The sequence below is a fragment of the Acartia tonsa genome, chromosome 13 (assembly GCF_053477335.1).
Source record: "Acartia tonsa isolate MP-2025a chromosome 13, ASM5347733v1, whole genome shotgun sequence".
NCBI lineage: Eukaryota > Metazoa > Arthropoda > Copepoda > Calanoida > Acartiidae > Acartia > Acartia tonsa.
Genome location: NC_137272.1, coordinates 22,775,840 through 22,920,018, shown reverse-complemented (window position 1 = coordinate 22,920,018; position 144,179 = coordinate 22,775,840). Strand labels below are relative to the sequence as shown.

Genomic DNA, 144,179 nt, shown 5'->3' with positions numbered 1-144,179 from the left:
TACCTGACAGAATTGAAAAAGTAAGGTGTCAAATTAAAGATCTTACTATTTTTGTTCATAATGGCCATTTTCTTTCATTTTTTTGTTGCATTTTAGTACCTTAAAATCGACTTAATTTTTTTTTTTTAAAAACTTATATTACTTAAAAAATAAGAGGTCTACAAAAAAACCGATTGCATATCTGAATTCTATGAAAAATGTTACATCTACTACTTACTAAAAGAACCGGCTAGCTATAAAAAAAAAGTTGATACACCTTCTTTAAATAGTTACTATTTAGATCTAAAGATTTGTTCATGATTGATAAGCCTTAAAGTAAGAATTCTAGTTCTTGTATTAGCAGGGATAAAATGATAGGTCATTTCACATTAAATAGACCTAACATTAGTGGTGGAAAAGTTTAGATACTTTGCACAAACTAAAAATTACTAAACTATAACAATTAACCCAAAAACATGTTGAGCTAGCGGATTAAGGAACGAGTTTATAAGTTTTGTGGGGGTAATTATCACCTAAATAAGTTCATTATTATTTTGTTATAATTTGGGTATATGGGCTTGTACATTAATTGTCGTTCATTTTCTTATTCCTACCTATTTTTCTGTAAAAATAAGTTTATGTGCCATAGCATACGCCAAAGTGCATAGCTCTATAGTTTTTATCCTATAATATAAAGAAGTAAGTTTTTTTCGAATATCTCGTACATTGCTATCACGTATTTGTTATTCTTTTCAGGTAAGCTTTATAAAGTTTAACTTATTGCTGACATACTAACCTTAAAGTCCTATTCAGTAGCTTTGCCTCCAAAAAAAGAAATATTACTTTTTATGTCAATTTTAAAAAGTTTTTGACTACCATGAAAAATGAAATTAAGATTTTTTCGTAATGCTCATCATAAAGCTTTTTAACAAGGATGACAAAATTGAAGAAACTTTTCGACCAATAATTTCAATCCACAGAAGGAGTACTTTTGTTTATGATCATTGTTGGCGTTTATCAATTTATCGTTCATTGTCTTATCCTTTAAGATCCCTTAACAAGATTTGCAATTAGAGCTATCCGTCGATCTTGTCATACTGACGGACTGACATGCGTAGATACAATAACATCCCAAATATAGAATTTCTTCGGTTACGGAAAACGTAATTTTCCATATCCTACTTTAGTAATAAGGGTTTTTTTGCCTGTAACTTAATATTTCGATATTTACTGAACATAATGAGTTATCCATTTTATGGATGCTTCACATAGTTTCATTTATAAATTTAAGTTTTATGGTGGTTTTAGTCTATTTTCCTGTTTCCCTCCTAGATGCTAGGGACGCAGTCGCTACTATTTTATAACTCGCAAAGATTAAGAGAGCATAGTTAAATAATTTTTTAAGAACTATCATTTTAATTTCCTCTTTATATCATACTTAGTATGTTCTATTTAAAACAATTTTATATTATTTTGAATATATTTTCATATGAGTTATGTTAAATGAAACTAACTTATAACATAACCCTTTTCTGAAGTGTTATTTCATTACAACAAATATTACACAGATGCCAATGTGATTTCTATGCAATTGTATGAGATTTTCTAACCTGCCATGTTTCAACATGGATCTAAAATTGACTGTCAAACAAAACAGCTTCTTGGCTGCTTTTTAACCGCTTTTTGGATATATTGACTGTTAGACAAATTCTCAAGAACACAGTAATAGTGATTATGACGTAACAAAAAAATTAGCCAATGAGAGGCCACTATAAATTTTACTTTTGGTCAATAACGGCCTCTCATTGGCTAATTTTTTTTTGTTACGTCATAATCAGTCAGACACTATTACTGTGTTCATTCTCAACTGCATTTTCAAAAAAAAACTAATAGGAGTTTTTGTTAGATTTGTGTTTGTTTTTTTAGTGTTTGTTGCGTTACTTATAGACATAATTAGAAGCTTTAAAGTGTCGTAAAAATCAGCTATGTGATGTCATAAAAATGATGGATTATCCATCTCTTTTTAATGGGTTTTTCTTCCTACTTCATTATTATGAAGTCACGTGGCTCATTTTTTGAGACACCTAGTAAAGCTTCACATAATCATATTTGTATACAATATACATTTTAACTGAAATGTACGAAACCCTTTTTTTTGAAAGATAACGTTTTGAGTCAAAATATTTTACTTTTCCGTTCAAACATTTTTGTTGCTAGAATCTTGGCAGGTTTTCCTTGATGTACCTAGTCGAGCACAAGAGCCCCCTCACTTTTATTTAAATAAATAAAAAATAAGGAGGAGGGGAATGTGTTTTTTACTTTAGGGTAGCTTTGCAGGGTTAGATCCCAATATGGGTTGAGCATAGGGGAAAAACTACCCCCTCTTCCCCCATACCCCTTTTTTCCATTTATTAAATAGATATGGGGGGTTCTATGCTCAATAAGAATTTCAAGGAAAAGCACAAAATCTTGCTCCAAGTGTTTAATTATAGCATCCAGTATACAATTTACTTTGCCGGTCGGTCCGTCTGTCTTTCAACAAAAGACATGTATGCTTTATTTTGCTTTAATTATTGACAAAAACTGCTTAAAACTAAATTTACTAGTGTTTCTTTAAAAAAATAGCCCCATATTGATAAGCTTTTGTAAATGACCATTTTGTAAGGTAGTGTGAAGTTTCCACACATTTGATTCTAGTTTCAGAATTTTAAAGAATTTGTTTTGAAAGTTTTTTTTATGCAATACAAAGCTCGAAAAAATAAATACTATTTTTTCATTTTCTACTTTTAATTTAAATTAATCTACAATTCTAGTTTTCTTATCCCCAATAATTTCATACTGAAAAAACTCTAAGAAGATTATATTATCAACCTTTGTCCCATCTCTGTAAAGCAAAATATTTTGACATAGACTTTCACACACAAAAAAAAAATTTCAATGAAATTTTCATTTTTTTGCTTTGTTTGAAAAAATATTTGATTAGCCTAACAAGAAATCATTTTTAGGTTCAATATTTTTATAAGAAAGCAAAAATTTGCCTTATAAAGTAACTCTCCATTTTTTTTGAAGAGATTTAATTTAAAGAGATTACAGAACCCTTAGGAAGAGGGCGCTCTCTGTCTGTCTGTGTGTTCCAAGGATCTGCTAAACCAATATGTTTCTCTTTTAAAGTTTAGCTTCTCCTGGGTCCTGGAAAGGTGTATAACTATTTCATTGGAGGTTACCACCACCCTCCCAACCAAACAAGGATGACAACATCCATAAAAGCGAAGCTCTGAAATGGTATGACAGACGAACATTAACTTTTGTAGAGTGTCAGAACTGAAAATATAAATATGTAAGTTTTGGCAAAATTATACCTAAAATTGTTGCAAAACTTCTTAAATACAGATATCTGTTTGAGGACATATTGACATTTTTAGGACTTGATTATAGGAATGATTCGATTATAATATTGTACCTTATTGTAATGGGAATCAGTACTCCAAAAATCAGATCAATCGGATGATTATATCACGTAAACAATTGCTGTTAAAAAGATAAAAAATCAACATGTTTAAAATGGACGTACCGACATTCTAGTAGTGATTATAGCGTTGCTACGCTTTCTAAATCGTATCTAACTACTACAGAAATCATCATGCAAAGTTTTAAATCGATAGGACAATTCTAACATGCATAGATTAACGAAAAAAGCTATCCGTTACGGACGTACGGACGGACCGACCCTTATTATAGACAAGATGGACATACAGCCAAACCTACTAGAGGAGCTACTACTTGATTTACGAGGCAGGGCACAAAGCGTGTCTGCCAAGTGGCGGTGGTGACCTATTTGGAAGCTGAGTAGTAGTTGTGGTGACCTATTTGGGTGACCTTTTTTATGCCAACCTACCAACTACTTGCAATCTTACTCAGGGATACAGGGATGGCAATGGTTCAGAAAATAAAATGATTGCTTAAGTTTAAAAGAAAACAGATTATAGGTATATACTTGCGGATTTGCCCCTAACATAAAGGGGCTCTTTATTCTGAGGGGTGTGGAGAGACATAAAATTGCTTAAAACATCCTAAGCCTTTATCTAAAACCATTCTAGGATACAATCAAATTGAAACTGTATTATTAGATTTTCATCACCTTATATATGGGGAAAATGTTATCCAATTTATGCGAGGCTAATTGGGGAAGGATTTATTTACCTTCTGTTTATTTATTTCCATATGCCTGAATTTTACTTATAATTTGTCGTAGTATTTTTTTGTTTGTACATTTATACGAAAAAAATATTGAAGTTGCAATATAGTACTATTTTTCATTTTTTAAAAGTATTATTTTTTTTTTTAAAGGTATCATACTGGTTCGGGGATAACCCCTCCCCGATTTTTGCCTAATTACAATCAAATCTATGATGACACAGACCAGGGGCGACCAAGCTTTTTTTTTGGGGGGGGGGTAAAAATTTTTTAATGGGGGGTAAAATGGCGCGCGAAGCGCGCCCCAAATTTTTATTATTCCCCCAAAAATTTTAACCCCGGGGGTAAAATTTGCTTGGGGGGGGGGGGTAATTACCCCCCCTTAAATCTGTTGGCAGGGGTAAATTTAGTTTACCCCCCCCCCAAAAAAAAAATTTACCCCCGGGGTAAAATTTTTGGGGGGGGGGTAATTTATTTTTTTTGAAATATATAGTATTAAAAATGCGCGCGAAGCGCGCAAAAATTTTTTTCATTAGAGATTTTTTATTTTGGGGCACCCCCAGGGTAGGGGTAAATAGGGGTAAAATGAAAAAATTACCCATTACCCCCCTTCCTTGGACGTCTATGACACAGACTATGACTGGATGTTCTAAATGTAAATGTGCCAAGGCATTTTCTCCTAACCTAATCAATCTAAAGAATAAAGGGAATAATAGACAGTCAAACAGACAGGTTGTAGAGTATTTACCAAAATATTGGCTGTTTCGAAAAAATATGTTTTATATGATCTCGTAATCAACATTGCTTTGTTACTTTAACAGGGGCGAAGCAACTATCCAAGTCTTTGTCGGTATGTCAGTCGGTAGAAATGAATTTGCTTAAATGTTATCTTTGCTTGAGTCACTTCACTAAGAGACTATTAAAAATGAATTTATCAAATTCGAAATATATCTAGATAAATGGAAAAGGACCTTTTTTGTTGTAGTCCCTTTCGTGGCAACGCCCCTTAAGGGGCGATTCTTCGTATTTTTCAGAGCAGCTTTTCTCTTATTCCTAACCCCTGCGGGGCAATCACCTAACCTGGTATAACCTAACTTAACCTAAAATAATATATTAAAAGCCATTTCAAAAATACGACGAATCGCCCCTTAAGGGGCGTTTCCACGAAAAGGACTATTCCCGACCTTTTTAATTTACATGGTTGAAGAATTTCTATAACTTTTAGATGAGATTATTATACCCTTGCTGATATTGTCATCAATAAGGAAATAATGAAAAGTTTAAAAAATGCTTTTCTGAATTTGTAAGAAGGTTGTACCTATGATCTACAGGGATCTAAAAGGATAAGACAATGGCAAATAAATTGGTGTACATCTTAGTGATGATACACAAAATTATCCCTTCTTTAGCGTAAAATAAGTGGTTAGAACGTTTGAACACTCAACTTAATTAACCTACCAATCAAAAGTTCCCAAAGTTGTAAAGACAACAAATAAGACAGCGTTATTAAAAAACTTTGGAGAAAGTGTAATAAACTGCCCATTGCCCCTTTTCTCTCTGTATGATCTATAACTATTGGATGTTTTTGTTCCTGTTAATTTTGTAATTCTGCATCTATTCAACGTAAAACAATAATACCCACTTCATAATTAGCGCAGCTTCTAAAACAATTAATAACGTAATATTATCTGTTAATGTTTATAAAAATGTATGGAATAAGTAAAATTAGGAAAATTAATTTCAAAGTTAGAAGTTTAATGTTAAATGCCTCTGACAGACATTTGTATTTACGGGCAGCTACAAATTATTGAGTAGCTGCGTTACAAAAACAAGGGGTTAGCTATGTGTGACATAAAATGTCTACAAAATGAACCGTTTTATTTCATATTTGAGTCACCTAAAAAAGTGTCAAGAAAAAAATCAAAATTTCTAACTTTTTCTAAAGCAAAGCTTATCTAGAGCTCATATTTTTGTCTGTCAATAATCGAAGATGGTAGGACTTTGGATTGTTAATAATAATAAATACCAAGTTTATAAAGTTTATAAACAATTTTCTGCAATTCACCGACTTTTAAACGTTGTATTTTGAGCATACTTTTTACCCATCATATTAATCTATAAAAGGGATAATTTTGTTTATTAGATTTGTAATATGACTTATTATGTATTAGATAGGTTTCTGAAATTTTACAGAAGAAAAGAAATAGAGAAATTAGATACATATAGTATTGGAAACAATATTTTTTAAATCGTACTTTTGACACTTTTTTATAATTGGTTAGCAAAATAAAAGATTTTTATCTCTTACTACAACCCTAAAATAAGGGGTCTCTTTAAAAGTTTGTTTATGATACACTTTCAGTTCAAGGGAAATTGCCAACTTTCCTAACAAAATATTGTACAATAAAATTTGCCTGATTTCTTATGGGAAAAAATGAAAATTTAGACAAAGTGACTAATAAAATATACAGAAACAAAATATACCTAATAATTGAAACAAAAAAGTCTTGTATCTTAAGGGATAATACATCAAATACGACAAATCGTTTTAACCTAAAGAATTAGACAACTTCGGGTTATATTTATTTTACAGTCCAAAATCCCCCTCCTCCATGAATAAAGACAAGAAATTTTGGCATACATTTTGTATTCGAAGAAAATTTATTTTTCAAAGAATATTTCACCTGTCAAGTAAAATGTGGGAATCAAGTTGATCTTCGTAATCCATAATCAATGGTATCAAATAAGAAAGATTGCTATTTATATATGTAGATCCTTTTCAAGTTTTAGGCTATTTTTCCATGAGTTCCCCCCTTAAAATTGATTTTATCGATATGGAGTCTTTATTCCTTCGACATGCCTCTTTTCGGAGAGTGAAGGTTTTACACCACCTGGTAAAACCCTGGGCACGCCATTATTAAAAGGTTAATTTATTGTCCCTCAGTAAAAGTTGTAAAATTTGCATTTTGTTTATATATTTAGGCCCGAAGAAGCGAGACAGCAAGAGTAGCTTTGCTCACCAAAATTGACAAGATTCTAATTCAAGTTAAAGAAGAAATGTTTCAGGTTTGATCTTGGTAGCGTAGCTACTCTATATTTTGCTGTTTGTCCCTATTTATGTCCATCTGTCCATATCGTATTGATTGTATCGCCTCATCCTAACTAATTATCAGATTTTGAAATTTGTTGTGAAGATTTTCATGCAAATGAGCATCTAATTTTTATAAGTGAGATAGGATTTTGAAATTTTCTGTGATGATTCCTCTGAGCAGTCAGTATCTACTCTATAACTCACCTGGTCTGCCTATACGTGTATATTGTTAAAGTGTTTTGCAGTATGCGGCTTCTTGGTGGCATATGCGCGGCTGAATAACTTTTATTAATTCGCTTTCTATTGTTATTTCTTAAAAATTGATAATTTTAATGAAAGGAGCTTTTTTGTTGTTAGGGTTAGTCCGTCTGATTTGGGCATGTTTGCATTGACTTATCAATTTCAAACTTTGTATGCTGATTCCTGTAACAGTTGGGTACAATCAATACTTTTAACTCCGTATGTCAATTTCAAACATGGTGATTTTTTTGCTTCCATAAAATCAATATTTTGTGATATAATTCCCTTGTTCACGTGATTTTTGGAATATTGATTCTTAGGACCATTAGGCATAATGTTTCAGCGAAGCATATCTTTTCAATTCTTTAAAGTAAATATTCGTTTGAATGGCTTTCTGATTTGTTAATTTCGCTTTTAAATATGGTGTCATCCTCGTTTTTAGGCAATTGAAGAAGAGGTTAGCAAGAGAGGAGTTTCGCTGGCAGCCACCAAAAACATTATCGATTCAATTAAGGTTAGTTTTTTTAAACACTTAAAAAACAGAAAACAATAAATTTCGTCACAATCATTTATGAGTAATGAAGATATTTTAGAGGCAAAATAGATTTTCTTCAGATATCTTCCTAATTAATGTACACTTATTAATTTGTTATATTGACGAAAACGTCCACTATTATATTTCTAGATAAGCATACAAAAAATTATTCTGGGCCAAATACTATAAATTTTCTTGGCCTTACTTACTTATAAAGAATATGAAATAATCCTTATAATAAAGTAACAGGATGTCTGTTTTTTTGTTTGTTTGTCTGTCTGTCTGTACCGAAGAATCTCGCTAACCGCTGAACCGATCGGGTTCTCCTTAACAGATAAGCTTCTCATATGTTCCGGGAAAGTTTATAACTATTTTGGGGGAGGGTACCACCACCCTCCCCTGAGAAATCCACAAAAATGAAATAAAAAACGCCGCCCTGCGGACATTTTTGCAGTTAGCTAAAAACATAACTAACACCATCTATTGGCGAAAAAATATTTTTGGTAAAAAGCTGATTTTAAAATAGATTGAAAATAAAACAATTTTACGTACCCTAGGGGCCTCTAGTAGTATCATAACCTTAATACTTTCAAGCATAAAGCTAGAGAATTTTTATCGCCTTTTATTATAGACAGTATTCCGCGGATAGTTAAATGGTGAATTATGAAATACTCACAGCACCAAATTTTGCCCTAAAAAGTAATTTATTTTGGATAATTATAGAAAGAAAGGTCATTTGGCCAATTAACTGATAATTTTACAATCAGTATCAAGGGAATTACATGATAGAATTGAGAATTAATTATGAAACTTAAGTAAAAAATTTTATTTGCTGATTAACAATCGACAACATGGTATAATATTCTAATTAGGCTAATGGCAATATTTAAATCAACTATATTGCAAAAAAAAAGGCGGTCTATTTGTCAAATATATAATTGCTAACAAATAGTAATTTTTATATAATCCTATATATACAAATTAAAAATATAAAAAAATATTATTAGAATAGGGTTTTATTGGAATTTACTTTGTTTTTGTTTTTTACAAAATATTTTGGGGATGACTGGTCCGATGACTGGTCTGTTCTTTTCAAGGAAACTTCTATATTACTCAATATTTTTAAGATTAGATTTAAGGTTTCAAGTGCTTGGTCCCTGATTTTAAAATACTTAAATTGGCACAAAGAATTGCTATTGTTCAGGATTTATGGCTAATTTTAACAGCAAAGATTTTCCAGAATTGGGATTTAATTTTTCCGTCCGTCAATTTAATTTTTCAATGATATTAGGAGATAAGACAATGGAAAATAAATTGATGTAAATCCCCAATAATAATAAGCAAAATTACACCATCTCAAGAATAAAATTATTAGTTAAAAAGTTTGGACTCTTTTAGTTTGGGACCAAACAATTCAATAAATTACCCAATGTTTTTTGAGCCAGCGAGCGGCCTACAACTGGATAGCTGGATAGATAGAGATAGAGATTTAGATAGTGAGAGGAGATATAGATAATTAGAAGGCAAAAGTAAGAAACATAAATAAGGTGTTTAGATAAGTAAAGAAGACATATGTACAGTATAATATAAAAAAAGTAATGGATATATCAAAAAGGGAACAAGAGTTAAAGAGACAGATAAATAAAAGACACACTAAATTCTAAACACACAAACAACAAACATTCACAATAAACGGAACAGTGGCTTTGCCCAAAGGAAGTTAAAGGGTGTGTATTCACTTCCGCAAGTTATCACATCCGCCCTGTGATTCAAATTTGCAAAAATATTCAATGATTAATAACTTAGATATGCTGTTTGGGTAGAAAAGTTATTTTATTTTACAAAGGGAAGGGGGTAGTTTGTGCTATTGTAATAATTTTTGGCTCTGATAATTTAGTGATGTGATATTTATGCGGAAATGAAAGCACTCCAACTATAATGCATGAGATGCCAAATAGCAGTTTTTAACAAAAAAAAAGTTTTTTTTAATTTAATTGTTTATAACTTATATTTAATCTTATTCCTATAAACTTTAACTAATATATTTATTTTCAATAAATTATTGAAAATTCCAACAACAAAAAATTGCTAATGGATACTTTTAATTTTTAAAACCTCTAACTCTTGACTTGAAAAGATGGTTTAATTGCACTTTTTATACTTGTTGGTTTATGCATTGATCAGCGGATATATGCAATTTTTTTTATATTTTAGTTAATAGGAACTATATGAAGCTTCTCTAAAAGTTATAGAATTAAATTTGAGAGATATTAACATTAACATAGAGAGCCATCGTATTTTTAATTTTTATGTATTGCCAGAATAAAACAGAAAAAATACATTACTTTGAAAATATTATTTACCAGTGGTTTTAGCATGAATGAATAGTAGTTATAAGAGAAAGACTAAACTACATAACTTTTGTGTCACTTTTAAGGAAGACAATTCCCTTTTCTCCCATTACTTTGGAAGAGATTTACTTTCCCCTTCCCTTTTTCTTTTCCCTTTATATGACGTCATATAGGAATCGTCTTCCTCAAAAGTGACACAAAAGTTATATAGTTTAGTCTTTCTTTAGTTAGAGCCGACACAATTATATCAACTTTAGTATGAGAAAGGAGAAATGCCTTTGTATATAAACAGGAGATAAATAGGTATATATAGAGAGAGAGGCAGAGACAGACACACACACACACACACACACACACAACACAATTTTTCTATCACCAATATGTGCCAAAGCATTATTCTTACATCCCATACGATAAATAAATTATTGTTGTTTTAGCACGCATGGGAGGACATACGAGATGATCTTCAGTATGCAATTTCAAGCCTCCATGAAATATTTTCATCAACTATCCTTTTGGAAAATCAAGATATGTATACAGGTAATAAAAGGCCGTATACGGTATTAACCAATGAGGGGGTGGGGGGAGCAAAAAAGATTTTGTACCATTTTTTAAAATATCTCAGAAATTATTGGGAATTTATACCCCCCAACCCACCTAAAAACAAGGTTTGAACACGCAAGGAAAAGGGAATGTGATTCTTATAAACAATTCTAAGTGAAAATTTCCCCCACAGCTCCCTTACACCCCCCCTTCCCCGACTTCCCTTCAGTTACATCAAAAACAAGTTTTAAGCCAAAGTATTTAATCTTCGGCAATTTCGAATATTTTATTGGCTGTATAGTAGCCCATGGGACACGAAAAAAATTCTTTATAAATTCACGAAACCTTAGTTCTTTTTTGTTTGTTTTTCCGTCAGGTTGCTTGATAATTTCATTTCTAATCCGGTTTTAAAAAAGAAAAAAATCTGTGAAGAATATTAAACTATTGTTAACAATAAAATAATCTATATAATATTTTTTTAAAGAACGTAAAAAGCGAGAAGAAACTAAATATTAATCCTGTAATTTTCCATAGAAAGACTGTCTAAAAAATGAAATATGTGGAATGATTCACCCGATCTTTTTGTTTCAGGAATAGCTCAGATAGCAGAAACTCTGAACAGAATCCCAGAACACGCCAAGAAAGTTTATTCAGACGCAGCTCAGAACGGCTATACAAGGTATTTTTAAAAGCAAAGATTTTCTATAATTATGGTCCTTCCGTCAGTCCGTCAGAGTTAGCTCGTTTCGTTAATTTAGGCATGTTAGAATTATCCTATCGATTCCAAATTTTGCATGGTGATTCCTGTTGTAGTTAGTTACTATTTAGAAAGCGTAGCAACTCTATAGTCATTACCAAAATGTCCGTATGTTCATTTTAAACATGTTAATTTTTTTTACTTTTTTGACATCAAATTTTTAGAACAATGGCTTCATGGTGCTACCAGGAAAGGCCTTGAGGAGTAGAATCAGGAACTTTTGTCCGTTTCAAAATATCTTGTTCCTAGCCTGAGAAAATCTCAAAACACCTCAACAAATTGGACAATTCTCAATGAACTCTAAAAAATGTTGGTTTTTTAGTCATTTCTAAGGCTAGGAACGAGATATGTTGAAACGGACAAAGTTTCCTGATTCTACTCCTCAAGGCCTTTCCTTGGAGCACTATGAAGCCATAGTTCTGATACAATGAATTTTTGTACTCCATAAGAGGGCCTTAAAATTTTGAAGTGCTTGTACCGTCGCAATTTTTGCATTACAGAAAAAATATTTTGCCATTTTTTTTCATAAATCAACCATATTATGGCTGGGGGCCAAAATTTTTCTATGATGGGACACTTGTCTTTGCTTATTTCATAAATGTTTTAACGATATTTTTTTTGTTCCAGATATCAGCAGTTTTCAGCCTGGAACTCTTGGAAGAGGCAGCCTAAACAAGTTAATCAAGACCAATAAATCATTACATTAAAGTAACATGATGTCTGTCTGAGTGATGTGTAGTGAAGGATCTCACTAACCGCTGAACCAATGTGGTTCTCCTTTACAGTGAAACTTCTCATTGGTGCAGGGGAAGTTAATATTTATTTTGAGCGAGGGTATTACATCATAAATCATCCCTAGAAGAATACTAACCTTCCCTTCCCAAAACAATTACGTTTTTATTTTTAAAATTGAATTTTAATGTGGAGGGACGATCTCCCCCCCCCCCCCTCTTTACTAACTGTCTGGAAAGGCCTTTCGGGGCATAGCCGCTAGTATTAGTTATAAAGTAGCTGCGCTGCTTAAAATTCAACAATCAAAAATAATTTTGTTAGAGATCTCTTGTGTGTTTCCTTCCCTATCAATATTACACTTTTAATAGAAAAGCTTCTAAAAGTTATTTTTGCGCCTGTCCGTCTATTTTGTTCAATTCATTTACCTTTTCCTCAAAATTCTTCAATATAATCTTAATTTAAGAGGCAAAAAGATTTTACATAAAAAGAATTAACTATTTAAGTAATATTATTAGTAACAAAAGTCATTTACAAGTGAAGACAATTAAAAAATAAGATAAATATATATTTAACTAAATCAATTTTCTTAATGTAATTACTCAGCAACATAAACAATAAAAGGTAAAATAGAAAATTAATCATAGATTTATTTCTTGTAAACATTTCTAAAAGCAGCTCTAAATATATAGTATTTTTTTCAATCAAAAGCTATAAAAAGACGCAAGAATACCTGAAATTAATTTTTGTAATCTAAAATTAAAATGTTTTTTAAATTAATGTATTTAGACCTCTTGTATATGTATTTATTTAGAAATAAAATTATATAATTTATTAAATAATTTTTTAATGAAGCATAAAAAAAATAAAAGATATTACGAAAGGAACATAATGATTAGATACTAATTAATTTGCAAATATATTTTGAAGTTTTTACAATAGAAATAGAAGAATAGAAGCATATTCTGAACCCTTTTTTCGTCAAATCTAAGAAGGAACATTTCTAGCAGACAAAAGTATTGTTTACTTTCGACTCAAGCTGATGTGGATTCTTAAGAAATTATAGACTCGCTACTCAATAGTGAGGCAAAATTATTTTTGTGAAAAATCATCCAAAAGCACATTAAAAATCTACAAAAATTAAACAAAATCATATGTTAATAACCCTTTTAAGATTTTATTTAATTTTTGTAAATTTTTTTATTCGATTTTGGAGGATTTTTCACAAAAATAATTTTGCCTCACCAGCGAGTAGCCAGCCTAACTTTTTTTTTTAAGAATCCACCTCGTTACTAAGCTTTCAAATTTAAACGAAATTTTTGGGCAATTAATTCTTATTCCGCAAAGCTTTCTACTAAGAAAATATACTGTTTACAGCTGACTTTTAACTATGTGTGAAATGAAAAAAAAACATGCATTCGTAACGAAATGTGTACAAAATTTCAACCAATGAAATTAATTGTATGTACCGATGCGATTCTCCTATTGGCTCAATCAGACATTCCCTCTCTTTCTTAGTACCTTTATTGTTTTTACCCACACAATAAATAATCACCAATGATTTGTTAAAACAAAGAAGACAAAATCCATAGGTAGCGAAGCTCAAAAATTATGGATAGACAATCGGAAAAAATAATGCCTATAGAGCAGTGTTGTGAAAAAAAACATTTAACTAAAATAAATCTCTAAACCTTAAAAATATTATAACGTTAAAATCTAGGAATCAATCTAGCACCCCAACCAGTAAGCAAAAATCCCTGAAAATTTTAGCCGTCTATCAGAAATAGGAAAAAGAAAATCATAAAAACTTAAAAATCTAGGAATCGTTCCAGCAACATAATTAAACTTTAAAGAAGTATGCAGAATTTAAATTCATTCAATCCCTGAAAATTTAAGCAGTCTATCTTGAATAAGAGTAGAGAAAACTGTGAAAACTTAAAATGTAGGAATCTATCTAGCAACCTAATTAATTGACGAATCTTAATAAAACGGGGTAAAATATGAAGAAGGTTAACTTATTTATTCACTGAAAATTTAAAGATTCAATCTCATTTTCCCCAAAACGTTTTAGACGAAAAAATAGTCTCCTCAGAAGTCTGACCTCCATGGATATTTTAGTCGAATATGCTCCAGAAGAATATAAACATTAAATACCAGCAGTCAATCGTTTACAGAAGTAAAATTTCTAAAAGTTTCAGACGGAAATTCGGAATTATATTGTAGCGTCGCTATTGTAAGTGTACAACAAAACCCACGAAGATCTTAATTTATATTAATTTGAGAACATAAATAACCCATAACATATAAAAGTCTTTAAACGTATTATATTTTAGAAATTTAAAAACGAAATACTTGCCAATTAGTTTTATGAAATTAAACAAAAACAATTATTATAATTAATGCTAAAGTTTATTGTATAAAATACATAAAAAGTAAAATGAGAAGTCTCTAATTATAAAATCAGAATTAGTTTGAGGCAGGTCCATAGTAGTCTTCACATCCAGGTACATTTTCTGGCTGGTCACAGGCCTGGCTGGAGGGGTTGAATACACTGTTCACTGGGCAACCACCTAAATCAAAACATTAATTTAATACCTGTTAAACAGTTTGAAAGAAAGGAAATTTAAAATATGAACCAAACTTTAAATTTAATTTTTTATATTGTATTTTATCTTCATCTAGTGGCTACAGTCCTAGAACCCTCTAGGGGCACACAAGGAAAAAATTGAATTAGATAAACAATAGACATACTATATCTAAATTACCAGTATGACCAGATTTTTTTCCGTCAAATCTAAGAAGGAGCATTTCTAGCAGACGAAAGAAATGTTTGCTTTAGACTAAAGCAGAGGTAGATTCTCTTTAAAAAATTAGTCCTACAATCAAGGAATTCAAATAATATTTACCAAGTCTAGGGTGGTAGTTGGTGTACACTCCACAGGTGAAGAAGGCTCTGCAGTCAGATTCTGCAGCATATCTAATAAATTGTTTAAGATTAAAAAAAACTTTAATGATGGCTTGCACTGTCAAAATGTCAGCCATGAGTAGGTGAAATAACACTAAATTTCAGAAACAGTCTACTTTTAAAAAATTATAATTTTCATTTCCACTTATTAGAAATGCTGTAAATAAAGTTTCTAAGAATAGCTATTTTGCTGGAATTTCTAAGGACTTAAGATTACTTTTATTATGGGATTAATAGAAGTTTTAATTTAAAACTTAAAAAATCTGTAAAAAATGAAAAATTTGTAGAATAATTTATATTTATCCTTCCAATGATGTTCACTTACCTAAACTGGCTGAAAATAAAGCTAAATGTTAGACATTTATTATAAAATTTTGATGTAAAGTAAATTGAAGGAAAGCTTCATAAAATAACTGCACATTTCTTAACTACTAGCTCTCTCTAGTTATGGGGAAGAAGACCAGTTACTTCAAATTTTTATAAAGAAAATGTGAGGAAAAAAAAGTTTGTGGGTTAATCTTGTTCTAGGGAGAATTTTCTTAGAGAGGATGGATAGTTATAAAACTTAGCACTATACAAAGCTTTACTGTAAAAGAGAACCACATCGGTTTGGCAGTTAGCAAGATCCTTCGCTAGAGACAAAACAAAGCTTGTTTATATAAAGGATTAATAATTTACGAAACCTAGAGACATAAGTAAAAACATACCAGTTCATACAAGAGAGAAATAAAAATCTTTTACCTGGCTTGTCCAACAGAGTTGGGGCAGGTGAAGCCATACAGTTCCTCGGCAGTACATCCAGCTCTGTTAGCAGCGTCAGGGTGCTCACAATTTCCTAAATGTAAAAGAAATTTGGGTACTTGAAACTATGAAGTTGCTAAATATATCATTTATAAAGAGTTGGTCAGATGAAATCATATATAGAGTCAGAAATACACCCAGCTCTGCTGGCTTCAAAATGATCACAATTTTCAGATCATAATATTAATTATACAAAGTAGGCACATAAAACTATAGTTTGGAACTTACCTTTATTTATGCAAAATTGCAATTAGCAGTTGGGCTAATGAAACTGAACGGGTTAGATTAGAATCTTAATCGAACAATTTGGACTTGAGACACCTGGTTTCTAGTTTAATATGGATTATGATGAGTTAGAAAAAATAGAACTGAATGGGGTACAACAGAATCATACCTGAAGCATCATCGAAGACCAAATGGTTCTGGCAGGTCACCAATCTTTCAACACCACTGGTGCAGTCTAGAACGAATTTTAGTATTAGTATTATTTGGTTGAGATATATAAAAAATATTGATCTTAGAAAGATTTTTCCCAAGAAGGTTTGTCACACAAAAAAAAGTTTTTAAAAATAGTGTAGGACCTCCAATCTGTGAAAATAGCTTTAAAACAGATACGACAACGTACCTTACCATGTCAAATCACTATTTGCGTCCGAAAATTGACAGAACAAAAACAATTTTATTTACTTAATCAAATTATAGAATTTAAGATTTACTAAAAAATAATATAATTAGATGGCATACCAATATATTGATCACATGTGCCAGCAACGGCCCACTTTCCATTCAGACGCTTGCAGTTTCCTGTTGGCTGTGGTTCCTAAATAATTAAGATTTAGATAATAAAACTTTCCTTTGCTAGAGAAATTTGTAGAGGATAAAGTAGTGACAATGATAAATAAATTTTATAATATGAAAAATTATATAAAAATAACCCCCCCCCCCCACCCTCAATCCTTGGTCCTCACTATCTAAATTATGATAAAAAATTTATTCTGTAAAAATATATTTATTATTTATAGAAATTTTAACCATATTAACATTTACAATCTTATCCTGATAAAACCTAACTTCCATTTATATTAAATTTTACAATAATTAAATTTGGGAGAAATATAATTATAATAATTTGTCTACTCCTTTGAAAAGTTAAAAATTTGCCATTAAATAATAGTGTACTTATTCTTTATTCATTACCATAGAGTCCTGTAAACACAAAAATAAAGATAATTTTATACCTGTAGAAGAGTACGTCCAGAGCCAATGCAGTCAATCTGGAAGGGTAGACCACACTGCTTGCTGATGGGCTCATACACCAGACCGTCCTGTATAATTTATCAATAGAGAGGAGTAAAATCATAAGGATTCAGACAATCAAACAGAAAAGGCCAAAAAAAGTACTTTTTCAGACCTTTATAGAACGGGGTGAGGGGGGGGGGGGAGACATAATTCAACCCAATGGGATAGTTTTAGGCTAGTTTTCTAGTGAAAATTTCTATCCAAAAATATAAATCTTCAGTAGGCTGACTTAGCTTAGAAATATGGCTAGTCAATCTTTTATCGAATCTCCGCCACAGACAAACATCCTGTTACTTAAATAAAAAAGATGTACAATAAATTCAAAAATATTGCCCATACCTGGCACAAAAATTCAGCTGCCAGGTTTCCATCCTCGTCACACATATGGAATCTAAACATTTCAATTTATATTAATCTAACTACGAAGAAGACATTCAGAATCAGAGATATAAATTAATCCTAATAATATGAAAGTGTAGAAAGAAGATGAGAGGGGGGATTGAAGGTAAATACACACCTCCCTTCAGCTTGAAAGTTTACGGTTATACTTATTTTTGTTTAACAAAACAGTAACAAGCCCTTTTCACTCCACAGGGAGAGCATAGGCCGCTAACAATTAGTCAGCGTTTCTGTAACAATGTGGCTTTTTATAGATATGGAATAGGGTTGTCAGCTCTAGGCTCTATGATTGCGGTGTAAAGCTTCCATTTGCCATACAATTTTAAATAAAAATGGGTTATCGAACTTAACTTCCCGCTCCTCAAATGTCCCTAGAGGCCTCTAGGGGCGTAACCACTAGTTTAAAATAGAAATAAAAATTTGCAGATTCGCAAATAAGTTAATGAAAGCAACTAGGTACTCAAAACTAAAAGTTATTTTTGCAAAACAAATAATACCTGTCGCACTGTTCGCTGTCGGCAATGAAATATCTTTCATTGGTTGGTCTACACAAAGACACTGGTTCACTTCTCACATACCCAAGGGCCACTAAAAATATCAGAAAAGTTATTAACCGCATCGTATCATATACGGGATTACTAATATTTGATTTATCTATTCGTAAAAAATATCAGTTTCTAATGCAGTGGATATAAATTATTGTTGAATAAATGCTGGAATAAGCAACGATTATTCTATCTTAAGATATTTAGAAAAGGAGGCTGTAAATTCATAAAAAGTTTAATTACTTTATAAAGCTTAAATAATTATTGTCAAACTAATTAAAAAACGAATTTAAGTATAAATTAAACAATCAGCAGATAAAGATCATAGTACAAAATATACCCCTAGGGGAGAGGAAATATCTAAATGCAATAAATTTTAGGAAAAAAATTTATTATTTCATAACTTTAAACCTTAAATTCATTAAACATTTTCTCAATCTACTCGAACAATTTTATGAAAACAATGACATACAATAAATTAGTATAAAAGAAAAATTCTACAATTCAAAATTACAAAAGAAATAAAATGAAAATATGAAAATAAACAAAACTAAGAAAAATACTCACCAGATAAGACGACAAATCTCAACATTTTTATACACCTGAATTATTACTAAACACTAATACAATAAGAGAAATAAGAGACAACTGACTATAAAACGATTTATTTATTATTAAGTACATTTGTACGGTTATGTTTACAATATAGCTAAACCAGTTTTAATAAAAACAATGTTTAATAGACGTACTTTAAAAAATTGTTTTTTATGTATTACTTTTATTTATTATTAATTATATTTATAAATAAAATCAATACATAAAAAGTTATTTTTTTTTGTTAGATTTTTATTTTAATTATCTTTTTGTATTTTAACCCATTGTTACCGAATTTTAGTTTCTATATAAACAAGGATGACAACATACATAACAAGCGAAGCATAAAAAATCGTGGATGAAAATACGTACAAGAAGATTTTAAGATTATCTATAATACAAAGTAGAACGATGTCTGTCTGTTTGTTTGTCTGTTTGTTTGTCTGTATGTCTGTTTGTCTATTTGTTTGTAGCGAAGGATCTCGCTAACCGCTATACCGATTGGGTTCTCCTTTACAGGGTATCTTTTCATAGGTCCCGGGAAATATATAAAAAGTTATTTTTTTGTTAGATTTTTATTTTAATTATATCTTTTTGTATTTTAACCCATTGTTACCGAATTTTAATTTCTATATAAACAAGGATGACAACATCCATAACAAGCGAAGCATAAAAAATCGTGGATGAAAAGTATATTTGTTAAAATCTAGAATAGATTTATTAGAGAAAATAAAAGGTATTAAATATATTCATATGAAACGTCAACGTTCTCAAACAAACAATCAGTTTACATATTTTTTTATAAATTGTTTGGAGCATGTTTGCATCTACAGAAATCAATGTAAAATATTATATAATAGCGACTTCGTTCCTAGAGGCCTCCAGGGACACATTAAGTAATGGAGAGTGGAAAAAGTAGACCCTACAAACTCATTTTTAGGTTTAAAAAGAAAAAATGTTGGTGTTTTTTTTGGGGGGGGGACATTTTTTCTAGGGGCTATTTCTCTTCGGATTGTCGAGATACACTCCCAAAAAATAGTTGAAATCCTTCCCTAGACCTAGGAGAACCATATCGGTTCAGTGGTTAGCGATATCCTTCGCTACTTACAAAAATATCTTACTAATTTATATCACAGGAAAAAAATTCTGTGATTTTCTATTACTTCACATCAATTACTTTTTTTATTTGTTTAATACCTTTTTTATGCACGTTTTCATCCTGGTTTATGTTTGTGTTATGAGAACAAATAAATTAAACAAAAACAATCATGGATGGAAATACTTACAAACTGATTAAATAAGCAGATGTTTAGTGCTCATAAATCAGTTTTCTATCTTGAATAGCAGCGGGTTACGTTACAAACATATAAACTGTCAGTCGAACGGACAGAGAGACAAAACTAATTGTAGAGTACCTTCGCTATTAAAAAATTAATATTTCAAATCTGTAAAAATATATTTATCAATTTATAAAAATCCTTTATTTTTTATGACAAAATAATCCAATATTACAGAGCCATTAATTTAGGGGATGAAATAAACATTGACAATATTATCAAGGAACCACTGTCTAGTGAACTCCAAGTGGTCACCCTCCACCTCCAGGAAGTGCAGAGCTCCACGCTCGTCCAGGGCCTTCAGTCCAATCCAGTCCTCCAGGTAGATTTGGGATTCACGCAGGGGTATAATGGTCTCAGCCTAACAATTATAAGAAAAATATAGAAAATCAATTATATAGCTTTATGTAAAAGTAACAAGATGTCTATCTGTAGTGAAGGGTCTCGCTAATCAATGAACCGATATGGCTCTCCATAATTGAAGCTTCTTATATAGAAGGTTTGTAACTGTCTAATCTCTACCCTGCCAATAGAAAAAGGTTTTTACTTGTGTTCTTTTTAAAACTAAAATTAAATTTCCCTAGAAGCCTCTAGGAACGTAGCTGCTAGTGTAAAGAATCTCTGCTTGTGTGAATCTAAAATAAAATCTCGGAAATCACAATCCAAATCTTCTAAGAAGTCTAGTATACTTCCTGTTCAGGTTTTAAGCTATTTTAAGTGAGTTAAGTCAACCCTATAGTTTAACAGACACTTAAAATGTAAAAAGTAACAAAATACCTGATTAGGGGCATAGAACTCAAAGTGTTCCGACTCTCTGGGCTCAACCATGGTGTCCTTAGTGTGCTTCACCATCACAAAGTTCTCCAGCTTGGCCAGGTTCTCGGCATACTCGGGCTTCTTCACGGGCTTCTCGTTGTTGATCTCAGCAATAAACTAAAATATACCAATTTCATAAACCAAAGTATTGCTAATTGTTTTTATGATTAGAGGGGCCAAAACTCAAAACATTCGTCTTGTGTTTCTTGAAATTTAATCTAATTTGTGCAAATGAGGCCCCTTATATAGTTTTTTTTACATTTTTAAAACATAAAAACAAATAAACGCTAAAAAGCATTGAAGACAAGAGAAGTGGGGGTGGGTAACGTGGTGAAATTAAAAGCTTGGACCTCTTTACTTGAAGCTTTCACTTCTAAAATTGTAATCTTACCTTAGATTTAGAAACATGGAGCTCCAAGTCCAGGGGATCATGCCAGTATTGGGCTTGAACCAAGAAATCTGGGAAAATTAAGTGTCACATGATGTAAAGTGTCCATAATTTTATTGTGTAGTTTTTTTTCTTATTTAGTCACTCGTCTGACAAAGCAGTAGATTTGAATTTAAGATATGATGGTTTTATTTTCAAACTGCTTGACATTTCTTTATATGGTATTGAATATAATTGGTGATTTATGACTTAATCCTTATATAAAAATAACAGGATAGCTATCTGTTTTATGGTCTATGTGTCTGTCTTTCTGTTTCTTAAGATATCGCTATCCGCTGAACTAATCAGCAAAGCTTTTAGTAGGTTCATGAAAGGTTTATAAGTATTTTGGGGGAGGGTACCTCCACCCAACTAATTTGTTTTTACTTTTTCCTGTGAAATTAAGTTGAAAAGTGGAGGGTCGACTTATCCCCTGCCTATTAAATTAAGAGTTCCTAGAGGCCTCTAGGGGTTTAGCCGCTAGTGACAAAAATCTAACATAGAATTTACTTACTTTGTACAAAGTCAACATAAGCTCCATAGTTGAGCAGGTCCCTCACAATATCACAGAAATAAATCTGCTCCCCTGGGCAGTTAGGGAACCCAAACACTCCCTAAATAAAACAATAAAATTAGAAATCAATATCTACCTAGGTCCAAGAATATTTAAAAAGTTTGGGATCATGGAAAGAAAACGAAGTAAAGGGTTTCGTCGTATTTTCGCAATAGCTTTTCTCCTATTTCTAGCCCCTGCTGGGCATTCATTAATATTTACATAACCTAACCTAATCTAACCTAAAACAACAAAAAGTACTGTGAAAATAGCATGATCCAAAGTTTGTTATGACGGCCTGTCTGAATGCCAGGACATTTCCTTTTTGTAACTGTTAATGGAATATTGGACTGTTAAGCTGGCTTGAACGCCCAAAACACACACAAAATACATCTGCCACTTCAGGATGTATTTTACCTGATGTTATTGTTGAGCCCCAATGGTGACCAGATTCTTCATGCCAAGTTCTGGACACCTATGCTTTAACCCCCCCCCCCCCACTCTCCCTTCAACACACACACATATATACATCCTACTACTTTATACTACTCCTAAGACACACATCCCGCTACTTTAGGATGTGTTTTACCTAATGTTAAGCCCCAATAGTAACCAGGTTCTTCATGCAAAGTTCTGGATATCTACGCTTTATCCCCCCCCCCCCCGTCCCACCAACACACACACATATATACATCCTACTACTTTATACTGCTTTAACCACAGACATCCTGCTACTTTAGGATGTTTTATACCTGATGTTAAGCCCCAATAGTAACCTGGTTCTTCATGCAAAGTTCTGGATATATATGCTTTAATCCCCCCCCCCCATCCCCCCAACACACACACATACATACATCCTACTACTTTACTTTATACTGCTTTAAACACAGACATCCTGCTACTTTGATGTATTTTACCTGATGTTAAGCCCCAATAGTAACCAGGTTCTTCATGCAAAGTTCTGGACATCTATGCTTTAATCCCCCCCCCCATCCCCCCAACACTCACACATACATACATCCTACTACTTTACTTTATACTGCTTTAAAGACACACATCCTGCTACTTTAGTATGTATTTTACCTAATGTTAAGCCCCAATAGTAACCAGGTTCTTCATGCAAAGTTCTGGACATCTATGCTTTAATCCCCCCCCCCATTCCCCCAACACACACACATACATACATACATACATCCAACTACTTTACTTTTTACTGCTTTAAACACAGACATCCTTTTACTTTAGGATGTATTTTACCTGATGTTAAGCCCCAATAGTAACCAGGTTCTTCATGCAAAGTTCTGGACATCTATGCTTTAATCCCCCCCCCATCCCCCCAACACACACACAAACATACATCCTACTACTTTACTTTATACTGCTCCAAAGACACAAATCCTGCTAATTTTTAATGTACTATCGGCATCGCCCCTAGCCTCTAGGGACTTTGCCCCAAGAGGTAATTAAAAATAAATTATGTACTACTGGTGATGCCAGTAGTTTTATGTGAACTAACTTCCCAATAAACAAAAATATGTTTTTTTGTTTTTTGGGGGGTTTGGGGTGTCCCAACCTCTAAGAAAAAAACTTAAAACCACCACAGAACCAATAGGTATATACCCTGAAGAGTAGAATCCGATCGGTTCAGTAGTTACCTAGATCTTAAGGGACGGACCGACAGACAGACGGACAGACATAAAGCTACTTTGTATTATAGATTTTACCTGATGCTGTGCACCAATGGTGACTAAGTTCTTCATGCCAAGTTCTGGACACCTTTGCTGTACAGCACGCAGGAACTGACCGCCCTAAAAACAAAAACAGGTATATAGTTATTAGGTTTTTTGCTAGAATAACTTATGATTGCTAAGTATACTACATTTTTATTTCTCTATATAATAATTGGTGGCTATGCCTTTAAATCCTCTAAGAGCATTTCAGGAAAAGGGTGGGGAAGTCGTCCCATCAACTTTTATTTTTATTTAGAAAAAAAAGTTATAACTTTGGAAAAAAAAACGTATATGTTAAGTAATAGTAGAACAGACCGTTGGGGATAGTAACCCCGATAGGGTGAGAGCACCACAGGCTTAAGATTAGGAAGGATGAATAGCCTAGTAAAGAATAAGGTTTAAGTGAAAGCACCAAAACATATCTGATAGTGTAAATTACTTTTATGGATCGACCTACTGACAATGACATACCCTGATTATAGAAAAGTTGTGGTGCTAACAATTATTTTACCTGTGAAAATCCAAGAGCATTAAATCCATTTTGAAGCTTAGGATCGTCTCTAATTAATCCACAAGCCATTTCTATTTGGGCATTGGTGTCCTTGTTTTCATAGATAATGAAACTTTTCACTACTTTAATTACCTTGTACGGGCCGCGAGGCTGATTTCCATGACACTTTAACGTCAGGTGTAACAACCAAGAATAGTAAAGGGAAGCCAATATATCTTTTTCTATCCAAACTTCCGGGGGATAGGGGTCAAAAACCAACTCATTTAGTGCACGACCTTTGTATTGAAGTCCTAACTGTGCATGGTAAAAGAAATGTGCCTGTTTTGGGCAAATGCATTTCCCCTGATCTATCTATTGATCTCGTGCATCTGACATTATTAGGAACCATTTATAACGTCTTTATGACGCCATGTTGAGCCAAGATCCGAACCTGTCACCTCCCCGACAACTAGCGAATGCACTACGTATTAAGCCACAGTGACGGGTTGTAAAACAATGAAACTACAAGAAATATCATTTGAATCAAGAAAGTCCAAGGATATTGATTAAATAATTTTGTATCTAGTCTTAAATTAGAAGTCAGAAAAAAAAAACATATAATATAACATACAACAAATTCATTGTACAGAGTTACAGATGTTTAAAAATAGGTTTCTTCAAAATAAAAAATAAATAGGACAATACTCTAGAAATTAAAAATAGAAAATTTAGGAAAAAAATCAGTTTATAATTATAATCTTTTGAAAATGGTTCCAAAAATATCATTTTATTGAGAACTCTCTTTTATTTGTTTATTTCTTTAAAAATATAACAAAGTATTAGGTTTTTATATGGTTTTAATATCTTTTCAGTAATATCATTAATACATTTTATGTAAATTAATATCTTCAAGAGAAATTGAAATATATAATTTTCTTAATTAATTGAAAATAAACCTTTTCTAAAAAGTATTTTAGAACTATTTACAAAATATGACTTTGATTTTTTAAGGATATGACAAAGAATTTTTTCTATAGAAAATTTGCAAATTAGCTTTTTCTAGAATTAACATAAATGGTTATGGCGAGACTCCATTTTAAGTGATGGTCTAGCTAGATCATCATCCGTTGTAATTAGATGCGATACTCACCCAAGGATATTAGATTAAGTAACATCCAACAGACAACCAAACCATTTGATTACACAACCTTTGTCTGAAAGTCCTAACTGTGTATTGCGCCTGTTTTATGGGCCAAGTCATTCCCTCTACTTCCACTATTAATGTCACATGTCAGACATAGCAGCAGTAGTTACAATCTTTAAGTTTCTAGTGTGACGCGGTGTGAACCAGACCCGAACCCGACACCTCCCCGACAGCAAGCAGGCACGCTAATGCCGCGGGTTTTAAGAAATGACTTATTCAAAGAGTAGGTAGCTCAGCTGTTTTCAAAATGGTCACATTTTTTTTCTTTTTTTAAGAGGCCAAAAAAGGTTAAATAATAAAAGTTAAATTCAAAAAAAGGCGAGGAAAAAAAAGAACACATTTTAAAATTCAAGACTTAGAATAGAAAAGGGCTAAAGAAAACTCAGCTGTTTAAGACATTCTTTACACACTAAAAAAAGATTTGACAAATTAAAAGGCGGTTGAAACCTACCCCAGATTATAATGAAATAAATTTCTAATGTTCTCCTGTTCTATCATGAAGAAGTTTCACATTTTTCTCTAATTGTTGCAAAATGTTAAAAAGCACAAAATTTCTGGTACAGACAAAATTTCTGGCACAGACAAATGGACAAAGTGAGTTATGGAGCAGATGTTCAGAGATCAGCAAAAGAAAGATGGGGAATAGTCCATTTCATAACATCGCCCCATAAGGAGCGATTCGTCGTATTTTTAAAATGGCTTTTTATAGGTTATTTTAGGTTAGGTTATGTTATATTAGGTTAGGTGATTGCCCCACAGTGTTAGGTAATTGGCCCCGCAGGGTTAGAGCCCCCCGCAGGGGCTAGAAATGGGAGAAAAGCGACTGTTAAAAATACTAAGAATCGCCTCATAAGGAGCGCTGTTACGAAAGGGACTAAACCCGAAAGATGGATACTGGATACTCTTTGGAAAGAAATATCTTCAGTAATCTAACTTAAATAGCAGCATTACGGACTGACGGGCGGACAAACGCACATTCAAAGCGTTTTCTGGAGTAGTTTTGCTATTAAAAATATTTCTTTCTTGTGCCATATTCACATAGGCTAGGTTCAAAACGAATACTTTAATTTTCAACAACAACATGTTGTTCCGGATATGTTTTTTAAGTAAATAGTTTGGATCAATTCAAGAAAACAATTATTTGTTTTTTCATAATCTATTCCTTGAAAAATCCATTTTCCATGTCGGCAATAACATTACCGCCAATCATAAGACTGTGCACGTAAACTCCGGGTATGTTTTCTTCCAGCATATCCTTAACAGTGCAGATACGTCAGTGGTGTAGCCCCTAGCCTCCAAGGGCTTCGTCCAAAGAGTTTATGAGAAGTCCCCTTCCTATAGATATAGAATCATTTTTTTAGGGAGAGAGGGCATTTTTTGTGTGTGGAGGGGGTGTCCCACCTGCAACTATAATAGCTTAAAGCTACCGGAGGACCAGTAACTATATTCCCTGAAGAGTCCAATGTGGTTACAGAGAAGTTAAGCTTCAGACAGACGGGCAGACATCGTTCTACTTTGTCCTGTAGATCGTACAAAATTATATGTGCAATTAGTCCTAAATATGCTACTTTTAATTAGACCATAAATATAATAATAGATGGAGAATATAAGTTAATATTATGACAAGAGAAAAATGGTCATCAATTTAGGTTACAATTTCCCCTCGCTTTTATTGGTCGGGCCGTTTATCCTATAGGTGGGAGGGGATGGGGGAGATCGTTATTTTAGCCCGCTACAGAGTTCACTTTATTATGGAACATGAAAATCTGGTATAAGATCCAAGTAAATTTAATAATATATCCATTTCCATAATTTACCTTTATAGATCCCATACTGACAGGATTGCAGCAGGAATCACCCATGCCATGCCAGATAACTATAGGCACAGGTTCAGCTCCCAGCACTGCGGCTACACAGCTTAGGGATAACAAACCTAAACAAAAATAAAATTTCCAGTGTGGATTTGAAACCGATTAATATCCGCTGGATAAGAACATGTTTTTAGCCATACTAAAAAATCATGTATCGTACCGTATTATATCCATTTTTCTACGAACACAAAAAATGTACTAATGTACCAGTTTTTTAGCCAGTGCCTTCTTAAAAAACTGGTTTACTTCTTAAAATTGTATATTTTCATATCCGCGGAAATCTGTTTAGAATACGATGCGATAAATAACTATTCCAGTATGGCTTCGAACCCGATTATTTTGTGTACTTCGTTTTTATGGAGATTGTCAGAATTTTTTTTATTTTCAACAATTTATACTTTTATCTTAATGTTAGAAATCAAACTTCAGATGCCAATAATTTTTTTTTCAGATTAAAATCTCAAAAAAAATTAATGCTATGCTGAAATTGGCTTAAGGAACGCCCTCGTAGATTGTTTATTGACGCAGCTATTCTTCAACTTGAACATATTAGTACGGCAGTCACTCTTTAAAAGTTAGATACATATTTTGTATTATTGACATAGATTATATGTACATAAACATAAATTTATCAAATCATGGTCTAAGTAACGACAATGTCACATTTAGAGATTTATTGACTATTCCATTTAAAATCTATCTTTGATTTTCATTGCTCTTCTACTCAAGTGTATGATTATCCTTGTCTTTTTATGTATAAAGAATCAAGAAAAGAAATTCTTGATTCTTTCACTCAAAATTATATCTTGACAATACGCCCCCCCCCCCCCCCCCAACTTATTTTCAATTATTGAAAAAAACTTATTTAGGGCGGCTGTAACCTTGCAGGGTCCAGCCCCGACAGAGCGATTACTATATCTGCGGCGCTCAAGAAAGTTTTACTTAACCTAACCAAACACTTAAAAAAAAACGTTTCTGGTCCAGATGCAACATAGGGGAAACCGTCGGATTCTTTTAATTTGATATCATATATAAACAGTATGACTTATTGTCAAAGTAATCACCTTAAATCAAGTAATTTATGATGTGTAGTACTCATCTAAGGTTTAAATGAGACAAGACTAATTTTAAATTCAGAGTTATAGATTATACAGACGAACGAATGAACCAAAGATATTACAACTTCGCTTTATTTTTTTAAAATCACCTATCACAGATAAGTTCTTCATTTTGTAGGCATTCACTTTGTAAAGATAAATTAATGTTTTTTATTCTTTTATATTTGTTATGTCTTATCTTTCGTTCGTTGCTAGGACATTAAGCAACAAAAATATATTTAGCAACTAACCACAGAAAATTAAAAAACTTTTTATTTTTAGTATTTTAAAAATTATTTTTAGAGAAAAAAGGTTAAATCGTTTTTAAATTAGATCCTTTTTAACTCTCTGATTCAATTAATAGGAATATATTTTATTTTTCAGAAGGATGAGTCACTTGGGTTATACAACTTTGGGTACTTTTATTGAATTTTGATATTAGTTGGTTAACATAGCATTTTTTATAAAAATCTGTAGAAGGGATATTTTTTATCATCAATGAATAATGATGAGTTTTGATTGGTTGATTCCTAACGAGACTCTTTTTGTTTATCATCATTGGGGATGTATAACAATTTATTTCAATTAAGATATATGTACAACTATTTCAGAGATCTTAAGCAACTAACAGACAGAAATATAGAAAATATTCTAGATTTTTTTCCATCTTAATGAACAAAGCTATTTATTTGTTTTAATTAAAAAAACATTTTAGAAAAAAAGAACTAAAATGTAGCGGCGGAACAGCAATAAAAAGCTAATATAAGTTTTCAAAAAGATAAAGGTTACAGGATGTTCACCCCCCAAAAAAGTTGGACTATTTTAACTAATAGCCGTTGCTGGCTGGAAATACGGACGGACGGACTTTTAATAAAGAATTACTTTGCTTTTGATAAAATTATATATTTTGAAAAACACGTGACTTGTCGTAATCTTTACCTAAATTAAAGCTCTTCTTTAACTAAGTTTTCTAATAATCAAAATAAATCTATTTTAACATTTTGAATTTTTCTGTATACAAAAATTACAATATTTATTTTGTAAAATAAACAAACTATAACAGTAAAGTAAAATTTGTTGTATATATATTTTCAGTATGACTCTAAATCTGATTCATTTCAGCTGGATTAAAACCGGTTATGAGGCAACTTGAAAAAATCATATTTAGTATCGTTTGACTTATAGGTCTTTGCTTTTTAGGAAAGCTTTGCATCGAACTTATAAAATGGTTTTGGCCTTGTTTAAAAGATGAAATATTATAAATAAATCACGCAACCTTTAAAACGAAAAAATATTTATTTCTCGCATCGTACTATAAACAGCATTCCGCGGATATAAAATGTACAATTAGCCCGTGCCTTCGGCATCTCGGGGCAAAAAAAAACTGGTTTTAATCTTATAATTTTATATTTGTAGAAAACTGGGTATAATAAATGAAGGGAGGAGGTTTTTAAAATCCTGTGTACGCGCTAGTTTTGTTGTGACTTTTAATCTGATTTAGGGTTGGATTCTAATATCCTTTTTTATTATAAAATTACAGTAAGTGGTGTATTTTCTTTACAATCTTGTCTTGTCTGTCAAATACAAAGAAACACGTAATAATGGCAAAAACTGTGATTTTTGTAGTCATTTAAGCCTTAAAAGAGTTTTTAGATATTAACAAACAAACTTTTTGTCCTTTAAAGCTTTAATATGTTTGTAAATTGTAACTATGTTTGTAATATAAGCAGATTTCTCTATTTTTGAAAGAAATTTTTAGCTATTTAAAATGACCATTTGAATGTTTTTATGTCCTTACCTAAAATTCTAAACTAGTTGTTACGCACCTAGTAGTCAGAAAATAGCTTAAAACCATCACAAGTTATTTATAAATCTTGTTTGAAAAGCTTTCCTCGAAAACTTTCTTCCTTCTTTGTATTATACTAGCAGCTACCTCTAGGGGCATTCAAGGTGAAGGGTTGGTTAAATGCCACGACCCCATATTTTTAAAAGTAAAAAATTATGGGAGGAAGTCGACCATTCCCCATTTAAATGTTTAAAACAGACTCACAGAGATTCTCTTGCTTTTAATGATATGTGTGTGTATGGGGGGGGGCGGGGGTGGGTATTAAAGTTTTTCTTTAACAAAAACCCTTGCGGTAGCCATTACCCTGCGATGCCTATACCTGTGGTACCATAACCTTGCAGGGCTACTTTATACCAAATATAATCTAATCTAACCTAGACTAAGGTAACAATAAACATCTGAAATAAGATCTATTTCAAAATCAACGAAGGATGGATTTTAGTGCTCGACTAGATACTTTGAGGGAATCCGCTGGACAAAGTTACTATAATTCTAGGGTATAAAAATATCCCTAGAACTAGGTTATTAGTCTTATTTGTTTCAGCTCTGCCAAAAACTATTTAGTTCATTACTTACAATAGATGTTATTGAATAGAAGGATTTTAAAAAACAAGGATGTCAGCAATCAACATCCATAAAAGCAAAGTTTGAAATGGTAGGACAAAAGAACATTAAAACTTTTATGGCGTCAGAACTAAATAATTAATGCATAAGTCTATATAAGATTTTAAGTAAATTTGTTGCAAAACTTTTTGAATACAGGATTAAATTCTTACATTTTTGACTTGGTTATAGAAATGCATATAAAATTGTACCTTGTAGTAATAGGAATTAGTATTTCAAAAAATTAGACGAATAGGAATAACATACAAAAAGTTAATGTAAAAAAGTAAAAAAAGCATATTTTAAATGCACATGCGGACTTATGGTAACGATTTTAGAGCTGCCACGCTTCCTAAAACAAGGATGACAACTTTCATACGTAGCAAAACCACCTAAGAAACATAGAAATCAGATTTAAAAAAGCTAAAACGCTTTTATAAATTAAGATGCTCTAAAATGTTATTAGGAATATAAATAGGAGAAACTAGAGACCTACCTTAAGTAGCAGCTGAGCAAATCACATATCCCAAGAAGCGCTACGTACGGACGGTACTTTTAAAATAAGATAGATAAAATACAAACACTGAAAGATTCGAAATCTTCACAAAAATATCTTCAATTAGAAAAAAATACGTTTATCAAAAGTGATTTAGATTTTAACAGTTAAAAAATTTAAATTATACAAAGGTTTTAATTCTAAAAAATCTCTGAAATATTAATTTTAAAATGCTCTAATACAAGGTATCTCTATTTTTTATTATAGACATTGTTTAGCCAAAAAATGTCTAACAAAAGTGTTGCAAGCTATTTTGCAAGCTATTTTGCCACAGAACGTTTATTTAATTAGTTTGCTTAGTGAAGCTATGAAGCTACTCTATAACTAACTGTTTCTGTCTCGCTAAAAGGGGGAAACAAATGTAAAAATATGTTATTAGACTCTAACCGCCTAAAACTTTTTTTGTTTGTTTTAATAAAAGATGAGAATGTCAATGCCATAATGGAACAAGTTTAAATATCCACCTAATTTTACTAAGAGCACTTTAGTGTAAGGGGGGAATGGTTCTCTGAAGAAATTTAATGTAATTTTTAAAAGCGAAGCTTTTCTATAATTAGGGTCGGTCCGTACGTCCGTCCGTACGTCCGTCCGAGATAGTTAGCTTTTATTCGTTAATTTAGGCATGTTAGTATTGTCCTATCGATTTCAAACTTTGCATGGTGATTCTTCTAGTAGTTAGGTACGATTTAGAAAGCGTAGCAACTCTATAATCATTACCAGAATGTCCGTACGTCCATTTTAAACATGTTGATTTTTCTAATTTTTTAACATCAAATTTTTGTGTGATCTAATTATCCGTTTGATCTAATTTTTAGTAGCGAAGCTACTCTATAATTCACTATGTTCGTCAGTCCATCAGTCCGTAACGCTATGGGGGAAATGGGATTTACTCAGCTCCTATAAAAGATAGAATGCTGAAATTTTTTAAATACATTCCCATTATTAAGGAGCATAATTGACTATGAAACATCATTGGCGGTCGGACCGCTTTTTAGCAGGTTTTAGGCTATTTTTATATTTTTCACATTTTTCTCCATATCTTCAGTGTTTATGGTCCGATTTTCAAAATTTTTTTAGTTATAGATATCAAAATTAAATTTCCCGTTGTTTAAAGAAAACAACGATGAAGGCCAGACAGCCTTTTTAGCAGGTTTTAGGCTATTTTTATATTTTTCACATTTTTCTCCATATTTTCAGTGTTTATGGTCCGATTTTCAAAATTTTTTCAATTATTTATATCAAAATTAAATTTCCCGTCTTTTAAAGAAAACAACCATAACGGCCAGACTGCCTTTATAGCAGGTTTTATTACTTATACTTTTATATTCTGATTATTCAGTTCAGACACTGTACAAGTGTCCGTTTGTCCTACCGATTCAGTGCTTCGCTTTTATGGATGTTGTCATCCTTGTTATGTAAAGATTTCTCTTGGGAGGATGGACAAAGCAAATTAAGACACCAACCTAACCTGTAAGAAGCTTCCCTGAAAAGGAGAGCAGTGTTGGACATGCACTTATCGAGATCTTTAGGTGCCTACAGACATCCTGTTCAAATATTAGTTTTCTACCAGATCATTGTTTGCTTACGATTTTGTATGACACTTTTTATTTTCTACACATTCCCCTCCATTCTCATAAAGCGGAATTATTGTATGTTGGTCCGTTAAGATCTCTCTAACAACCAAACTTAACAATAATGAAAAAATTAAAATATCTTCTTATTGTCAAAATTTAAGGTAAATTGTAGATTAGATTATCTGAAATTATGAAATAAGAAATCACGTTTTCGAAGCATGCCACCCCTTCCCCCCCCCCCCTGACCTATTGTTGTTGTTTTACAAAGACAACAAGATTACTTCGGTGTTTCTACGTTTAAGTGCAAAATTTTTTTCTTATTTCTTTTTGGCTGATATCAAACTCCTTATCAAATTTTATAGTTTTCATTTATTTCTGAGTATAATCTGCAGTTCTTTTATTATTAATACTAGCGGCTACGCCCCTAGGGGCCACTATGAGGTTTGAGTTGGAGTCCATTTTTCATTATAGTTTAAGAAAGAAAAAGCCATTTTTTATTGAGAGTGGTGGTACCCTCCCCCAAAGGAGAACCATATCAGTTAAGCGGTTAGCATGATTCTTCGGTACCAAAGAGTTTGGTACAGACATACACATAAACAGACATCCAGTTTCTTTTATACAAGACTGGAAATCATCATCCTTTCACTTTAGTTATTATTTTTCTACTTTATTGTGTGCAGTATTGTAAAAACACTACTTACACCTAGTTCAACCACTAAGTAGCTTTTATGCGCATGCATTTCAGCTTCCACGGTTGTGTGTTTGTGTGTGTGTTTTACGAGACAAGTGTATGTAAATGAGCTTAAAGTTTGGAAGTTTCTCTCACTAAAAGCACCTATAAGGGCACTTATAACCTATCCACCTTATTTTTAAATAGATTGAAAATATGTAAATAAGGTGGGGTGGAGTGGTTTCTTGTTTGTTTGTTTATATTGGTCATATTAGGTTATATTGGATTCTGGGTTGCCCCTCAGGGTTAGGACCCCACCCCTTAATCTTCAAATAAAGGTGATGTACTAGTGCTCATCCGACACTTTGTGTTAAAGCACCTTTTGGGATAATAATATTAGAATTTATATATTTTTTCTGAATTAACATTTATAAATTTATAAAAAGATTTTATGTGTAGTTTTTTTTAGCTAAAAATCGAATTTTATTGGGCTTTCCTATCATCAAGATAAAAAAAAACAGCCTAAAGCCATCCCGGAACCAATGGGAAATTCCCCATAGATTGGTTAATTAACAACTCAGTTGGTCAGATGGACGGACAGACGGTTGGGCAGGCTTTAAATTTTAGAGTAGATGCGCTGCTCCAAAAAAAGATATATGAAAACCAAAATATGTCCCAAAAAATTTTGAATAGACAATCGTTTTTCCATGGTTTGTTTCTGAGGTTGTTAGTAATCGTAGTGTTTGTGTGTCTGTGAGTGTGTAATTGACGCACAAATTGTGTGCGTCCGTCCGTGCGTCAGTTTGTGTGCGTCAGAAACGTGTGGGATAATTTTCTTTGTATAGTAGATAGAGATTAAAATTGGTTTCGGAGCCCGTTATGATGTCAGAGTAGGACAGTATATTTTTTATAGTTATTAGTGTTAATATGCTGTAATTATACAAAGTATAAACTTTTAGAACCATCCAAAAGTCAGGTCTTTTCTAAAATTCAACGATAAAATAATTGACTTCTATAGCTTTAGATTATTAGAAAGCGCGTAAAAATACAAAAGAGCTATGATGTATTTAAGTTTGATTGTTTTCCCCAGAAGGAAAGTCATAAAGCAGAAATTGTATTAATAATTAATACTAATAACCAAGAAAATGGCCTAAAACTACCAATAATCAATGACTCTATAACTTTTATGTCAATTGTTATATTTGTTAAAATTTTGATAATTTGAAATAAACAAGGGAAACGAGAGAAACATTGGAAAAAGCACAAGGCTAGGGCAATGGAGAAATAATTAATGTTTCATAAAAAATGTATGTATGTGTTGTATAGTAAAATTTTGTTTTTGGTATGAAAAGGAAGAGTATTGGAGTTATAAATGTATGAATAATAAATACAAAAAGGCTATATAATATGATCTGTCATTTTTTTTCCAAACCACTCTTAACTTTAAGGGGGTGTGACTTAAACCCCCTATTGGCTATAAACATTTAGTTGTACGGTTGAATAGTTTGATTTTCATTCTCTATACATTCAAAAATATAAATTAATGACATTCATAACATTCATAAACAAAAAAGATTTAAAAATATAAAAAAAAATCAACCTTCGTTTTAATTTCAAAAAAACCTAGATTATTTTTAAAAGCGAAGCTTTTCTATAATTAGGGTTGGTCCGTCCGTACGTCCGTCCGTCCGTCCGTCACGGATAGCTTTTTTCGTTAATTTAGACATGTTAGAATTGTCCTATCGATTTCAAATTTTGCATGGTGATTCCTTTAGTAGTTAGGTACGATTTAGAAAGCGTAGCAACTCTATAATCATTACCAAAATGTCCGTACGTCCATTTTAAACATGTTGATTTTTTTTACTTTTTTAAATAGCTTTTTTCGTTAATTTAGGCATGTTAGAATTGTCTTATCGATTTCAAATTTTGCATGGTGATTCCTTTAGTAGTAAGGTACGATTTAGAAAGCGTAGCAACTCTATAATCATTACCAGAATGTCCGTACGTCCATCTTAAACATGTTGATTTTTTTTACATTTTTAACAACAAATTTGTATGTGACCTAATTATCCGATTGGTCTGATTTTTGGTATACTGATTCCTGGGACAACAAAGTACAATATTATAAGCGAAGCAACTCTATAATCAAGTCCTAAAAATGTAAGTATGTCCATAATCATTATCCTGTATCAAGCAGTTTTTCAACAAATTTACTTACAATTTTGCTTTGACTCTTATACATTCGCATTCTGATTATTCAGTTCTGACATTATGACATTATACAAGTGTTAATGTCCGTTTGTCCTACCGTTTCAGAGCTTCGCTTTTATGGATGTTGTCATCCTTGTTTATATTAATTTGAGAGTATTCAAAAATTGACGTCAATTAGCTTTCTTAATAACGTCAGACGTCAGCTTGTTTACAATGTGTGTCATACTGTAGTAGATGACTCTGGACGAACTTGGGATTGTTAAAATAGCCTTATAGATGTTAAGTCCTGTAACAATGAGGTACAATTTAAAAGCTATAAATATCGGAAGTCCATTCAATCAAACACTGTTGACCAGGGCCCGGCAGCCGCGACTAAGCCTCAAATTAAAACCCGTTTGGGTGCTTTGAAATTTTAAATTTAAAAAAGGGATGGCCATTAAGATATATAAGTTTTCCGGAATTTAAAGTTAGGGGGAGATTTGAAATCTGCATCAAATTTTGAGGATTTTTTATAAAATTCGTTTTTTCTATAATTCTTTATCTAAAAGCGGAAATGCAATTTAAGTTAATTAATTTTGGCATCTGTGATTGGTGGATTTAAAAAATCTGCGCGCTGATTGGATGGCGTACATCATTCAACCAATTAGAGCGCAGGTAGTTTAAAATCCACCTATCCTATTGGTCAAAATTATTTAACTTAAAATGCATTTCCTCTTTTAGATAAAGAATTATACAAAAAACGAATTTTATAAAAAATCCTTAAATTTTGATGCAGATTTCAAATCTCCCCCTAACATTAAAATTCCGGAAAACTTTTATATCTTAATGGCCATGGCCATATTTGAGGTCATGTTTCAACTTCCAGCTGATTTTTAAAATTGTAAATTGTTTTTTTAGGTTTACAAGCAGCTGACGCGCGGCTTCCAAGCCCTGCTTTTAACATCCAACTTTGCGAATATTTATGAAAATTATAATGAATCTGAAACATTAAAACGCCATTTTTAATTAGATGGATGTTCTTATCCTTGTTATTTTTAATGATTGATAAAGTAATAAGTAAAATGTGTAAAACGGTTAAACAAACGTACCTTAATTATAAAGCACCTGAGCTTCTAAAAGTAATTAACTAAATGTTTCGGAACGCATGCCTTGCTGTTCTCGAAATCTTATCTCCAAGCCCTCCGAATGACCAACATAGCGAAGTTTACAAATGTGTATTTATTACCATGAAAACAGTGAGTCTAAAACAAAAATATAAAAATTAATTACATAAGATTAATGGTTTATTATTTTTGTAAGATCGAGGTTGCGTGATTTCAATTTAATTAAAAATATAAAATTTCTAAAAAACTTTAAATTGGCACGAAACATATTAAATCGCATCAGAAATTGATAATTTTAGATTCAAATGATCAATAAAATTAAGGAAAATATTCGTATGTCAAAAGTTAGCAATTAAATGGTCTATTTGTTGAAAAATTAATGTTTTAAATTTCTTCATAAAATTATACCATTCTACGCTTATTATTAAGAATTAAAGATAAATTCTTACCACATATGATGTCAAACTAAGCAGGAAGGCTTATTTGAGATCTTCCACGGATTAGAGCGCATGTATATTCAACCAATACATTATTTTCATTCACGTAGCTCTTCACATGGGAATCATCAAAGGAAAAATGCGCGTCTTTTTGTTTGTTTACAAGCGACGCGCGGAGATAGTTAGGAATGCCGCGTAACACACTCATTCTCTGGTGTAAGGAAAAGGGAATTAATGGGTTCGAACTTGCCAGGGAATACAAGAAAATACATTCCAACACACACCCGTCTAGTCACTGGGAATCGAACACAATAACTCATCTTAGCATCATGCGTGCAGACAGTGTCCACAAAATCACAATCTCATAACGCATAAATTACAAGAGTTCAAAATGGCATGGCCATCAGGCCTAGAATTAATTATGGTAACTTACGAACACCACAATAACTCAAACCGACTCCACTACCACATAAGGATAGGAATAAGGAATGGGAAAAGCATTCAACATTCATGAAATGCACATTTACCACTCACACATCTCATTATATCATGGCCTCATAATCTCAATTAAAATTAGAATTACAGACCATGTAATTGCGAATACATGAATTAATAATCAATAGTACCTAAACTTTGATTAGGTACCTACATAATAATAGGCAAATGATTTTTATATTAAAAATCGAATCAATAATTAAATAATCAACTCAAACTTTTTTCATCAAAAGAAAGAAAGATTAAATAATGACATTTCTTCTACTAAATCTTTTTGCTAGAAAAGAAAAGTAAAATTTCATAAAAAACTTCTCAATAATTAGAACTTCTCCAATGGAAAAATACTAGCTTACATCTAAACATTTTTCAGATAAGATAGGTAAGATCCTTAAATCTAAACGTGTTTTAATAAAATAGATACTTAAATCTAAATAAATATGACTGTAAAAAATCATCAAACATCGGAAAATTAAAATTTCATAATTTCAAATCTTCGTGAATCAAAATTGCGTAAAATAAAATTGCAATTGAAATATGCAAATTAAATTTACCAAGATAAAACAAAAGCTCAATATAAGAAAAGAACTTCTCTAAATGCTGAGTTTGCAATTTCTCTCTGTTTTGAAAAGAAAGCAACTTATACGTATTCAAACAGTCATAATTAAGGCAATTTGGGGCCTCAGTTAGAATGAATCCCTCAAGATACAAACTAACAAATCCATCAAATATAAATAATTGCCATGTTCCAGCTATCCTGTCGGACGTTATGTCTTTCCATCACAATTTTTGATACTGCATAATTTCCAACAGGATTTCTGGCGCAGGGCTGCATCAACTGAAAATAAACATAATTAGTGATGTTAAAATCAATTTAAAAATAAAAAAGAATCATGAATAATTCAAGAAACTTTAAAATCATCATCAAAGCAATCGAAATAAAATTATCTTATGCTTTAGTTTTGCCGTTCTGTGGTATGTCTGGCCGAGGAAACAGAGCTAAGATACACCATAGAGCGGTCTTATTAAGCTTAAATCTTCGAACTCAAAGAATCTACTTAATTCAAGGCGAAAAAAATCTGCATTTTTTCTTTAGGTACATCGGTTAAAAGGTAAATAGTAATAATTTTAATATGCATGTAATATTAAATTATTTATGTGATTATAATAAATCTTAAAGAAATATTTGTATGATGTAAAAAAATCTCATTGTGTTAATTTTTTATCATATCGAATTTCAATCAAACAAGGATAAAAATGTTCGTATTTGCGTAGGTACCTAGGAAAATTTCCGCGAAAAAAATCCCTGGTCCCGGAAAGACTTAAATCATTGAAAAAACTTGCGTAAACGTATGAAAAACTTAAGTTTGCATTTCAAATGAAAAGAATCTTGCGTCGATTTGAAAGTTTAAACGAAATTGCGTCAAAAATTGCGTTTTTGTCTTTCGAAAAAAATCTGATAAATCTACCGTAAAAATAAAATTCAAAGTTAAACAAGAACGATACTTATACTAAACTTTGGGTAGATTGATCTTGAGCAGACGTCTTGCGGAAGTCTCGTTACTCGTGGCGGCTGCGTCATCTGATAATTTGTACTTGCAAACCACGGTCCTCCCACCTGGGCGCACTTCTTCCACACGCCCCAATCTGAACTTCTTCATCAAACTTGTGCTATCGTCGATCAGCACCACGTCTCCCGGCTCGAGCAGCACCTCGTTGCGGCGCCACTTGACGGACTTGAGTAGCTCAGGCATGAGCTGCTCCTTGTACACCTGATGGAACTGACGGGTCAACTCCTCCAAGTTCTCCAGCCTCCTGGTGATGGGCTCCTTGCAACCTGTCTCGAAGGTGCAGATTGCATCGTTGGTCCTGCCGCCTAACAGATCAGCAGGTGAAATTATCCTCCAGCTGTTGACGTCATCTCCTTGGGTGGCATACGTCAATGGCTTGGAATTTAAGACTCTTGCAGTCTCAGCACACAACACCAATAAATCATTGAAGGTTACAGTAGCACCAGCCAACTTCTTGTTCAACACACGCTTGACCAGCCCAACCTGCCTCTCCACAGTACCTACGAACGAGTGTGCTGCAGTGGGCACAAGATGCCATTCAAAATGCATCCTGGTATCCTTCAAAAGTTCATCCATAATTCGTTTGGCACCAGCCATATTGGTGCCTCTGTCTGTAGTAACCCTTCTAGGCATATTGTAAAACGCCTGAAGTTTTCTCAAGCCGACCAGCACGGCTTCAGTTGAATAATCGGTCAACACGTCAACAAACACAGCCTGTGTAAATCTACAGGCCACAATCAACAACCAGACTTTGTACTTAGTCTTGGAACTCCTGGTGCCAACGCCAGGCTTTATAACTTCTATCGGCCCCGCAAGGTCCATATGCACCTCCTTGAAGGGCACAGAGGGCTCGACACGATCTGGCAGAATATTAGCAATTGCGGGACTCGAACGCTTGGCATATTCAATGGAACATGCAGCACAACTCTTGACCACTTTCATAGCCTCCATGCGGCCATGTGTGATCCATGCATACCTGCGGCTCTGCGCCAACGTTTTACGATGGCCTCCATGCCCCAATTCATCGTGGGACTGTTGAAGGAAGAGCCTCGCCAGCCTGTTGTGGCGGCTGAGCAAGACAACACCTGGGCTGTCCTTCATAACTTTCCTGGGGCCTCCAGCAGCGGCCTCAAGAGCCTCGTCTCCCCTCCCGGCCATTTTCAATATTGTGAATGACCTAAGAGGAAAACATCCATCATGACCCACTATGGGCCAACAAACCTGGACCTTGTGATGATAGGGTTGAAGGGAGTCGAATTTCCCCTCGGCGTCCATGGTCATCTCCTTCTCTTGATTGAAGGAAGTCAAAAACAAGTCACAAACAGAATCCATGTATGTATTTGTGAAAGTATAGTTCTCATAATACCTAGAACTATCATTGTTGCTAACACCATCCTCATTTGTTGCAACGCCACGCTTCTTGACAAGCAGCATTTTAAAGCAGTTGGCAGCCTTAAGAACTGCGGTCACAGTCCTCCTTGCCTGCCTGTAGGTCCTTCTTGCCAGGGACCTCCAGAAATCATTGTCCACCACCTGTGTGAACATTACCTTGAGCTTCGCCATCTTGGGATTTAGCTCGCTCTCGGGAATGGATGCACTTACCTCACCCGCCGTCTTAACGGGCCACTGGTCCTGTTCCAGGCGCAACCAGCTTGGACCTTCCTGGTATGTAGATCCAGGTTGTACATCCTCAATCGTACACAAACCACGCGTCGCCAGGTCGGTGATGTTGTGTTGGGTTGGAACCCATCTCCAATCTTCAGGGCTCGTCAACTGTTGTATCTCGGAAACACGATGACTGTTGAAAACATTTAGCATAACACTGTCACTGGATAGCTGAGCCAGGGCACAGCTGCTATCACTAAAAAATACTTTGCCAGAAATGTTGAAAGGTAGGGCTCTGACAACAGTATCCACAAGCCTTGCCAAAATTAGACAACTAAGCATTTCTAACCTTGGTATAGACTCTATCTTTACTGGTGCGACACGTGACTTGGCGCAACACAAAACTACATCATATCCTCCAGGAACTGGCCATCTCAGGTAGGTGATGGCTGCATAGGCCTGGTTAGATGCATCACAGAAACCAACAACCATTGGAAGCCCCAACGGCTTATCAGGAACCATCGAACGTCTGAACGACACATTACCAAGTGCCGAACGGTCCTGGAGGCTGGACACGAGCTCCAACCTCAACTCTCCAGGTATGGCATCATCCCAGTTGCATCCATGTATGCAAACTGAGCGCAGACAAAGCTTGGATTTAAGCAGCAATGGCGCTGCTAGACCCATTGGGTCATACAATTGTTGCACAATTCTCCAAACTTCTCGTTTAGTTATCAACTCAGGTAGACTTCTCCAGAGATCCTCCAGATCCAGGTCCTCTAGTAACTTTCTACCCTTAATCTTCTCGCCGTGGTTGGCTCTGACAGGTAGGAACAACTTATCCTGTTTAGGGTCCCAAACAAGGCCCAAAACTTTTACACTGTCAACATCATCTCCAGAATAAACAACAGATTTAAATCTGAAATTGCCAGGTGCAATCATATCTTCCAGCTCTTGGACCAGCTGGACAGCTTCAGGTTTACTGTTATGACCGCTCAAACAGTCATCCACGTAAGTACAAGTCTCCAATTTGACCGAAGGAGGATCTTGATACAAAATAAATTCAGAACTGAGTGGTTGCTGAACATCTCTCCACACATCCTGCTGGGCTACAACGTCACAACCTCTAATCTTCTCAGATCCATAAACATCTTGAACATCCTGCTGGGAACGTCCACCAAAAATACGACCAGTGAGTCTGAGGGCGGTCACGGCCATATCGCCAGCCAAGGCCTCACCAAAGTTGATGGTTTTGGTGAGATAGACCTCCGGCTCTCCATCAACTGTATCAGCGAAAAAAACACGTTTCAGCTGAGAATCTTCATAGGTAGCTAACAATGAATTGTAGAACTTCTGAATGTCAGCCACGAATGCACACTTATAGCTTCTGAACCGAATAAGATTGTGCATCAAGGTATATAATGGAACTGGCCCGTCCATCATAATACTATTGAGGCTTAGCCCCTTGCAGCAGAGGCTAGAATTGGCGCATATCCTCAAAGGCGTGGAAATAGACTCTTTATATGCGCAGACTAGGCTCGAATAATACACGGGCTTAGTATAAGCTAGATCTTCTGGCGAAGCTTTCTGATACACTCCACGAGAGACAGCTTCTTGGAACACTTGACAGAAGGTGTCATATTCACCTTTTTTGACCATCCTCTGCCGGTCACGTAAGCAGATCTTGTACGCCTGCTCAGAATTATCAAACAACACACTTGGCGGCTGCTTGTAAGGATATGAGGCCGTCCAGATACGGTTCTCAAGATCCAACGTCAAACCTTCTTCAATCAGCTGCCGCTTACGCACGTCCAAGGCGGACTGCCCGGCGGCAATGGCGGCGCAATGACGGCAGTTCTTACAACCGCTGCACATTGATGGCGGCTGTATCCCCAAACTTTCTGTACTCAGGAACTCCATCTTGCTGACCTCCAACTTAACAGCTTTACAGGCGACAGGATTAGCAACAGTCCTGCCATCTGCAGACACAACTAAATAGCCTGTACCAAATAAGCTTCTGTACAGTCTAGAATCACCAACCATTTTATCTGCACACGGGAACATAGCTGGTGTTAAATGGCCGATAAGAACATCAATCTTACCGTCGACCATAGAAAAATTATCAGGCTTCATGTTGAAAATTTCGGCGGCGGCTGCAGGATCAATAGAACGCAACCCTTCTTCAGTACCAATGCTGGGCACTACCGCCGCCTCCAGAATACGTGAATTCCGGTTGCGGTCAACCAAACAAATCTTGACTGTAGGACATGCTTGGCTCTTTCCATCTGCCAGAGAAATAGTAGCTGTGCGACCAGTTGATGGCAACTCTAACTTCTTGGCAATACTTCTAGAAATCAACGTCAAATTTGCTCCAGAGTCCCACATAGCATTGACGGTGACTTGACGTTTGTCAGCCGCCAATGCTGGGAGCTGCTGCAACATCAGCATAAAATTGTTCTTGCTAAACAATTGTGATTCATACACTGCCGCAACTTGTCCAGCCACAGTCTCATGAATCAAGCTATTATGGGGCTGATTGCAGCTGTCTATGGTACAGCTGCCAAGTTTATCGGCTCTGGGACAGTCGGCCACCCGATGCCCCTTTTGCAAGCAGAGCAAACAGGCGCCTATCTTCTTGATGAAGATTTTACGTTCAGGAACAGACATATCCCTAAACTTGGAGCACTTAAACAACAGGTGATCAGAGTTACAACCTTCCGACGGGCAAGGCTGTTTCTTCTTGGTCTTAGCTGGAGACCCAGGTTTACCAACGGCTGTAGCTGCGGCCGCGGGATTACCTTTCTTCTTGGAGGGGGTGTCTACATCAATTGAACACCTCATCAAAATGGCGCCCCTCTGTTCCTCTATAATCTTCAACAGCTTAGGAATATTTGGGGTATCCATTGAGCCCAACGCTAGGTTGAGCTTATCTTGAAAATCACGTGGCAACTTCTTGGATAACATCTCCAGAAGGATCACGGTCAACCACTGGCTTGTGGTAACTTCATCATCATCATCATCTTTAGTCAGCTGCTCGAGCTGGCTAACTGCACCACCAAACTCTGCTAAGACTGTCACAATCTGGTTGGAGTCCGACGGTTTAGGCTTCTTCTCCCATTGGTTGAAAAGGCAGAGCATCTGACGTGTTTTGGACTTAAAACGTGCATCAAGGTAAGCCCATTGAGATTCATGCAATTGAATCTGAATTAACTGAAGTCTTAACTCTTTATTTTTACAGACCTTTTCACTGCTCAACAATAACTGTAAATATGACGGGTCCTGTCCTACGGTAAGCTTTTTAAAATTGTCCTTGAAACTTACGTAGGCTGCCTCTTGGCCGTCAAAGCTGGGAAGAAGGCGTTCGTCGACACGATTCATATATCCTGGCGTGAATATAGAACCGGTGCCGAATTGTGGTGTGCCAAACGGTGACACAAATGGCGATGCTGTTGAGGCACCCGCCGTCGTTGTAGGCGGCTTCACAGGTTCAAGCTTAACCTCAGCCAGCCGTTTCATCAAAGCAGACAAAGTGTTTATAATTGGTTCTGGTAAGGGAAAGTATGACCCTTTAATAACTTTCACAATCTTTAAGCATCGATCATATAGTTCAGCCTTATGGTCAGGCAAATTATCACCAACTAAATCAACAACACTTTGAATGTCACTAAGCTCTTCTATAGCATCTAGAGCATCTTTCAGAGCACTATAATCCTTTTGCACAGTAACTATATTAGAATAAATGTCACTAAACTCCTCAAGCTCTTGGATTCTCACACCAAGCTTGCTAAAACCGACCATGATGCTATCGAATGTCTCGAACTTGTCATGGACAAGGATTGACTCCTTAGTGAAATGTCTAACGTCAAGCTCTGAAGATTCACTGACCAACTTCATCACTTTATTTAGTTCACTGGTTAGGGCCTCGACGGCTGGGCGCAGCCGCAATCCCAGTTGAGCGCCTTTATTCTTTTTAGGACCCATGATTGTCACTAAAGTTAACTGTACTGATTACGATTATAATAATGCGTGGTAAGGTATCACAACCAACACATTCACAAAACTTCACAGATATTTTCTTAGCCGCATCTGTTCTGTCTTGTTTTCATTGTTTCGGAACGCATGCCTTGCCGTTCTCGAAATCTTATCTCCAAGCCCTCCGAATGACCAACATAGCGAAGTTTACAAATGTGTATTTATTACCATGAAAACAGTGAGTCTAAAACAAAAATATAAAAATTAATTACATAAGATTAATGGTTTATTATTTTTGTAAGATCGAGGTTGCGTGATTTCAATTTAATTAAAAATATAAAATTTCTAAAAAACTTTAAATTGGCACGAAACATATTAAATCGCATCAGAAATTGATAATTTTAGATTCAAATGATCAATAAAATTAAGGAAAATATTCGTATGTCAAAAGTTAGCAATTAAATGGTCTATTTGTTGAAAAATTAATGTTTTAAATTTCTTCATAAAATTATACCATTCTACGCTTATTATTAAGAATTAAAGATAAATTCTTACCACATATGATGTCAAACTAAGCAGGAAGGCTTATTTGAGATCTTCCACGGATTAGAGCGCATGTATATTCAACCAATACATTATTTTCATTCACGTAGCTCTTCACATGGGAATCATCAAAGGAAAAATGCGCGTCTTTTTGTTTGTTTACAAGCGACGCGCGGAGATAGTTAGGAATGCCGCGTAACACACTCATTCTCTGGTGTAAGGAAAAGGGAATTAATGGGTTCGAACTTGCCAGGGAATACAAGAAAATACATTCCAACACACTAAAAGAAAAAATATAAGAATCAAAACTTATCAAAAGTGATTTCTGACTAAATCTTAAAATATTGAAAGGTTTCTTTTTTTGAAAAATAATATTGTATGTTTTTCAAAAGTTTTATATAAATTCACGTTTTTTACACGCGGTCCTTATTATTCGTTGAATATAAACCAGAGGTGGGTTCTTAAAAAACTTCTACCCCACTAAAATCATTTTAGAACATTATAACCAGTGGGGCAAATAAAAAAAATTGGTAATATTGATTCTTAAAAAACTTTTACCCCACCGGTTATAATGTTCCAAAATGATTTTTTGAGTGGGGATAATTTATCCTCATTAGAACACTCGGACAAAAAATTACTTGACAAAAAATCCCAAGCTTAGGACAGCTTTACATTGTAATTTTTTAAAAATTAAAACTAATAAATCAAAGTAAAAGGAATTAACTGCTTACAATTGACTTAAAAAAAAATTGCTCTTAAAAAAGGGAAGAAATTGCTGAGAAAAATTGTCTTCTCATAATAAAATAATGCAAACAAAATGGCAGCTATCAATATAACACAGGGATGCCAAATTTTAATTGAATTAAATTTTTTTTGTCTTTGTTGGTATTTGGTTTTTTAGACATGTTTTTTATGCTTAATTAAGATATTTGAAAATTTAAAAAATCTCTGAATTAAAAAAAAAAATATTCCAAATTTAATTGTGGCTACCCCACTTAAAATTTTACTTTGGAACACTCAACTGGAACATTATTTTGGCCCACTATTTTTCTCAATTGATTTTTTTTAAGAATGACATTCGCATTTACCCCATTTAATGTTCCAAAAAAATGGGAAAAACAAGGGAGCAATTGAGTGTTCCAAAGGAGTGTTCCAAAGTTCAGTGGGGTAAGTTTTTTTAAGAACCCACCCAGGACAATTATGTTCTTCAGGACTGATTCGTAATGGTTTTAATCAGGTTTGAGGCTGTTTTCTAACCCAAAAATATGTTTGCAGAAATCTTGTATGTAAACTTAGATTTTAAAGTTGGGGGAGGTGGGCGGTTTCAAGGTGGGGGAGGTGGGTGGTTTCAAGGTGGGGGAGGAAACTATTTAAAGGCAGTGAGGGAGGGGACCATAGATTGTTAATTATACTAGTACCCAAAATTTTATGATCAAAAACTTTGGGTTCTTTTATTAAATTTTGATTTGTTGATTCATTAAAGTTTAGAGTCCAAACTTTTCAACCAAAAGTTTAATTCTAAAAAAGTTGTAATTTTGTATATTGTCAATGGGGTCATACATAAATATATCGTCCACTGTCTTATCCCTTAAGATCCCTATTCTAAGGGATTTGGCACTGGGAATTTAAAAAAGAAACAAGGATGACAACATCCATAAGTAGCGAAGCACAAAATTTCGTGGATGGGACTGACGGTCATTGTTGTTTTTTTTTCAAACGACGGGAAATTTAATTTTGATATCTTTAACTGAAAAAATTTTGAAAATCGATTAATAAACACCAAAGATATGGGGGAAAATGTAAAAAATATAAAAATAGCCAAAAACCTGCAAAAAGGCAGTTTTACCGTCATTGTTGATTTCTTCAAATGACCGGAAATCTAATTTTTATATCTTTAACTGAAAAAATTTTGAAAATCGGTCCATAAACACCAAAGATATGGGGGAAAATGTAAAAAATATAAAAATAGCCAAAAACCTGCAAAAAGGCAGCCTGACCGTCATTGTTGTTTTCTTCAAACGATGGGAAATTTAATTTTGATATCTTTAACTGAAAAAAGTTTAAAAATCGGACCATAAACACCAAAGATACAGAGGAAAATGTAAAAAATATAAAAATAGCCAAAAACCTGCAAAAAGGCAGTCTGACCGTCATTGTTGGATCTCTAAACGACGGAAAATTTTTGATATCTATAACTGAAAAAATTTTGAAAATCGGACCATAAACACCAAAGATATGAGAAAAAATGTGGAAAATAAAAAAAAATAGCATAAAACCTGCTGAAAAGCCGTCCGACCGACATTGATGTTTTATAGTTAATTGTGCTCCTTAATGATGGGAATGTTGTCAAAAAATTTCAGCTTTCTATCTTTTATAGGGGCTGAGTAAATCCCATTTCCCCCATAGCGTTACGGACTGACGGACTGACGGACGGACGGACAAAGTTAATTATAGAGTAGCTTCGCTACTAAAAAGTAGTTAAGTTATATACACAAAAAAAACACATGTCTTAGATACTTTCATGTTACTTTCAGAGTATATATAATAAGTTGTTTTAAAAAAAGAAGATTTTTATAAGAAATACATCTTATGATATTAGATAATACATTTTTTTGTGATGTACATCTCGATAGCGGGTATATTCATCAATAAGACTATTAATGCGCCAATGCATTACGCCATACATATCAGCTCCAAAGATATATTTTTTAGTGAATTTAGCATGTCGTGGTGCGGGTGAGGCTCAAACCCGAATCTCCTCTCCTACATATTGCAGGCAATCTACATTTTCGCGGATTATTTTGTGTAATATAATTTTTGGGGCCAAATTATATTACATCTACATTTGTTTGGAGCGTTTCTAAAATGAGGCAAATGGAATATCGTATTACAAAAACAGCTTTCCGCGGAAATAAAAATTTACTGCTTTTTGTAATGGAGGTTGATAATCCCTGAAAAGATCACTCACAAATATTGGGCTGTCGGAAGGGATGAGACCCTTAGCGGTTAGGCCTCCCCAGATCATTTCCCCAGGTGAAAACTTTTCTTCTACCTAGGTCAGCAGATCCCCAGCTGCATGTCTACTCTCAGACCATATGACATCATTTTTAGAATTCCTTGTAGGGTAGCAGCGAATTTTTGCTGAAAAGTCTGTGTTGTCCAATTCTGGGACAAGAACCAAAACGTTGAAGTAAATATTTAGAAAACTTAACCCTCTGATCTTTTTGGGCATCATTTATTTTTTGTGTTCTATATTTGTGGGATGGTTTAGCCTTTGATGATTTTAGAATATTTCTAGCAGTAGAAACACAAACACCTGTAGTGGCAGCAACTTTTCTTAATCCAGGTGTTTTTTTTATTCAATAACATTTTTTTCACTCTTTTCTGTACACTCTCTGGTGTTTTCTTCCGCCCATTAAATCCTCCATGCTTTAACGACGAACCTGTTTCTTGGCATTTAGTGTAATTTCTCACCAGGAATGAAGATCTTGTTTGTCTTGTAAGATTATTTCATACCTGGGATGCAGATCCACTTTTCAAAAATTGTCTAACCTCTCTTGTGCTTGCTCCAGGGTACTTATTCATAAAAGTTTCAATCTCAACTTTTATTTGATACCTTGTTGAAGGATCCATTGTAAAAGAATGATTTCAGTACAAATATTCGTAGATTTTTTCATATTCAATTAGTAGATTTGTATGACAAATAAATACAAATATTTAAAAAGCTTTAAAAATAGGTTTATTTTTTTTCAATATTTTTTTTAATTTTCTGGTTTACTCGCAATTCAAGTTTTAAGGCAATAGGAACATTTCACCACGTAGCTCCCTTACTATACGTAGCACAGGATCCGTTCTTATATTTCCAAAAACTAGAGTTCATAACGGTTCTAACGATATGCATAAGAATTTTCTACTATTAACACAAGCCGCGCAATTTCAATTAAAAAAATGTCCGCATTTTTTTTTGCACACCCTTTAACTTTGTTAGCCCCGAGATGCTGATGGCACGGGCTAGCAAAAATTATTTGAATATTATGATTGCACATTTTTATATTCGTAGAAAACTTGATAAAAATTTACTTTTTTGAGTCATTGGCAGCTTCCCTCAAAGTGCCTATGGGGGAACAGAACACACCCCCTTCCCCGCATTTTGAAATGGGGGGGGGGGTATTTCGTAGTTTGTGTTTTAGGATAGGTTGGGTCATATTGAGTAAAGACACTAAAGTTGATAATTCTAAAATAAAATTAGTTTTTTTTGTGGGAAAAAATTGCTTATGTTTGTGACACAAAGAAAAGTAATTAAATGGTAATGACTTCGATGAAATTTTCAAAAACATTTTCTTGATTATTTGTTTTGTTCAATATTCATAACAGTGTGTTTCAAAACTGAAAAAAATGCATCAGTTCATATTTTGATATTCAAGTTCATGGGCGCATACATAATCTTAGAAATCATAAATCCTTTAGCAAATATTTAAATAAAAGTTGGACTCTTAAAAAAGGAACATAATCCACATATTCTTTTAAAAAGCCCTGTGGGAAGCCCCGACCCTGTGGTCTCTATACTTGTTCCTAACCCAAAAACAATTAAAACCAGAAAAAAAAGTAACCCTACCCCCCCCCCCCAGACGTTTATTTTACATTTTTTTCAAAATTTCAAAATTCTTATCACAAATTTATTTATAGTTGTAATTTAAAACAAGGATGACAACATACATAAGTAGCGAAGCACAAAAAATTGTGGATGGGAATACGTAGAAGTAGATTTAAAGTGTATTTATTAAAGTCAAGAATAGATTTATTGGAGAAAATAAACACGAAACCTTGTTTTATTCTGTATGATGAAGATGGTCAAAGTAAATTACATACTAGATGCGCATAACAATGGGAAAAATATTTTGAAACTGTTAATGCAAAAAAGTTTTAAAATTGGACCAAAAATACCAAAGATATGGGAAAATATGTCAAACATATGAAAATAGCCAAAAACCTGCTAAAAGGCAGTTTGGCCGCCATTGTTTCTTTTCTTAAAACACCAGAAATTTGATTTTAATATCTTTAACTGAAAACTTTTTGAAAATTGGACAATAAACACCAAAGATATGGGGAAAAATCTGAAAAATATAAAAATAGCCTAAAACCTGCAAAAAGGCGTCTGACCGTCATTGTTGTTTTTTTTAAACGACGGGAAATTTAATTTTGATATCTTTAACTGAAAAATTTTTGAAAATCGGACCATAAACACCAAAGATATGGGGAAAATTTGGAAAATATCAAAATAGCCTAAAACCTGCTAAAAAGTAGTCCGACCGCTATTGATGTTTTATAGTTAATTGTGCTCCTTAATGATGGGAATGTTGTCAAAAAATTTCAGCTGTCTATCTTTTGTAGGAGCCGAGAAAATCACGTTTCCCCAAATTCATTAATTACGGGCGGACTGACAGACGGACGGACGGACAGACGGACGGACGGACAGACGGACAGACGGACAGACGGACAGACGGACAGACGGACGGACGGACATTGTGAATTATAGAGTAGCTTTGCAATAAGTTAATTATATTTAAAACTAATCAGCATACCTAATTATCTCATTTTTAATAATCCTAGATTTTGGAATTAGAAAATTCTTTTGTGTAATTTTCTGCATCTTTTTTGCTAAATTAAAAGGATCACCCAGTAATTTAATTTTATGAACATCTAATCAGCCTCTCTGGTGTTTTCCCACAAAGTGACTCTTGGTGATTCCCCACCCCCCCCCCCCCTCTCTTATTTTCAAATAAATTTAAATTAGGGGGGTGTTTTTTTCCTATGAATAACCCCTGATGAGGGCCCTAATTCTGCAGGGTCTGTACTAATATAACCTAACCTAACGTGACCTAAAGTAATAAACAAAACAAAAAAACTACCCGCCCTAATCTAAATTTTTTTTCAAAATTTAAAAGAGGAGGGGGGGTATCTATAATACAAAGTAGAACGATGTTTGTCTGTCTGTCTGTTTGTTTGTAGCGAAGGATCTCGCTAACCGCTGAACCGATCAGATTCTCCTTTACAGGGTAGCTTCTCATAGGTCCCGGGAAGGTTTATAACTATTTTCTTGGGGCGTGGGACACCCCTAACCCCCCCCCCCCAAATGAAAATACCCCCTTCCCCTCAAAAAAAATAAATTTTCATATATTTTTTTTTTAAATCTAAAACATGAAAAATTAGTTTTTTAAAACCTCTTGGGGCATAGCCCCTAGAGGCTAGGGGCGAAGCCGCTAGTATTCAACAAAGCACTTTGAGGGAAAAAAACAACACCTATCTAATTTATATTGGTTTTCATGATTGCAAAGCAGATCATTCTTAATTACTTGGGAGATTTATAACACGCAATTGTGTGTTCTAAAGCTTAACCCAATTAATTCAATATTTCCTTCTTTTATTATCACTTATGATCTCACAAACCGCATTAAAATTTTACAGAGGCTTTATATTGGTCCTGTTATGTGTTTTTTGTGGGTATGTCAACCAAATGAAAATAATTATCTGCAAGATATTTCACAACTTTCTCCTACAAAAACAATATTTAAAATGGCCTACTCCTTCCTGTTTTCTATACATCCCTTGAGCTAGGGGCAAATATTATTGTCTTTGTTATCATTTCAGTGACATTATAATATGAATTTGATCATTCTTGTTTAGTATAAAAACAATAATAAGGAAGAGAAACAAAATAAACTTTTTTGTATGCTCCACATTAAGATTTGCAATACTATGTGTAAAATTATTTTTTTTATAATTAAAGTATGAACGTCCGTCCGCTCGTACGTACGGTTCAAAACTAAAAGTGTTTAAACTCTTTAACAAAAAGATTTCATCTACAGAAAAGGTAGTTTTGTCTATCATCATTGGGGAACATATCAATTTAATGTCCATTGTTTTAATCCTTCAAGATCCTTGAGAATTTAAGACTATACCATAAGTTTGAAGGTTAAATGCATTTGATTAGTAAAGGTCTTTTATATAAGGATATGACTAATTAAGTTACTTCCAATTTTTGCTTTACTGTAGTTATTTGAATTTTTTTGATATTTCATTTAACATTAAAATAACTAAAACAACATCCATAAGTAGCAAAGCTCAGTTATATAGAAATTATTAAGTAAGATAACAAGAAAAGTCAAATGAAGCAAAAAAAATCAACCCCGTAAAAATAAAATGACTCTTAAAGCGTAACCGACTGACGCTAGGGTCAGTTGAATCTTAACAAAAAAAAATACAGTTTTTATCGTAAACATGAGCACAAAAAAAATAACGTTTCACTCTAGCCGTACAGACAGATGGACGGACGAAAAAATCAAGAAAGAGTATTATAGAGTATTTTCGCTTTGAAATAATCAAGGGTTAAAAGAAAACTAGTTTTTCTTGGGATGCAGTATCTCTGTCCATAACAATTCTTGTCAAATCAACCTGATCAGAACATTATTTTAGACACCAATTAAAAGTAATTTTGGATCATGGAAGGAAAACGAACTAGCGGTTGATAGGTTATTTTAGGTTTGCATGGATAGGTTAGGTAAATGTTAATGACTGCCCCGCAGGGTTAGAGCCTCCGCAATGGCTAGAAATGGGAGAAAAGCTACTGTGAAAATAGGGCGAAACCCGCTACTTCGTTTTCTTTCAATGATCCGTAATTTTTTTTTCAACTGCCAACAAGAACTCTTTCACTAGATAGAAAGAAATAGAATTAGAAGAATTAGTATGACGATTTGCGAGATATTTAAGTACATATACAGACAATCTTCCTTTTCACATAATGAAATAAATTAATAGATTGTCAATACTAAAAAAACAGATTATCAATTTATGAGTCTAATTAAATTTGTATGTAAATTTGCTTCAATATAGGATTCTTTTAAGACAATATTTACTATCAAGGCTTGATTTTAGGAATACTTCGCAAATAATATTGTACCTTTTTTGTCCAATGAATCATTATTGAAAAAAAAAATGAATATGATAATAATATCATATTAAATTGTTGTCAAAAAAAAAAAGATTCAACTTAATTTAAACGGACTGCCTGGTAACGATTATAGTGTTACTACGCTTAATTAATCGTACCTAACTGTTACAGAAATCACCATGTCAAGTTTTAAATCGATAGAACAATTATAATATGTATAAATTAATGCCAAGACTTATCCGTTACATGAGTACCGACCTTAATTATAGAAAAGCCCCGCACAAAGTGTACAGAAGGTAAAATTTAATAGCAATTCATGTATCTAAGTATAAAATACCAAACTGTTGAAACAAAATAAGGACGATAATTTCCAAGAATATCAAGGCTGCATGGAATTAACAAGGATGACAACATCCATAAAAGCGAAGCACTGAAACGGTAGGACAAAGGGACATTAACGCTTGTATAGTGTCTGAACTGAATAAATCAGAATATAGAAGTATAAGAGTCGAAGGAAAATTATAAGTAAATTTGTTGAAAAACTGCTTGATACAGGATAATTTTAATGGATATAATTACATTTTTAGGACTTGTTTATAGAGTTGCTTCGCTTATAATATTGTCCTTTGTTGTTCCAGGAATCAATATACAAAAAATCAGATCAAACGGATAATTAGATAACATAAAAATTTGTTGTTAAAAAAGTAGAAAAATCAACATGTTTAAAATGGACGTACGGACATTCTGGTAATGATTATAGAGTTGCTACGCTTTCTAAATCGTACCTAACTACTAGAGGAATCATCATGCAAAGTTTGAAATCGATAGGACAATTCTAACATGCCTAAATTAACGAATAAAAGCTATCTATCTCGGACGGACGTACGGACAGACGGACCGACCCTAATTATAGAAAAGCTTCGCTTTTAAAAATATAAAAGGTGACTGCACTAAGAGATAGATAGAAAGAAACTAAAGTGGGATATAAGGAAAAAGGAGAAAGAAAGAGAAAAAATGAAAATGAAAGAAAAAAAGAAAGAGAAAGAAAAAGAAGGAGAGAGAAATATTAAGAAAACAAGCAAGAAAGAAATATTGGAATGGTTGATAGGTTCGAGTCTCAAATATAATATTATTATAACCACAAATTTTAATTTCAGCAATGTTTCAAATATATAAAAAAAAATGCCTTGGTTTATGAACAGGCAACTCATTTCAACTACATTGCATAAAGGTAGTGCAATCAAAAAGATAAAAACACAGCTCATGACCAAATCGTTTAATTGTTTAATCTGCAGCTGAATTGAATCAACATGTCGACTGCAGTTTAAAGATAGAAAAAGCAAGTTTTTAAGGTCAACTACTTTATCATAACTACATCCATGGACAGGGATATATCAATTGGTCAAAATAATACTTCAATAGTGGTTGTGTCTTCTGCATCTAGGGGCTTTCTAATTGAATGGGTAGGGAAGGGCACAGATAAAGCTTTCCAAAATTGTGAACTTTATCGGTTCAGTGGTTATCAAAATCTTAAGCAAACAAACAAAAAATATAAATTTAAGTTTTTTTTCTAGGGGCGATTTTACTTGGGAGGGTGGTGTTATCCTCCCCCAAAATAGTTATAAACCTTCTCAAGACCTATGAGAAGCTACCCTGTAAAGGAGAACCATTATTGTTCAACGGTTAGCGAAATCCTTCGGTACAAATAGACAAACATCCTTTCTTTTCATTAGATGTTTAATCTATAATTACTTTTTTGAATTTTTATCCCAAATCTTTATCATAACTGAAACAGATTATAAAAGAAAAGAGTTATTTTTAAGCAGGTTTAATTTAAACATCGATTTTTAATGGTTTTTAATCAAGATATGATAATCCTTATATAAAAGTAAAAGGATATCGGTCTATCTGTCTATGTGTCTATGTTTCTGTGTGTTTGTACTGCGTAACCTATATGGTTCTCCTCTACAGTGAAGATTCTTATTGGTTCAGAGAAGGTTTATAATTATTTTGAGGAAGTGTACTTATATTCTTCCACGAGAAATCGAACCCTGAAAAATGATTTTACTTTTGTAAACTATATATAAATATAAGGGATAATCTTTTCCCCTCCTCTCGCCCTGGAGGCCTATAGGCCTATAGGGTTGTATCCGGTAGTATCAATAAAAGTAAGGCAATACTCAAAAAAACGTCCATCTCAAAAAACGCCTAATTTAAAAAAAAAACTCTATTTTAAAATGCTTCAGAATTAGGCGTTTTCTGAGTAGACCAAAAAGTAACACTAACAGTAATAAAAGAATTTCTATAGTTAGAGTCTGTACACTATTACAACAGTAAGATGGGAGAGACAGTTGGTGCATATATTATGCATGAAAGAATTATCTGATCGTTATGAAACATGGAATTATTTAAGAATTTATCAAATTTGTAGGAAATTAAATGAATAAAAGTATGTAATATCTGTGTAGTATGAAAGGAAGGGGAATTATGCTTCTTAGTTTTACCAAAAATAAGAATGTCAATATCCATAAGTAGCAAAGCAAAATGACAAAGCAAATGTAAAGAAAAAAGGGAGCAAAACAGACAAACAGGTATACGGAAATTGTAAAACGATTGTAAGTTCACAAAAAATACAGCTCCTAGAGGCCTCTAGGGGCACTTCAAGGAAGGAAGGAGTGGAATCTTCGCTTTAAAAAAGGGGGCATGAAACATTTCTTTTATCTTGGGATGGTGGTGGTACCCTTACCCAAAATAGTTTCACTGTTTGGGGAAAATATATCGGTTAAGAGGTCAGCAAGATCTTTTGTTACAAACAGACATTCAGAGTTTTTGATATAGGAATATTAGCTGAGAAATATCTAATAAAAAGTACAGATATATATATATAGAGTAGGGTTCTATTGGAATTCAGCCCACACGGGATTCAACCCACGGAATTCAGCCCAGCGGGATTCAACCCAACGGTATTCAGCCCACACGGGATTCAACCCACGGTATTCAGCCCATACGGGATTCAACCCACGGTATTCAGTCCATACGGGACTCAACCCACGGAATTCAGTCCATATGGGACTCAACCCACGGAATTCAGTCCATACGGGACTCAACCCATGGAATTCAGTCCACACGGGATTCAACCCATTATATATGTAAAATTACCAGTTTGAAAAAAAATATTTTTTTTTTAAATTTGAGAATAAAATTTTTAGAAATTTTTTTTAAAAAGTTTTGAAAAAAGTTTATGTAAATTTTTTTTATTGTAGAAATTATTTTATAAAATATGCTTTATAAAAAAATTTGAGAAAAAAGAATTATTTTCAAAAAATTTGTTTCTTAAATTTGAAAAAAAATTATTTGTTTTCAAAACTGAGAATTTTATATATATATTGGGTTGAATTCCATGTGGACTGAATTCTCAGTTTTAAAAACAAATATTTTTTTTTCAAATTTGAGAAACAAATTTTTAGAAAATAATTCTTTTTTTCTCAAATTTTTTTATAAAGCATATTTTATAAAATAATTTCTACAATAAAAAAATTTACATAAACTTTTTTTTTAAATTTTCTAAAAAAATATTTTTGAAAACTGGTAATTTTAGATATATAATGGGTTGAATCCCGTGTGGACTGAATTCCATGGGTTGAGTCCCATATGGACTGAATTCCGTGGGTTGAGTCCCGTATGGACTGAATTCCGTGGGTTGAGTCCCGTATGGACTGAATTCCGTGGGTTGAGTCCCATGTGGGCTGAATTCCGTGTGGGCTGAATCCCGTGGGTTGAATCCCGTGTGGGCTGAATACCGTTGGGTTGAATCCCGCTGGGCTGAATTCCGTGGGTTGAATCCCGTGTGGGCTGAATTCCAATGGAACCATAGAGTAGACGTGCATTGGTCTACAAAATTTCATCAAATATAATCAGTAATACAAAAGACAAATACTAATTGTAGAGCACCTTTGCTGAAGAGTTTTAGACACGCCATTTACAAAGTTTCGGTCTAGAAATTACACTATTACACACAAAAAAAATATTTTATGTGAAAAATTTCATAATTCTGTGCTTTCTAATTTGTTGATATAATTTGTCTTGTCTGTCTGTCTTTCAATCTGTCTATTTGCTTGCAATCTATTACAGCAATTTCAGAGGTCCTTACTTAAATAAATTTAATTATTCTTATTTTATGTATTCGTGAAAAATTCTCTATAATAAGATAGATAAATAATAGTTTGGTTCAAAATTGATTCTAATCCAGCGAATATTTATTTGTTTCGAAGCAGGCTGTTTATAACACTAGTCCCAAAAGTTTTATTATAACGATTTCTTATTCATTTGCTCAAAAACTTTGGGGACTTTTACTAAATTTTGATTAGTTGGTTCATTTAGTAGAGTGTCCAATAGTTTCGACAACTAATTTTAATCTACAGAAGGGGAAATTTTGTGCATCATCATTAGGGTTGTACATCAATTTATCGGCCATTGTCTTATCCCTTTAGATTAATGGTTTCGAAGCTATTCTGAAATATCAATCACTAACACTGAATAGATCACACAAAAGACAATTCTAAGGTCCTGTGAATAAACAAATATTTCAGCCCATTAACAAAATCTTCTCTCCCCTTTTATCTCTCTCACTCTCTCTTTCTCTATCTATCTATCCATCTTTTTAACTTCAGATTTGCCAAATATTTCTTTGATTGCTGAATTTTGATCTAAAAGGTTTAACCAATCTTGCCAAGTTATTACCCTTGACAATAAAATTTGTCAAAGGTCTGTCGTAGTAGCATGCAGCAGAAAGTACTTATTCAACATTTCTATATTATAATCAGGGTCGTGCACAGGGTTTTGCCTGGAGTTTGTAAACCGCTAGGGACTAAAAAGGAAAGGACTTCCCAAATTTTAGGTTTCTTGAGAGCGTTAACATATATCTCCCTATTTCCTCATTTCGCACTCTTACAAGAACAGCGTTAATAACTCTTCGATATCTGGCAAACGTGTTTTATTGTCACTATAACAAATTAACAACTTTAGAAATGATTGCTAATCACAAGTATTATGTTAGCTTTCACGATCTTTCTTGGAAGTTTATAATAGAGTAGTTAAAGTATTTCAATTAGAGTAATCAAATAAGTTATAGAAGTTCATTTATATAAGTATTTATGACCATTATCAGTTAGAGTGCAACTTTACTGCTTTAAGTAAATTCCAGATAAGTAAACTCATTATGTAATTTTAACCTTCTGTATTTAAAGCTACACATACACAAAGTTGAGGACTTTTAGTTTTGAAAAGACAGTCTAAACAAATTATGTTTTCTAACTAAGTTTGTTGTAGGGTGTGTCAAATAATGTTTTTGATTATTGTCAAAAATTCTTTGGTTTATATATGCCATACATAAAAGTAACTGGATGTCTTTCTGTCGTTGTGGCTGTGTTTTTGTGTGTTTGACGGAGGATACCTCCCAATAGAAGTCGCCCCTGAAAAAATACCAATTCCATCCCATTTTTTTACGTTAAAAAACTGTAAAGTGTAGGGTTACCCCCCCCCCCCCTCTTTCCTACTAATACACCTTGGGGCTTCTGAGGGCTAGACGCTGGTCAAATTATACAAAGTAGTAAGGTTTTATGAATCCATGAACCGATTAAGTTTTCCATTTAGAGAAGTTTATAGCTACTAGCGGCTGTCCCCTATCTTCTAAGAACTCTTTATTGGAAGGGTAGAAAAAATAGCCTAAAACCTTACCCAGACTTATTTTTATAAAAATAAAATAGTCTAAAACCATATCGCTTCGCTGTAATAGAGAACCATATCGGTACAGCGGTTATCGAGATCCTTCGCTACAGACAAAAAAGCTTACCACTTTATATAATAGGATTAAATTTCTTAATTAAAGTTTTTATAATGTAGGTTATAGGCTTTTTTATGCCCACTTTCGATTCTTCCCGATCAAATAAGAGCCCCTAGATTCTAGGGGTGAAGCCTCGTGTTCATTATTAAAAAATACATCGTTAGTTAAACTTTAAAGGAGGTTAGCTTATAAAAAATACTCTATCCATTTTACATATAGAGTGGCCGCGCTACTAAAATTGAAAGCAGTATTCATTTGGTAGGTGTTTAATGTTTAAATAAGCATCCGGGAAAAGTTTAGTAGATAGAGATTAAAACATTAGATAACCAATAGATAGATATATAACCAAAATTTATTATGATTCTTTTTTAATAGCGGATGCGCCCCTAGCCTCTAGGATTTCTATATTCAAAGGGGCAGGGATAGGCAAAAGGTATTCTAAAATCATCCAAAGAATCGAATATAAAAAAAAATGTAATAGCCTAAAACCACCCTTGGACCTATGTCAAGCTTATATTGAGAACTCAATCAATTCAGTAGTTTTCGAAATCGAATAAAAAAAAATCTTACTACTTTACATAATGGAATTTGTTTTCAAATTTGGGTATTAGAGTGTTATTTATCAGAAAACCAACTCTTTGATTTTATGATCATTATGTAGAAATCCCAATTGTGCTATTGTGTGGTACTAATTAACACCTGTTTATGGCCGAGGACATTGCTCCTACTCTTTTTTTTAAGAATAGTTATCTATATTAGGGTTTGGCCGGATATCCGGTGTGGCCGGATATCCGGTGTGGCCGGATATCCGGCCATTTTCAATATCCGGCCGGATACCGGATATTGAAACTATCCGGCCGGATATCCGGCAATATAATCTTTTATATTTTACAACAAAAATCTCTGTTTTTTTTTTTATCTTAAATGGCTGTAATTTTCTTATTATTGAAGATAGAAGAACAATTTTTTCTGAATATGTTTATCTTTATGTAAATTTTATATTAGAAATCTCAAAACATAAATTTTGGCGGTGGCAGCAGTACTTGGCAGCTGCCAGCCGCAAACCGACGGTTTGCAGGTAAACGGCAACGTATTTTATGAAATTGTAATATGTCATGGAGATATATAAAAAAGCTTAAGTTTAAAATTTGAAATCTTCAAGTAAAAATTTGCGGTCACAGGAACCGTTTAAAGATTTCTGGAGACCTGGAGGTTCAGGACTTGCAGGATTATACCTGGAACCTGAAATCAACTTGAACACCTATATTACATATAAAAATGTACGACTATAGGATATTTTAGTATTAGATAACATGAAATGCTTTTATTAAGTAAAAAAATATTTACTTTTTACCTGAATGACCTTACCAGATTTGCTGGCATTCTGTGCCCGCCAGGAAGGAGGTATTAAAAAAATTTCAACTCTCAGTTATGTGTCATACCCATATTTCGAAAGTCACCTAGTTATAGCCCTCTACCTTTTATACACAGAAAATGGGATAGAAAAAAACAGAGGGGGGGGGCAGGCATTCAACGCCACATCCCCGTCCATCCTCCAACCGTTAGGGGTTGATATTACAGATTGAGGGAAGTAATAGTTCATTAGATTTATTTGCTAAGAAGAAAGATCATTTAATACTTACTTAATTTTTAAGTTTTAATCTTAATTTTATCCTATTATACAAAGTAGTAAGCTTTTTTTGTCTGTAGCGAAGGATCTCGCTAACCGCTGAACTGATATGTTCTCCTTTAGAGTGAAGCTTCTTATAGGTCCTAGGGTGGTTTTAGGCTGTTTCATTTTTATAAAAAAAAAGTCGTTGTAAGGTTTTAAATTTTTTTTCTGCACTTTCATGTCCCTTCTAATATCCCCAGATACTAGGGACGCAGTCGCTAGTATAATATAAAACACTAGTTTATGAAGAAATTTTTTTGCGGGTATAGTCCTCTTTGTGGCAACAACCCTTAAGGAGCGATTATTCGTATTTTCACAGTAGCTTTCCTCCTATTTCTAGCCCCTTGCAGGGGACTCTAACCTTGCGGGGCCAATTGCCTAACCCTGCGGGGCAATCACCTAACCAAATCTAACCTAACCTAAAATAACCTATTAAAAGCAATTTTAAAAATACAACGAATCGCCCCTTGAGGTGCGTTGCCACAAAAGGGACTATATCCTTTTTTGATACTTTAATATGTAGTAATTTGGCCGGTTATCCGGCCGGATATCCGGTAATTTGGCCGGATAACCGGATATTTGCCGGATATCCGGTGTTGGCCGGATATCCGGCCGGTTACCGGAAATCCGGCATTTGAAATCAGCCGGATATCCGGTATCCGGTATCCGGCCAAAAAAATATCCGGCCCAACCCTAATCTATATATTATCTCTATTATTTATATATCTAAAACCACGCCTATAACTAAACTATGGCTTTACTTCTAATCAAATCAAGAATCATTTTTTTTACAAATTTATTTTTTGTTTTTACTGCAGGGGGTGATTGTTTTAGGATTGGTTTATAATTTTATGTCAATTTTAATTTGAAATTACTAAATAAATCTCGACAAAAACCATTACAAAAGAGTTTTAAAAATTCTACTGAGGACAAAGAGAAGGGGGAATGGTTTGGCCTGTAAACAGGAGAAACTTATTACTGACGTGTAGTAATAGCAAGAACAAACAGCTAAATATTCTTATAAAGTGTATTAATTCAAGACAAGATTAACATACAATAATAATATTAATATTAAGACAACTGTTCACTTTTATGTTCGTGTCGTGTTGCAGAGCAATGTCTTGCTCCGAAACGGTTGACACAAGAACTAAAAGCTAATATACAAAATACATACATTGCTCTCAAGTCAGGAAGAAAGGGACTATACATCACATTTCTCCCTGGCTTTAACAGGAACATGGATTTCAAAACTGTAATATTTCAGATTGAATATAACAATATGTTTATTACATGTTAATTATCATATATATTATAAGTAGCATTGAATGCTTATTAAATAGATAATAATTGATCTGGTATGACACCTGCCATAATTTTTTTTTTTTTTATTTTATTTTATTTCCAGATCTTTAAACATTTCATATACATTTTTTTTTCTTTTTGTTTTGGTTCCTTAGAACTCTTTTATGTTTTTTATATGTTCCTTTTTTTTTTATGTGTTTTTTTTTCTCTTTTTTTTTATTTTTTTAAAAAAAACATTGATTAACATATAATCATTGAAAAATGCATTGATTAACATATAATGCATTGATTAACATAGTTATTATAAATGCATGATAAATAAAAACACTGATTAACATATAACCATCAGAATGCATTGATTTAAAAACATGTCATTAGAGATGCATTGTTATAAAAGCATTAATATTAAACCTTTCGAGACTACTACTGCCTCAACAAATACTTAAACATTAATACATAAAAATAAAATAAAATATGAATTAATACACAGTAAAACTATAATTATTCTTGATCATAATATTCATTTTCTTTTGCCAGATTTTTCTTGATAATAGTAGTATCATTCATATCCATCAATCCATCATTATCCATCAATCCATCAACATCTCACAAATGATATAACCATACCAACCATAGTAGTATCATTCATATCCATCAATCCATCATTATCCATCAATCCATCAACATCTCACAAATGACATAACCATACCAATGCTACAACACCACAGACGATATAACTATACCAGTTGACCTTAGCTTAGTTATAAACTTAGTTATAAACTGGTTTCCACTTAGCAACTGTGATTTTCTCAAACAACACAACAGCCATTCACCTCCACCACAAGAAGCCTCCAATCTCTTCAAAAAAATTGGGATCAAATCCTTTCTAGCATCGACTCTAACTACTTCCCAAAATTCACCCTTTCCTGATTCAAAATACGTTGCTGATCCTGCAGGTTAGCCAACCGAGCATCTAACTCAACCATTCTAGTAACCAAACCTGCCAAATGTTTGAGGTCTCAGATCAAAAATCAGAACTGCTGTTCACATTTATCATCCAGGAGATTATATCTATTGCATAGTCAGGCATGTCTTAAGCCTAATAATGACAACCACAATAACTGCTATTAACATCTCTGTTAGATTCCAAAAATCGACATGTCATTCAAAATACAGAAACTGCCAATGATTTTCGTTATAACAATGATGCTACTGTCGACACTCCAACCAATGATAACGTTGAAAACAATGAACAGAAACAACAAACACAGAGAAAACTGCAGCCGAACAAAAGCAACCAAAACCTTCGCCATAGATTGATTCGAAATCTGATCCATTTTGTTTTTCAATACTAACTATCGACAAACACACCAGCTATTGACAAGTAAGATATCCAACCTGGCAGTCAAATCTACAACAGCCACATCAACTTTAAGCCCCGCCTTCTTTAGAACAGCTAAAATTTCACTAACCAGCATTATACTTTGACTGCCCACTGTATTAACAACTTACAAATATCCGTTTTATCAGTCATAAATATATTTAAGATACAATGCATGCTATTTTAAAATTCTGCACAACTTCACAATAGCTTCTAGCCCATGGTGTATATCTCTGTATATCATTATCTATCAACTAAATACTTCTCATTTTGACAACTGTAAATACATCTCTTTGTAGCTACCTGACTCACTGTGCATTTATTTGCATCATCCTGACACACTGTGCATTTATTTGCATCATCCTGACACACTGTGCACATCTGTTCAAAATAAATATCAACATAATTCGTTTAACTCTTTGTATCTACCTGACTCACTGTGCATTTATTTACGTTAATCTGGCACACTGTGCACATCTGTTCAAAATGTTACAATATCAACATATTTCATTTAACTCAATGTTATTTCATTATCCTTGACATACGAATCCTCAATTTTCAAATTAAGCTTCAAAACTACTCTCCGACGTCTTATTATCCACAACTGTTGCTTAAATGCTTAAATTTAACACCTCCAAGTCTTCAAAACTTTTCAACAGTTATTATAAATCTAGCAATCTATAAATCTAAATTACTTTTCTTCTCCTTGGCAGCAGTTGGACTGTTGATTGGAGTACTTATAACAGGTTGAGAAAGGGTTGCAACAACAGTATCAACAGATTGACTTGCTTCAGTAGGATTATGATTATCACTATCACCAGTACCAACAGATTGACTTGCTTCAGTAGGATTATGATCATCACTATCACCAGTACTATCATTAGTTGCATATGATTTGCCACTACTGGTTGATTTAAGACTCTTCTTGCCAAGATCAGTAATAGTCTTCCCATATATAGAGATATCATATTCAAGCTCAAAGATAGCTTCATCAATCATTGTTTGCAAGATATCATATTCAAGCTCAAAGATAGCTTCATCAATCATTGTTTGCAAGTATTTAATCTGTAACATCATCAGCTCTAGTACATCATGAGGAAACATATTTTGTTGCACAATAGACAGAATATTAGTAAATCCATAAACAGCAGCTCCATACATTCCAAATATGTTGTCAATCCAGCACAGGCTTCCTTTGGAGTTTTGTGCAAGCACTCAGTTGTTAGCTTCAGGTACTTTTCATGATCACTAAATCTCCTTATAGTTGCCAGAGAATACAGGAACCTTGAACTTGATATCTACCTTCCTGGTGATACTCCAAGCTTCTTGACCGCATTATTGAGAACAGTTTTAGCATCCTGTTTAGCTTCCTGTTTAGCTTCCTGTTTAGCATTCTGAACTTCAACAGACTTCACATCTAATCTATAAACAGATTCTCCAGCAGCAATAGCATGTTTCACAATATTACTGACCCAATCACTAAACAATCCTGTTTAGCTTCCTGTTTAGCTTCCTGTTTAGCATTCTGAACTTCAACAGACTTCACATCTAATCTATAAACAGATTCTCCAGCAGCAATTCAACATATAACCGGTCAGAGCAAAGTGTATCATGTGCCTCCACTCTCTCTCCACCAACATTTAATTCAACATATAATCGGTCAGATCAAAGTGTATCATGTACCAGCCTCCACTCTCAAATAATATCAATGTCAACACAAAACAATGGCCAAATTCAAAACTAAATTTCAGTCACCACCAACTACTTCTCTTGCGGCCGATCTAAAACAAAATACAATCATTTTAGATGCCAAAACTTATTTAATACATATTTTATTTTCACTCAACAAAATAAAATAATTTCTTTAACATGTATTAGTATATATAACATTAATCAAATGTATATCAATATTGAACATCATTAAAATCTTAACAAACTAAAACTCACCAACAGGTAATACTGTATCTCAACCACCACAACTACTCCTCTTTTCGACCAATCTAAAACATAATACAATTATTTTAGATGCCATACTTAAATGTTATCACTTAACAAATAAAATTTCAACATGTCTTCTTAAAAATGTATTAAGAAATATAATATTAATCAAATGTTTGTCAATAATCGAGCAACATAAAAATAATTCTTAATACAATATATTAGTCTAATACAGTAAAAAATTTACCTAATTATTCAATGAAATATCTGAATAATAACTTATATCATCCACAACTATTTTTATGTATTAGAATCTTGAAAGTTGAAGCACAACTAACTATTTTTCTCTATACCTGAGAGCACTTTCTTGCGCAGCTCAACTTTTGCGCATACAACGCCCAACTCCTGCTCATCATTGCTGCTACCTCTCTGCACCACCCCACCTTGCGCATACCAACTTCGAGAGACAGTGCAAACTTTCCTTGCCAAATTATTGCCCACCCCCCTTCTCCATGAAGAGAGACAGCTCCACTCAAATATCTAATGCATTATAACAATTTTGCTTCATGAAATTCTAAGCTTCATAAATAATTTTGCTGAATCAACATCACTAAATCGCAATATATACTATTCTATATAGAGTGTCCTTAATAAAATTTAAGCTTAAACAAAAACTTAACACATCCATTATAATTCCAAGTTTTAGTAGATTTCAATCCACCCCTCAATATTTTCCATTTTATTCTGATCCACCAAAACTTTCGCAATACGTTCATTATATTCCAAGTTTTTAAATAGATTGAAATCCGCCCACATCTATTCACGTTAATTTGATTCATCCAAAATTGAGCAACACATAATGTTTCAATTTCAAGTTTGAGTGCAATTTGATTCACCACCCTGTGTTATTTATATAATTCTTCTCCTATAATTAGGTTTGGTCCGCCCATCCATACTTTACATCTATCTACTTTTTGTATTTCGAACTTTTCATGGTGATTTCTGCAGCAGGTAGGTACAATTTAAAAAACGTAGCAACACTATAATCATTTCTATGACGTCCGTACTTCCATTTGTAAACATGTTGATTTGACCACAAATTTCTATATGATCTAATTATCCGATTGTATACTAATTCCGGGAACAACAAAATTCAACATTATAATCGAAGCAGTTAAAATATCTAATTATCCAATAATTTTATATGATCTAATTATCCGATTGATTCGATGTATATTGATTCCTGGGACAATAAAGCACAATACTTTATGATTGCGGTGTCAATAATTTCATATGATCTAATTATCCGATTGATTTGATGTATATTGATTCCTGGGACAACAAAGTACAATACTTTATGATTACAGTGTCAAGCATCCAATCACCCTTCAGACAACCAACACTCTGAGATGCACAACCTTTTTCAAGAAAACATTTCCCCACTCTAACTTTAACGTCACACATCTCACATAGTAGCAGTAGGAACCATTTTTAACTTTGTTAGTTATGACTCAGTGTCAGACCGAGATTCAAACCTATCACCTACCCAACAACAAGTAGATGTGCTACGTGTTAAGCGGTTTATAAGCGAAGCCACTCTATAAGCAAGTTCATAAAATGTAAGTAAAACATCAATCTGTTTCAATCAGTTCTTTTTTAACACATTTACTTACAATTTTATATCGACTCTTATGCACTTATTTTTTCAGTTTTGACACTATACAAGTGTTGATGTTCGTTTGTCCTACCATTCAATGCTTCGCTTTTGTTAATGTTGTCTTCCTTGTTTTTACAAAGATTATTCAGTTCTGACACTATGCAAGTGTTGATGTTCGTTTGTCCTACCATTCAATACTTCGCTTTTATTAATGTTGTCTTCCTTGTTTATTACAAACAAATTTGCTTACAATTTTTGCATTGAATCTTATATGTATATTCTGATTATTTAATTTTGACACTATACAAGTGTTAATGCTCCATTTTTATGAATATTAATATCCTTGGTTTATACATCATATTCGAAAACGTTTCAATAGAAGTCATATATAGGTCAAACTAAACTTGCAACATTTAACCACCAAGTCTAAACAACACATTTAGTATTAATCTATATTGCATCACCCATCATTGGATATAGATATACACAATAGACATCTCTTCCCTACACAATCCTATATATAATAGATCTATTGTCAAAACTTGCACAAAGTTTTATTTTCAACAAACATCCATAAATAATATATCCATTGTACACACATCAACAAGTGTTCTCTTCTCTCCATACAAATATTTCCAATAACATTCATTTCCTACTAAACAAATATTTCCGATTTATTTTCAACAAACATCCATAAATAATATATCCATTGTACACACATCAACAAGTTTTCTCTTCTCTCCATACAAATATTTCCAATAATCATTCATTATACATTTCAATTCCATTATACATTTCAATTTTGCACACATATCTCTCTCACTCTCTCTCTCTCTTTCTCTCTCTCTCTCTCTCTCTCTCTCTCTCTCTCTCTCTCTCTATCTCACATCATAATCAAATACTGAATAACAATTTTTGCTTCATTAAAAATTTCTGCTGAGTTATGCATTCCAATCTTAAATCGCCATTTAATTGTTTAAAATAAATCTAGTTAAATCCACAAAAATTCCGCCCATTAATCAAATATCAAATATCACATTCTACTGATCATGATGACAAGTATGTATCAATCCAAATCAACGTAAATTCAAAAACAAAACAAACAAAATTTCTGTTCTATCTATAATAGAAATTTCGTACTATGAATAATATATCACAGATCAAAGATCACATATCTATCTTCACGCAAGTACAATCGTTATTATTCATAGCACATTTTAACCATATTCAAAATATTTTGTTTCCATTCATATAAACTTAAGAGTAGCTTTACTCTTATTTATACATAAACCGCAATATAATTGTTTTAAAACTAAATACTTAGAACCATAATAACTGACTCAACTTTTAAAACAATTTACAGCCTTTCATCAAAATTCTAATACTTTTTAAAGTATCTAATTTCAAATTTTTATCCAATTTTCATAAAATCACGATATTAACATTTAATAAAATCAATTTTCTTCCATTAACAATTTTACAAAATTGTATTCCTATTTTCGTTGAAATTAATCCATCTTCCATTTTTTTTTATTCTTATCTCTGTTAGACACCACAATAGTCTGAAACAAAAATAAATATATCCAATTCCAGTGTAACAAAACAAAAAAAAAATAAATGCATATATTTTGATTTTCATAATAACATAATCTCATAAACTCGTATTCAATAGTTAACAAAATGTTATATTTCCAGAATTCAAATAATTACCATAAATCAAATTATTTTCCATCACAAACTTTATAGAGTTGCTTCGTTTCTCTTCTTATTATTTAAACAATGTCAGCGCTTTCCAAATTATATGTTATACATTCTAACCTTATGCATGGACACCACAATGGCAGATAAATTAACATTTATCCCACTAATTCGAATAATATCAGAGATCTACATTGATTAGCAATGGATACAACAATGGAAAATAAATTGACGTTCATTCCCAAAAAATCGAGTAAGATCAGTAATATACAGGGATATAACAATAGCAGATAAATTTTCGTTCATTCTAGAAAAAGTTGCTCCACAAATAATCTATGATTTGTATGTCAACATAACATCTGCGAGTTTTATTTCCTAAATAGAAATACTTCCAGAAGCACAACTTATATACATTTTTATAAGCCGTCAAATCTATCAGATACAATACTTATTCAATTATAGATATCTTAATTGCAAAACTACAAAAATCGATCGCCGCCACACCGCCGTCAAATCGCCGTAGGCCGTAGTACATGTATATCCTGTTGATACAATCCAAAACTGTAGAGAAAATCCTTCTTCCCTGCAAATTGTAGAAAGAAATACTCGTTTAATCAATACACGTCTGTCCTGAATAAGCTATAGAAAGAAATACATGTAATCCTTGCTTCCCTGCAAATTGTAGAAAGGAATAAACTGTAGAGAGAATACATTTTTAACAATTTTTAACAATACTCAACTGTCTCCCTGTAGAAACAAACTATAAAAGGATAGAGAGAATACATTTTTAACAATTTTTAACAATACTCAACTGTCTCCCTGTAGAAACAAACTATAAAAGGATAGAGAGAATACATTTTTAACAATTTTTAACAATACTCAACTGTCTCCCTGTAGAAACAAACTATAAAAGGATAATTTTTTAACAACACATGTCTATCCTTCTCTCCCTGCTGATACATGTCCAGGGCGGCACCTTTTCCCTTTTCATGGTGTCCTCCACCAACATAGTACATGTCCAGGACGGCACATATCTTTCCCTGGACATTATGTTGGTGTCCTCCACCCACATGTTGTCCTGCAATGTCCAGGGCGGCACCTTTTCCCCTTTCATGGTGTCCTCCACCAACATAGTACATGTCCAGGGCGGCACATATCTTTCCCTGGACATTATGTTGGTGTCCTCCACCCACATGTTGTCCTTCACTAGACAGGATGGTGTCGTGGTGTCCTTCAATGGACAGAATGGTGACATGGTGTTCTTAACCATCACATATCTCTCTTTCACCAGGGGTTCGACCTGGTTCACCCTCTCTCCATTCTTTAAGCATAACTGGTCCAGGAATTCGACCTGGTCCAGCATCACATGTCTCTCCTCCTCCAGAGGTTCGACCTGGTCCAGCATCACATGTCTCTCCTCCTCCAGAGGTTCGACCTGGTCCAGCATCACATGTCTCTCCTCCTCCAGAGGTTCGACCTGGTTCACCATCTCCTTGACTGTTACCTGGTCCTCTCCACCTATACACTCTCCCCCCCCTAACCTGTTTGGCAACACCACCAAACTTTCTTGTTCAAGGAAACAAAATTTTTCATTAGCAATTGGAGCTTTGAAATTGTCCATAGAAAGTGTTGGCAACACCACCAAACTTTCTTGTTCAAGGAAACAAAATTTTCCATTAGCAGTTCGAGCTTCGATCTTATCTTCATGATCTTGCATTCCACCAAAAATAGTTCGAGAACCACTAGCAAACAATTTAGGCTTCTCCTCTGGTACTCCAAATCCTCCAGATCCACCAGCCGTCCTCTGCCACGGCATAGAGTTATTTAAACCATTCTGCTGGTTATTCGACCCATTCTGCTGGGTATTCTGCTGGTTATTCGACCCATTCTGCTGGGTATTCGAACCATTCTGCTGGTCATTCAAACTATTCTGCTGGGCAATCTTTTCAAGAATTCGCTGCTGGCCAGTCATAAACTCATCCACAACAGTCACATTCTCAGTCTTGATATCATTATCAACACTAGGCTCCACCACCTTATTAAGACGATCTTCCAAATCGTCCATCCGAGTAGCCAGTCCAGTAACCGCAGCAACATTAGTATCAACATTATCCGTCAACTCTTGAATTTTCGTCTCCAGTGGCGCTATACGCCCACCCAGCTCCGCCGCCACATTATCAAGTTTAGTCCCAATAGCCTGAATCTCATTCTTGACCGTACCCCAAAAAGTAATCATGTACTCATCCTTCTCCACCTGAGACATCTTCCTCCATTCAGAAATGTCCATCCTGGTCACTACAAATATCCTGAACAAAAACCAAAAGCAAAGAAATAATACAATTAAAAGAAAATCTGAGCTATAGATTCGTACTACACTACTGCGCCAAAATGACGTGTAGTAATAGCAAGAACAAACAGCTAAATATTCTTATAAAGTGTATTAATTCAAGACAAGATTAACATACAATAATAATATTAATATTAAGACAACTGTTCACTTTTATGTTCGTGTCGTGTTGCAGAGCAATGTCTTGCTCCGAAACGGTTGACACAAGAACTAAAAGCTAATATACAAAATACATACATTGCTCTCAAGTCAGGAAGAAAGGGACTATACATCACATTACTATGCACAATAAATCGTCCAAGCTAAAAAAAATCTAAAAATTTTGGCTCTTAGACAAACACTGTAAAATCAAAGGGTTATTTACATAAACCCTGAGTAAAAGGACAGAAAAAAAGGGTACTGTCCCCCGTTATGTCACATGTCATGAATAGCAGCAGTAGTTTCCATTATTACAGTCTCTAGTATGACTCTAACCTGATAACCTCTTCACAGCAAACGGGCAAAATACTATTTACGCTAATTGCGTGGGTTATTTAATACTTATATTTGCGGGAACTTTTGTTTAATGAAATCTTCAATTTTTAACATTTACAAAACAGCCTGCTTTATTGCATCAAGATCCATGACAGACCTATAAAGGAAATAAAGGAAATAAATGTCTATATATGAGCTCAAGTTTTCCAAGCATTAAATGTTTAAAACTCATAGTGCTCCAATAATCCATAATAAACTCTCATTGACCAGAATGATAAGATCCATTATTTTACTGTATGAAGAATAAATTCTTTTTTTTTATTTCATGTTGCTATTTGAATTATATGGAGGTATTAAATTTCTATCCATAAAACAGAAAATTTAAATTATTAATATAGTAAATAAAAGAAAACTTAGTTTTAAAATAATTTGATACTAGCGATACGTGTGTAATGTAGTCAGATATTAAACTAAAATTTAACAGTTTACTAAACAGTATAACCCTTTCAGGACGATAATTTGAAATAAAAAATATTAAGATCCTAAAATAGTTTAAAGAAAGAAATCGTAAGGGAAAAGATAATGGAAGAATAGGGTTAATAGTCAGAATTCAGATAACCAAAAAAAAAATTAAACATTAAGTAAACCTAGCCAATAGCGAGATAATTATATCGAGCCAAACTCTAGTTTCTCTATATTTAGAACCTTTATTTAAAAGAAAGGTACTAAAAATACTTGAAAAGGTCACCCAACATTTTCCAAGTACTTTTTCATTCAACAACCCAACAGCCGGGAGGTTTATACAATACACACAAAATAAAGTTGCTGGTTTGGGTTTGTTTGTACATAAGACTAAGTGATATTGACCTAAAAAAGACTAACTCCCAAAAAGTGGCTGTCGAGCACTCTAACCCCCTTTTTTTAAAATTACTTGAAAATTAGGATGGGTGGGGTCAGGTCAGGTTAGAATAGTTTATACAATGAGTAGCCTCGTAGGGTTAGAGAAATACAGGATTGATACCACATGAATTAGCCATTCCCTCTTTATTTACAACTATCGGCTACGCCCCTAGAGGCCTCTAGGGGCACTTGAGGAGGAAAGAGTCGAATTTAATAACCCAATTTCTTATTTTAGATTTTAAAAGAAAAAGTAAAAAAAAAATTGGGGGGGGGCAAACATTTTTAATTTTAGATAAAAAATTAAATATTTTTTTTTGAGGGGGGGGGGATTTTCATTTTTGGAGGGGTTGGGGGTGTCCCACCCTCCAAGAAAATAGTTATAAACCTTTCTAGGACCTATGAGAAGCTACCCTGTAAAGGAGAACCCGATCGGTTCAGCGGTTAGCGAGATCCTTCGGTACAAACACACAGACACACAGATACACAGACACACAGACAAACATCCTGTTACTTTCGTATAAGGATTTATTTGACAAAAAAATTCAGGCTCGACATGCACTTTGAGGAAAAACACCTCAAAATAAATACCTTTTTATTAATTTTTTTTGCAATAAAATTTGTTATATTGTAGGAACCCTTAAAAAGCGACCTAACTTTTAGAGAAGGAAAATTATACGGCAACGGAAAAGAAACAAAACTTTATGTATCTCTCTACATTGGATAAAGGATATCTTTTCTACATTAAAAAAGAATATGGGATATGACAGTGAACGATAAATTGATGCAAACTTCCAAGCATGGTTAACAAAATTAACCCCATTGCAGACTAAGATTAATTTGGAAAAGTTTCTACACCTTTAGTGTGTTCAACTTAGGGAGGGGGGGGGGGGTTATGGGGTGTTTACCCAGTCCCCCATCCCCTCTTTATGTTTTTTTTTATTTAAAGAATAGTTATTTCTCGTATCGTATTATAAACGGCTTTCCGCGGATATAGAATATAGCCCGTGCCTTCGGCACCTCGGGGCTAAAAAAACTGGTTTTAATCTTATGATTGTACATTTTTATATTCGTAGAAAGCTGGATATAATACAATGCTAGACATAGTTTTTTCGTATGGATGAGAACCGGTTCCTATCCACCGGATTCGAATGAATACGAGAAAATCTTTTATGTCGACAAAAGTCCAACTAAAGTTAAATTTGGATTTGTAATTATAACTAAATAATGTCGACGTCTTTATTAAATCATCCTAATATCAAGTCACCGATTAAAGCTTCCATTTAATGCAACATGTAGAGTCGACATACAATATAAACATGTTTTATGTTTACTAGGAAAGATAATTGATCTTTTTTTCGATTTCCAATTTCCAAGTATATATCTTTCTACCCATGAACTAAAAATTAATTGCTGTGATTATTTATAGTCTTAAAGATCCGTTTATAAATTGAAAGCGTTAACCACATAGGTTGAATATTCACCCTATGCTCCCGGTTGAAAAAGTTGATTAAATTACATTTTAGCTTTATTCATAATAAAAAATTTATCACACTTTTCAAAGAATTTAAGCTATTTTGGAAGATTTTTTTATAGCTCATAGGAATAGGAAAAAATCAAATTTTGAAACAAGAAATAATTAAGGGGATAGAAAACCAGACCCCCTCCTGGAGCAAAGCAAACTTCCTTCAACTTTATTCGACAAGAATCACAATGTGATTTTGGTATCGGTGCTTGAGTTTCCACTTATGTTGCTTACAATTTTGTTTTATGATTTATGCTTTAGATATTATCTTTATTTCTAAAAGCTAAGCTTTTCTATAATTAAGGTCGGTCTGTGCGTCCGTCCGTCCGTCTGAAACGTATTGCTTTTCGTTAATTCAGACATGTTAAAATTGTGCTATCGATTTCAAACTTTGCATGATAATAAAAGACAAGATCACAAAGTCTGTACGTCCATTTAAAACATGCTGATTTTTTCAAATTTTGACATATGATTATACTTTTCATTTCATTTTTAAATAGATGATTTCTAGGACATCAGGGTACAGCATTATAAGCGAGGCATCTCTATAATCAAATCCTACAAAATGAAAGTATGTCCTTTTAGTGTTTCCTATATATATTTACTCAATCTTGCAACAATCTTATGTCCAATTTAGTTTCGACTTTTATACACTTATATTCTGATAATTCTGTTTTGACACTCAAAGTGTTGATGTTCGTTTGTCCTACCGTTTTAGAGATAAGATAAGATAAGATTTATTTTCCTCAAAGGTACAACATGTTTTATTAAGTATATATCATACATTAAGTTACTATGCTTTGATTGGTTTGATTCTTCTGGTTTGTTATGTTTGATTCAAGTTTAAGAACAATTTACATAATAACTATTATTAAGTACCTAGCATGGAATTGGCCGAACTTCGTCTCCACCTAGTTGCCAGGCCAGTTCGAATAGGATGAAAATAACATTTTACAAGAAAAAATTCCATGCAACATTGTACCAGATAGTTGGCATAACCCTTTAAGGGTTGTGGAGCCACTGGTGTACTTTGACGCTTGCCAAGCCGATACAATGTTATATGTGCAAAACAATCTTAACAATAATGATAATAATAAATACAGTATCTTGCTGTGTATTTCAGACATCCTCCTACTGTCAGTTGCAACTCCTCCAAGCATAAATTCGGAACAATTAAGGAACCAAAACCTTCGTAAGAAGTTGCTATTCCCGTTGTGATCCCTTATCAACTCTACCTAGACAGTTTCCTTTGTAACAAATTATTTTCATTATAGAGTGGGGTTTGTCCGTGTCTAAGGACATCTCCACACTAATAATTACAGGGTAACGATAAATATCGCGACAACGCTGGTCCAATACCAATAAATAAAATACTTAGAGATGTGTCTATAGATAATAAACCGTACCTATGTGACATATTTAGGTACCTAAGTGAACAAGGAGTAATGATTGGTTTCGATTCCTACGGAATCTGAGTTTTATTTCTTGGGAAGGGATATAAAATCCTCTAGTGTACAAAAAATAAAAATATAGGTCATATGCGATTCCTACGGAATCTGATTTTGGTATTTTGAGGTGAAGGGAGCGTGTCCCCTAAGTGTGTAAGGTTCGATTCCTCCGGAATCTGATTTTTGTGTTTTGAGAACTAGTCACAGCATAGCTGTGAATGGGGTACAAACATGCAGTGGGACGTGGGGGGATTGGGGGAGAGGGGAGAGGGGTTGGTTCCCAAAAAAAAGGTTATATTAATCACGCCTTTTTTATAAAAGAGAGGGGTGAAAGTGGGTCATGGTAAAGATAGAAAATTGTGGCGCGCTGTCGCGTGCTTAATTTGGTCATAGCTTTGCTTTTAGTAGAGTCTTAATCTTACTATTGTTTAGGCACGAAAAATGTTCGGAGAGGAAGAATACCAACAAATGTGGCAGCCGCTACGCAATCGATTGACAATAACATATCAACAACTTCTCAATATAGTTAATGGTGACAATGTCAGTGAGGAAGTGCGTCGTGAGGTAGCCCGTCTACTATACCAGCAGGGTTATCTTGAAACCGAGTTGGCACTCACTCTGTACAACCCAAACAAGGACATGGAGTATCATGAAAATAAATTGGGTGAAATTGCTCAGCAGATTACTGCTCAAGAGGGGGCATGTCTCCAACTTTAATTCAAGAAAGTGGCCATTACCGGTCCAGGGCCAGTGACGGTCAAATTCTCTACAACTTCATATACAAGATATCCTCAAAAATACCCACAAAACATCCACGAAAAATATCTGCAAAAAAAATATCTGCAAAAAAAAATATCTACAAAAAATATCTACAAAGATATTCACAAAAAATCCACAGAAATATCCACAAGATATACCCGTGAAAAATAGAACATTTGAAAAGTTATGCTGCTAATTTTGAATTACTATGGCTATTAAGATGAATTGTTCAGTGAGAAATAGTACTGTTAAAAATAGAATTAAAATAAAATTATTTTTTGTACTTATTTTAAAACATACCATAAATTCATCAATTTTATTTTATTAATAAATCCTAGATATCTTGCAATGACTTTAATTATAAAAAGGGTAAAGTAATAGGATGTCTGTAAATATGTTGTTAATATGTTGCTATGGGTTAAACCTATTAATATTATTAATATTGTATTGGCATCAAAATAGGAAGTGAAATAAATAAAAAGAATATAAGTTGGTAAAGTAAAGAGTTGATTAAGTATTGGGGAAAAGTTAAAGAATTGAAAGGGTAAAGGGGAGGATGGGGGGGGGAAAAATCGAAAGGAGAAAAGGGGCGTAGTGAGCGGTTTATTCACGACCGTGGCCACTTGTCAGACTGAGCGGCGCGTATTGTTGGTATAGGCAAGGGGGGAAAAAAGGGGGTGGGGGGAGGAGTGGTTTCCTGGTATAGCGCATAAAAAAGGCGGGAGGAAAACAATTGGTTATAAAGCATAGGGGAAAATAAGCGGGAAGCGGAAGTGGGGAAAGTGTATTACTTATTAATAAATTTAATTAAAGGTTACATAATATATGGTATTAAAACACAAGGGGGGTATAAATAGGGGGGAGATTAGGTCAAGATTTAATTGTTTCCAAGATGTCAAATCAAGAAGAAGAGGAAGGAGGACAAGGCCAAGGTGCTATACCAGGAGGAGCGCCGGGAATTCCGGTAGATGTTGGAGGTGAGGAGGATGCTCCCCTCCATGCTCAGGTACAGGAGCTCGTCGCCATGCTCGACACCAGCGAAGAAGCAGATGATCCTGTACCCGTACCCGACGTCCAGCAGCTGTTGAACCTCGCGGCAGTGCCTGATCTACTCCCATTTCCGGGGGTAGACAGGCGCTGTTTAGACCTCTGGTTTATGGTCAAGCGCAGGTTGATGGGCGTCGTGTACGAGGGAGACATGCTGATGTGGAGGAGGTTCCGCAACGACGTCATCGATGAGGAAGTCCTCCGCATGATGTATGGAAACTATGGGTTAGTCGTGCGGTTAATTCAAGCAATGCCCACGTACGCCCGGTCCTTCCAAGCCAACATGGACGCCATCGCCGCAATGGACCGCCTGGTCACAGTCCAGCAGGACATCCTTGAGGAGCTGCTCAACAAGGAACCCGACGGCGCCTACGACGACTCCAGCGACTACGACTCATAGATGGCTATGCCCTCTGTACAAGAGCTTAACCAGTCTGCGATAGTCATTTTAATAAATTTCGATATCAAAATTTGAATAAATAAATAAATTTTCGGCCAAAATTCAACAAAAACTTTGTTATTTTTATTAGATAGATAGAGGTTGCGTGATTCGTTAGCTGCTGGATAAAATAATATAAAAGAAATAAAATATGGTTGAAATATGGGTAAAGAACCGATAAAAAATCGAAAAAAAAAACCGATATAAAAACGATAAAAATGGATAAAAAACAAACTATGCCAAGCTACTCTATACTTGGGTATGTGTGTCGGTTCCTACGGAACCTATTCGTTATGATTTGAGGTTAAGAAAGTGCTGTTTTATTGAATTTTATCAAAGAAGTTTAATGCTTACAGAAAGTCGAGGGCTAAAAATAAAATAAGGAGTACGGATAGAAACTTAGTTTAAACAAAGAAAAATCCAAAAAGAACAGTGTAGATTACGCTTTGGTATTAACCAATGTTGAGTAAAAAGAAAGAAAAATATTTGCATTTTAATTAAAACTCAATTTTGTTTAGGTAATAAGTAAAACATTTTTTCTCAAAAATATTTTTATTATCAATTAACTTAATTTCAAGTGGAAGGTTGTTAAAGATAGTTGGAAAAGAGTTAAGAGGGGCGTGCAGGAGAAAGTTTCTATTGGTGCCCGGTTCGTAAGCAAAGTTGTTCCTGTTCCTTGTGCCATACGTATGTCTGTCTTGAACAAAGTTCCAAGTGTTTTCAAAGATTTTAGGAAAAATGCCTAATTTATAGGCGTGCATGAATTTACAAACATTGAATTCAATTAATAGGTTGAATGGAAGTATGCCATTAGATTTAAAAAATTCAGCTGTGTGAGCTCTGCTTGGTAAGTTTTCAATTATTCTAATGGCTTGCTTTTGTAGTTTAATAATTGGTGCTAACAGATACATAGGGCAGGCAGTGAACAGGAGACAACAATATTCGATATTCGACTTAATGTAAGAAGTATAGAGTAGCTTTAGATGTTTTTTGTCCAACAAATGACGCATTACTTTCATACTATAAATTATTTTAGAGACTTTGCTATAGACTTTTTCAAGATGATAAGAAAATTTCATTTTCTCGTCTATTTGAATTCCTAAGTGTTTGATACTACCCTCGTTGGTACCGCTAACAAGATCCAACTTAGTAATTTTTGATTCATCATTTTCATTGTGATTGTTCATGTTTACATAAACTTCGAAGTTGGTCTTAGCTGCGAGCTCAGCGGGGGTGAGTATCTCTCGGGGGGAGGAAAAGACCATACATTTGGTCTTGCGGGGGTGTATGAGAAGCTTATTGGCGTTGTACCATTGGGTCAGTCTGGGGACAAGCTCCTTTGCAAGGTTTATTAATTGAATAATATTCTGCTTTTCAATGAAGCCCACTGCGTCATCAGCAAAGAGATTGATTAGGATCTCTTCACTGCATGAAACAAGGTCATTGATGAAAATCAAAAAAAGAATTGGTCCCAGGACTGACCCCTGTAGTACGCCAATGATAATGAATTCAATAGTAGAGGAGAAAAGGCCCTTAAAAAATACACGCTGCTTTCTATTTGCATAATAACTACGGAACCACTCGAGTGCAACCCCCCTTATCCCTGAATTCTCTAGTTTGCTAAAAAGGATGTCCCTATTTATCATGTCAAAACACTTCCTTATGTCCAAAAATATGGCCATACAGGAAGCGTTTCGACTGAGTGCTTGGGTGATCATTGTACTTAAGTTCAATACATTATGAAAGGTTGAGATCCCTTTCATGAAGCCAAACTGGCGATTGCTAAAAAAAGACCGATCCTCTAAAAACTTAACCAGCGTATCACAGACATATTTTTCGATGGGTTTGGAAAAGTTATCAATGAGACTAATGCCTCGATGATTATCTGCCTCGCTGAGTGAACCAGATTTGTGAAGGACAACTATTTTGGAAGTTTTCATTTTTTCAGGAAAAGTGCCATTTTGAAGTGATAAATTATAAACATGTGTTAGGGGAGTGGCAATGGTATCAGCACAGCGAGACAGAACATACATCGAGACATCATTGATGTCTGTGGAACGCTTAGGTTTAATGCTACGGATAATATTAATAACCTTGAAGGGGTACAATGGTTCAAAAAAGAGGGAGTCTTGACATGGGGGTGGTAAATATTCAAAAAAAATTTTGGGGGTGGAAGGAATTTCAGGCCTTAGGGAAGACCCAATCTGACTAAAATAACGATTGAATTCGTTAGCTATTTCTTGGTCATTTTCAATTTTGTTTGGGCCTACTTGAAGGTATGTGCACTCAGGGGAAGATTTATTAAAACCAATGACTTCTTTGAGAGTTTTCCAAAGTTTTTTCCCATCCCCATTTGCATCTCTTATTTGTTTTCTATAATAATCAATCTTTGCTCTTCTCACTTGCCTATTATAATTATTCCTATAGACATTGTAAATACTTTCATTTTCAATTGTTTTGTCTTTTAAAAAGTTGCTGTACAATATGTCTCTATGCAATCTACAACGCAATAAGTAATCTGACATGAAGGGTTGCTGGGGCTGGGTGCGTTTGTTTTTTCGTTTTTTTCTAACTGGACACTTTTCATTATAAAGTTTTAAAAAGGTTGAAATAAAGTTATCATAAGCAATGTTTGTGTTGTCTTGACTTAAAACATGGTTCCAGTTAGTGTGGTAGAGTGCATAGTTTAAGGCATCAAAGTTTTCATCATTCAATTCTCTTTTTTCAAAAAAATCAGGAAGTTTGGGTTTATTTACTTTGTCTATTCGGAATGAATTAATAATTGGCAAGTGATCGGAGATTTTTGAAGTTAAAACAAAAGATGACATTAGGTTTTGAATAAAATTCCCTACCCCGAATAAATCAAGAAGGGTTGCTGTGGTTCTAGTAACTCTAGTGGCTCTGGTAACAGTATTTATGATACCGTTAAAAGAAAAGGATTCAATAATTCTCATGGAATTGCTGTTTATATTATTTATTTTGAAAAGGTCAAAATTGAAATCTCCTACAATGAAGTATGGTATGTTTAGTGCTGCTATTCTATCAATTAAATCCAAGAAAAGTTCAAAAAATTCTTCGATTTCAGCATTGCTTTGATTGGGTGGGCGGTAGCAGTTTAATAAACAAAACTTTAAACCATTGTAGGAAATTTTTAAGCAAATAGATTCAAGAATATTTTCTTTAAATGAGAACTTATCAAATAATTTATCTACTTTATAATATCTGCTTACTAGAATACCCACCCCTCCCCCCCTATTATTTACTCTGAGTTTGACATGCCAATCATAATTATTAATCCCATAGCAATCCATATTTACATCCTTATTTAGCCATAATTCTTGGAAGCACAGAATATTTAAGTGGATATCGTGTTGCTTGAAGAAGTCTACGGTGGAGACAATATCGTTATATTTAGAATGTAATGACTGACAATTAATACTAAAAATATTGAGAAGGTTTTCGTTGAATGTTTTCAGTTTCTGTACAATTCCTTGTTCACTTGAAAAGACACAATTTATTCCGAATTCATTTTCGAAATCATTAAAGTAGTCACCGTAAATCGGATTCATAAGGTTTAGACCAACGTTATCGTTCAAGTTACCGTTATCCTGGTTAATTTGTTCATTAGGGAGGTTTGTCATAGTAGAGTTGGTCCAGGAGCACCGCAGGAGGAATCGTTTTAACGTCAAGTATGGACATCTGAAACACAGTAGATATTAATAGACAAATAAAGATAGTTAATATACAAAATATTATCGTTGAAACGAAAAAAATTACTATATTTACTATATTTATTCCGATTGCGTTTAGTTTATGTGTGTGTTGGGGGTGGCAACACATTTAAAAGCTAGTTTAGTTCCCCCTACTCATTTTCATTCAAGTTCCATATATTTTATATGCTAATCAACAAAAACAGAGATATGGAGGTGACTGAGACCATAGTTTTAAGTAAGAACATTAGTTTCAATTCGAATCATTCAATTTTGAATAATAATCATTAATCTTTAATACACTGGTTATAAAGTATTCTAATAGAAAATGATTAATTGAGAATGATTAATAGGCGACATTGACGTACGAACAATTATAAGTTAAGTAGTATATATAATATTATAGAGTTCACGTCATATGGATCAAAATTAACTCCAAAATATTTAAAATATTCCGAAAATAATAACTATGCTGAAAGTCTTATGTTAGGTACCTTTTTTTGCCGTTCAAGATACTTAACTTCATGTTGAGATTACCGCCTTTGTTGCTATACGCTTTGTTTTGTTGGCGGTGTCTCTCACTTCCTTGATTTCTCTGGATTTGGCCCTCGTGGCAACAGGATCAGAAGGTGCTGAGTCAACGGTAGATGCAGAAGATGCAGAAGATGCAGGAGATGCAGAACATGCGGCGGCAGATGCGGCGGCAGGCGTGGCGGCAAGTGCGGCGGCGTGTGCGGCGGTAGGTGCGGCAGTAAATGCAGCAGGTACGGCGGCAGACGCGGCGGCAAGTGCGGCAGTAGATGCAGATACGGCGGCGGTCACGGCGGCAGGTGCGGCGGTGAGCGCGGCGGCAGGTGCGGCAGTGAACTCAGCGGCAGCGGCGGCGGCGGGTGCGGCAGGTGCAGACTGTGCGGCGGCGGCAGGTGCAACGGCGGCATGTGCAGCACTAGGTGCGGCGGTTGCGGCGGTTGCAGTTGCGGCATTACGTGCGGCAGAGTCAATTGGAGGGAACACAGCTAGGTCCTCAAGAGCTGGGGCAGGGGCAGACGTTGAATTATGCTGAACCGTGCTGGCTGGATGGGCAGTGATTGTATTAAACTGTCTGGGGAAGTCATCCTCTGTTAAATCAGCTTGGTTCGAGAAGAATGTTTTCCTTTCCTCAGGCGTTAATTTGTTGAAACGGAGGATCGGCGGTGCTTCAGATAGAAAAAAATCCTCGCTTCCAGGTATGGGCAGAGCCATTTCCTTCAGGTCTTTGCCGAATGGGTTAAGGCAGCGTATCCAGCGGCTGCCGTTCTTGAGCTGAAATTGCACATATTGGCCAGCGACTTTGGCCCTTGAGATCTGGTTGGTGGCATATACGAAGGTCATTGTCTTCCTGTTGAGGTCTGACATATCTTGCTTGGCCTGTACAAATCTGCTGGGAAAGAACGGGACCGGTGACGCGTTATTCCTGGGGTTGAACCTCTTGATCTCGGCGTTGTAGCGGTCGAGCACAGCCTTCTTATTGTTCATCCACGCGTCGAGGTAGGATCTAGACATAAAACGAAAGATAAATACAGGGATCTGGCCCTTTGAATATGGGAGCATATGAGCACGCTCAACGATATCACTAAAATGTGAAGGGATATATTCTAATTCCCCTCGTTTAACGGCGGTTTCAAGGGTGGGCCTTATAATGTTTCTGAATATAACAAACTCTGTGATATTTTCACGGCTCCATGGCTGCTGAAAGTTCACTATTCTACAACTCCAATCGCGACATCTTTGCTCTCTTATCGAGTTTTGTAGAAGTTGATACTTTACGAAATTTTCCCTCGACGATTCGACAGAGTTTAAATAGTCCTTTTGTTGTGTAATCGTAGTCCTAATCGCTTTTTGCTCACTTGCGACTAATTTAGCGTCGACGAAATTTTCAATACCTTCGATAGATTGTAACTTAACGTTTAAATCTGAGACTCGATTTAATATCATTTATTTCGGTTTTATGGCTGGCAAAAGTACTATGGATAAGCTCATCCCTTACCTTGGCTATATTCGCATCGTATTCACTAAACTTAACATCCAAAGCTGCGTCCAAATTTGTTTTAAATTTTGACCAATATTCTGGGTTGTCACACGTACTACAGGCCATGATGAAGTGAAGATGGCGGATCCGAGGGTGCTGAATGAGTGTGGGTCGGCTGACCAATAGTGGGACGCGTGAGAATGTTAGCCAATGGGAGAGCTTATTTGTCGGGAGTACTTTGCGCCGGTAGAATGTTGCCAGACCGATAAATTATCAAAAGTTTTAGAGAGTGTCTTCACTATAAATTGTTCAGTAAAGCGATTAGGTTACACATAAATTTAGATTTTTTAGATTTTTAAAATTAATTCATTTAGTGTTTTATTTTCACTTTTTTGTGTTAACAATTGACCGATACGTTAACACAAACACATTGCCAGGCCTAAATACGAGGTGCCCTCTGGCTACAGTGTCTTCCCTTTCCTCCAACTGCGGAGTGACCACGGGCAGTGGGGAGAGGGGAACCAGTTGAGAGAGAGGGGGAAGGTAGGACTGAGCTTAACACATGGGGTAGGGCGGGGAGAGCTTGCAAAATGCGTGTTCTCAGCCCGACTCTCTGAACTAAACTTTGCTTTTATGGATGTTGTCATCCTTGTTAACATAATCCAGTCACAGAGTACAAAAAGAAAAATTGAAATGAGAAAATGAGAAAATAAAAAGAAAGAGACGGGGAGTGAATGGAAAAATATAGAGAAAGAAAGATAGAGACAATGAAAGAAACGAGAAATATAAAGATAGAAAAAAGAGAAAAGTTGGATTCAGATATAAAAAAGATAGAGAAAGAAATATAATTATATTCTAGTGCCAAAAATAGATTTTCTGTCATTTAGGGATAGTTTTTAATCAACATTTATCTTTAAGATAAATACATTGATAAATAGTATCATAAATAGACTGTGTGATACTAAAGACGTTAAATTAGTTTTACCCTTGCAAACAAATTTTTAAAGGTGTTAAAAAAAGTTATTCAATTAATTACGAAAAGTCAACTAATTTGAAAGGCTGTGGTCAAATTTAGAATGGTTGCCAAATTTTAAAAATTTGGAATGATAATTCTTATTTTATTTTTTACGTATATATCAACACATATACATGTATGTAAATGCATCTATTAAAGGCATTAGATAGGGGGAAGGCCTAAAATTATTAGCACTACATATTAATTTAACCAAAACAATTTTGCCAGCTTATTGTAAATTGTTGCTACACCACTTGTGGACATAATATTAACTTGACCAAAACTGCTTGTGCAAAAATAATTGTACCACTAAATTTTTGACACAATTAGCATCCTGTATTAGGACAGGTACACATTTTCAATCATTGAAATCGTTTGGTGACTTCCCTCAAAATTTCTGTTGAGCACAGAAAATCTCAACCTTGTTTTTGAAACAAATTGAAAAAACTAGTTTTTTTTGGGGGGGGGGGTTAGTTTTTCTTATGCCTTACTACTCAGGGGGATCCCAACCAAGCGGTGACCTTACCCAACTGGGCTACCCAATACCTAATATAACCTAACCTAACGTGCCCTAAAATAATGAACAAACAAAAGAAAAACTAACCCCTTCCCTTCTATTTTCAAATTATTCCATCATTCACATTTAGAAGTAATTATATTGCTGTATTCAGACCCTTTTATAAAAATCTGAAATAAAAAATTATATTTTTGACTATATGCCCATGTCCCGCAATGCTATATTTTGCATCCTTATTTATTTTGTGGACAAATATTTTTTTATTTACAATCCTACTCTATAAATCTTAAAAGTTTGTCAATCTGCATTCAGATGAGTTCTACCCTTTTCTTGGGGTATGAACGACCGCATGTCCGTCTATTTCAAGGTGTAATTTTTTTGGTTAAATTAGTCATTTATGAATATTTTTGAAAAAGTTCTTCGATCGAATATTCTATTTATCGCAGTTTGGTGTAATCCCCCTAATCTACGAGTGGATCATAGGAATCCTTACCAAGAACGTCCAAAGGGGGGGGGGGTGGGAAATTTCGTCGCGCACCAAATAAAAATTTTGCTCTCCCCCCCCCCATCCCCCTTCCAAAAAAATGAAATGAATAAAAAGCAAGGACTCTATCCCCATCCCAATATTTCCAAAATCTTATTACGAGCCCCATCGTAGAGCTTAACCCCTGCAGGACCCCCCTAACATGAAATATAAATATGTTGCAGTTGCTCCACTTTCGGTTGAAGTGAAATTGCCATTTAGTTTTGTAATAAACCTGCTTTTTGGTAAATCTTTATCGCTAAAATGAAAGGTCAAAAACCTAACTTAACCCAGATCCTTAAAAAATCACTTAAATTTTAAAAGATATCCAAAAATAAATTTGAAATAATTACTTTTTTGTTTACAAATATATTTTTTCGATGCATAATTATTGATTATGTGTATGAGAAAATCGTTGAAACATATAAAATGATATAAAAACCCAAGAATAAAATGAAAAGTAATACAAACCAAAAAAAGAATCAGAAAATTTCAAACAATTTTTAAAACATACTGCAAATTTTAAATGCCTAGAGTAAAATATAGATTATCAGGAATAATAAATTAACAATATTTCCTAGAACATAAAATTTGAAATAATCATTTGTAAAATTGTTATAGATATAATTTCAAATTTTTATATTCGGTACTGAAAGGATATAAGTGCATGCATAGCTGAATAAGAATAAATGCGTAGAGACTGTAGATGTACAGAAATAATGTATTTCTTGATTAATAAACAGACAAGCTAACATCCTTAAAAATGTATAATTTTCATATCTGCAACCTCCTAAAAGTTCGGTTTAAATTTTGTTGGCGCTTCGCGAATTCCTAGGTAAAATTTTGGGTTTGCACCTGGTTTTTATTTTTTTGTTATAAATTTTTAAAATTATTAATTACTTATCCGTCAATGGCGCCAAAAGCCCTTGCGGCGCAACGCGACATTTTCTCCCCCGTAAGAATTAACTACCCTATACCACACTGCTACCACATATAGAGAGATGATTAAGAAATGCGCCGGCGCTTCTGGTGTTGGTATATAAAGACTTGGTTGTGCTGGTGGTGAGTTAGTACATTGTCTACACTTGAGCTGACAACAGCTAGAAGTTGTGGAAGAGTGGAATACACACAATCATCCAATATGCTTAGATTTGTAAGTTTTAACATTTTTATACATTTATTAAATTACATAAGGAAAAATGCATTTTTTGTTTAATACAATTTTACCTTTTAATCTACATTATTCATTAATAAATAGTAAAATGTCAATTTTAATATTTTGCTTCCCTTAAAAAGCCATTCTAGATATCTTTAAAAACACACAGAATTTAAAAGTTAATATATTATACTTTCTAAAAATTAAACTTGGATGTTGTTTAAACTTCCTAATTATTTTTTTCTAATTTATACCAACGGAGTAATGTAACAAAAAAAACCTTTTTTGATAAATAAACTAATATTTAATAAACTTTTATAAAGTAAACATCTAACCCAACCTTTTGAAAATATTTAGATTTTGACATTTTCATTTTTGACCTTTAAAACAAGAAATTTTACACACAGAAAATGCATAACAAAGAAATCAAATATGTGACATTTGGAAATGTGCTTAATAGTTGAGGACACGAAACTACAATAATTTTATATAGGTTAGGGATTTTAAGGGATAAGGCAATGATTAATAGATTTATATACAACCCCAATTATGAAAAACAAAAGTTTTCCTTCTGATAAATAAAAGAAACTTTTAGTTGAAAACCAACCAATTCGAAAAAAGTACCGTAAGATTTTGATACAACAAATAAGAAAACGCAATAGTAGAACTTTGGGTACCAGCATAATTTACAGCTTATTAATTATTTTTGTAATTGGAGATTGTCCCCCCAACCCCCCTCCCCCAACCAAAAATCGGTTTCGTGTTCTCAACTGTTCCATGCAATTTAATCATGCATTTAAAACTGACATTTAGGCTAATTGTATTTAGAATATGGTCATTAAAGCAGTTATAATTACTGTTGAAATATAAAAGTAAGCATTAAGGCATCAAAATTTAATAGTATTAAATGTCATTTTGTTTTAAATGTTAAATTCTCTTTGAATAAATAAATAATACACCAAACCTATAGATAGAACACAAATACCTCTTTGTTCAACTTAATAAAAAGTTTTTCCTTTATTTAGGTTCTTGCTTCTTGTCTGGTTGCCGCCGCCGCTGGCCAACTCATCGACCCCAAGGACGCCAAGATCCTCAAGGAGCAGAGATTCAACGCCGGTGACGGCCGTTTCGGATCTGCCTTTGCCCAAGAAGATGGCGTCGTCTTCAGAGAGGAGACCGGCATCGACGGCGAGAGAGTCGGCCAATACTCATACGTTGGCGAGGACGGCAAGACCTACACTGTAAAGTACACCGCCGGTAAGGACGGATTCAGAATCTTGGACGGTGCTCACATTCCCACCGGTGCCAACGGCCTCAACAGCGCTCCATTCAACGCCGACATCGCTGCCCAGGCTCCCGCCCCCGTCCAGCAAGCCGTTCCCGCCACCGCCGCTCCCCGCTTCGTTCAGCCCCAGCAGGCCCAGCCCGCCGTTCAGACCTTCGCCGACTACGACTATGTTGACGCCCCCGCCGACCCCAACTTCAACCCCTTCATCAACCCCCACGACCCCACCCACAGAAACTTCCAGTTCAACTCCAACGCCGCCAAGTTTGCCCCCAACAACCCCATTGCCGGCCAGATCGCTAGCGTCCCCCCCTGTGCCGACTGCGCTGGAGTCAACCCCTTCATCAACCCCTTCGATGCTAGCCACCAGAACGGCGGTCTCTTGGCCGGTCACCTTGCTGGCGCCCAGCAGGCTCCCCGCAGAGCACCCGCTGCTCCCCAACAGCCCGCTTTCGCTCCCCAGCAGCCCGCTGCCGCTTTCACCTTCACCACCACCCCCGCCCCCAGGAGGTTCTTCCCCCCTGGCCAGCTTAACCTCAACAGATTCGAGACTGGATTCAACTTTGATTTCTCTTCCCAGTAAGAAGATCAAACCGAGTAGCCAGCTGGTAAAACCGCCAGCTGCTTATCAAATCTCGCTTAAATTAAGCACGGGTATGGAATAATTATCCTAGAGTGCCAATGATATTCATGCTCATGCCCCAAAGTCAGATGCGCGGCTGCTATAGTCGGCGGCAGCGTGTCCATCATGTATGCGTGTATTGTATGTATGTACATTGTATTTATTATTATATGTGAAAGTGTATGGAGCGGCTGTGATACAAAAAGTCCCGCGGTGCATGTCAAACAAACAAAAAAACGGCCAGAATACAGAAAATTTCAACCAATCAAAATGAAGGAGCTTTGATCCAACCATAGCAGGATGATTTTAACAGACTGAGAATTAATTTTTATTTCTTGCTTATTTTTTTACTGATTTGTGTTTTGAGATGAACGTGGGACACTTTTATTTACATGCTCTAAATAAAAAATAAATTTATATCAAATAAAGTATTTGATAATATCATATATGTATATTGTTTTTTATTTATTATATTAGAAGTATTTATTGACATAAAATGTCAAAAAGACGGGTTCGAAAATGGACCACACTGCGTTATACTAGAGACATTAAAATTGTAGCTAATGCTGATATGTCAGGCGCGTGACATTAAGAGTAAGGGGAACCAGGGATCTAAAGGGATAAGACAATAGCCGATAAATTGACGTACATCCCAATTGTAATGCACAAAATTACCACTTCTGTAGATTACAATTAGTTGTTGAAAATTTGGAAATTCAACTTAATAAACCAATTAATCAAAATTCAGTAAAAGTACCCAAAGTTGTTAGGCCAACCAATAAGAAAACGTTTTTTGGGGACAAGTGTAATAAACATCCCTAAGTCCCCTTCCTCCCTGAAGGGAAACTCAATTTTATACTCGGTTAGGACTTCCAGATGAGGATCGTGCAATCAAATTGTGACTTTAATTTAAACCTTAGGTGTTTGGACCAAAAGTTATCCTTGGTTGTTGGACCTGACCTTACAGTGTCATGGAAGGGAGGGAGGGGACATTGGGCTGTTTAATAGTCCCCAAAGTCTTATAATAACGTTTTCTTATTTGTTAGCTTGGGGATTTTTATTGAATTTTGATTGGTCGGTTCATTTAGTTGAGTGTACAAACGTTTCTACCACTTATTGTAATCTACAGAAGAAGTATTTTTGTGTATCATCATCGGGGATGTACATTAATTTAATAACTATTGTCTTATTCCTTAAGATCCCTTGTGTCATGGAAAGCAACATCGTCCATGCGAGATGCGAGAACCAACAAACCTACGACAGACCAAATATTTAAAAAACAATATGCTTAAAAATAATAGAACAATTCTATCAATGCAAAATAAAAGATTTATTTAATAATGATCATCCAAATTTTAAATGTCATTTAAATGTAAACCTTTGTGTTTTTTTAACCTTTCAAGCTAAATTAAATTTATATTTTTTTGCAAATCTTTTAGCCTCCAATAATTTGCTGCTCAGTTTTGAATTAGAGATTTCTGAATTACTTGCAGTTAGGGCTTAATCTAAAGATTTAAGACACAACCCAATCTTTCCAGATTTTGTATAATTTTTGAGGAACACGACTCCAGTGACGTCATATTTTTCTTTCCCGAAAAAGGGAAGGGGGGAAGAAAATCTCTTCAAAAGAGATGGGGAAAACCCCCTTTTCTCCCATCTCTTTTTTTCTTCCCCCCTTCCCTTTTTCGGGAAAGAAAAATATGACGTCACTGGAGTCGTGTTCCTCAAAAAATTATACAAAATCTGGAAAGATTGGGTTGTGTCAAGATTTAAAACTAGCGGCTGCACTTCTATCAACTAGCAAGGGCCTTTAAAATGAAGTGAGAGATAGGCTGCAAAAAAAAAACAACATAAAATCATCCCATGACTAAAATTGAAAATTAATAAGCCTAAATTAATTCTAAGAACTATGTAAAGCTTCCTAAAAAGGAGGGCTCAAATAAATTAGTTGTTAGCGAGATCTTAAAAGACAAAGCATTCTACTATATAGGAAAAAAACATGGTTTACCCCTCGAATATAGTTGAATATTGGACAAATTAAATGTTAAGCAACCACAAGAATTTATTTTCCATTGGCCTATCCAAAGATTTACATAAGTTATCATCTTACTGTATAATGTCCAAATGCAAGTATGTTTGGAAGCGAGGTTTTTCTACATTACAGGGTCAGTTTGTACGTCTGTAGTTAATCGTTAATCGAACCGACTTTACATACAATACACATTAAAATTTTAACCTTACAGATCAGGGGGGGGGGGGGGCTCTAGTTTTTTCAATGTCATTTTTTTTTGTAGGTAAGATAGAGAGCTGTAACTTCATGACTTTTTAAGTTTAGTAATTATACGTCGGCAAGAGTTGATTTTATTAGGATATCTGGTCTGTGTCGGTCGTGTTGTCCTGTCAAAGTCGGTTAGGTGGCACCTAGATTAGAAAAATTTCTTAATAAATCTTAATTTTTACATTAAGACTTTTGTGTATAAGGTAGAGACCTAAAATTTTTAATACTTAGATATCAATGAACATCTCAGAAAAGTGGTGTTGTGGCCGTTTGACCGCTCCCTGACCGATTTTATGACCGATTTTTTTACAGGCTTTTACTGTGGACATATATCATGAATATCGTGGCTTCTATTACAGCTAGATACCTATAAATCCTTGAGCAATCAGAAACAGATAGAAATATTAATTGGCGCCGCCAACCGCCGAAAAAGGCGGTTTCCGTTATTTGCCGTTTTTCGGCGATGGTCAGACAAAGTATTTTTTTTGTTATGAAAATTAAAGTTCTACCTAAAATTTGGTAATCCTAGCTTTAAAATTGGCCGCTCCAAAGCTGTTTTAATATTTAGCGGCTGGATGCTAAAAAGCAGCTAAGGAGCGGTCTGGCCTCTTTGACTAGAAAAAGTTTCGAAGTGATGTTTTTTTTGTTTTCTCAAGTGATACCATCCCATAATCAATCATAATTGATTATATGTTTGTTTTATTTATTGTGCTTCGCTATTTTGGATGCTACCATCATTGTTACATTTGGGTATGTAGGATTTTTTAGCCAGTGCACTTTGTGTAATCTCTGGGCGACGGAAATTAAACGACTAACAAAAGGAAGAAAAAGACCGATTCGCCTTTTAGAAGAGCATCTACTCTAATACTTGGATAAGCCATGAGGGTGGGGAGTATTTGACTCTAGATTACAATGGTACCCAAAATTATAAAACCCCGTTTTATTATTCGCTAGCCCAAACACTTTGGACATTTTTATTGAATTTTGGTTGGTTAGGGAAAAATTTGTTTATCATCATTGTCTAATCCTTTATCATTTCAGTTCTTTATGTCTTTCTGACGGAGACTTATTAAAAATTACACTTTATAAACAATTACTCTTCTGAAATGAAAAAAAAACTTTGAATTGAACTGTCCAAAGTGCAAAATGTCAACATTTCGACCATTGCTCAATTTCCAAAAACCATATCTTTTTGGAAAAGACTTAACGTTGATTAAGTGAATTCCTGTGCTCGACTAGGCACTTTCAGGGAAACCGCTGAATATTTCGTATCCAAAAGCTATGTAGATAAGATGGAAAAATAGCAGAAGTCAAAGGTCCAACAAGGATGCATTTTGACTGTTGTTCAATTTCCATTGACCAATATTTTTATGGAATGGACAAAACTGCATTTTAGCTCAGGTTTTAAATATGGGTTCTACTGAATTTTAGTCACACTAGAATAACAAAACAGCAGTAAAGATGATAATACTTAAAATATACTGTGACAGGAGTCTTTCTGGTGTCTATGGAAATATTAGATAATCAGGATTTAAATATACACATAGAAGCTTCACAAAAGTGACCTTTGCAACTGGACAGACCTTAGGGGATAAGTCAATTGATGATTAAAACCAGTTTTATTATCCCCGAGAAAACCAGAACTGGTAGTAACTTTACGATTTTTATTTTAGTATTCGTGGAAAATTGTCTGTTATACTTGACACAACCCAATCTGTCCCGATTTTGTATCACTTTTGAAAAGTGCGATTCCTGTGACGTCATGACGTCACAAGGGGGGAGAAAAGGGAAGAGATTTTCTTCCCCCTTCCTTTTTTCTTTCCCAAAACGTATATGACGTAACTGGAATCGCACTTTTCAAAGTAATACAAAATCGGGACAGATTGGGTTGTGTCGTTATACTTATATTATGCTATAGATGATTTTTAAGTATGACTGAGAACCAATTTTAAACCAGCGAATCGGAAATAATGAAATTTTATTAAAGTAACCAAAGTTATATTTTGGGTACCAGTGTGATTTGTAGTTCAATGTACTCTCCCTCCCTGCCAATGTATTTGTAATCGAGATATGTATAACATTTATAAAAAAAAATCAAATATAATAATGTAATTGTTATTTTTTCAAATTTTTTATTGTGTTTATTATTTATTAAATTAAAAGTAAGAAACTTAAGAACTTAAAGAATAATAAGTTAGATATTGCTTTATTACAATTTATTGGTGTTTTTTTATATGTTATTTTGGCGTGTTGCCACTTTTACCTCTAGCAAAAATACAACCACTGTGTTTTTGACAAAAAGTGGGTGATTTTTTGTCAAATTCGTTTTTTGCTGTTTTTTGGCAATATTTTTTTATCCACTGTCAAAATTACCTACGCCTTTACTGCTGTCATAAATTTGAATTTTTAACTTTAAGTGGAAAGGGAACAAAGGCTTTTTATAACAGCCTTTAAAATGTCAAAGCAGATAAAGCTTAATATATAAAAGAATTTTACTAATGACTCTCCTATTATCTTTTATAGTAGCGAGGCTACTCCGTCCGTCTGTATGAAACTGTATCGGGGAAACATGATTTTCTCCTGACTGATAAAATCTTTTTTAAAGATTACCTATACTTATGAATATCTAGTATATTAACTTGTTTTGTCCGTCTGTCGATCAAGCTGCAACAGACGAATAAATATTTTATGAAATAGGTTTCGTGTTCGTTTGTTTATCCAAAATTTGTGTGCTTCGCTAATTATGGATGTTGCCACCCTTGTTTAATTATCTAGCACGTTTCATTTACTTTGTCCTACTCCTAAGTGGTGGTAAATGTCAAATTTTAAATTAGGACTAGAACAGTTATGGACCAGGGATCTAAAGGGATAAGACAATGGTCAATAAATTGATGTACATCCCCAATGTTGATACAAAAATTACCCTTTCTAGTGATTAAAATAAGTTGTTAAAACGATTGAACACTCAACTTAAAGCATCAAACAATCAAATTTCATTGAAATCTCCAAAGTTGTTGAGCCAACGAATAGGAAAACATTATTATAAAACTTTGGGGACTAGTGTAATAAACAGCCCATTGTCCCCTCTCTCTGTTTGGTTAGGGACACAAGTAGCGTAGCACAATCCAACCAACAAAAATTATAAGAAAGTTAAAGAAAAGTGAAATTAAGGAGATTGGACTGTAAATAACACTGGTACCCAAAGTTGTACAAATAACAACGTCATTTTGCTCTTTGGCTCAAAAACTTTGGGTACTTTATCTAATTTGATTTGTTGGTTCCAAACTAGTTGTGCCTAAACTTTTGAACCAATTATTCTTATTCCAATTTAAATTAAATACTATTTTTAAAAGCGAAGCTTTTCTATAATTAGGGTCCGTCCGTGAAGGTTAGCTCTTTTCATTAATTGTCCTATCGATTTCGAAATTTGCATGATGATTCCTATGACAAGAATTAGAAAGCTAAACACTATAATCTTTACAAGAAAGTCTGTACGTCCATTTAAAATATATATTTTATTGTATGATATGATTATCCTATTCATCTGATTTTTAGAGAAAAGATTTTTATGACAACAAGTATTATAAGCAAGGCAACTCTATAATCAAATCCTAAAAATGAACATATGTCCTTTTACTGTATCATATATTTACGCAATGTTGCAACAAATTTATGTTCAATTTCGTTTAGACTAAGAAATTAATGTTCTGCTTATTATGTTTTGACACTCTACAATGGTTATTGATCGTTTGTCCTTCCTTTTGATTTTAGAGCTTCGCTTTTATGGATGTTGTCATGTTCAATAACAAATTATGTTTATTTGTCAAGCTTCTCTATGTGTTAATCAAAATATTTCTCAATTTAAAGATCCATCAAATAATGAAGACAATATGAAGAAGTAACGGATTTTTTTTTGCATATTCTGTCTATTTTATGCAAAAAAAAAAGTGCATACATTTTACGATGATTTTTGGTTGCGAAGCTTCTTTGATCCTCGATCTTATAAAACCTCCAAATTTGATAAAATTTGGAGTGGAGTGGTTTTAAAAGAAAAGCTTTTTTATAAGGGTCGGTCCGTCCGTCTGTTCAAAAAATTAAATTTAAGAATGACAAATTGATCATCAGTAGTAAAGCAATATCTTAAAGTGCCAAGTAAAGTCAATTAAATGCAGGTAGTGTTAATAAATCGGTGAAATGCGCCTGACTGGCTTACCATACCAATAAGAAAGTCAGACATACGTACGTACAAGTTAAGAAGTGGGTGCGCTTTGTAATAATAATATAAATAGAATCACGACAACGAATAACCAAAAATCAAAAATCAGTGTTAGATTATCTTTGCAGTGTTTTTACGCAGAAGGCAAATATTAAATTAGCAAACAGCCAAACATAAAATTTTAAAAGCTAGAGTAACAGAATGTATATGTGTTCTGTAAGATCTTGTAACCGGCTGCACAGATTGTTTAACTATTATCTTATACGAGTTTATTAGTTTATTGTAGGTTTTTGACTATTATACGGTGGGGTGGAGTAATCTTATATAGAATATGGCCCGAAAAAGAAAATAAGTCACATTATTAATAAGAGTAATAATATAAGTTATACTTCTTTTTTGTAGCCATATACATATTAAGAAAGTGACGCATACCCGCCAAAAAAAACCTGAAACGCAAGAATCGTGGAATAATAGATAAGTCCTTTAAGAGACCATATCGAACTTGTACACACACATACAAATTATTACTTTGTAATTTTGTAGGTACATACATGTATCGTTATCTTGAGATGTAACCAAATTTGGTTACTTAATGTAGGTGTGGCTTATAACAAACAAGGATGACAAGAGACAATATCCATAAAAGCGAAGCTCTGAAACGATAGGAATATTAACACTTGTAGAATAACATAACTGAATAATAAGAATGTAAATGTATCAAAGTCGAAACAAAATTAAAAGTAAATTTGTTGAAAAACTGCTTAATTACAGGATAATGTTTAAGGACATACTTTCATTTTTAGAACTTGGTTATAAAAATGCTTCTCTTATAACATTGTTCTTTGTTGTCCTAGAAATTAGTATTCCAAAAAACAAATCAATCGGATAGTTATATAAAATAAAAAATTATTGTTGAAAAACTTAAAAATTAACATTTTTAAAAAGCCTTAACGGACAATCTTATAACGATTTTAGAATTGCTACGCTTTCTAAATCGTACCTAACTACTATCACCATTAATTTTTGAAATCGATAGAACAATTTTAACGTGCTTAAATTGACCAAAAAAAATCCTATCTGTTCGAGATGAACCGATCCTGATTATAGAAAAGCTTCGCTTTTAACAAGGATGACATAAGCCATGTTAAGCTAAACAAATCTCATAGAATGAAAAAATAACTAAATTTTTATACTATAAGTATACAGATACATGTAAAAATAACAGGACTGCTGTATGTCTATGTATAGCTAAGGCTCTCTCTTGCCGCTGAAGAAATATGATTCTCATTTACAGTGAAGCTTTACCTCCACTCTTACCTCTTTCAAAATTATCTTAATATTAGCGCACTTATATTTTAAGACTTATTTTATTATAGAGAAGCTTTGCTTAGAACTCTTCTAGAAATCACCATTTAATAAAAAAAAAGTCAATTTTATAAATTTAAACTTTTATTTAATAGAAATTTACAAAAACAAAGTCATAAAAATGTTACTTTAATTTTTTTTGTTTCTTTCCAATGAAGATAAATGCCCTAGAAATAAGGATAAAGGAATTAAAAATGGTTGAACTTATATTATATCATATATTCACTAGTATACTTTAAGTATTTTCATAAATTTTCCTTGTTTTAGAAAGATATTTAAAATCTAATGCTTGTAAAGTAAATATTTAAGCATCGTAGCTGTGTTTAGTGCCTTAGCAAAATGGGGATAGATGTCACTGCTTTTGGCCAACCTATTATATTGACGTTTGGAAATACCCTATGGGGTTTCTTTCCCTTCCTCTTTCCCTCTACTATGACGTCAATAGAATAGGTAGGCCAAAAGCGGTGACATCTATTCCCATTTTCCTAGGGCACAAAAGAATAGCTACGAAAGCATCTTATGCAAAAACTATCTTTTCTGTTGACCTTTTTTTGACATAGTTATGGTCAATATCATTTTTTAAAAGAAGCAGATTTAAACAATCGTTTTCCTTAAAAATGTTTACAGGGGATAGTACCTCATTTCCTCCCTTCCCTTCATGTCCTCTGCCATACTATGATATTTTATTTAACTATTCTTTTATAATCTAAACTATTGATGCTGCACTACTTTAATACAAAGTTGCCCTGTTTCTAATTAAGGATAGTTAAACAAACATTACTTATTAATTGAAGTAAAAGAATAGAGGGGGCATAAAAGAACAAAAAGCAATTTGCTAGCTGACGAAAAGTGTCTCTGCCACTTGGGCCAGGTAGTTGTCTGGATTATACATCTATAATTATACATTTATTTATTCCTTATCCTTCCTAAAATTCAGGAATTTGGGAGATTTCTGGAGGTGTCAGAGACTCTAATCTACATATCAGATCTTGACCAGAAGAATTTGTTGATAAACTTCTCCTCATCAGTTTCATTCTCGCACATGACCATGAGAGCAGCTGTAGCAGCATCAAATTTATCACCAGGCAGCTCCAAGTTGTTGACAGCTAAAAAAATAAAAAGTTAAATTAGCTAATTATTTATTCACCTAGGGAGCTCATATCAACAACGAAATTAATTCGAAAAAATCACGAAACCTATATGCGTTTTTCAGCTGTCTTTGAGGGGCAACACACTGTAGATTTGACGACCTCTCCATTTGCCCCCCAAATATTATTTTAGATTTATTTCGCTTGTTGGTCATACCTTATATCTGTCACCTAGCATTTATTTTTTGAACAATGTAAATCAAATTTGGATATAAACACTATTTAGATATCACAAGGATAAACAGTATAAATTTGTTATAGGGTAATATCAAGCTGTTAGTGAATTATACAAAAAAAATACACACTGTGTTAATAATTTGAATTACTTTTTATGTTTTAGTTTAGTTTGGGTCATCTAGCAATTAATTTAGGGCTAGATATTCTTAACAACAAATTTTTAGGTCACCATCAAAATAGACTTAGAAAACCTCAAAGTTGTTGACTCTAAGTGTAACTATTTTGACTATATTGTTCTGATGGTTCAACTTCTGTATATATTTATCAGCCAAAATACACATAGAGACATCTTCCTAAAAAATTTGTAACCAAATTAAGACTGGTTCTACCTGTGTCAAGTCCATGGAAGATCTTGAGTCCCATGTAGGCCTGGTACTTGTAGCACAACTTCTCCTCCATCTTGTGCATGCAGTTCAAGAAAATGTGCTGTCTACCAAATGCCTAAATTGATTTTGATAAATTAATGTAATAATAGATTGTAATGCTAGTGATAGATTGTAGCGATAGGCGATAGATTGAAGCGATAGATTATAGGGATAGATTGTATCAATAGATTTTAGTGATAGATTGTAGCAATAGATGGAGGCACAGATAGATATTTCAATTACTAGATATATATTATGATAACTGGATACCTGCATCAGGGGGTGTCTATCCAGGTTCTTCTGTGGCCAGGATTCAGAGATGTCATAGCAGTCAGAGTAGCTGTTGGTCAGGACTCGAACAAAGTCCTCATCGTCTCCGGCTCCTCCATAACCCTGCGGACCTCATCCATGGTTTATAAAAATGGTACTGTTACCTAAAACCTAATATTCATCAGATGCATAGTTGTTTTACACAGCAATTTTATGAGATACTAAGTGTGATTTAAGGTGCATTGAGATGACTAAATCCCAAAGAGACACCTACTCTTGATAGGTAACTGTAGATAATTCAATGTTGGCAAGACACAGTTTTAAATAATTTAAAAAGCCACAATATTGGGATTATCCGGCTATAATTGTGCAGTCCATAAAAAAAAATTTAAAAATGTCTTAATAGCCAAATTTTTTCGATGTATAAATAGCGTGGGTCAAAATGGTCAATTTTACAATTCAGGGTCCACAATCACACATTACAGAAGGGGTAATCTTGTTTATCATAATCAAACATGAATATCTATTTATCTCTATTGCCTTATCAATCATGGATTATTAAAGAAAAGAAAAATATTTTCTCGTACTCATTCGAATCCGGTGGATAAGAACCGGTTCTCATCCATACGAAAAAACTATGTCTAGCATCCTATTATATTCAGCTTTCCTCTGATGTAGAATGTACAATCATAAGATTAAAGCCAGTTTTTTTAGCCCGTACCTTCGGCACCTCTGGGTAAAATTCTACATCCGCGGAAAGCTGTTTATAATACGATGCGAGAAATAACTATTAAAATTTTGTATGAACCAATTCCTTGAGTTGTTCTTTCATATTTTCGAATGAGAAAGCCTCAATGTTGATATCTGCTGTGGGGGTCAGAATTTCCATCTGAGGGTTGTATTCTTTTATTTTATTTTAGTTCCAATTATTTAATTGAATTTTTAGGTCTATTAGATCTGAAAATAACCTAAAACCTTACTGGACATAGACACGTGCACTTATACATCCTGTTACTTTCTTAAAATGGTAGGGATATGTCATTTGAACCCCCATTTTTATTTTTGTTTTGAATAATTTTTTATTTTGATCCGAGTAATAAGGAAATAGCCAATAGCATAAACCAGAAAAGTAGAGCCCAATCGGTCATCAGGACATACAGACAAACAGAGAGACATCTTTTACTTTTGTATTATGCATAGATGAAAGAGAGGTTGCGTGATTAATATATTAATATTTTGCTAAATTTTCATTAAAAGACACATACATAGACTCCCCCCACGGCCTTCCCTTGATTAGGGGTCAGTGTGCAGAGCTACTAAATAATTTAAAAGAATAATTTCCTGAGCTAGAACACAAGTCAGATTGCTAATTTTTGTCAACATATGTTCCTGGAATTCGAAAAATATTATTTAAGAAATATTGAGGAAAAGTGGATATTTTCAATGATATCCCTATACTATTACTATTGCTATTAACCTGTGAAACACATCATTTGATTTAAGTTATCAAATAAAAAATCTTTCAATGTTAGTTGATTAAAAAAAAATTGCATAATACTCAAGTATTCGACAAGAATGCTAAAAGCCTGTTTTTATCTTTATCACAGAAAACCCGTCTTTACTGTCTTGAAATTGTAACAAACATGTTCCTTTCACAGGAAGCTAGAACCCTGCTGTAAGTTGAGATCTTCTAACTAGAGATGACTAAAAAATGCACCAAAATTTCTTTTTTTATGAAAAATGGTCCTTTTTTTGTTAAATTGAAATTGACCATTAATAATATTCATTCCTTTTGGGTGGCAATATTATCAGTCAGCTTGGTCATCTCTGCATCGGTCAACCCAGTGTCAACTTGACGTTTCTTGCGACTAAATTAACAAGGAATTATAATAATATAGAGTTTTGACTGTATACAGCCTTAAATTTTATCAATTAAAGTCAGTTTAGTCTTAAATATCTTAAAATATTTATATCCTATTAAATATGAAATAAATATGCTTTTTTTCTGATGCTAAAGATCTCAAAAATGTCAGTCCGATTTGTTATTATACTTCCCAAGGAAGATTAATGAGTGTGTCGGGTTGGTTTTGTGCTATTTCCCCTTCCTCCCCTAGAGGCAAGGGGTGACAAAACTAGATTTTTTAAACAGAACCCATGGTCTATTGTGTAGTGAGATCTTGAATGACAGACAGCATTCTACTTTTATTATTACAGATAATGTATCCATTGTTCTGGATATTTTAGCTAAAATGTGTGTGTGTGTGGATTTTGATAAATAAATATGACGTCAAGTAAAATTATTATTCCAAAAAAAAACACGAAACCTTTCTATACAATAAGCAGATTTGATTTCTGGATTTTTGTTCTGCTTTAAGAATTATCAGAAGTTTTTAAAGGGATCTTTGTGGATAAGACGTTATATTTAAGTACATCCCCAATGATGATAAACAAAAACATTGAAATTATTGATTAGAAAGTCTGGAAACTATCATTTTGGAATCAACCAATCATAATTTAATAAGTACCCATAGTTTTTGAGCCGAGTAAATCCTATTCTGAGGCGTGTTTAGAAGTTGGAGCATTCAAGCACCTGACAACCCCTTGCAAGACCTTTCTTGTTGTCTGTATATCACCACCACAAAGCTCACAATCCCCTTAGAATTTGATTTGGTGGAATGACAAAATTTTCGGTGCGCTTCGCACATCACCCAAGAATAACCCAGTGAATACCACGGATTTAAAAAGATCCAAACGGAAAGACGGAGAAAACAATCGTGCTATAAAGTAGCTGCACAATAACAAAATAAGCAGTCGCCTGTAAGCCTCAGGGAAATCAACAAAACATATTTTTTAAAATCAAAAAGTCTAAACCAGAACCAAATATGACAATCCCTCTTTAAACAAAATTCAAAGCATCAAAACAGTTTTATATTTGACGGCTTAGTCGCGGCTGACGCGCGTCTGCCAGCACTGAAAATAAAATGTTACCCAGTAATGAGTTGAGCAAGAGAAGGATTGTTCTTGAGCAGTTCCTCGACATCACTCATCTCAATCTCATTCAGCTGCTGAACAGCTTCCAGCAGCTCCAGAGGTGCTGACACACTCATACAGCTCTTAGTGGCTTGCTAAAGTTTATAATCCTTTGATTAAGTATAAAAAAAATATTTAAAAAGTGTTATTATAACTTACTAACTGCTGTTACTCTAAAAAGAGAAGGGAAGGGCAGAAAATTAGCCTAATCCATAATCTAGGGCCTAAATTAATATTAAAAAAGGCTAACATCCCCACCCCCCCCCCCCTCCTTTTTAATATCATAAGTTATAAATAGCTCTTGTCCTTCATTTCTTTAACTTTAATGAAAGGATCATTCCTGAATGGCCACCATGTATTCCGCCATGGCCTCCTGACCAAAGCAGCTGGCATACAGGTTGTAGTAGTCCATCATCTCCTGCATCGCTTTAGGCATGCCCATACCCATGCCTTGAGGATAGAATAGTTATTCCTCTCATCGTATTATAAACAGCTTTCCGCGGATATAAAATATTCAGTTTAAAGATTAAAACCCGTTTTTTAGCCCCAAGATGCCATACGCACAAGCTAAAAAAATGGTTTCAATCTTATGATTGTTCATTTTTATATTCGTAGAAAACTGGATGTAATACAATACTATACATAATTTTTTCGTATGGATGAGAACCGGTTCTAATCCACCGGATATTAATCGGTTTCGAATGAATACGAGATAAATGTTTCAACACTGGTGATTTCCCTAAAATTGCTTATCAACCGCGTAATCCCCTTCCCCCTACCACCTTTCTTACATTTCAATAAATTAAATTGCCCTAACCCTGCGGAGCAATATAAAACAAAAATATCATAAGCTAAACTAAATTATTAAATAAATCAAATTTTTTATGAAAGCACACTTAAGAAACAATTAAAATTATTAAGAAAATTAAAATTCTAATAAAAAAAAACAGATTATTTTGAAAATGATTAAAGCCCCTCCACAGATTTTGACGTCATACGATAGAATAACCAATGAGAGGCCAGTATACATTGTGATTGAACAATGGTAAAATTTACGCAGGCCTCTCATTGGTTATTTTATCATATGACGTCATAATCTGTTGAGGGACTTTAATCATCTTCGATTATTTTCTGTTCAATTTAGCCTGTGGTAACTTAAAATATTGTGGGGGGAAAAGGTTGTAGAACCTGGGGCCACAAAGCTTGCTACCAACACAATAGTTGCTGTAATTGTCTTCATCCTGTAAATGATATTCTTTTATTAAATCGTTGAAAAAAGAAGATTTTCTTACCAAGGAGGTCCGTTTGTAGTGTATGCTTAATTACTAAGTTATAGGAATAATATTTTCATATTATATTGTACTCAAAAATATAAAATAATATTAATCATCTTAGAATTGACAAATAAATTTACATAAAAATTTTGCTTAGATATCTTTTTCTATCAATTAAAAGATAGGACCAAAACCTCTAAATTTTCTTCGGCTAGCCTTCGCCTTAAACATAAATATAAAAGGATATACAGGACTTAGGAAACATTATCTTATAGGCTAGCCTAAAAAAATTCATTTGATTTGGCATAACATGTAAGTAAATTTTACTATTATGAATCATACTACTTCTAAATTTTATTATTCTTAGTTTATTCATTTCCTGTTAGAGGATACGTTCCTAGAGGCCTCTAGGGACACATGAAGGATGGGGGCGGGAAACTCAAAATTTTAAAAATGAAAAATTTGGGGAAGGGGGCCTAACGGCGAGGATGTCGGTACTCTCCTCCAAAATAGTTGTAAACCTTCATTGGACCAATAAAAAGCTTCATTTTAAGAAAGAATCATACATAGAGAGATAGACATCCAATTACTTATATATATAGATATTTCAATTCCTTGGTATAATTATAATAGAATTTTTAAAATATTATTACAATAACTTATTTTTAAAAGCGAAGCTTTTCTATAATTAGGGTCGGTCCGTCCGTACGTCCGTCTGTCCGTCCGAGATAGTTAGCTTTTATTCGTTAATTTAGGCATGTTAGAATTGTCCTATCGATTTCAAACTTTGTATGGTGATTCCTGTAGTAGTTAGGTACGATTTAGAACGCGCAGAATCTCTATAATCGTTACCAGAATGTCCGTACGTCCATTTTAAACATGTTGATTTTTTTACTTTTTTAATAACAATTTTTTATGTGTTAAAATTATCCGATTGATCTGATTTTTTATTACTGATTCCTATTACAATAAGGTTCAATATTATTAGCGAAGCATCTCTACAATCAAGTATTAAATATGTCAGTATGTCCTTAAACAGAATTCTGTATTTAAGAAGTTTTGCAACAAATTTACCTATAATTTTGTCAAACCTTATATTTTCATGTTTTGTATATTCAGTTCTGACACTCAACAAAAGTTAATGTTCGTCTGTCATATCGTTTCAGAGCTTCGCTTTTATGGATGTTGTCATCCTTGTTTTATAATAACTTATATTTTTGTATTTTTTCTCACTTGAATTTTTAAAAAAATCCTAAGTGAATGAAAATAATAATTATTTTTTACCTTATCCGTTGACAGATTAAGTCTGATATGAGGTTCTTAAAAAAATTGCATTGTTTTATACCAAATATTTCCGACAACATTTTTACAAAACAATTGAAGCACATTAAAGGGGAAAATATTTCTCAAAAAACGTTGAAAAAAATGGAAAATGGAAGTGGAGCTTAAAATTCTATACATATAAAGGATCTAAAGGGATAAGACAAGGGCCAATAAATTGATGTACATCTCTAATGATGACACACAAAATTACCCCTTCTATAGATTAAAATCAGTGGTTTAAACACTCAACTTAATAAACCCACCAATCAAAATTTAAGGTCTTAAAGTTGTTAAGCCAACAAATAAGAAAACGTTATTGTAAAACTTTGGTGACTAGTTTAATAAACAGCCCAATGTCCCCCTCTCTCTCAGACATTTAACCTATTCTATCATCAAATATCTAGAATTTCTAAGTGGCATAATTTACAAATAAATAAGAAATAAAGCAAGGTATCAATTTACCTCCCATTGTCCTATCTTTAATAGAATACACCTTGACCTTTGTTCTTTATGCCGTAGGCATCCAAAAATTTCACCTAAATAAAAAAAGCTTTGACGTCCTTGCCTCTATGAAATAAAGATTACCCCCTCCCCCCCCCCCCCCCCAAATAAAAAGTTTGGACATCCTTGATGTTGCGCATCTGACCTGGCAGCAGAAGGTACAAGGTTCGCCTCATCAACGACTTGAGGGAATATGTGCAATCGCGGGTTTTTATTTTTTAAAGGGTTATTATTTTCCCCTGGTAAAATGTATAAAAATATGATGATAAACCTATTCTTGCAGGAGCGTATCTACTCTTCAAATATTGCTAGCTAATCTCTCTACGTCCTATAATGCGATTTATCATATTGGTATTAAATAATCCTCTCATAATTTTTTTGCGGTTTTCCCCAAAGTTCCTAGTAAAGCATAAAAACACTCCACCCCTATAAATTGAAGATTTTAGATGTGTAGTTTTGTTTGTGTCTTGAGGTCTTTTAAATTGGCCCTTAAAATCATATACTTTAATAACAGTAAAAGATATCCCATTTAAAATAATCCAACTTCGAGTTAATATGGGCTAATTAATTTATAAAAAAAACTATTCTTTACATTTAACGGCATTTAAAGTTTTGAATCATGGAAAGAAAACGAAGTAGCGGGTTTCGTCGTATTTTTACACTAACTTTTCTTCTATTTCTAGACCTTGCGGAGGGCTCTAACACTGCGGGGCAATCATTATCATTTATCTATCCTCAAATAACCTATCAAAAGCTACTGCGAAAAAACGACGAAACCCGCTATTTCGTTTTCTTTTCATGGTCCAAAGTTTTCTATAAAATGCATTTACTTATCTTGCTGCGCTATTTATACACATAGCTGTCCTTGTTAAAAATGTAAAAGCCCAGATGACAAATCATTTGTTTCTCCACTACATTGCAATAATTATTGCACAGAAAGTGATCGCGAATTTTAGAAATTAAAGTAGTTGGATGTGTGTGTTTCAGGGAGGGAGGGGACATTGGACAGTAAATTATACCAGTACCCAAAGTTTTATAAACATTTAACTCATTTGTTGTTTATTGAAATGTTACAACATTCTAACATGCCTAAATTAACGATAAGAGCTATATGTTACCAACGAACAGACGTACGGAATTACCCTAATTATAGAACAGCTTTGCTCTTAAAAGCAGTTTTAGCCAAATCTGATGCTTTTTCTTTTTTGAGAGTGTTTATTCATGTCTTTGATAATTACAAAAAAAGTAAAAATTGCTTTAACTTTCCCTTAAATTGTCTGTCGAGCACTGAAACCCTACTCACCCTTATCTTTTTTTAAAAATCCTATACCTAACTACTGTGTGAGGTGTACCTGTGGTGCCCTAGCCCTGCTTGGCTACTCGGTAATCAATGTAACCTAACCTAACCTAACCTGACCTAAAGTAAGAAATAACCAAACGAAAAACTACAACCCTTATATAAAATTAAGGGAAAATGGGTGCTGTGCTTAAAATGACGCTTTGAGGGAAAACACCACTTAAATTTGTACACTTGTCTACAGAATCAAAGCACATGGTTTTGGACAATTTTTATTAGTAGCGAAGCTACACTGTAATCCTTAAGATTTGTTGGTTTGTCATTCAGTGATGTTATGTCTAATAAGCTATAAAAATTGGAAAGAATTTTAATGAATAAAATAGATTTGAAATCTGCATAAAGTTTTAAGGATTTTTTATAAAATTCGTTTTTATATAATTCATTATTTAAAAGCGCAAATCCAATTTAAGTTAATAATTTTTGACCAATAGGATAGGTGGATTGGAAACTACCTGCGCTCTAATTGGTTGAATGATGTACGTCACTTAAGCTTCTCCAATCAGGGCGCAGATAGTTTTCAATCCACCAATCACAGATGTCAAAATTATTTAACTTAATTTGTATTTGCGCTTATAGATAAAGAATTATACAAAAAACGAATTTTATAAAAAATTCCTTAAAATTTTATGCAGATTTCAAATCTATTATATTCATTAAAATTCTTTCCAATTTTTATAGCTTAATGTCTAAGTCTTACTTGTGATTCAAGAGCGTACTGGCATATTCTAATTGTAGATTTGGTGCGCTACTCAGATTAGAAAAATAAAAAGGTATAACAATAGATTTATTACCCTAGATGGTCATTCAGACAATCAGTTTTATTTTATCCTAATCAGTTCATTGTATCTCACTTATTACATGGAATAAATACGAAAAAATACTGTTTCGTTAAATGATGTACAGGACACTATCTAACTAATAATGTGGTTGAATTATTCCTACAATGTGCTCCAATTGGTTCAATTAAGGATTTGTTTATCTAGACTTTATATATTTATTGAAAGATTAGGGAATAGTCCTTTTCGTAACATCGCCCCATATTTCGTCGTATTTTTAAAATAGCTTTTTATAGGTTATTTTAGGTTAGGTTAGGTTATATTGGGTTAGGTGATTGCCCCCACAGGGTTAGGTAATTGGCCCCGCAGGGTTAGAGCTAAAAATAGGAGAAAAGTTACTGTGAAAAATTCGAAGAACTGGTGAACTTGGGAACTCAGTCAACTTTTGATGGGTTGTTTCGTTAAGTTGAGTGTTCAAACGTTTCAACCATTAATTTTAATCACTAGGAGGGGTAATTTTTTGTATCATCATTGGGGATGCACATCAATTTATCGGCCTTATTACCTTGACCCTTTAGATCTGTGCAAATATCTTAGTCTTGGTTGTAAATGACCTTGTTTTCCACGAAAATCAGCGTAGCAACAAAATTTTTAAATGATAACTTTTCCTCAATTAGAAGCCATAAAAAAAACAGGACAATTGTCTCCATAAAAAGCGCAGTACTGAAAGCTAATAATACTTTTTTTATGGTAGTTTTCCTCCATAAGAAACCCTAAAAAAAGATAAGAATAATACATAAAAAAAACATTTTTTCTTAATTCAAAACTATTGCATAGAAAAAGATTTTAACCTTTAGGGGACTTGGTACCGCTCCACGCACCTTGAAACATACATTTGCCCTTTAGACACACAAACCTTTGTCTTAGAAGTCCTAACTGTGCATGGTAATGAGTTGCGCTTGTTATTGGTCAAGGCATTCTTACACCTGACATAGCAGCAGTAGAACCATTTTCAATGTCTCTTGTTATGACAGGGTGTTAAGTCGAGATTGCAGATTACAATTAGTAGTTAAACCGTTTGGACACTAATTGAACCAACCAATCAAAATTCAATAAAAGTCGCCAAAGTTTTTAAGCCAACGAAAAAGAAAACGTTATTATTAAACTTTGGGGACTAGTGTAATAAACAGCCTAATATCCTCTCCCTCCCCCATTTTTCAGAGCTTTTGTTTTTCAGCTGCAGGGCTCACAAGAGCCTCGTCCTCAGTCGCCCGGTTTAAATAAGCCTTTCAATATTCCTCACACTCAACCGTTCAGCTGAAGTCAGTCTCAGCTACAGCCATCAAATTTAAATTGAACTGCACCTTCAGCACTGAAGCGTCTCTCATCTACGCAGCTATAGAAAAAAGTTAGAGTCCCAATTGAACAAACTGCACGGATCTGAGAAAGCTAAGCGGCTTGGATGAGGAATACACCACTCTACGCCGCAGTTAATCTAAGCATCATTTAGCCTAAACCACCCCACAGCTGCAGCAGTCCAAACCCCTATATCATTAATAAGATATGAAGAAGTATAAATTTTTCTGAAAACGAAGTTGTACATTTTATAAATAATGAATATGGTATCTTTGAAATTCTGTTTTCATTTCAACCCTAACCCCCCTCCCCCTGCCACTCTAGAACTCAACTAAAACACAATATTTAAAATCAAATAATGAAAAGGGGTTAAAAAGTACGTATATAAAAAGCTAAAAATGCATTTTTAGTGTATTTTTATACACTTTTCTATGTGAAGAAATTTAGGATTTACATTTATTGACTTTACTTTTTTATAACTTTTGTGATTTAAGTTATCCTGTATTTTCAAAGGTTAGATATGGTAGGGGGTTAGGGAGGGTCGCTATGTTTTTTTTTTTCTTTCAGACAGTTTGTCTGTCAGTCCGCCAGTCAGTCTATAACGCTCTGCGGGAAATGTGATTTTCTCAGCTCTTATCTATGAAAGGCTACCGATTTTTTCTGAAGATTCCCTTTTCAAAGAGCATCTAGTATACATTATACAACTAACTTGGACCGTAGGTCTGTCGATCAAACTACAAGAGAACTATAAATGTATTGAATATAAAGTTTCTTGAATTTTCTATTTTTTATCATATCATCTCTCTTAATTTTCCTTCATCAATTTACTTTTTGTAAAGTTATCATGTGGTTACAAAATTTTCAGATTTGCACCACTGAATTTAATAAACAAAATCACTTAGAAACAACCAAGGACAAATATATCCTATACGTGCATGGCCATTTAAGGGAAAAAATGAGAATAGTTATTTCTCGTATTATAAACAGCTTTTTGCGATTTTAGCCCCGGGATGCCGGAGGCATGGGGGTAAAGAAATGGTTTCAATCTTATTATTGTACATTTTATATTCGTGGAAAACTGGAAATAATAAAATCCTAGACATAACTTTTCAGTGTGGCTGAAAACCGGTACTAATCCACCGGATATTATTGGGTTTCGAAACGATACGGAAAATTTGATTATACCTTCATCATTTTAGACTGTTTGAAATAAAAAATATAAGGTACTTAAATAAGGTACAATTTGATTTTAAAAGGCTAAAAGTTAGTTGAAAAGATGCTTCTACATTTTATATCAACGGCATCCAAAACGATATCGTTAGATAATTGGGTAATAATCAATACTTTGTTAGCACGACCTTTTAATGAAAATTCCATCCATGAAAAATTAAAAGTTGCGCATATTTTAAATTTTTTTTGACAAATTAAGAAGCCATTGATAGGAAAATTGCAGCTGGATGCCATGAACACAAATGTAGTTTAAACAGGGACGTCCAGGGGGGGAGTTAAAAGGGGTGATTATCCCCCCCCCCTCCTCCTCCCAAATTTTTTTTACCCCTCCCCCCCTCGCCAAAATAAGAAGTTTGGACGTCCTTGCCTAAATATGTGAAAAAAAGATTACCAACCCCCCCCCAAAAAAAAAAAAAAACTTATTTGAAATTTCAGATTTTTGCCCCTTCCCAAAATCAAAAGCTATGACGTCATTAAGTTAAGAATTAGGATGATTAGGACCTGCAGGATCATACCTGTATCCCAATATTGACTTGGACACTTATATTTTATATTTTTTGGTTCATTTTCGGATACTTTAAATGCTTTTATGAATGATGAAACTAAGGTAATAGGGTTTTTATATATGATTTAAAAGGGTTCCATGACAAACTCAGGAGTGACAAACGTCGGAGTGGACAAACGCATGAGTGTCAAAAATTTTAAGTTAATTAAGTATTTCTACAAGGTATTTAAAGAACCTATAAGATAGTTTAAAATAGGTTTGGATAGGTTAAATGTTTACTCTGACGTTTGTCACTCCTGTGTTTGTCCTAGGACCATGAAAAAATTATCTATAGATGTCAATATGTGTATATGACTAATAAGAACTAAAAGCATTAACCGTACATTTGGGGCGTCATGAAAATATAAACAGAACAAGAATGACAAACAAAAAAGCGAAGCTCTGAAATGTTTGAACAAACGAACATCAAAAAAATGTCAGTACTGAATATGCAGAATATTAATGCATAAGTCTGCAAAGGGGTGCTTCGCTTATAACGTTGTACCTTGCGTTCCGAAAATCAGATGAACAGGATAATTATAACATACAAAAATTTGATGTCAAAAAAGTAAACAATCAGCATGCTTTCAATGGACGTACGGACTTTCTGGCAACGATTATAGAGTTGCTACGATTACTAAATAATCTTACCTATTCTTGTAGGAATCACTATAAAAGGTTTTAAATTTGATAGTACTATTCAAACCTAATTAAATTAACGAAAAGAGTTAACCGTTATACAAAAAACTGTTCGTGACGGACGTACGGACGGACCCATCCTAATTCTAAAAAAGCTTCACTTTTAAAGTTAATCATTTCTTATCCTATGATATAAAGTAGTTATTATTTTTGTTATAACAGTAAGTCTCGTAAATGGCTTGACTATTTAACAATATTGGTCTAGGCTTGGTCTAGGCTTTACGTTTCTAAGTCTTTTTTAATAATTATATTATTCACAAAATGTTGCCAAAAAACCAACATATTTCAAAGGACATAGGGACTATCTGGTAACGATTGTAGAGTTGCTATGCTTTCTAAGTTGTACCCAACTGTTATAGGAATAATCAAGCAAAGTTTGAAATCGATAGGACAACATGTCTAAATTAAGAAAAAAGATAACAGTTACGAACAGACGGACGGACCGAACCTAATTCTAGAACAGCTTCGCTTTAAAACTTTTTATAAGAGCACAAATATAGGTAAGGGCCGAAGCCACTAGTTTGAAAAATAATATAAAAAATAATAAAGGATGAATTTTAAAAACATTTATTCTGACAAATTACTAGGTTTCAATTCATTACAATAATATATCTTTATTTACAATAACAATTTAAGTCTTAAATTCATATAGTACATGATAACAATTTACAATTCTAGGCAGCCGCAACATTCAAAGCCGACCTTTTTTAACGGTCAGCATCTTCATATAAATTGAAAATGGGTCAGGGTAAATAACACATTATTTTAACAGAATAATGGCGGTATTTTGGCGTTAAGTTGCGGGCTGCCGAGCCTTGAAAATGAATATGGACAAGGGTAAATGGTCTTTAAAATATTAATATTTTTTCAGGCACCATACCCCTGCCATATTGGTGAAAGTCTTTGGAAACGATTACATTTTTTTACATTTTGATAATTATGGTCTGTTGAACTTTAATTCTTAGATTTTTTTGTTGGCTTAACAATAGCATGCTACTATTATTATCAATATACATTTTCTCAAAAAAAAGGGCAAAATAGTTTTCCTTATTCTTTTTCTATTTTTTTCATACATTTTGTCAATAAAAGGGGAAACATTTACACTAACAATTGAAATTTAAAAGGGTTAGGTTTTAAAAAAACGTTTTTATCATAATTCTAAAAAAGTTAATTTATAATTATAAGGGTCTGTTAAACTTATAACACTGACTACTATAAAGAAAAAGGAAAAAAATGATAATCTATTTTTAAAGATTACTTTATTTTCAATGATTTTTGGTATTATATTGTGCTTAAATAACTTAATCAATAATCCAAAAAAAAATTAACACCAGCTTAAAAAAAGCTTAATTGCACACTCTTTTACATGACTTTTTATGTTTCATGATTTAAAAATATGATTGACAAAAAAAATGCTAACCTCCAATTGCAACAAAGCTTTAATAAAAACAAAATCCGAGACTATATATGTAGTAACATTGTTGGTTCTCATAAATAGGTAGACCCATGGGTTTACAAGTTCTTGTTAATAGCAAGCGGCAGGTTTTAGACTTTTCGTTCGGGGTAAGGTCAACAACAACCCACCAAAACTATAATCAAGGTTGAAGCTGCAAGAAAATAAATCATATTTAAGATTCAAACTGACGTGAAAAACCGACCAACGAACAAAAGAACTATAAAGAAGCTTCTCTACTAAGAGCTAAAAACAAACGTCATAAATTAAAAACTAAAAAACTACGAATAAAACGACTAGATATGGTTTATTAGGGTTCTGTGCTATTTTTGTGGTATTGTTCAGTCACTAGGACAGATAGTCAACAATTTTAATGGATTAAAATCTCCAAACATCAGTCCCAGTCTCTGGTATGATTATTTAAACATGTAAATTTATAATTAATTAACTAAAATACAATGAAAGTTAATATACATAATTATCATAATGTTTTGGTTACACAGCTACTCTGTAAGTTTTATTATATCCTTTTTAATAAGGCCAAAAGTTGAAATATTTTCGCTAAAGGAGTTTTTTCTGCATCAAAACTGAACCTAGTAAAAGTGTCTGACTCTGATTATGACGTAAAAAAAATTAGCCAATGAGAGGCCACTATAAATTTTACCATTGGTCAATTACAGTGTATACTGGCCTCTCATTGGCTAATTTTTTTTACGTCATAATCAGAGTCAGACACTTTTACCAGGTTCATCAAAACTACTCTTCATGACCTCTACAGTTATTTTCTGTCTGTTTGACTGCTTGTCTATATTAGTGTTTTGTATGTCTGTCTGTATTTCTATCTGTAATTTCCCCTCGCTTCTTCTACTGTAAACAAAAATAGGACAAGGTAATATATTTGCTGCGCTCCTTTTGAAATCGTCATCCTTGTTTATTATCTAATTTATAAAAATGTCTAATTTTTAATTCAACAGTTAACTTTAATTTTTTTCATAAATGAGAGAAATTGAAATTTGCAAAAATTTGCAACATTATTTGACAATTTGTATGGCTTCGCATAATAACAGGGGTAGGATAATGGACGGTAAATTCATCTTTTTCCACCTTCTATGTGTAAAATTATGCCTTTTTAGCTGGTTTATGAGATGAATCACCCGCCTTCAATCCTTTACATCTATTTTTATACACTTTAAAGTTTTTTTAGTACTGATTATTAACAACTTATGAAAGATTTAACGATTGTCAATGATTGTGTAATGATTAAACAAATAAATTTATATAAAAAAATCTTCGATTTTTACCCAAAAAAATCGCGCATCATCTTAATTTTTGTGATGTTGATCAATATGATCAAAAGAAAGAAGAAAATGAAGAAAAACACAGCAAAACTTTTTTAATGAAAAATAACTTATAGATATGAATTATTTTAAGGGTTTACATTTAGTTGATAATCTTATAATTATAACAGGGTAATATTAACTTCTTTTGATTGTAAATTACCAGTTTCACTTATTAAATAGGATAACAAATATCGATATTTTTATATTCATAAAATTGTATGTTTTTAACTTATGTTATAAATAAGTCGACAATAACGTATGTTTGTAACTTGTAATAATTGTTTGGTCGACGATTATTTTGAAAACATTCATGGCATTCCATTTTGGGCGTGTATTCTCATATGACGGTTCAGATTTCCAGACTAAATAAAATAAGAAATTATAAATAGATAATTAGATAAATTAAAAATGGATAGGTAAAGAGATTTAAATTTATTAAATTTATGCAATTAAAAATATAAATCAATCGATAAATTATTAGATAAATAGATGCATATATAAATAAGATTTATTCTAAATAATTGATGTAAATATTTTTTTTGTAAATAGATAAACAAAAAATAGTTAATAGTTATTTCTCGCATGTTTTTATAAACAGCTTTCCGCGAATATAAAATGTACAATTATAAGATTAAAACCAGTTTTTTCAGCCCCGAGGTGCCGAAGGCACGGGCTAATGATTAATCTTATGATTGTACATTTTTATATTCGTAGAAAGCTGGATATAATATATAGACATAGTTTTTTCGTATGGATGAGAACCGATTCTTATCCACCGGATTCAAATGAATACGAGAAAAAACAAATGAATAGATAGACTGATAAATGAACCATAAAATTATTAAAGTTTAAATCAATAAAATGAATAATTAATTATCGGATAATGCTTATATTATAAATAGTTGTATGTTGCATTAAAGATACAAAAATTAGATGGAGAGAAAGAGAGATAAATATGAAATTAAATAGATAGTGAGATAGAAAAATAAATAGATATATACAAAAATATATAAATAGAAAGATAGATACATAGACTTTGAAAATCCTCATTTTACACCCCTCAAATTTAAAGATATTAATTAAGATTATCCCTCTTTGAAACCCCTGTTTTTATCCCCATAAAACAGGTTGGACGTCCTTGGATTGAAAATATATAGATGTATATATCTGACTAAACCTAAGAGAGCAAATCCTGTTTTGGTAAGATAGATAGATAAATAAACAGATAAGTAAAAAGATAAATAAATAGATAATAGTTATTTCTCGCATCGTATTATAAACGGCTTTCCGTGGATATAGAATGTACAATTATAAGATTAAAACTAGTTTTTTAGCCCCGAGGTGCCGAAGGCACTGGCTAAAAAACTGGTTTTAATCTTATGATTGTACATTTTTATATTCGTAGAAAACTGTTTATAATTCGGTGCTAGACATAGTTTTTTCTTATGGATGAGAACCGGTTCCTATCCACCGGAGTCGAATGAATACGAGAAATATAAATATAGATAGATAGATAGATGTATATACCTAACTAAACCTAAGAGAGCAAAGCCTGCTTTGGAATGATAGATAGATAAATAAACAGATAACTAAAAAGATAAATAAATAGATAAATATAAATATAGATAGATAGATAGATAGATAGAAAATTAGATAAATAGATAGATAGATAGATAGATAATGTATACCTGACTAAACCTAAGAGAGCAGAGCCTGCACTGGTATGGTTTCTCTCCAGAATGGATCCTGTAATAATAAAATAGTAAAATTAAATATCAAATATTATATACAGGCTTTCTAAGGGATAAGACAATGGATGATTAGATAGACAAACATTCCCAATTATGATGAACAGAATTATCCCTGCAGAATGTCAAAATAATTAGTTTATAGGTTGGGCACAATTAGTTTGGAACCAACCAATTAAAAGTTAATTAGAGTACCCAAAGTGTTTTAGCATTAATAAGTCAATGGATAATAAATAGATACATCATTGGTTTCCAGGTTGGACACATCTAGTTTATAACCAACCAATTAAAAGTTAATTAGAGTACCCAAAGTGTTTTAGCAAACGAATAAGATAAAGTAGTTATGAAACATTGGCTACCAGTGTTATTTACAGTCCAATGTTCCCTGCCTTCCTGATTATTTATTACGCATAGGTTCAAAAAATATCTAAATATGCTAAAAAATCAACATAAAATGAAGTATTCTCCGATTTAACGCCATTCTGATAATAATAATTTTCATTGAACCTTTCTAAAAGTGAATTATAAGAATTAAAAGGATGATAAGTATTGTTTCTGTAATTTACATATGTTTAATTTTCATAAAAGATTTAAATATCTTTTTATCTATATTTAAACATCAAATATTATTGATTTTTTAATATTTTATACAATACTATAGCTAGTTAATATATTAAGCAAATACAAATTTTACTTTTCATTACAATTAAAAAGCTAAACAATATACATCATTAGTAGCGCAGCTACTCTATTTTTAGATTATATATGTACGTCCTACTCCAGGACGTAAAACAAACAATATCTTAGATAATTCCACATAAGTGTTACTTATAGTTGAACTTATTATCCTTTACAAATAATTAAATTTACTGTATGAAGCAATATTTTTACTGAATAACAGTATATTGTTCTTATATAAATTGCTGATTCTGCGCTATCTTTTTTTCAGAGTTTTCCATTAAAGTGACTAGCCCCCTTAGCCTAACCTGACCAAAAGTAAAAAACAACCCCCACCCCTCCCCTTTAATTTAAAAATATGCACTATGAACTATAAAATTAGTCCCTGCCCGTCTGTCTATATAATAAATAACGGTTAGCTCACCTGAGATGTTTAGTAAGAGTTGAAGAGTCAGAAAATGCTTTTTTACACATACGACATCTAAAATAAAGTTCAATATAATCACGAAACCTTTCACAAATACAATCCTTATACTAAAGTAACAGGATGTCCGTTTGTCTGTGTGTTTGTATGTTTGTACCGAAGGATCTCGCTAATCGCTGAACCGATCAGGTTCTCCTTAACAGGGTAGCTTCTCAAAGGTCCCGGGAAGGTTTATAACTATTTTCGGGGAGGGTCTCACTACCCTCCCAAGAGAAATCACCAAAAAAATCTATATAATTTCTATAAATTTCTATATATAGATAGATAGATAGACAGATTGTGTGTGTATTTACCTGTATGGTCTATCTCCAGAATATATAGATAGATAGATAGATAGATAATGTGTGTGTACCTGTATGGTCTATCTCCAGAATGAGTCCTCATATGAGTTGTTACACTCGAGCTTTGTGAAAATTTTCTGTTACAAATGGTGCAATGGAATGGTTTTTCCCCACTAAAAAAAAAAGGAAAATTTAGCTTTTTTAATGGGATTTCATGGTAAAAACATGTTATTAAAATACATCCAACTTTTTCACTAGTCAAAATGACAAAGTTAATTGGTTTTATAACACAGATCTTTAATATTTTTTTAAGACTGACGGAAAATTTTGTTTCTGAACACTAAAAAAGATTTTAGCTTCTTTTATAACTAGCTATATTTAAATTTTATAATACATTGATTGCTTAATGCTCCCCTTGTAAAGATTCACTTTAATAAATGAATAGATTTGGTAAAAATATTCCTTTATATGTAAATCAGTTTCAAAGAAATTTTAACTTTTATATTTTATTTTATAAGAAATTAATAATTAACCTATAAAAACAGTGCAGTGATAGGATATTAGTTGATTAATTATTCTTCAATCGTAATATGACTTGCCCCCCCCCCCCCCCAACCCAGTTCAAGAGATTTTTGAATTTTCATGTTACGTAAAAATTTGAGGCTGATAATACAGAGTTTAAAAGATAAAAAGATTAAAACTATTTTTGTTAGCCCCGAGATGCCAATTCCACGGGCTAACAAAACTGGTTTTAAAATTATGCTTGTTTATTTTTTTATAATCATAGAAAACTAAATATAGTACGATACGATACATAATTTTTCCGTGTGGCTAATAACCAGTTCTAATACAGCGGAAATTAATCGGATTCGAAGCTGTAAAAAAATGTTTACCTGTGTGTTCTACAATGTGCTGTAAGGTTGGCCGCTTGGCTGAAAGATTTGTTACACTGAAGACACCTAAACAAATTAATTACAACTATTTCTCGTTTTTATTTCAAAGGCTATGAAGTTAAATATTTGGCGCTTTCACACAGAGTTACGGTTGAGCAATGATATTCTCCCCCCGCCCCTAATTTTTAAAATATATCAAAAGCTAGTTTGTGGGGAAAGCGCCACATACTTCAAATGGCAGAAAAAAATAAGTAAATTTACTTATTTTTAAAGATGTTTACAAAATGATGAAAAAAATATTATTAATGATTAGAGAATTCCGCAGTAATTTATAAATATACTGTTAATCAATTTTATATATTTCTATAAATGTGGAAAACCCCGAAACCTTTTCTTTATAAATAACATAAATAGCTAGGAACCCGGAATCCAAAGCAATGCAAAATATTAAAATAAGAAACTATTTTCATTTAAATCTATAAAAGTGCGTCTCTTTTTAGTTGAAAGTAAAAGTTTATAGAATGTGGCCTAGTAATATGAAATATAAATCTAACAAGGATGAAAACATCCATAAAAGAGAAGCTCTGAAACGGTAGGACGAATAAACATTAAAACTTGTAGAGTGTCAGAACTGAATAAGCAGATTATAAATGTATAAATGTCGAAACAAAATTATAAGCAAATTTGTTGAAAAACTGCTTAAATACAGGATAATGTTAACATTTTTACGACTTGATTATAAAGATGTTTTGCCTTTAACATTGTCCTAAGAATCAGTAATTAAAAAATCAGATCAATCGAATAATTACATAAAATTTGCTGTTAAAAAAAGTTAAAAATCAACATGTTTAAAATGGACGTACGGACATTCTGGTAATGATTATATAGTTGCTACGCTTTTTAAATCGTACCTTACTACTACAGGAATTTCCCTTCAAAGTTTGAAATCGATAGTACAATTCTAACATGCTCAAATCAACGAAAAGAGATAACCGTTACGGACTGACGGAAGGATTGACCCTAATTATAGAAAAGCTTAGCTTTTGAAAATGTGTCAAACCTGTAGGGTCTTTCACCACTGTGAGTTCTCAGATGAGTCTTAAGTGTTGATGGTCTAGCATATCTAAATAAAACCAAAAATCTAACTGATTATATTTAAAAATTGTGTGTGGAAGAAGAAAAAAATATTTTTTTTACTAAAATGTATAATGTTTATAAGACATCCTGCATACAATTATCACTTTAATTGCAGGACCTTTCTCTTCAAATTTCTTTTAAATTGTGAATTAGTATTTATAATATTTATTTATCGCATCGTATTATTGACAGCTTTCCTATGATAGTATAACATAAATTGTAGGGTTAATTTAATTTTTGTTGGCTCCGAAGAGTCGAGCCAATAAAACTGGCATTGATTTTTAGACTTTTTAGTGTGACTTAGATCCGGTTCTAATCCAGCGGAAATAAATCGCAGATACATACTAGAAAAAAAAAGGGCTTACCCCTTGCCACAAATTCTGCAGACATTCTTGCCATCAGATGAGGAATCAGGGGAGCTGGGTAGAGAGACTCCTTGGTCGTCTTCCAGAAGTGGCAACAATCCCTAATAGGTATAGGTATAGGAATGTTCTAATATTTCGTCTTACTCTTTTTTTAAAAAAGAGTCTTTGCACGTTTATACGAAAAAAAATCGTAAATATGATTCAATCATGAATTTGCTTTCCCGCCATATTCAATAGATTTGGATATACTTCAAAATTACACAAGTAACCTAGTTATTAATTGTAATAAATTTGTTGAAGGGAAGGTGATAGGTTTAAATCTCGGACCATCACCGTCGTCATAACCAAAGACGTTAAAAGTGTCAGGTGCGCGACATAAATAGTAGGGTGAATACCTTGGCCCATGCACGTTTAGGACTTCCATACAAAGGTCGTGCAACCAACGGGTTAGTTGTCTAAGTGGCGTGTGACCATATAAGCATGCACAGCAAATAAACAAGATTTGGTTCAGAGATGCAACAAAAATAAGATCTCGTGGTGTATCCCTCATAGGCTTATAAACATTTTTTACCTGTTTATCATCATCATAATATTCTGCGGGGGATCTAAATGATCTTCTGAATCTGGCCGGTGAATCAAACAGAGCAAAGGTGCGGCCAGCTGGCAATGGCGGTTCTCCATCCTGCAAATGAGGGTTTTGTTCAAAAAATGTATAAAATGGTATAAATTCAAAATTGTTACAGAAAGGTATGATGCAGAGAGAGAGGGGATAATGGGCTGTTTATTACACTAGTCCCTTAATGGTTATATATTATTGGTTGACCTAACAACTTTAGGGACTTTTATCTTTTTTTGATTGGTTGGTTCATAAATTTTAGTGTCCAAACGTATCAACCACTAGTTTAAATCTATATAAGGTGTAATTTTGTGTATCATAATTGGGGATGTAAATCAATATATCGGCCATTGTCTGATCTTATCCCTTCCACATTTTTTCAAATCCGTCCGTCCGTCTGAAACGTTTTGGGGAAAACCCGCTTTTTTCAGCTTATTTTCAAGATAATAGGCTTAGATTTTTGTCAACATGCCTATCACAATGGACATATCTAGCTGCTTTTTAAAAATTTCCAGTAGTTTTATGTGATTTTTGTGTATATAGACGATCGATCGACAAGTATCTTTATCTTTAATTTAAATATCTTTTGTGTTTTTAATACGATTTCAAAAGTTTTAAAGGGCTGAAGTATCAAAATTAAAGCGATTTTTGTGAATATAAATTAAAGATCAAGTAGCGTTTTAAATTTTTTATATACCTGTACACTTGTATATTCATACTGCCAGGGCTCAAACTCTGCACTGGAGCCACTGCTCCCACAAGAGGATCCATTCATCAACAGATTCACTGACATACTGGGAAATCCCTAAAAAAAAAGTTTTAAAGATATACATATAATGTGAATTATACTTTTGTTTCAATCAATTAATGTGATAAATAATTTCCAGTATGGTATTGAAACCTAATATCCACTGGATTAGAACTGGATAGTAAATTTTAAAATAATAATATTAAGAAAGGCCTGTTTTGTTAGCCAACCCTTCGGACCCTCTTAGTTAACAAAACCAGAATTAATCTTATGATTTATCGTTTTACTATCCGCATATATAATACGATACGATTAATAGCTATCAAGTTATTTATTGACAATGATTGTCAAAACTTCTACCTGGATGGCCGCTGGATTTCTGGAGAAAGGTGAACAGGACCATGAAACAGGTTGATCAGAGTATCCAGTGTACATTCCGCCAGGACCTTGACCAAGCTAGAAAAGGAAACAGATTAAAATCAACAAAGGCAATACTTTGGAGGACAAATTGACAGCTTCATATCACGACAAGGTATACTATTTTACTAAGCTTAGAAATGAGTTAATTTTATACTATTAGCTGCACACCTAGCATCTAGATACTCTGTATTTAAGGGGTAAAACAAGAGCATAAAATAGCCTAGAACCAAACTGGGACTTATGTGACATTTGTATGTATTTCAATTTATCGTCCATTTCTTATCCCTTAAGACCCCTGATATAAACCATTGAATGAATGATTCCAGTGATGATAGGTAATGTTTTGTATACCTGTTGATTATGATCCTCTGGCCAGGTAATGGTTGGACCTGCAGCCTGGTTACACAGCCCGTTGGGTAATCCAGGACTCAATAAACCTTAAATAAAACCTTTGGTTTAAAATACTTCATCTTCATTTGTGATTTAAACTTGTTAGTATTTATGAGGAAGGGTGGGCACATTGGATGGTGAAATTTACTATTTTATAGACTCGATCTCACATTTGTTGTCTTCAAAACGTTGGGTACTTTAAATAAATCTTGATTGGCTGTCAAATCGTTTCGACCAATTATTTTAATCTACTTCGATTTATCGTCGTATGTATTTTTGATAACAATTATCCTTTTTTCAAATATTTCATTAAATATTACACTTCGACCTAGAATCCGATATTATTCCGATTATAAACCATGAAGAAAAATAATGTCTTGCATATTGTATATATTCTAACCTGGCATTGGTGGTTTTAAAGGTAGCAGAAGATCATGGCCATCTGTTGTTTGTCCGTCCCTGAAAAATTTAACACTAACATTCTAAAAAATTTTAAAGTTTTAATCCCAATTAAAAAAGTAATATATGTATAGTCTATTTTTTTCATATAGTTTACAATATCATATATTGCTCATAATGAACTTAACTGGAAAATTTAATGCTATTTGAAAACTATTATATACTATATGACCTATTATATGCTATTTCATGCAGGAAGGGAGGGAACATTGGGCTGATTATTAAACTAGTCCCCAATGTTTTATAATAAGGGTTTTCTGATTCGTTAGATTAACAAATTTAGGGACTAATGTTCATTAAGTTGTAATTAAAAGGAGTAATTTTGATTATCATCATTGTGGATGTACATTAATGTATCGGCCATTGTCTTATCCCTTTAAATCCTTGTATTTCATGACATAATTCAAAATTGTAACTACACAAAGATGAAAAAAAATCACGAAACCTGGCTGATTTTTTCTTTAAAAAATCTGTGAAAAAAAGTACCTTGGATATGATGAAAAAGCATGGTCTTGGTGTGAGGAGTAATAAGCAGAAACTGGATCCTTAAAATTTTAAAATATTAAGTATTTTTTTAAAATTTAATTTAGGTTTTTTTTTAATTAAAACAAGGAATACATTATCAATAAACATTTGTATAGAATTGTATATATATTATTAGAAATTTAGAAGTTACTGAACAAAACTCTGAACTCCCCCAAGGCAGTACAGACAGACAGTCCGACGGAAAAAGTGTGTTATACAGAAAATATGTAGAAGAATCATTTTCTAAAAATATTAGCCGTCCATCTTTAATAGCACCTGAGTAATTGTTTACCTGTTCCTCTTGCATTTCAAGTTCTGGAAAGGAGAAAGACTGAAATAAATCCGTGTTTGTTGATAAATCTGTGTGTAGCTGGTCGGTCAGCACACTACTTGTTGTTGTTCTCAGATCTTGGTGTAGCTGGTCGGTCAGCACGCTACTCGATTCTGACACAAAAAAAGTTTTTATTATTTCGAAAGAAACTTATTACCCAATTTAATTCTAATTGTAACCTAAACCCCACCCCCAAATTTAAGGTAGGGAAAAAAATATTTATTTGTTTTTCTTCGTTTAGGTTAGGTTAAGTAAATTTCAGTTTCACTTTCCGAGTTAAAGACCTTGGCTAAAATGACACTTAACAATGACTAAGATGAATGGGAAACAAACTACCACTCCATTGCACCCCCCCCCCCCGCTTTATTAGCAAATTTATTGATAATGTTACCTGGAAGTACAGAGTTGTTCTCTTGCAGTGCACCGTGATGTACACTGTGTACAGTAGAAGATACTGGATTAAGAGAGGTTAGTGAATGTTGATTTTGTGATGAATCTAAAATAAAAGTTGAAATAATATAAAAAAAATTAAAAGTAATAAAGTGTTTTTCCTATGCCTAGCAGCCTAACCCCTGCGTTCATACTACCCTCTTAGTATGTAAACTTTAACACAATTCTACTCCATCCTTACTCCCGTTCTAAAATTTTCGTTGAAAATCTTCTTATTTTGGTAAAGTAATGTAAAAACCAGAATTAATGATTAAATTAAAATAAAATCACCTTGATGATTTGTTAATTCTTCTCCTGTTAAAGGAAGACAATTTTCTAAAAACATTCACAATTATTTGAAAAAGCTTTCAACTTTTAAAATTAACTCTATAACATAATGATTTTGGTTCCAAATTTTCTTTGAAACTAGGTGTCATCATCTTTATTGGCAATAATTACAGCATGCTATGAAAGAAAAAAAATAGTTTTTCTTTGGATAGTAGGTCCAAACAAAGACGATTATTATCAAATTATAAGAGCAATACAGACATACAGACACAATAACTTACAAAGTAGCTTTACTACTAAAATTTGTTAAAAAAATTTAATTTTACCTAATTCAATAACATCGTAGGTGTCTGAAGATTTGGTATGATCTTGATTTGATAGAAAATAAAAAGGGTTGCTGTGAGATACGTCCTAAATTAAAAGTTCAATAATCAAAATTTCAAATAGATTTCAACAGTGGGTTTTATATTTGCAAAAAGACACAATAACATAATTATAAATAGAAGGGGTTATTTTCAGCTCATACCAATAACGAAATTAATTCGGAAGAAAATCACGAAACCTATACCTGTTTTTCAGCTGTCGTTGGGGGGCAACACATCGTAAAATTGACGACCTCTCCATTTGCCCCCCAAATATTATTTTAGATTTATTTTGCTTGTTGGTTATACCTTATTCCTGGGTTATTTTATGTGAATAAAGCAAAGGGGAAAGGGCAGTTTGTGCTGTTGTAATAATATGCGTTTCAATTGGTTGTATAATATGATAATTAAATGAAGACCTCTATCTGTTATAGAAGCTAAGGTATAGAACCAATACTATTTATTAAAGAAAAATACTGACTATATAACGTCAAAAATAGATGAAAATATTAAAAACATATTAAAGATACGAGGATATACCTCTAGAAAACCTTATAACTGTTAAGGAACATTTTTAAGGTTTTCTTTTTTAAAAGATTTTAGAAATTATGTTATTCACTTTTTGGTAAAAGATTTTGAGAAAATAACTTAAAAATAATTAAGCAAGTTTGGTAGATTTTTGTACTGTTTCTATCTATCTATATGTCAAGACTTTATTTAATTTACTGCACCATAGTTTACTATTTTTTTAAAACAAGTGTCTAAATTCCAGATATTTGGATATGGGGGAGGGTAGTAAGATCCAAAAACCCCTCTGGCATGCCACTAAAATAGTCAAAAACCTGTGATTTTCTATGTCTTAAACATTCTTATACTCACGTAATAAGCATCTTCTTTATATCTAATGTTATTGCGGCGCTTTTTAAGGACATAATTGTCCATATCTAGAATAAAACTAACCTTCTTATGATGTGTAAGATCTATAGTCGTAGAATCTGGCTCTACTTGGCAGCTATCGTGTAGAATATCAACTAAATTAATAACAAAATTGAAACTATGGTTCCAACAAGGAATCAATAAGTCATAAAGTTGATTTAATGTTTTTTGGATAGTAGGTATAGGTGTTAAATAATCCTGCGATCCTACCAAAAAAGTATATTTTGGTTAGGTTAGGTTAGGTTAGGAAAAGCCCTGCATGATTAGAGATCCCTAGCAAGAAACACTTTCAAATTAGATCAAAGTCTATTTGATCATATTGTTAGAATGTAGAGGTACAGGCATACCTTAGTTAAAGAGTAGCTACGCCTAAAAAAAGCTAATTGAATTTACCTAAAGGGGTTATAGTAAAGATAGGTGGATCTTTGGTAGAAGTAGTATTATGGGTTGAAGTATGAGTAAGAGAAGTGGCTTCACGTCGTTCTAATTGTCCAATTTCTGTAATTATTAAAGTTATATAGATAATTAAATTTATTTAGTAGAGAAGATACTCTTCTAAAATTGTTCATCCGATTGTTAGTTTATTTTAAAAGATTTATAAACGTATTTTACTTTAATTCAAATGAGCTATCTAAAGAATATGTATTATTTATTTGGTTATTGACAATGCAACAAGATAAAAGAAAAATTTAGAAATGAAATTTAAGTCATAAATTTACAAATAAAAATAAAAAACGTATTAATTGTTACGTTAAAAGGCATTTTGAAGTCACCCATTAAGTAACTTTCATAAATTACTTTAATTTTACCTGAAACTGAATCATGAAAATCTGAAGGTCCTGTATCGAACAAAAACTCGTCTCCGAAACTTTTGGTTACACTAGGAGCTAGGTGGGAGAAACCTAAAAAAATATTTCAAAAATCAAATAAAAATATGTTAATGGTTATTTATCGCATCAATCATTAACAGATTTCCGCGGATATAAAAATTTTCAATTGTAAGATTAAAACCCGAGATGCCGAAGGAACGGGATAAAAAAAACTTTTTTTAATCCTATGATTGTACATTTTAATATTCGTAGAATCTGAATTTAATACGATACTATACATAATTTTTCAGTATGACTGGGAACCGGTTCTAACCCGCCGGATATTAATCGGTTTCGAAGCGATACTGGAAAAATAGTTATTTTGTACATCCTGCCTCCAACTTTTCGACCAGCTAAAGGTTAAGAATTAAAATAAATAATCATATATTGGAGGTTAGTGTACAATACTAAACCTCCACTTTTGTTTATCTTAGGTTATGTTAGGTTGATTTAGGTTTAATTATGGATTAATTAAAGCAATTACCTAAATCTTGATCTGTATCTACGTTGAAGAAAAGGCTGGGATTATTTGGAGTATAATCCGTATCCTCTGACCCGGTCCACGCACGTAAACAAGAATCCTAAACAAAAAATATTATTAAAATTTACAACAAAAAAATCTTCCAAAAATTTGAAGAAAAAAATCTTTAACCTAATATGGATGTAAATAACAATTAAGTTCACAAGAAAAAAATCTGATTTATTACAATTTTTAGATTTAAAAAAAATGCTATCTTAAAATGAGAAAAGAAGGCGTCTTAACTTTTTTTAATATTTATTTTAAATAGCTTTCTTTTAAAATAATCTGTACTGTTATAGTTTTCTTTTTTACAAATTGGAAACCAAATTATTTTCAAAGGAGAATGATTAAAGCAAATTTTAGTGATAACTAATAATTTATCAATAAGGACCAATATAAATCTTAATATCGGCCAATAAAAAATTATGAAACAATACTTTTCGTTCAATTATGATCATTTTTAGAGTTAGAATGTTAATGCTAATAGTGTATGTAAATTATTTAAGACAAAACAACATCTAAACAAAATATATGTAAGTAAGCTAATTTAAAAAAAAGATTTAACATTTTTTAAAGAAAATTATATTTTAAAGTTTAGCTTATTTATCATATTAAATAAATATTCAAGTAATCTGAAAATAGTTTTTGAAAAAAAATTATCCAAAAATCTTTTTAATAGGTTGGCAAAATATAACATTTTCAGAAAATTTGATGATTGTTATATGGAAAAAATGTAATTTTTAAGAACAAAGATTAAAACATTTATGTATATGTTATGATGTTACATACAGAGAAATTGTCTTAATAGCAGAGTTTTTATTTTGTCTTTATACTTATCAAATCCCCTCGCCACTCCACCAATAACAAACAGAAAATCAGGTCCGTAACTTTTCAAAGCAGCTATGTGGCCGTTTTTATTTACAATTTATCTGAAGTTAAAATGAAAATTTAAAAAGGAGCTTTTAAACACATAATTGACCACAAGTAAAGAATCTTTAATTAAAAATTTTACTGTCATTTTATTGGCGAAACTACATGAATTTAAGCTATTAAAAATTTTGCTAAATAGTGCTATTTTTTACTTCTTTTAATTTTGAAAATCTTATATGATAAATATATTTTAATAAGTGTTAATCTTTAGTAATTGGCGGCTTTTAATAAAAGGTTATAATTCAATATTTATAGTTTGATTTAAATTAAAACCTAACAGTCTAAGATGTAAAAATGAACTAAATTAAAACTGAGATGAATTATTAGTTATCACAAATCTATAATTCTTAATAAAAAGAAGAAAAATATAAAAAGAGAGAAAACTTAAAAAAAAAGAGCAATATTTAATATTTTATTATGTTATAAAGTAAATAAATGAAGAGAAACCTGGGGGGTGAAACCTTTGATGAACGAATCTATCTGTAGAATAATAGAATTGAGAATAGATATAATGCGCGCAACAAGTATAATAGTTGCTACTTTTGGCGGGGTTTTTAGACCTTGGAGCTTTTGAGAATAACAGTAAACTTGCAGGTTGAAGAAGTCTGTAATTCTAGTGTTATTTAATACAGAAGGAATGGTTTAATATATATATTTATATATATATGAGTACATACGCCTCCGTCAATTCAGGGGAATTTTTTGGTCCACTAGAAGTCTTCAAAAGCTAGTTTTTTTCCCAAGAGGACTTGCAAAGAGGAGTGTTGGGGGTGGAGCGGGGGGGGGGTGGTATCAATCTCCCCTATCCCTCCAGAGTGACAAAATTGATTATATTTTTTTTTTTACTTGTATACTCAATAATCTTTTTTACCTATTTATGGCTTATTTTGGGCCTAAAAGTACACATAGGTTATATCTATCAAAAATATAATTCTATCAAAATGCTCGGCAGCCAAAAGCACCAAGCAACAGGAAGATACTTTTTTAGCAACAAAAAAAAAATCAGAGCTGGATCTTTAAATGTGTAGCCGTTGGCGTGGCTGTAGCCGTGGCCGTAGTCATGGCTGTGGCTTTAGCAACGCTTTAGCCACACTAACGGACTGTGGTCACTTTTAGCGTGGTTAACCACGCTACGACTACGACCACGCGTTGCCAATATGATTTAAAGATTGTATTTTTTTTGTGGCCACGGCAACGCGTGGTTAATATGATTTAAAGATCGCTATTAGGTTGGTGGCTGTAACTCTGACCACGACTACGGCAACGGCTACGCTTTTAAAGATCCAGCTCAGATAAATGTCTGAACTTGGCCAATCAGTCCTTTCGGTTATTTTTTTTAAAAACCCAACTGGGTTTAATTTGACCACTCAAAAACTGGAAAAAAATCAAGGAAAAAAAATTATAATTTTAGAGCTAGCTTTTAAAAGACTTTTATCAGTTCTAAAAATGTCCAAGATTCGATGTTAGTTAAATAGACGGAGGATAATTATTGAGGGAGGGTGAACGCCCACGGTTTATGAAGGGGAGGTAAAAGGGGGGGGGGGGTAAATTGCCGCCACCAACAAACTCTTATAAAATTGTTGATTGCAGTGAAAAGGATTTTGAATCCTCACTATGCAAAAGTAACAGGATGTCTATCCGTATGTTTGTGTACTAAGTAGCATATCATAGGTCCTTCGAAGGTAGTTAAAACTGTACCTCTTTTTTTGGAGGGGGGGGGGGGATACCACAACATTCCTAAAAAAAAAGCCCTTGAAGGAATGACACCCTAATTTTTTGTACTTCTTCTTTAAATGTATTAAAAATGGTTTGGGTCGAAAATAATCTACAAATTTATATGGATATAAATTTTTAGAGGAAAAATATATATCATTTATTGTCCTCTCCCTGTAAGTTTTTTTCAACTGCGCATCTAACTAAAGAGTAACCTACATTTTATTCATTTATCTTAATTAGGTAATAAACCTTACATTTATCGTAAAGTGGAACGCATCTTTCAGTTGTCAAGCTTGAAAGAGTGCATTAAAATTTGCTTTTTATCACGCTGCATATAGAGGAAATTGCTACTATCTTTGGCATTTGGAATGAATATTACGTGAAAGGGGAATGCCTTGGTTTCTGGCACTCGGGTTAAGATCGTGAAATTAAAGGGTTGATAGAGTTGAGTGTGAAAGTAAGATTCATGAGGGATAAGACAATGGACAATAAATTGATGTACTTTCCCAAGAGGATAAACAAAATTACCCAATCTGTAGATTAAGATTATGATTGAAAGGTTTGGACACTATGAGTTTAAACCAACCAACCACAGTTAAATGTTTTGAGCCAACGAATGGTAAAACTTTCGAAGCAGTATAATTTACAGTCAAATGTACCCACAATACCTGAAAATTAATTCATTTTCTTACAGCAAACGTCAGTTTCTTCTGTATTTAAGATATACATGAAGGAAAGTATGTGTAATTCCTATAAACTTCCAGCAATTTTAAGTCTTCACTAAGTTGTTATTTTTCTAAATAGTATACTAGAAGGCTGTTTTGAAAAGGCAATGACGTCCATGTTGACTTTGAAATTCAATGGTTGAATAATATTTATTTCAGAAGAAAAAACTGGAATGATTGTTTTTTTTTTACTTTATGTCGCAGTTATTCAGAATGGGAGTTTATTTTCTCCTAAAATTAAATTTATTATGTTAATTTTTCACATTAAGAAAGTAGTTCAGAAGCTTGCAGAATGGGCCTGTCACCCCCCCCCCCCCCTGGGTTGAATTTAGGTATCCGACCTAAAATAATAAACAAACAATCGAGAGAAAAAAAAACCCGACCCCTTCATATAAAACTATTTCAAAATAAGGGTGTGGGAGTCAATCAGTGCTCGAGAGGGTACTTTGTGTGATAGCCCCAAACTAGTTTTAAGAAGAGAGAGAGAGGACAATGGGCTGTTTATTACACTAGTCTCCAAAGTTTTATAACAACGTTTTCTTATTCGTTGGCTTAACAACTTTTGGGACTTTAGTAAATATCCATTAGTTGATTCATTAAGTTGAGTGTTCATACATTTCAACCACTAATTTTGATCTACAGAAGGGGTATTTTGGTATTTCATCATTGGGGTTGTACATGAATTTATCAGCTATTGTCCCAACCATTTAGATCCCTTAGTTTTATATGCCTAACCTATCACGTAATTTAAAAAAACTTGACCTGAACCTATATCAAGCTTCGGTAAAAAGATATTTTTTGTTAAAAAAAAAGACAGACACAAAGATGGAAAATTTTATGTTTTCCAAATAAACATTAATTTTGGGCTCAAAGTATACCTATATTTTAATAACAAAAATCGTATTATTTAAAGTAGTTAGGGTTAAATGCTCGTCAGTTATGATATCAATAACCATTTAAAATCCCCATTTGACTGAAGATTTATAATTAATATCTAAATCTTATTCTTAGGATGGTTTTAAGCTATTTTTTTCTCAACTCAAGGCTCCTAGATAGTACGGCACAGTTGCTAGTTTTTTATATATAGTTCTAAATTGGTTCAAATATAAAAATTACTTTTTCTGAATTTAACTTTTAAGTTTTTTTTGGGTATTACACAATTGAAAATCCCCTAATTTATGGAGAAAAAGTTTATTTACTAGAAATGTTTTTTTCTGGGTCCATTAATTCTTATACAATTTTATTAATTTTGTATAACTTTTTTGTTATGAAAATAACAAGGATGACAGCATTCATAGAGTGAAATGACTGAAAACAGAGAAAATCATTAAGAAAATTTCAATTGTAATTATTATCAGTTTTATATTCAGAACATGCTTCCATTTTAAGACGTAATAATATAATTTAAAGACAGACACTCGTAAAATGTAGAAAATTTAGACTTTTAAAATATTAAGTTTCTCTAAGTTTCATAGATCTGTGCTCCTATTGGTCAGAAATTGGCGCTATATGATAGAGAATTTATCCAATGAGAAGCATAGCGCTCCAGAGAGAGAGATAGGGAGTAATGGGAATATCAAAAATGGGAGAAAGGTTAAAAATAGAATAATCCCCGTCCCTTATACCTTATACCAACCCTTCCCCCAAATAGGATAGGAGTCGTTTGAAAACACACAACTATAGGACTGGCTTTTAACATGTTGTAAGCTGTTTTGAAATTACATATTTTTTTAACTTTCCTAAGACATATGTAAAGCTTCCCTTAGACGAAAAACACATCGGTTTAGCCGTTGGCAAGATCTTGACGGTCCGATAAAGATCTTACTACTATTAAAAAAGATGTTTGCCTGGTATATTTTGTTTCTAATTTAATAGATCAACATAAACTTTTTAAATTTTGCATTTATTCAGATCTGATATATCAGTTTTGTAGTAAAAGATGGCTTTGTAAACCCCAATACATTTGAAGTTGCCTGTATAATATAGATCGTTATTCTAATAATGACATAAATATTGTTAAGTTGATAAAATAACAGCAAAAGTATAACATGGCAAGGAGGTAGGGAACCTTGGGCTGTTTATTACACAAGTACCCAAAGTTTTATAATAACAATTTCTTATTTATTGGTTCAACAATTGAACTTTAGTTGGTTGGTTCATTAAGTTTAGTATTTAAACTTTCAACCACTAATTTAATATGCATTAGGGCCAGGGGTAATTTTGTGTATCCTCATTGAAGATGAACATCAATTTATCGGCCATTGTCTTATCTCTTTATATCCCTGATAACATAGACTTGTCGAGTAGCTTTACAAATATTAAAATCTACTCACAGGAAATAAATATTAATGAAGGTTTCTTTAAAATATTTTCTATAAGTTTTTTACTATATTTTTGCGTTTTTTAGATATTTTCTTTTAAATTACTATATTTTTATACTCAAGAAGCCTTTTTTTTATTACCTGATAATCGAAGTATATTATGCACATTAAGTATTAATGTTCGTCTGTCCTACTATCAGGTTTTAAATCTTCGCTTTATAAATGTTGTCATTCTTGTTTATAAGCAAACAAACAAAAATTGACTCAACGGTAAAATTTGAATAAAGTTTTTGAACCGGAAAAATATTTTGTTTACATTGCTGTTTATAAAAATTGATTTTTAAACATTTTTTTGGTTCATTTTGAAAGCGATGCTTCTATATATTATACTGCATCCATGGATCTGGTAGAAAATTTAGGCATGTTAGAATAATCCTATTGATTTAAAACCTAGCTTTAGGGTTTCTGAAGTATGGAAGTAGATTTTTCTTTATTTTTAGTTAAAACATCGACAATTATGATTGCAAGTAGGGCATCAATGACATGCGAACTTCATTAGTTAAATTTTAAGCGTTTATTCAATTGATTGCTATTGACCAATCCCTGTTTTCATAATAATACATTTTTGCTTAAAATACTATACAAGATTTAAACTAAGAGTTTCTTTTTATATAAGAATTGGATAACAATAAAGATAAAAATCATAAATATTTTTAAAAGCTTGGCTTCACCATAAGAAATTAATATATTTTTTTTTGGGGGGGGGGAGGGAGAGGGCAATTGGTTGTAAATTATACTGGTTCCCAAAGTTTTAGAACCAAGTTATCTTTTTTGTTGGGTACTTTTACTAAATTTTGATTGTTTGTTTCAAAACTACCAGTGGTCAAAGGTTCCAACCTGTCATCCCCTTAAAATTATTATGTGATCAATTATGATAGAATCGGATAGCCTGGTAAAGGACGGTGTCATACACCATGAGATCTTATTTTATAGCATCTCTGAACTAAATCTTGCTTAATAATGTGCTTGTTCAAATGCCTTTTTGACAACAAACTATTTGATTGCACGACCATTTTGACTGGAAGTCGAACTGTGCCCGATTATTTATGAGTTGAAACCTGTTCGGGGAAAAAGCATTCCCCCTACAATAACTATATTTTGAAAAAATCATAAATCCACAAATCAGAGACTTTATATTTTATATGTTTTACGTGGGTTTTACCATTATTGTCAAGAATCAATTATTAAAAATAAAAAATAATCAGTATCTTCTTATTTTCATCAGAAACCTTAAAACTACATAAAACAAAAACAAAAAAGACTTCGCGAGAAAACAAAATATAATCCTTTGTAAGTTTATTTGTTATTTAACAAAACCATGAACTTATCTTAAAGCAAGGATTGGAAAAGAAAATTTGTAAATAAAAGTCCAGGAAGATTTTAACTTCATTAGCTATATTACCATAAAAAAGGGTAAAATATTTTTTGGTGTACGTTATACGATAGAATAGCCAATGAGAGGCCAGAATACACTATAATGGACCAATGTTAAAATTTATGATGGCCTCTCATTAGTTATTTTATCGAATGACGTCATAATCTGTTGAGGGACTTTAATTATCTTCTACCTGAACCTGGATAACCTCTAGAGGACAGGTACATCACAAAGTCTTATTTTGATGTACCTGAATAACTTTTAGAGGACGTGTTTTCAATAAGATCTTTTTTGGTGTACCTGAACCTGGAGAACCTTTAGAGGAAAGGTATACCACAAGGTCTTATTTTGGTGCACTGGAACCTGGATAAACTCCAGAGGACTGGTATACCACAAGGTCTTATTTTGGTGCACCAGAACCTGGATAAACTCCAGAGGACTGGTATACCACAAGGTCTTATTTTGGTGCACCAGAACCTGGATAAACTCCAGAGGACAGGTATACCACAAGGTCTTATTTTGTTACACGTCCTATGTTTTGATTTTTTTAACTATAAATTTTGGTAGATTGTGCCTTTTAGGAGGCCTATAGAATGCATAGTATGCATTCCCCTCTATTTTTCATAATCTATATCTTTGTCTTTGAACAAAAAAACAACCTAAAACCAGCCTCTTTTCTCTTTCATATCTCTCTATTGTATAATTTTTAAGAGAAAGAGAAAAAAATATTTTATTCCAGTTATAACAAAAATAAACTGATTTTTCTAATAAAAAGTAATTAGTGTTTTTATTTGTTATTCATTTATATCAAATACAGATTAATTAACTAACCCTAACCTATTCGGGGGCCTTATCACTAATTTCTTATTTTAAGCTGTCTTAGAGATCTTTTTATTTAAAATTTGTGAGTCTAATGAAAATTAATCTATATATAAAAAAGTATGGAAACTGCTAGTTTGTACTCACCTATCAAGACATAATAAAAGTCCTCAGACTATGTAGGCCAACAAATTAGATAGCGCCTACTCAGTTCATAAAACTTTGGGGACCAGTGTAATTTATAGTCCAATGTTTCCTTCTTTCATGAGTAAACTCCAAAAGTAGTATTTAAAATTATCATAAAAAATATTATAATCCAAATCTTTCACGTAGAAAAAAATTGATTTTATGAATCGTTTTTGGATTGATGTTTATATCTTAAATATTTGGAGCATAGCTTCTTTAAAAATAAACATATACTGTAGTAAATCTATTTTAAAATTCTTCTTTTTTTGTTTTTCAAGATTGTTTACTAATGTAAGTATCTTGATTTTAGAAATGGTGATTACTAATCCGATATTTACATATTTAAATAAATGATCTTGGATTTTAAGTAATATTCGATAGATTAATACAGAATTTTTGCTTAGACACCTAAATAAAAAGATTTGTAACTCTGTAAATTGTTCGTTTGTCCTAATGTATGACTAGACGAGCTTCGCTTTTATGAATATTGTCATCCTTGTGTAGAATTTATCTCTCTTTATATCTCTAAATATATCCTTGCTACCCTCGGGAGCATTACATTAACATATGATTATAATGGTAAATGGATTATGTCGACAAAATGATATGACCATATTCAAATATAATACACTAGCGACTGTGCCTCTAGCATCTAGTGCACTTTTTATCAGTCTATAAAATAGCCTAAGACCATCATAGCAAATAAATGAGGGTCTCAGAAAACATTTATCTTCAATCAAAATCTTACTACTTAATATTAAAGAATAGATGATTCAACAATGCGTGCGGGAAGGTAAAAGAAATAGCTTAAAACCAGCTCAATACAATGATAAAGCTTGCTTTAAAGTACAGCCATTCCGAACCAACAATTTCCGAGAATTTTAGACAAAAAGCCTATAACTACAATGTAATAATATTCAAATAATGAATTACTGACTAATTTTGTCGATACAATGATGGCACCAAAGTTGAACCGGATTAAAGAGAATTACATATCTGTGTTTACGGATAATTTAACAATTTTATAAATAACAAGGAAGACAGCATCCATTAAAGCGAAGCTCTGAAATGGTAGGACAAATGTACATAAACACTTGTAGAGTGTCAGAAATGAATAAGCAGAATAAAAATATATAAGTATAACAAAATTTCAAGCAAATTTGTTGCAAAACGGCCAAATACAAGATACTGTTTAAGGACATATTTCCATTTTTAGGACATTTATAGAGAAGCTTTGATTATAGTATTGTACTATGTTGTCCTCGAAATCAGTATTCCAAAAATCAGATGAATTGGATAATTTTATCACATGTAAAATTGTGGTCAAAAAAGTACAAAATGTTTTAAATGAGCGTACAGACGTTCTGGTAACGATCAAAGAGTTGCAACGCTTTCTAAACTGATATGGGGATCATCATGCAAAGTTTCAAATCTTATAAGACAATTTTAACATGTCTAATTTAATGAAATTAGAGCTAACCTTTACCGACGGACGGACAACCGACCATAATCATAGAAAAGCTTCGCATTTAGAAATAAAAAAATAAGAGCAAAAAATGGTAAAAATTAATCTTAAAATTATATACCTTGCGCACACCCATGATTACTAGGATTAGACAAGAATTACCGACACACAGACAGATCTCAATTTATCTATTTCTATCATTTGAGAAGAGAAATAAACATTTTGAAAAATAGCTAATAGTTTGAGCCAAGGATGTCCAAGCTTTGTTAAGGGGGATAAAATGAGGGTTTAATTGGTTTGAGGGGGTGTAATATTACGTACTTTTTTTTATTTTGAGGGGGTTAAAATGTGGGGTTTTAATTTGAGAGAATAAGGTAAATTTTTGTCAAAAATAAATATTTTTATTTTTCATTTTGTTTATCAAAAATCTTTATTTCTCTCCTTTTTATCATTTAATTTTTCACTGATTATTTTGATATACTTGATTTCTACTAATTTTCAACGTTTTTTCACTTTAAAGTGTATTTTTTTAACACTCTTTTTATTCCCTTTAAAAATCCTTCTTACAACATCTAAAGATCTTTCAAAATGTGGGAATAAAAATTTAGATAAATTAACATAAGGATTTTAAAATAAAAATTTCCCACAGGAAATTTTAAGTTTAAAGTGATAGATTGAAAGATTATTACCAACTAAAGTTAAAGTTTTTAAGCATGGTTTTATTTTTTGGGTTATTTTTGAAAAACCAAAATAAACAGATAGCAAAATTTATTTTAAAAACGCCTCGTCCATAAGTAGCGAAGGAATATACATAATATATAATATTAAACCTTTTATTCTAAATAATAACAGTAAATAGTTACACAGTAATAATGATCTAAATATCAACTTATTCCAAATTTTGTAATAATTTGATTATCGCTAATTGTACTATTTGGTTTATTGTATAAACATGTTGACATTATTATATTAGGCACATGGCTTATACAAGATGTGATAACACCTCCGCAAATAAACAAATTCTTATGCAGCAAAATCATCAAAATTTAAATGTAGTGCTGGTAAATTATGCTGGTACCCAAAGATTTCTTATTAGTTTGCCTAAAAACTTTGGGTACTTTTATTAAATCTGAATTTTTTGCACCAAACTAGTTGTGTCCAATGTTTTCAACAGATAATCTTAATTTAAAGCAGGCTTAATTTTGTTTGTCATCATTGGCAACATACATCAATTTATATTTGTCACTAAAGATCCCTGGATTCATAAAAAGTTTTATTAAATGTCGAACAGACGAAAGTACATTTTCAAATAATCGTACTTTATAAAACTGCTTTATAGATATATTCTCAATATTTAGCTATGCAACTGTGGAGATACTAGTCCTAGCTTTCTTTTAAAAAAAAAACTTTTACGGGAATGATAAAACACCAGTGTAGTATAGTTTGTAAGCTCAATATTTTGGACATTTAAATACCCATACATTGGGTTAGAATTGTTTATTTTAAGCAAAAAAGGAGAATTGAATACAAAACAATTATGGTCCTATGACAAACGCAGGAGTCACAAACATCGGAGTTGACAAACGCAGGAGTGGACACTTAACCTAACCTAACCTATTTTAAACCATATTTTAGGTTTTTAAATGCCTAACCCCTGTGGAGGGCTTATTTGTATATTCATATTTTAACCTAACCTAACCTATGTAGAAATACTAACTTAAATTATTATTTTAACACTCCTGCGTTTGTCCACTCCGACGTTTGGGACTCCTGCGTTTGTCGTGGAACCAACAATTATTGGTTTAAAAAAAATAAAAAAAATTATCCCTTCTGTAGTTAATATTATTGGTTGAAAAGTTTGAACATTAGTTCCCACTGGCTAAGGCCAATCAATCTTTAACACCATGTAACTCTTCGGACGAAGATTAATTTTAACTCTTATGTTTACCATTGTGCGTGTATAGTGTACATCCATCATCATCAGCTTGTTTTAAAAACCCGGGGAATTATCAATTTTTTAATCCGGAAAAAGTGTCTAAACAACTTAAGCATTTGGTCACCTCACCGGGCTGGGAGGGGGTGGGGCATTAGAGGTGTACGGCCCGGTGGATGGGGGGGGGGGGGGTATGACTTTGGCAGTAGGGTTTTAGGATAAAAGGCATTTTGTCTGTAATTCTTGTAAAGTTTTTCTCGAAGTTTTTAAAAGCGAAGCTTTTCTATAATTAGGGTCTGTCCGTCCGTCCGTCCGTAACGGATAGCTTTTTTGCATTGTCATTTCTGTAGTAGTTAGGTACAATTTAGAAAGCGTAGCAACTCTATAATCATTACCAAAATGTCCGTACGTCCATTTTAAACATGTTAATTTTTTTACTTTCTTAATAATAAACTTTGATGTAATCTAATCATCCGATTGATCTGATTTTTTGTATACTGATTCCTGGGACAACAAAATACAGTATTATAAGCAAAGCAACTCTATAATTAAGTCCTAAAAATGTCAGTAAGTCCATAAACATTATTCTGTATCAAGCATTTTTTTTAACAAATTTACTTACAATTTTGCATCGACTCTTATACATTTTATATTCTGATTAAATTCTCCTTTCGGAAGATCGGATACATGGAATTTTCAATGTAAGGTTTGGTACTTTCCCTCAAAGTGCCTTTCGAGCCCTGAACATTCCCTGCTCAGATTTTAAAATTTATTAAAAATGAGGGAGTGGGGTGGTTTTTTCCTATGCCAAACCCCGACGGGTAACTTGATATACATCCCCAATGTTGATACAAAAAATTACCCCTGCTAGTGATTAAAATTAGTGATTGAAACGATTAAGCACTCAACTTAATTACACAACCAATCAAAATTCACTGAAGTCCCCAAAGTTGTTAAGCCAACGAATAGGAAAAGTTATTTGGACTAGTATAATGAACAGCCCATTGTCCCCTTTTTCTCTCACAGGTTTTTTATTTCACAAAATTTACTTCCATGATAAATATAAAAGATTAATATTTTATTTCAATTCAAAATGTTGAAGAACGTACAAATATATACTTTTTACGGACAGAAGTGTTGGAGATAATATAGTTTTTATGAGATGCAATATCCCTTACGGATTTATTGTTGTTATTTTATCCACATAGCATGTGTCCTAAATCATCGAATATCAAGTAAATTTTAATTTTAATTTCATCAGGGTTTGGGATGAATTTTCGAGGATTTAAATCATGAAATGTTTGTTTAGATTTTAAGATCTTTGGTTACGACACAGAATAAAAAGAAAACTTAGTAGTGGATATATTTTTTATAAGCTATTTATCTTATGTTGGAGGCACCCTCCCTAAAATAGACATTAAAAATACATCAAGGACCTTCAGAAGCTTTTTTAATGAAAAGGAGAACCATATCGTTCCAACGGTTAGTGATATTACACAGGCAGATAAACGAATGGACATAAAGACAGAAAACCATCCTGTTACTTTAATATGAGGTTTGTATCAAACTAAACGCAAAAACTGACTAGTAATTATTCAAAACATACCCCACAAATGCGTATGACATATTACAGCTGATTTATTATTTTTAACGTCCTGCGTATGACGCGGTGTTGAATGGATTTAAATCCGATACCTTGACGACAACAGTAGGAATATGATACTTGAGAAAAAGGATTTTACAAAACATTTACCCTGTTCTATGTTTGAAGATATTTTCTAAACAATGCGTTGTTTGTTTGTTTTATAAAATTAAAATTTTTCGATTACATTACATCAAACTTAGAGATAAAGTTACAGACATCCATGGAAGGGGGGGATTCTGTGTCCATAAAATATTTGTATTGGGTCCTTTTAAATCTCCCCCTCCCATAGACGTCCAAGCTTTCTTTTTTTTTTGGGGGGGGGGTAAACAAATTTAAGCGGGGGGGGGGGTAATTCGTATGTAAAATTTTTACCCCGGGGGTAAAATTTGATTTGGGGGGGTAATTACCCCCCCTGAAATCTGTTGTTAGAGATTTTTTATTTTTTTTTTGGGGGGGGGGTAAATTTTAAATGGGGGGGGGGGTTAAAATGTTATATGTCCCTGTAGACCTAATATAAGTTTTTTTGAAGACAGTAAAATTGAGAGTCCGATTTTGTCTAGTACTTATTCTGTATTTTTCTAGATTTTCTCAAGTTTTGCAAATACTTTTTGTCTGAAGCTTAGGATTTCAATGACTACTGATCTGAATAAGATTTCCTGTACTTATAGGTCTCGGGATGGTTTTAGGCTATATTATATTTAGAGTTAAGCCTTAGGGTGGATTTTGTAGTTTAGTTAAAAAGCGGAATTTCCCTTTGTACTTGTTTAACCTGCGTACATAGTTGGACTAATGGGTATTTGTCACCTTTTTTTACGTAAATAATCGATGTTTAAATTTATAAATACCCGCTAATCTCATTGATAACCAATAAAATTAGGGGGATAAAAAATAGTTGTAAATAAGGATGATAACATTCATATAAAGCGAGTAGACGCTCAATTGCAAAAATTCATCCGTTTATCTCAGATATTAGCCTTGAAAATAAAATTTCTCCTATTGAAATCAATTAAAACATAATTTATAGACTAAAAGGTCATATTTAAGGGGATCGACTATAAGTAAAAGTTCTTTAATAGAAAATCATGATTCCCCATGGCCGTGCGGACTGACGGACACACAGAAAATGTTAGTTATGAGTAGCTTCGCCTCTAAAATAGAGGGGAAAAGAGATAAAGAGCAATTGAAAGAAACAAATTATACACAACGATATACAGAAATAACAATGATGACAACATCAATAAAAGCGAAGCTCTGAAACGTTAGGACAAACGAACATAAACACTTGTATAGTGTCACAACTGAATAATCAGAATATAAATGTAGAAAAGTCGAGAAAAAAACAAAATTGTAAATAAATCTGCTAAAAAACTGCTAAAATACAGAATATTGTTTAAGGACATACTTTATGACTTGATTAAAGAGATGCTTCGCTTATAACCATGTACTTTGCTGTCCTAGGAATTAGTATTCCAAAAATCAGACCAACCGGATAATTTTATCACATAAAAATTTGATGTTAAAAAAGTTAAAAGCAACATGTTTAAAATGGACGCACAGACTTTCTGGTAACGATTTTTAGAGTGGCCTAGCTTTCTAACTCGTACCTAACTCCTATAAGAACCATCATGCAAAGTTTGAAATCGATGGGACAATTCTAACATGCCTAAATTAACGAAAAGAGCTATCCGTTACGTACGGACGGACGTACGGATCGACCGTATTATCGCTTTTAAAAACAAATTGAAAAGAAAGATATCAAGAATAACCAAACATAATGACAAAAAATTATATGTAGTTATAGCAGATTTTTGACAGAATTTTTTTGTCGCATATCTTTAAACATAGAGAGAGAGAGCGCGAAACAGGGAGAAAAAGAGATAACAAGAAAGAGAGAAAAGGAAAAAAGGAGAAAAAGAGAGAGAGAAAGACGTAATATAAAAGGTAATAAAGAAAAAGAGAGAAGGAAAGAAATAGGTAGGGAGAGAAAGAGAAAGAGAGAGAGAGAGAGAGAGAGAGAGAGAGAGAGAGAGAGAGAGACAGTGAGAGAGAGAGAGAGGAAAAAGTGATATAAAATAAGGATAATCTACTTAGGCTTTATATAAGTATTAAGCCCAGGTGTTAACAACAGGAATACAGGGATAACACAATGCAAGATAAATTATTCTTCATCCAAATAATTATAAATAAATGCTGTCTTTTTAACTTATCATTTTGGGGGAAAGAAATGGTTGTAGAGCAATTATTTTTCCATCCCTATACTAATACGAAAAATTGGCGTTTCCTGTCAAAGTGCCAAAGCACAGAAAACCTGCCCCCCCGGCCCCCCCTTCATTTATTTGTTAAAAAATATTAAAATTATTTTGATAAAAAAAAGATTGCAATTAACAATATAGCCAAACTTTGTATCAAGTTTGATATATGAATCAAAATGTTTATTGGTATTTTTGAAAAATTCTGGACTAGCCAAGACAAGGAAACATGCTAATAAGTACTATTACGAATCCTAAGACAGTTTTCAGGGAGGTTGAGTGGAACCTATCGGGGCGTGAAAAAAAAAGACAAAAGGCAGCCCTCCCTAAATGGTTGGATATTAATAGGGAATTAAAAAATGTACCAGTATATTTAATCATAGGTATATGTATATTTGATTTTTTTGCTGCTATTTTTAACCTTATTTTCTCTCTCTCCCTCTATCTCTCTCTCTCTCACGGACTCCCAAGATTTTTATTTTGTTAAGGGGGTGAGGGGATGAAATGGCGCCCGAAAAGTCAATTAAATGTTCATATGGCCATATGTGCTGAAAAATTTATTCAAGTATTAAATTATAATCGGGCACATGTCAACTTTAGAGAATTAGGAGAGAGAGAGAGAGAGATAAAAAGATATTGAAAGAAGGTGTATCAACTTTTTTTTTATAGCTAGCCGGTTCTTTTAGTAAGTAGTAGATGTAAAATTTTTCATAGAATTCAGATATGCAATCGGTTTTTTTGTAGACCTCTTATTTTTTAAGTAATTTAAGTTTTTTAAAAAAATAATTAAGTCAGTTTTAAAGTACTAAAACGAAACAAAATAAAAGAAGAAAATGGCCAGTAAGAACAAAAATAGTAAGATCTTTAATTGACACCTTACTTTTAAAATTCTGTTGAGTAATTATTGAAAAAATCTATTTTTTTAACCTCGGTTTAATAAAAACTTTAGACCTAAATATTTTCTCAAACAGACATAAAAAACATGGGTTCAGCTATGAACAAACAAATTTGGAAACATACATCTAAATTTCTTTGGTCAAGTCCTTCTGGCTATAGATTTAAAGTAGCTAAAAAAAGAATAGAGTTAGATTTTATTGATGGGGGACTTAATATGTTGTTACCAGAACAACAGAGCTTTTCAATCTGGTTAACTAGTTTTTTTAATGTATTAAAACATGCAGAAAAGTACCCAAAATCAAATCTAGCTATAATTCTTGCAAACAAGCATGTTCCAATTTCTTCCATAACTAAAAATTTTGGCTCTAAGACTATTAGAAAGTACAGAACTAAATTTGATTTGCTATATCCAATGCAGGATAAAAAAACTTCAGAAAACTATGTGTTTTTATGGAAGAATTGGAAAAGAAGCCTTTAACATTTCTTAACTCAACTATCTCAACATCTTATTGGTCTAAAGATATTAAATTTACTAATGCAGAAAATAGAATACTCACTAACTCTAATATTGTTACATTAGCATCAATTATTAAATGCATGCCAATTAAACATAAATTTCTCTATCTTCCTATTATAAACGAAAATTTAAAGCAAACCTTGTCTGGACATAACCAATTATATGAGAAAATAGCAAAAATAGTTAAAAATATATCAAATGAATTCGAGTTTAATACTTTAGAATGTATTTCTTCAAAACAAAGCAAAAATTCAAATAAAACTATTATGACAATGTCATTTAATTCTCCTTCCATTTTTGCCCTTTATTTTAAGCAAATGCACAAGAAAAAGATTTGGTCAGCACATCCTTCTTTAAATTCACGAAAAATTGACAAAAAATGGTTCCCAGACATGGAAAGTTTTAAATATAGTTTTAATATAATACTTAACTTGCCCATAACTATGTATTTTAAGAGTTTTCTTTTTGAACAATTTACTCGTACATTAGTTAGCCCTAACAAACTTTTTAAATGGAATATTATTGAAAGCAATTTATGCAAATTATGCAAAGTTATAAATGACAGTGAGCATGCAATTTTTGAATGCAAGTGTGCAAAATATTTTGCTCACTGTATGGCCACATTTTTGGATAAAATATATAATAATGAATGTCCTGAATTTATCTTTCTAAAAGAAAATTTTTATTTATTTAATATTTATTATGAATGTTTTAAAGGGGATGACTTCACACAAATAACTTTACTTATACTGATAGCAAAAGATAGGGCTTTAAAAGCAAGCAAGGAAGAATGTATTATAAGATGGAATGAGGATAACTTTTTCTCCCAAACTTTATTGTTAGCACAATTTACCATAAAACTACTTAATTCCATCGGATTAAATTACAGTTTAGTAACTAATTTTATAGATTTTGTTTTAGGATATAAGGACAATACAAAGTATTTTAGCTGTTAGATAACGTCCGATCTCCATTGTTTAAAAAAAAGTATAATGATATCAATATAAATCAAAATATAACATTATGTTTTAACATGTATAATATATAAATATGTTTATAATATGTAATATTATCATATTTAATTTGTCTATGATTTGTCTAATAAGAAGAATAAATCATTTAAAACACAATAAATCATATATACCTTTAGAATCAGAAAA

The 144,179-nt window shown here is 33.0% G+C and overlaps 7 protein-coding genes and 1 long non-coding RNA gene across 11 annotated transcripts in view; 2 read left to right on the top strand and 6 right to left on the bottom strand.

The window, feature by feature from the left end:
* The window catches only part of LOC145304589 (uncharacterized), a 37,563-nt gene extending 24,306 nt beyond the window's left edge, over window positions 1–13,257 (top strand). Inside the window, exons 14-18 of the mRNA XM_080146510.1 lie at window positions 7,156–7,239; window positions 7,947–8,018; window positions 10,828–10,930; window positions 11,525–11,612; window positions 12,318–13,257. Of these exons, the coding sequence (XP_080002636.1) occupies window positions 7,156–7,239; window positions 7,947–8,018; window positions 10,828–10,930; window positions 11,525–11,612; window positions 12,318–12,384 (414 nt within the window). The 3' untranslated portion in view covers window positions 12,385–13,257. The remainder of the gene's footprint in view (window positions 1–7,155; window positions 7,240–7,946; window positions 8,019–10,827; window positions 10,931–11,524; window positions 11,613–12,317) is intronic.
* Window positions 13,258–14,809: 1,552 nt separating this feature from the next.
* LOC145304588 (protein obstructor-E-like) lies at window positions 14,810–19,159 on the bottom strand. The gene is made up of 9 exons (XM_080146509.1): window positions 18,996–19,159; window positions 18,381–18,471; window positions 17,824–17,875; window positions 17,424–17,510; window positions 16,930–17,005; window positions 16,580–16,645; window positions 16,126–16,219; window positions 15,326–15,396; window positions 14,810–14,989 (listed from the first exon to the last, which is right to left on the bottom strand). The coding sequence occupies exons 1-9, from the start codon at window positions 19,018–19,020 to the stop codon at window positions 14,886–14,888; spliced, it is 666 nt and encodes a 221-aa protein (XP_080002635.1). The 5' UTR covers window positions 19,021–19,159; the 3' UTR covers window positions 14,810–14,885.
* A 1,300-nt stretch (window positions 19,160–20,459) lies between these two features.
* LOC145304587 (palmitoyl-protein thioesterase 1-like) lies at window positions 20,460–28,757 on the bottom strand. Its single transcript, XM_080146508.1, has 9 exons — window positions 28,658–28,757; window positions 27,397–27,512; window positions 26,746–26,834; window positions 24,397–24,490; window positions 23,880–23,963; window positions 22,117–22,216; window positions 21,567–21,634; window positions 21,137–21,292; window positions 20,460–20,720 (listed from the first exon to the last, which is right to left on the bottom strand). The coding sequence occupies exons 1-9, from the start codon at window positions 28,677–28,679 to the stop codon at window positions 20,547–20,549; spliced, it is 903 nt and encodes a 300-aa protein (XP_080002634.1). The 5' UTR covers window positions 28,680–28,757; the 3' UTR covers window positions 20,460–20,546.
* Window positions 28,758–63,592: 34,835 nt separating this feature from the next.
* LOC145304457 (uncharacterized) lies at window positions 63,593–68,093 on the bottom strand. 4 transcript variants are annotated; one of them, XM_080146335.1, is made up of 3 exons: window positions 66,061–68,093; window positions 65,823–65,875; window positions 63,593–65,656 (listed from the first exon to the last, which is right to left on the bottom strand). In XM_080146335.1, the coding sequence occupies exon 3, from the start codon at window positions 65,034–65,036 to the stop codon at window positions 64,554–64,556; it is 483 nt and encodes a 160-aa protein (XP_080002461.1). In that variant the 5' UTR covers window positions 65,037–65,656; window positions 65,823–65,875; window positions 66,061–68,093; the 3' UTR covers window positions 63,593–64,553. The 4 variants fall into 4 exon arrangements, with proteins under 4 accessions (XP_080002461.1, XP_080002463.1, XP_080002460.1 ...); XM_080146337.1 differs by having other exon boundaries at window positions 66,167–68,093; XM_080146334.1 differs by having other exon boundaries at window positions 65,823–68,093.
* Window positions 68,094–86,900: 18,807 nt separating this feature from the next.
* On the top strand, window positions 86,901–89,386 carry LOC145304185 (uncharacterized). The gene is made up of 2 exons (XM_080146001.1): window positions 86,901–87,030; window positions 88,059–89,386. Exons 1-2 carry the CDS (start codon window positions 87,019–87,021, stop codon window positions 88,899–88,901), a joined length of 855 nt encoding a protein of 284 aa, XP_080002127.1. The 5' UTR covers window positions 86,901–87,018; the 3' UTR covers window positions 88,902–89,386.
* A 7,479-nt stretch (window positions 89,387–96,865) lies between these two features.
* On the bottom strand, window positions 96,866–101,968 carry LOC145303909 (uncharacterized). Its single transcript, XM_080145572.1, has 7 exons — window positions 101,808–101,968; window positions 100,611–100,687; window positions 100,166–100,210; window positions 99,636–99,713; window positions 98,820–98,944; window positions 98,514–98,625; window positions 96,866–97,905 (listed from the first exon to the last, which is right to left on the bottom strand). The coding sequence occupies exons 1-7, from the start codon at window positions 101,924–101,926 to the stop codon at window positions 97,775–97,777; spliced, it is 687 nt and encodes a 228-aa protein (XP_080001698.1). The 5' UTR covers window positions 101,927–101,968; the 3' UTR covers window positions 96,866–97,774.
* Window positions 101,969–102,165: 197 nt separating this feature from the next.
* On the bottom strand, window positions 102,166–104,473 carry LOC145303908 (uncharacterized). The gene is made up of 3 exons (XR_013873861.1): window positions 104,408–104,473; window positions 103,038–103,090; window positions 102,166–102,299 (listed from the first exon to the last, which is right to left on the bottom strand). It is a non-coding gene; the product is annotated as an uncharacterized LOC145303908 (long non-coding RNA).
* Window positions 104,474–113,116: 8,643 nt separating this feature from the next.
* On the bottom strand, window positions 113,117–135,914 carry LOC145335207 (uncharacterized). Its single transcript, XM_080180941.1, has 23 exons — window positions 135,900–135,914; window positions 133,609–133,821; window positions 126,146–126,242; window positions 125,602–125,694; window positions 125,186–125,290; window positions 124,817–124,887; window positions 123,821–123,905; window positions 123,498–123,542; window positions 123,169–123,273; window positions 122,739–122,890; window positions 122,408–122,466; window positions 121,863–121,921; window positions 121,424–121,509; window positions 121,013–121,108; window positions 120,602–120,709; window positions 119,860–119,970; window positions 119,289–119,389; window positions 118,847–118,909; window positions 117,787–117,852; window positions 116,965–117,066; window positions 116,553–116,609; window positions 115,391–115,448; window positions 113,117–114,064 (listed from the first exon to the last, which is right to left on the bottom strand). The coding sequence occupies exons 1-23, from the start codon at window positions 135,912–135,914 to the stop codon at window positions 114,011–114,013; spliced, it is 2,001 nt and encodes a 666-aa protein (XP_080037067.1). The 3' UTR covers window positions 113,117–114,010.
* Between the last annotated feature and the right edge of the window lie 8,265 nt (window positions 135,915–144,179).

Bases quoted from the DNA above. Each gene is read 5' to 3' on its own strand.
- LOC145304457 (XM_080146334.1), bottom strand. From the start codon at position 65,036: ATGTATGGAGCTGCTGTTTATGGATTTACTAATATTCTGTCTATTGTG.
- LOC145335207 (XM_080180941.1), bottom strand. The intron at 119,971-120,601 runs GTATATAAAAAA...CCTCATTTGCAG, and splicing joins ATGAATATACAAGTGTACAG to GATGGAGAACCGCCATTGCC. The intron at 117,067-117,786 runs GTAAACATTTTT...TTTTTTTTTTAG, and splicing joins GCACATTGTAGAACACACAG to TGGGGAAAAACCATTCCATT.
- LOC145303909 (XM_080145572.1), bottom strand. From the start codon at position 101,926: ATGAGTGTGTCAGCACCTCTGGAGCTGCTGGAAGCTGTTCAGCAGCTG. The intron at 100,211-100,610 runs AGGAATGAATAT...TTTTCGAATTCC, and splicing joins TGATAATATTGCCACCCAAA to AGGAACATATGTTGACAAAA. The intron at 98,626-98,819 runs GTATCCAGTTAT...AAATCAATTTAG, and splicing joins ATAGACACCCCCTGATGCAG to GCATTTGGTAGACAGCACAT.
- LOC145304588 (XM_080146509.1), bottom strand. From the start codon at position 19,020: ATGTTGAGATTTGTCGTCTTATCTG. The intron at 17,511-17,823 runs GTATGGGCAATA...TAAATTATACAG, and splicing joins CAGCTGAATTTTTGTGCCAG to GACGGTCTGGTGTATGAGCC. The intron at 16,646-16,929 runs GTATGCCATCTA...AATTCGTTCTAG, and splicing joins CACATGTGATCAATATATTG to ACTGCACCAGTGGTGTTGAA.
- LOC145304587 (XM_080146508.1), bottom strand. From the start codon at position 28,679: ATGAAGAACTTATCTGTGATAG. The intron at 26,835-27,396 runs GTAAATTATGGA...TGCACTGTTAAG, and splicing joins TCAGTATGGGATCTATAAAG to GATATGCTGGAAGAAAACAT. The intron at 21,293-21,566 runs GTAAGATTACAA...GGTATATTTTAG, and splicing joins TCCATGTTTCTAAATCTAAG to TTTATTGCTGAGATCAACAA.